This window comes from Protomyctophum bolini (genome assembly GCF_963924005.1).
Source record: "Protomyctophum bolini genome assembly, chromosome: 18".
Lineage (NCBI taxonomy): Eukaryota > Metazoa > Chordata > Actinopteri > Myctophiformes > Myctophidae > Protomyctophum > Protomyctophum bolini.
Genome location: NC_137879.1, coordinates 23846627 through 23957330, shown reverse-complemented (window position 1 = coordinate 23957330; position 110704 = coordinate 23846627). Strand labels below are relative to the sequence as shown.

Genomic DNA, 110704 nt, shown 5'->3' with positions numbered 1-110704 from the left:
TTGGTTAAAGATGGGGACTTTACACTGGACTACATACTCTTTCTTGTCACTACATGACAAGAAAGAGACACTGGTGTCTACATATTGACAAGAAAACACTGAACCTGGCTGTATCTGGTTATTATTATATTCAGTTGATTCATTTAAGAATGTCCAACTTTTGTTCCCCAGATTTACAAAGACATTTCACAATGTTCTACATTTTGAGCACACATTGTGAGCTTGTAAATGTTTTGTTAGTTTTGTATTCTCCAACTCTCTATAGTATCATCACTTATTAAAACAGTTTAAAGGCGCATACTGTCGGCAAATAGCAGTTTGCAACTTTGCATGGTAAAAATTTAATTATTTCTTGTACAGTGCAAACTGCCTCTTTTTTATTGATATACACACACACACACACACACACACACACACACACATATATATATATATATATATATATATATATATATATATATATATATATATATATATATATATATATATATATATCTCACACCTGTGTGAAGTGAGACCCAGCCAGCCAGCCAGGGACACAGCCAGGGACCCAGGGACACACATAGGTGTCTATAGGAGTGGTTGCACGGTTGCACCACTCGAAAAAAATATTCAATGGTGCCCACAGCCCACCTATCCAGTTACCGTTGATTCAGTCGGCATTAGTCGCTGTTCCATTTGAGATCAGTAGAGGGTAATGTAGGACAAAAATTTCCACCCCCAGCCCAGACAATAAAAACAAGGCAGAGCAGAGATTCAACACGACAGCATCTCAGCAGCATTCTGATGTCAGCGAGTAGGCATCCGAGAAATGTGTGAATAGTCAATAGCTATAAGCAAACCGGGGAGGAATATGAATAAGGATACATGGCCGCCAAACTGGGACTAGAGATGTAGTTGCAACAAGGATGCTACCCAACTACATCGCTCGTTTGCTCCTCTTAGTTTTCATCTCCACGGCTTGGGAGGCGCTCGGCCAGTCTCTCCAAGATCAAGGAGCATTTGGTAAGCTCGCCATATGGGGATGCAGTAGCACAATGACAAGATGGGAGTGGTTGGCCTTTTTAATGGCTTTTGTTGACTAGTCGTCGATTCTCGCGTGGATAATAACAAACGCATGTGGGCGCAACGAAAATATATATTTGAGGATGCTTTTCAACAAAAGAGCATTAATACTAAATACTAATCCACTGATAGTTTTGGTATATAAACCACTCCCTTAACCCATAGCCTATACATTGAATAATATTGACGATATGCACTAGTGTTCGAAATATTTGATTTGTAAAGTCCATAGGAATTTCAAACTAAATACGCTACTGTATTTTTGACATATCGCTTGAGAATCTTTATGCTTTATGTCGGCTTTATTGGATCTGCCTGTGTGTTATTCACAACCATCTTTCATAAGCAATAATAATGGCAGGCCCCACTGTACCGCCTAACGTGGGCCTTCGTGTAAAATTATGCTTTATGCATTAATGACAATAGCTGTGGGGTGAGTACCGTGAGTGTAGCCTATACTGTCAGTGGGGGAAAAAAACTAAACAAAACAACAGCATAAAATAACAGTAGTAGCCTACATAACGGTCCATGCTGGAGAAGGCAATGGCTTGATGAAAAATGCTGCACTTACTGCTTATCACAGTCCTGGCCTACAGTCTCCACTGTCAATGGATGCATATATTTTGAATTATTAAATGGTTTGAAACCATGATAATCTACCTCTGGTCCATATCCCTAATGCTTAATTCTGCAGAATTAAGCATTAGGGCTATGGATCAGAGCTAATACTGCAATTGTACACAGGAGCCTGAACAACAGGAAGACAAATCTGATTGTGTAAAATCAGTCTTGTGGAATTTGTAGGTCAGCATGGGGCACATGTGGTTCAGGAGGTGGGGATTTTAATAGACACAGTCAACCTACATTACCAATGATACTTCACGTTGCCTAAGAAAGCAGAGATCCCTAGATTGATAAGGGTATCTGTTCCTCAGAAACGATAGTCTGTATATTAAGTGATAGAGATTTATAATGCTAAAAGAAAATGTTTAGTGTCCCATGTGGGTGACGACCAGGGTTTGAATCTTGAATCTAATCTGTTTCCACTCACACTATTACATGCATTTGGGTGATAAACATACTGTAGATGCAGCCAAACAATTCAAGGCCATTAAGATTTGATATGATCATTTGTCAAGCTTTCTCCCTCCGCCTCTTCAAGCAACAATGTTTTGAGTGTGCAGTCCATATTGAGGAAATCCTCTCAAGGTTTTACACAAGGGAGCTTTCATCGCCCCAATTATTGTAATGGAAGGGAACACACACACACACACACACACACACACACACACACACACACACACACACACACACACACACACACACACACACACAACCTACGGTATACTAGTATCTGAATGCCTCTATTATCGAGGCGTCACTGAAACTTTCTGCATCAGCGAGTTTGAACTGGGGGAACGATGTCATATAGTGCTACAGGGTATGATGGTCCATTCTAGGAAGCACAACAAGCGACGTTAACCCATTAAGACCTAATGCCGATTTTACACAAGCCTTCTAAATCAGTAGTTCTCACACTTTCAAGATTTTTCAAAAATAGCAGATGCACAAGCTCGCAGCGCAGCACAAAGTGATGCACTGTGAACTTGTATATCTGCTATTTTTGAATAGCCAACGCAACAATCTAAAAACCGACACAGAAGCTTTCCCTGTTTTAACAGGTTAAAGCTTTTGCCAGGTCACTCGCTGTATGTATCCATGGAAACGTCCCCCACGACCCATATCTGTGTTGTCCAAGACAAGGGGGTAAAATAAAAAGGCTGAAAAGATGATGTGCAAGGGGCCATACAGTATGATGACAAGGTGTATTTATTTGATGGGTGTTCTGCAAAGTGCAGACATCGCTCTCGCCTGGAGCGAGTCTGGCAATGCCAGAGGTATATTATTTATTTACCCATCCCCTTGTAGATCATTTGGCTTAGTTTCAAAGGCTGCCATATACGACTCACAACTCACAAGTGACTTGGTAAATTAATTTGGGCCATACGCAAGTGTGATTATTACTGATCTAATTCTGTAGTCGGTAGTCACAGATTTATGTGAGCCTAGTAAACTGTAAATCCACAGATCTTTACCAATTATATGTCATAGAGGTCAAGAAATGTTTCTGAATGTGGTTAATACAGAACTTGATGTCTACTCTGTTTCTGCTCTGTACTACCAGTTAATGTATGCAAATCAACGAGCACAATGTGCTGACAAATTATTTTGTGTCTGGTTGGTTGGTCAACCTGTTCACATTCCTGGAAGCTGGAATGGGTCACATTTACAAGCAAAGTGTGTAGAGAGAGACCATGAGATAACAAACACGTGAAACTACATAGAGCGCTCTCTCCACAATCTTACAGACGTCCAAGTAAGAGTCCAGGTGTTTGACAACAGTGACCTTTCACCTTTGGCGGATGCTCTGGTGGAAATTCACGGGAACCAGACTGTCCTGGCGTCCACCACGGCAGACCGCAATGGCGTGTTGAGAGTCAACTTCCTGTACCGTCCAGGGACATGGGTCATCATCACAGCGTCCAAGCAGGACTACGTCACCAACTCAGTACCATGGCACTCCAGCCGCATCCCCTGTAAGTCACACGTGGTGGCCCTCCAAAGAGAGCAGATGATTTAGGACACGGTTCTCCCAAACCTTTGAGCCCGTGAACCAAAAGAGAAATTTCATGTCTCCCCGGGACCCAAACTAGTGAAAATAGCGATATACAGTACAAGCTCCTATAACGCATCGCAATGTGACGCGTTAGGAGCTTGTAGATCGGCTATTTTCACTACTTATTTGTTTTCTAATTTATGGACTTTCTTTTATTTTTTATTAACAATATATATATATATTTATGAAATTATTTTGGAAAATATTGAATTTGTTTCTAATTCAGGAAAATAATAATAATACAAATAAATTTAAAGAAAATGGGACATTTATTTACTCGTGAGTCGTGACCCATAAAAATGTGTCTGCGACCCACAAATGGGTCCGGACCAAGTGTTTGGGAAACAGTGATTTATGATGAACAGACCATGCCTAGGTGTTTGTGTATGCAGCACTCATCACCCATCAGCCCTTAAGTGTGTTAGGATGACTCTGGCATCTCTCTGCTTCCAGTGTATGCCTCTGTAAGCCTGTACCTCCTGGTCCAGAGGCCAGGCACGCTTATCCTGTACGATGATGTCGTACAACTGCTGTCCGGCTCTCCAGGTAAGAAACAAAACGAGTTTTGAGAACAGAATGCTGATGATTTTTCTCTTTAAGTTGGGTCATTAGGTCTGTGTGTTGTGGTTCAAACCCATTTCCATGTGCATTGCGTCATTTCATCTGTTAGGTCGGTCAGTGACTGGACATTGTAGCTGCAACAAAAGTGATATTTTTAGACATGCAGCTGCCAACAATGTTAATTAGGTATAATGCAGTATAGTTATTTCTCTACGGGCGCGGTCTTGCATGGGTTTCCCTGCTCTCCTGGACTGGAGATTTCACAGCTCAAAATTCAGGTGACCTTGTATTATTCACTGCCTCTGTCGCCATAGCAACAACTGCAGCACAGTTGTAATCTTCTACAAGTTTTATAATGCACCTCACCTGTATCCTTCATATACTGTACTCGTTGACAGATATCAACTAGTCCCTACCCGTTCAAAGATAGATCATAGCCTATTTTTGATACATGCATTTTGAGGCAGGTGGTCCGCGAGCAAGCAAAGCACTGTCTCTGCCTCTGTCTCTGTCAACATCAGATCGTTGAGAGAGAGAGAGAGAGAGAGAGAGAGAGAGAGGCAGAGGCTCCCCTCGTTCTGAAGAGATTGTGCATTAGTAAGCATAATGCGATTAGCATTAATAGCTGACATGTGTCCCATTGGCAAGTTTTTTTTCTCCTAGGATCTCTCTCAAAATGTCAGCATTCACAACATGGGAGTGTGGTTGTATCTCCACAGGTGCAAGGAACCAGCCATTGGTGCAACTCCAGCGGAAGTCTCTTCAGCTGCCAGCCAGCTCCAACTACACAGCCCTGACTGCGGTGTTGACCACAGCCAGGAGCCAGTATGAAATAGGAGGTTTCCCCTACCTGCTTGGTCTAGAGACCAAGAATTCAGGTGGGGCATCCGTTTGAGAAAGCAAGTGTGGATTTATGTGAGACTGACGTATGGTGAAAGATTGATTGTATTCTGAAGAGCTTTAAAGTCACAATGGGTCATTATGTGGTCCATGGTACATTATTATGTGTCCCCATGGCAATTTGGACACACACAGTGCAACCCTTGATCTACATAGCTAACATTAGAGACTTTCCTTGTCTCTGTAGCTGGAAATATTCAGTAGAACATGGTGATGTAACAGATAACAGTGACACACAATTTCAACTATTGGTTATATAACAGAAATGATATAAGGAACACAGGCGAAGAAGAAATGAAAGACTCTTTTATGTTTTATGTTCTGGGGCAGGAACTGGATGGACAGATCTGACAGCATTGGCAGTGGTCAGCATTCAGCTCTTTGACAAAGATGGCAATGCTATTGAGGTCTCAGATCCCATCAATGTCTCTGTGCCACTGCCCTCTGATACCCGCAACAGGGTTGCTACGAGTGTACCAGCTTGGGTGTACCAGCCTAAGACGGGTAAGTGAAAGAAATAAACATTTTTGTCCTACGTATATCCTTCACTGAATTAGCTAAATCTGGCACAGAGCAGCTAAGTTGGAGAAATGATACAGAGGTTTAAATTATTTCCATTGATCACTTAAACCCTATACTTAGTTAACCGAATCCCAAGGCGTCATTCACAGGACACGACACATTGTGAGAGCTTGTAGATCTTTTTGCATAATGTTCACCCCAGAATACCCCAGGTTGCTAGGGTTCAATGATTAAAAACGGTAAGTATTAACAACTAACTACGTGTTCTGTGCTTTTGGTTTAAATGTGTATGCTTTTCCTATATGATTTCCAGGGCTGTGGGTAAGGAATGGCACTGGGTACATCAAAAAGGAAGGCACACAATTCATCTGGAACGTTGTGGTTCCTCAGATGGGGTATTGGTTGGCTGCCTTTCCGACATCTTCAGGTACTGACTAACAGCTCAATCAGCTTCTTTAGTGCTATAGTATAGACTCTATACTATAGAGATCCCTTCATGTGTCATTGTTGAAAATGGAATTACTGTATAAAAAAAACCCTGAATATCCTCCTTAATAATGCATCTGCAATGCATGGTAGATTTTCATGTCATGGTAGATTTTCATGTCAGCTGTGATGCCACTGTCTTAGGCTCTCATTTTTCAGATTTTTCAATGGGCATAGTGATAAGATGTTCAAACATATCAACATTCATTATAATTGACCACTCATACTGCTGTGTATGGGGACATTCTCATCCAGGAAGATTCCGCTCTCATCAGCATCAGAATATTCCACAGTGAATATCATCCACCATACTCAAGTATCCTCTTCATTTTGACAATTAGCTCTGTATACATTATTTACACAAGCACTTTTACATGTAATGTAAACTCTGCTATGGTGCATTGTGATTCTGAATGAGGATGTTGTCATTTCATCAATTCAATCAATGGCATGTTTCACACTATGCCTTTGCAGAAGATTCCTTCCCCAACTGAGCTCTTTGGTTCACCCCCCTTCACAGATCTGACAGGACTAGATGCTGTTGATGATGGAAATTCACTCCCTAAATCTTTCACCCCATCTCTGGTCTGCTCAGCTCATACTGAACTGTGTGAACCAAAGCACTTGTGATGTGAAGTGAACTTTGAGAAATGGCAGTGTTCTGAGTGGGATGTGTCACGGTTTCTTCCAGGCATGGGTCTTGGTCACCCGGGCCTGAGGGACATCACTACCTACCACACCCTCTTCCTGCTCTCCATCCTGGGCTCGCTGGCCCTGCTGGTGCTCATTCTGCTTTGTGTGCTGCTCTACTACTGCAGGTGTGGAGAGCGTAGGCGCAGGTCTCACTTTAAGGCTTCTATCAAAGTGTTATTGAGATCACTAAAGCCCCCCTCCATTTCTTTTGCATTTGTCATGCTGTTGAAATGGCTTTTCGCTACCGTATCTAAATGTATTTAGTCCCCTCGAGCTATATGGGATTTATTTAAACTCTGCAACTTTCGTTGTGCACTGCAGCAAAGCAGTGCTGATAAAAGGTTATGTTACTGCAACTACAAGTTGGGTTGCAGTAACAAAGGTTTGTAAACAAAATGTTACCTGCGACCGCTCGTAAACATGCATCCGACATCTTTGATATCATTCAAAGGAGTAATACTTTCCTGTTGTGGTGCTTGTCATCATATTGGCCTGCACCTGCTGAAGTAATCACGCATTACATTTCTGTTTGGCCCGGAAGTAATGAGTAATGAGTAAATCTATTGCTATCTATGTCCCAATTATGACCACCGCTTTGAAAGTGTGGAAAAACATTTTTCATTTAATCTGCTCTTTTTTTTTTTTTCACTTAATTTTTATTGAAGGAAGAACAGACACAAACAAAAAAACAACTAACAAGACAATACGGGAAAGAAAAAGAAAAGAAAAAGGACAAAAAGTAAAAGAAGAAAGGCTGCATTTTTCATATTACAATAAACATTCAATGAAATTCTATTGCAATATCACTAGGCTGAGAGAAGAGATTCCACTTTTCCCATTTTTTATAGAATTTATCTCTTGTAGTCTCAGTATGAATGTTAGTTTTTCCATAGAATACAGTTCCTCAATAATGTCCATCCATTGATCTTTCGTTGGTGGGTCCTGTTGGTACCAGCGTCGTGTGATTGCTTTTTTACTTGATGCTAAGAGGATCTTGATTAAATATTTATCATGTGTTAGAAAATCTTCAGGGATATTTCCCAACAGTAGAAAAGAAACAGACAGAGGTATCTCAAAACACAGAATGGTCTCCAAAGTGGAGTGAATATCCTGCCAGTATTAATCTGCTCTTTAATGTCTTCAAATTACTGTAGTCCTATTATTCAGTATGTTGATTACAAATTCACCAAGGAGTTTATCTGGAAACGGCATAAAAGTGACTTACTGTACCATTATTCCTGGTTTGACCAGGCAAATCAAACCTGCTAGTCTGCCTGGTTGACACAGCAAGAGTTGTGATGTAGGATTTGAAACCACAACCATGTATGTGGTTTGGTGAGACAATACAATGAGCTAGAGGTGGGCTTTAATGGTATGATTTAGTGATGACCACAAAGTAAATATTCACAGTTGTTTCTTTTTATACTTTTAACTATTAATTAATACTATTTTGTATTAGTTTCTGACATTTGGTGTCTACTTTTCATTTTAGGCGCAAGTGTCTGAAACCACGGCGACAGCAAGGCAAACCCCTCTCTTCCAATCTCAATGGGGCTAAGAGAGATCAGGGCACTTCAACTTCACGGCTAAATCTCATCTGCGGAGGCCATGTTGAATCTGGCCCTTCCAATGATTCTGGAAAATCGGACTTGTCCCCATCGCGAGACTATCAAAGCTCGAGGGAAGACTTCACTAAGAACGTGCCTGCTCACAAGCTGCGGCACTCGAAGGGAAAGAACGCCCCTGGTCCCCAAAGGGGCGAAAGCTTCCCCATGAAAGTTACTCGGGCCACGGAAACCAACAACCTCGACAACCCTTTACTACACGAAGACTATGGCAGAAGCTACAGCCCAATGGAAGACAAGGAATCCGATTATCACAGACACCACAATGCCAATGACAATCGGGGCTACGCGTCTGATCCTCCGTCCCCGCCAAGGCTAACCTTCCAAGGCTACATGCCAAGCCAGTCTGACAAACCCCCAGAGTATTCAGCAGCGGCAGCAGACAATCTGACCAGACCCACCTCCCTCAACACCCAACCAGGACAGATCATCTTCTGCCACTCCCTGGAACAGATGAAGGAGAACATGTACCGTAGCATGGTCCCGACTCTGGTCATTCCTGCCCACTACATGCGCTTCTCCTCTGACTTGGACAAGGACCAGAAAGATCAAGACAAAGATGGTTCTCAAATGGGAGGTGGCCAGCAACATCACCACCACCACCCACAGAAGCAGGGGCAGCAGCACCCACAGCAGCAGGGTGGATCCCAAGGTGACGACTCTGAGGAACCAAGCTGGGCCTCTGAGTCCGGCGGTGCCATGACTTTCCCGGTGCTCTTTAACGATTCCACCATGGCTCAAATGAATGGAGAACTACAGGCTATGGCTGAGAAGAAGCTTATGGAGCTAGGTGTGAAGCAGCACCCGCGGGCGTGGTTTATCTCCCTGGATGGACGCAATAATGCTCACGTGCGCCACTCCTACATAGATGTCGGAAATGATCTCAGCGGGGGTGGTGGCGGCGGTGGTACACTCCGAGATATCAACCTTGAGCCGTCCATGGAGGCTCAGGAGCGCAAGGCAGCAGCCCACCGGAAGGGGAAAGATGAGCGCTGGGGCACAGGGGGGAGGAAAGGACACAGTGTAGCCAGCAGCGGTGGGAAGACCTATTCTAAGCTTGCCTACCCAGACCACAGCGAGCCCAGCAGCAGTGAAGGACGCCCAGTGTCCCCCGAAGAAAACTCCCTCACTCCGCTTCTCGATGAAGGTCCTTCTTCCCGAGGATCCACCATCCCCAGGAGGGGGCGGAGCCGTGTGAACAGCAGCCGCAGCAGCAATAGTGAGAACCGCCGTGACTCCATGACCAGTCCTGAAGACGACCTTGACGACAAAGACGAAAATAAGAAAAGTCCGTGGCAGAAGATCGAAGACAGGCCTCTCATGGTCTTCCACCCCAAGAAGTAAGCTTCTTTTTGGGTATAGAACAATGGAGCTCTTACCCCTGATTTATACTTCTACAAGCTCACAACATGTTGTGCTGTGATGTGAACTTGTAGATCCGATATTTTTGGTGTATTAATCTCGCTTTACAATCCTTTAAATAGGAAATCCTAATCTCATCAAAAATGGATGATGAGGAAGAAGAAGAACAAAAGAGATCACAATAAGCACAACCATGCTCCACTGGCCAATGGTCGGGTCTCTCTCATTCAATCCCATTGGTTTTCAGTTATAAAGACTGAAACTTATCCAGTTTATTGTTAATCTTATCATTTATATACCACTCAACCAATGTCTGAGCCATGGCATAAACTGACTTTGGAAATAGCCATTTTAAAGAGAAAAACATGAGTTAGGAGAATAAAGCACTTACGCACTGATCATGCGATGATTCATCCAGTATTTGGAATTGAATTAAGATTTTATATGAGAATAAATTGAAACGTAGAGAATTGAAGTAGATGTGCACATGTGGTTCAATGGCTACTCTGCTGCCATGTATTTGTAACTTCTCACAAGACATGCACAGAGGCTCCAAATATCTCAAGATATTGTGTCAGTAGATTACTTTTGCCTTTAATATTTTTATGTGTAACCCCTGCAAACACACACACCCCACCTTATATACACGCACGCACGCACGCACGCACACACACACACCACCGTCAACATTTCATGGAGACTTCAAAGTTCATTGTGCATTTTGCTCCTTCAGGGATGTAATTGGTTTCCTCTTTTCTTCTTTACTGTGTCTTTGTAGTGTAATTAATTATTCAGATAGTAATGATTTGAAATGTCGGTTTTCATGTTCAACTCTACCTGTCCTCCCGTGTAATTCATTGACTTAAGAGTACTGACCTACAGTTCTGCCAAATTACTGCATTTCTGCCTTTCTCCTGTTGTTGAGACTTTTTAGCTGACAGAGGATTCGTTGTGATTTCTGTGTGTGTAAATAGACTCTCTGGCATCTGAAAGGCTACTTGGTATAGGAAGCTTGCATGTATTTGAATGTACGAAATAAGCGGAAAGGCACCGAAAGCTCCCACTATTCTCTTGGGCCCCTGAACAGGTGACACCCTAATCCCCCAATAAGCGTGTAGGTCAGCTTGTAGGCACTTAGCCAAAATACCACCTTAATGTTACTCACAGTGCTGCCTATTATCCAACGATCTGCTAGGGATATTTATAGACAGCGCCTACTGTATAACACTTCTCTCCTGTAAGTGCCTTCTTTCACATAGGGTTCAGTGATAGGCATGCAGGTCCTTTTTTTTAAATGCAGTTAGTTAGTGATAATGTCAACAAAACTAACCTGTCAGATGGACACTATTAAGCACACTGCATTTCGGGAATAATACATGTCACTCTGGGGAGCATGCCTGCCAAAATTGTTGACAAATTAACTTGTTTTTGCACCTAATATGTCTTGGTATTCCTAATTTCTTGTATCTTTCCCCCACAAAACTTGTAAATGGTATGAATTTGAACTATATGAGATTTTATGTGTATATGCATGTAATATGTAGAATAGGGTGTTTTTAACTGAAACTTTTGAAACAATCCAGGACTTTTGGCACAGAATATGATGTATCAATTATGTTGCCAAATTAACTTGCTAAGTTTCCCTTGATTCACTCTTAACAAAATTCACTTCCGGTCGTGAATGTTTACAACAATAACATACTGACCAACATGCTCCCACTGTAGCTGTAGCTTCATCACTGCCTATGACGCATAAACAACTGTGAACTGTTCATGCATATGAATTGATTATTAATAGCTTTCCTATGCTAAAACTGAAGAGAACAACAGTTGTTTTTTCAATCATATAATATGAAATTGTTGGAAATGCTTAACCACTTTCAAGTTAACCTTGCATCCCTATTTATATAGGTGAAAAAAATCCAATCATAAAAAACAAAATAGGCAATCTACGAGTTCACAATGCGTCACCATACATTTTTGCTATATAGGGCTTAAGTGGTTAAAGGCTGTGTAGAAGTCATGTCCTTTTCACCATTTGCTTGCTGTTCATAAGCCTGTGTCAGTAGCCTCCGGTACAAAGCTGAAGGTGTGTTGTAGTTCCAAGTGTCAAGATCAACACAGTTATGAGTGAATTCCTACTGAGTCGTTCTGTCCTCTGCTGTAAATGTACCTTTTGGAACAGGTACGACGTTAGCTACTATAAGTTGTGCAATTGTGGCTTCCCCTGCTGGTTTTTGTTTTCGAGAAATGTTTTCTCAGATTACATTTTCTTGAATGATGTTTATGAACTTGTGATTGGACAGTTTTACAATGCAACAACTCAGCAACGGATTTACACTAAATGTTGAGTGCTGGGGATATGAAAGTCCTGATAGAACTCATGAAACATGATGATTTCTGCTTTGTTCCTGATGTATGGCCTATTTATACAACACCTACTTTATAGGCCTACATTGTGTGTAGAAAATAATTTGCTTCATAAATCCTGGTCAGTTCTTTGTAAACTGTAAATTTAATCTTTCTGTACTTGAAATAAGATAGAAATAAACTGTTTTCCACAGTCATTTCAGTACTTTTGACTTTATTTAATAAGCACTGTGTCAAACACCTTAACAAACAATTTTTAGACTGCAACTATGACCTTTCTTGAACGAACGTGACAGGCCCAGGGGCTCAAACATCAGGGGCAGGCCCTCTGAAGAATTAGGCCATGAGACCCACTGTTCCAGAGCCTAACCCTTGAATTTCAGAAGCTGAACTAAAAGTACCTGACATACAGAGGTATTTTAACATGAACAGGCAAAGTAGGTAAATCGTGGCCCAAACCAATAAGGGACCCCAAATGCTAATTCAAGATGGTCAGAAAGGGCCCCACGGCCCCCACCACATTATATGTTCAGAGTTTCAACAGTTTGAAGAATCACCACTGCTCATGAAAGCTTAAATATTTACTATTGCCCACAACCTTTCTAGAACAGTGTTGGGCAAAGGTTTTGGGCATATAATTTTTCAAGAAAGTTGGTGCATGGGTCTATTTGCCACATAGTGAAAATCACCACTGCTTTTAGCCTACTAATTCAAATAAAATAATGCAAATAGGCAGTTCATAATTTAATTTAAAAAAAGTAAATACGGTAGTTTAATATGGATAATAGAGGAAAGATAAATGGAAAAGTGTGTTATAATTGTATAAGGTGTATAATTATGTAATATCAGTATCACAGTACAGCCATTCTAGGGCTAACACTGTACATGTGCTCATTGTGCTGTTTAGATTTCAATTGTTTCTTTTTCTCATCTGAATGTGGTCTGTGTAGGTCTCCCTCTCTGTGATTGGCTAGGGGGTTGTCACGGGAACCACACTAGAGACCAGAGACCATAGAGACGACTTGTCCAACCAACTAGCCAATCACAGTGCTGGCGTCCTTCCAGGCTATGAGAACCATAGGCTAGAGCTAGCATCCCATCCACAGAGTCACATGACGATGAAGCATGTCATGTGATTACTCAATTGTGTTGTGTAAAGAAAACTGCCAGTCAGTGTGCTGATGTAGGTTAAGCATATTGCTTTTACTGCTGGATATATTCTATATGTTACATATTTAAAGCAAGGAAACAGTTGACACAACATATATGTGCTATTTCGAGCTGATGTACTGAACGAGGTAAGTAAGGGTGGTACATGGTCGTGTTTTTTTAGACCATGTTTTGACGCTATTTGTCACTTAAGCCCCCGGTTAGTTAGCATTATTATTAGCCGCCTAGCCTATGCATTTTGTTTGCCTTTACAGGGTATATGAATGAATGTCTAAAAGTATAGTATATAAAAATACCTCCAGTTAGAGTGTCTTGTGATCACTTCTAATTTGATTACAGTAGAGATACTGTACTGAAAGTTTATTGTAAGTTGTTTTCCTGTACCCTGTTCAGGCTTCACAGGGGGCATGCATTGCAGCTGTGTCTGTTGGTGAATAACAGTTGAATTCCATTTCCCCGTCTCCACCTGCACATCTCACAATGGTAAGAAAAACTGTTATGCTGTATGTGGGTCACAGCCTCACAGGTCCTATTCACCTCGCAGAATAGGAATTATGATGCCTCAATTTTGTGCAGAATAGATTTCCTTGCAGCATGTAATATGGGGAAAACTATAACTGCAATTGGTCAGAGGGCTCTGGGGTGTTTGTGTGTGTGTACAGATTGCCTTTTATTTTTATTAATTTTATTTAGTTTTTATTTTATTAGGATATTTTTTAACTGCTAGATACACTACATAGGAACTAAAGGCTTGATAGAACATAACAGCTGACTCATTTTGACACATAAATATCATGCATTGTTAGGAACAGTGTATTTGACACATTGATATAAAAATGTCCAAGGCTAGAGTGCTATGCATAGTTTAAAGGGGACATGAACCTCATAGTAAAAGCATGGATTTCTTTATTGTGGCTAACAGTGTGTCGGCTGCAATACTAGGGGACCTGCAGGTCAAATTCTCCAGCAACTTTTACACTCACAATCCAGTTAGATAAGATATGATTCATTTTATTTCCCCATACATCACATAGTCTCCTCTTACCACAAAACCACAGTTATGGCGGCTACTGGCTAATGTTTCTTGCCTCATCAGACCCTTCAGGTCGGGCAGCTCGGGCTCCTGTGTCTGGCTGTAGTAGGCCTGAGCACAGCTCTGCTCTGTCCTGATGGTGGCACGTGTGAGGACGGGAACACCTGCTGCAACTCCCCCGATGGAGGATATGGATGCTGTCCCCTACCAAATGTGAGTCTTTCTTTAGCAGAATATCCAATGATGCAAATCAAAGTACAGTATTCATTTCGCCTGGAATGTGCAACTCAGGATACAGTATAGAATTTGCATTGAAGTTGTTAATGTCCAAAATATTGTGCTGTAATAACCAAAATGTTTAATTGGTATTTGGCTCTAGAGATGCAATTGATACCTGTTGTTAAAGGGACACTTCATCCCTTTTGGCAACCAGATCTTATTTTAATGATGTGTGGGAGACGACAAACACTTTACTGGGTTATTTGTGTGGGTAATATGCGTTTTTAAATATTTTAGTATTTCAAAGTGTCCATGATGTCATGGTTTCCGCATATCATCAATAAAGGTCTATCGAAGAAAAGAGATAAACTGCAAAAGAAAGAAATAGAATAGATAATAATGAATCCCAACATACAAATTTCAGTTTCGACATTTAGCAGATGCTTTTATCCAGAGTGACTTGAACCTTAGGTGGTCTTTACATGAGAACGGTGTTCATAGAAAATGGAAAAGTGTTTAAGGGTCCCTTAAACACAACATGGTGAAAACACCTCCCAGAGTGGAACTCTTTGAGAACGTGGTTTCCTCCCTTCTCCATGTAAACGGGCAAAACGGTGAATCCTCAAAACTTATGACATCATGGCTCATTTTGGCTCACAACGCATATGTTTATTACATTGATGCAGAGCCATATATGATATAATGGAGTTCCTACAATGAACAAGCCTCCCTCCTCGCCTACAAAGCACCACTCATCAGCGATGGTGAATGTAAAACCATGATGTAAATAAAATGCCTTGTGATAGGCGGCAGCAGTGTTTATGTAGCTTAATGTATTATAAAATACTAGCCATTACCCGTTGTGAAATACTTGCCGCCTTGATGATGGTGATGATGATGATGTTATAACCATCCCGCGGCTCGCTCTGCCTGCATGCTCTGGGCTGCCTATCAGCCTGTGTGTCCCTCGGTGCGTTAGTAGAAAGCAGGCAGCGAGCGACGGCCACAACCCCGTTGTGGTCTGGAAGCGTTATTCAAAACCCCGATAGGGTTGCGTTGCGTGCAGGGGGAGCTACCTGGTTCTTCTTCTTGTATGTGGGTGACTGGTCTATTTGGCAGCCCGTTACCGCCACCTAGTAACATTATAGCATTTTCATAAAGTGTGCGTTCTCGTGTAAAGGGTCAATAAAAAATGAGAACGCAACGGGACTTTGCCGTTTTATCTGGAGACCGTCACCATCTAAAAGAGGCATTAATCAATAAAAGAAAAGAAAATACTTAGCTAAGCTAAACATACTGTAGTGTATGCTATCTAAATAACACACGTACACGCGCTGACTCACAGACAGACAGACAGTATCTGGATAACTGTGGTGAAACTCAGTAGGTTATCTCACTCAGTAGGTTATCTCACAAAACAGTCTGTTTGAAATACAAGCGAAGCCACTGAGTCAGCCGGGATGTTTCCTGTTTTGTAACATTCTCTTGCAATGTTGTCATGTTGTTCTTGTTGTAGTCTAATGGTTTATTCATTCTAGTGTTGGTATGCCATCTGTCATGTTGCAGCCAAATTGTGGACTGTAATATCAATATTACATGATATTTGAATATTTTAATATAATATGCAATGTTTTAATCCTGTCCAATGCCCTCCAATGCCCTATGTAGGCTGAGTGTTGCTCAGACCACCTCCACTGTTGCTATGAGGGGACGGAGTGTGATTTGGTCCACTCGAAGTGTGTCAACAAGACAGTCTCCCTGCCCTGGCTGAGGAGACTTCCTGCCCAGCAGGCCATACTACCACTGCAGGTACAGTAATTCCAGCTGCACTTTGTAGAGACCAGTTCACCTACAGAACTTGTTGTACTTCAGACAGATACATATTCCATTTTACTTCACTTTTGTCTAGGTATTTTTTTCGCACTCAGTTTGACCTATGCGCTGAAGTCAATTATAATTGAGGTTTTGGCAGCAATCTGCTGGTTCTCACATCAACCTTTACGTTAATAGCATTATGTAGAGTTAATACGCCTCAATGCTTTCATCACCTGCAGTGCCTGTAAAATCATCAAAGCATTTGTTACGTTTGGCTGGCATTACCTGCTTATGTGCCTTTTTCCTCGGAGCATGGCAATCTTTGGAAATTCGATCAGCCTTCAGGCCTTCCACTAATGCTGACTACTTTAACAAAAAAATCACAACGGACTTCCCATCTGAAACCAAGATCTAATTTTACAGGTGCACTCAGCTAGATGAAAAGATAAACCAAAATGCAATGAATATTGAATAAGCACATGCCTGACACAGTCTAAAGCCCAACACACACCGGGTGCGCAGCGACGCGGCACAGGCGTTGCCGCGTGGCAATGCCTGGAAAATAGAACAGTGGTGTATCGGAGCGTCAGGCGAGGCGTCAGCCGTCAGCGTGCGTCGGACGCTGCCGGTGTGGGATAGGTTCATTGAAAATAACGGAGGCGGCTGTTTTGACGCGCGGCGTTCGCAGACGGTGTGTGATGGGCTTTACAGGAAACGACAGCACAAGATTAGATTCGATGAGAATTAGAACCTGTTGCTGTTGTCGAGGGGCAAACAACGCACGCCTTCAGTATGTTATTCTTCCCACTTGAATTGAAAGTTTACATTAATCATTAATGCTTTTGGTCTGTTTGGACATTTCAGAAATTGAGTACAAGCTTGCAAATACTTGCATCATGAGCTATAGAAGAAAAAAACAACGGCATGGTATAATTGAGAGTTTATTCTCCCATTTACATCCTAATAGAAGAGGTTTTTCAGCACTAAATACTGCTGTCATTTTCTAATCTAACTGCTAGTCCATTGCACGTGTGTTCCTGTCATTGGTATGCATGGGTTATGGTGGCTTGTCCTCCAGGAGGGAGTGAAGGCAGTCATTTGTCCGGACCAATCGTCGGAATGTCCGGACGACACCACCTGCTGCCAGCTTCCTGATGGATCCTGGGGCTGCTGTCCGCTGGCCAAGGTTGTATCCATGATTGCAACTCTCTCACACACCTATCGTACAATACACTTTGCATTCAGATATGGTGTTTATCTTGGCAGGTACTAGTACATGTAAGTAGGGGTGCAACTGTGAATTGAACTAACTTAACTAATCGATTGAATCAGTTATGAATAAAAAATATATACTGTGTATATATAATAAGTAATTCATTTTCCAAAATAGTGAAAATAGCTCTACAACCTCACAATGTACCATGTTGTGAGCTTGTACTGAACTCAATTTTGATTCATTGATGTATGTAAAAGAAAAGACCCCCCCCCCCCCCCCTGCATCATGGTTATTCGATTAATCGATAACAGAATAACAACTGATTGTTGTACACATCTCCAAGTCTACCATTATCTGGTGTAAAAAGCAGCTACTATTTAAGGGAATCCTAAGTGACCAAGAACTGATCCTCCCCTCCATAGGCGGTGTGCTGTGAGGATAAGCAACACTGCTGCCCAGAGGGAACAAAGTGTGACCTGATCCACTCAAAGTGTGTGTCCACGCTGGAGTCCTTCCCCATGTTGGAGAAATTGCCTGCTAGAAAGCGGGAGAATAAGTCTCCAGGTGTGTGTGTGTGTGTGTGTGTGTGTGTGTGTGTGTGTGTGTGTGTGATTATTTAGCTTAAGTTAATATTGTTCTTACTAGAGAGTCAAACCATGATATTATGTCTCAAGCCATAGAACCTCTTGAAAAAGCAAAGTGAGAAAGACGAAAGGTGCCACTGAAGTCTGTTGTTCTATTTTGTGATATCACCTTAATAACTTTGTATTCTTTCTTATGGCAGCTGCGACTTGTCCTGGTGGTAAGAGCAGTTGTCCAGCTGGTACAACCTGCTGCCTACTGACCAGTGGTGACTATGGCTGCTGCCCCTATCAAGAGGTATGCATGGCTCCCTTCATTTCTGTAATATCCCACATACACATACAGTACCTGTCCTCAGTTCATCTAGAGCAGGGTTTTTTAACTGGTGAGCTGTGGAGCATTGGTGGTCCGTGAAGGTATTGCATGTGGTCCCTAACCATGCATTAATTTTCTTTCTTTTGGATACATTTTGTAACCTGTCATTTGTGCGATATTAAGATGGTTGGCATTTAGGACTCATGTATTATCATTACCAATGGTCATTGGAGGAGGCTTGTGTTTCAATTCTAAAAGTACTTCAAGCTTAATCTGATAAAACTTGAACATTGACACACTGGCCTAGTTTTGTCACACTTGTTAGAGAATTAATGCATTGCAAAACAAGGTGGGATTAGTTTCTGATAAACATTTTATAATTTATATTGCACATTGTAATTGTATTTAAGGGTGTTGTAATGAAAAGGTAACTGTCTTCACATTACACTAATAATTGGAAAGCATTGAAGTGGGATAAACTACGCTTTATAGTGCTATTGCTTACTTTGATGGTAAGCAATAGCACTATAAAGCGTAGTTTATCCCACTTCCATTGAGGGAATATCTCTTCACTAGCAAATTTCTAAACTTTTGCAACATTGATATTCACAATAATGTAATCCAGTAAATATACAAGTAAATGGTTATCAGGAACTAGATGCTAAGTTACACCCTATGACTGCTGTTCAGTCTTGTGATACACTCCTCTAGTACATAGGCACTAGTGCAGTACATGATTACCATGGAATATGCTTTGCTGTTCATGCTCCCCAGATGACCCCCCTCCTTATTTTGTTGACCCCCTGACCTTTCATCTTACATGACCATTGAATTTCCAATTGCACACAAGATGCAGTACAGTATATAACAATCTAATGGCTAGATTCATTGCCATGAAAGATACTGAGCACATTCAGGCTCTCATTTCAGTGACCCCACAGTCTTTCTTATAGCATCACTCTCAGCCCAAAATGTTAGCTTTGCACACAAGATATATCATAGTCTAATGATGTGTGTGTGTGTGTGTGTGTGTGTGTGTGTGTGTGTGTGTGTGTGTGTGTGTGTGTGTGTGTGTGTGTGCGTTCTCTCAAATCCAAACAGGCTGTGTGTTGTAACGACCATCTGCACTGTTGCCCTGGTAACACAACATGTGACCTGGAGCATGAGATGTGCAAATCTGGTGACACTCGGGTCCCTCTGACCAAGAAGTTCCCTGCTCTGCCAAATGACGGTGAGATCATTAGCGCTTTTAGCAGTAGACCTGGGTGCAATGTCATCATATTAAGACCAATGTCGATATTCTATGTCTCCATATTATCACATTTCCTCTCCTCAACTACTGTACAAGTTATTTTTGGAATTGGAATTTCAGTGTTTTATGGAGCTCAATACTGAATGTAGCCTTGTTCATTCGTTACGGCGCCCAGCCCTGTAGCAGCAAGTTAATTTATCATCTATTTATGAGATTGCGTGCCACTGTTCTCTCCTTGTCTAAAGTAATAACACTTGAACTCTTGCCCTGCTGGTTTCTCGTCACTGTCAGTGGTCTGTCCAGACAAGCTGTCGATGTGCCCCGATGAAACCACATGCTGTCTGACGGCCAAAGGCACCTACGGCTGCTGCCCCATGCCCAACGTGAGTACCTGTAGCTGAGTGGTCCCATGCTCAAGGACCACCAAATTATGTATCTGGCCACGGTCCCACTTTTTTTTTTTGTCAAATCAAGCTTTATTTATATTCGTTGTTTTTTGGTGTGTCAGCGACCCCCCCACACACACACCTAGCCTAGTCTGCATTTGAAAAATCACACCCGGCGGTTGGGTGGGACGGACAGACGGACAGTTATCAGAGCGGTGTGCACCACTCAGAAATGTTTCAAACACATTCCAAATTTGTTTAAAGAAAATAGCAGATCTACAAGCTGTAGATCTCGCAAGCAAAGGGCAGATCTACAAGGGTAGATTTAACAAGTACCGGTAAATGGCATCTGCAAGGTCTGGTTAAATAGCAGATCTACGAGGTGAGTTTGTAGATCGGCTCTTTTCAAATAAGGCTATTTGAAAAGAGTAAAGTGGTTCAAACGTGTATTGTATTGTATATTTTTCCCCAAAGATTTTTTTAAATTGCATTCTGAGCTTGTAGATCTGAAATTTAACAAAGATATATTATCGCAATACAACATCTTCGAAATATATCGATGCAGAGTTAATTTGGTCAAAAGTCCTTGAGCAAGACACTGAATCCTCGACTTACTGTCAGTCACTCTAGATGAGAATGTCAGCCCAGCGACTGAAGCATATGAGTCATTGTTCAGCCATAGTAGATGTCACATCAGTAAAATTGATTTTCCTTTCTCACTCAGACACACAAGCCATGTGCACCTGTCTTCAGATCCATCTATTCTTTCTTCATGTTGGGCTGTATGGATTGGAACAGTGCCATGGGGAAGCTATTCCAAAAACTCAACAATACCACTTCCGTTTTTAATCACTGCCTTCCATTGCACTATTTATTTTGTTCCAACTAGCTGGGATGATTTCAAGGTGGCATCGCAATATTTATGGACCACACGTCAATATTTCCATTGAATTATAACAATGGAAATCATGTTGACTCATTCACGGCCAGCCCTTCCCTGTCTCCCGGTCCCTGTTTCGTTATATCTTACCTTTTTAAGAAATGTTGCGTTTAGCTTCATGCAATATCTTTTGTCAAACAGTAGTAGCCCTACCTGAACAAACTGTTATATAATGTATCACATTGCAGAAGTGGTTATATTGGTTTTTCGTCCCATTTCATTTTGTACAGGCGGTGTGCTGTTCGGACCTCCTACACTGCTGTCCAGCTGACACCCAGTGTGACCTGGTCCACAGTACCTGTGTTTCGGTCCTGTTAAAGACCATCACAGCCACTAAGATCATCACCGGCCCGGTGACAGCACCCGCTGAGACGGCACTCGCTGAGACAGCACCCATTGATACGGCACCCACTGCTGTACAGAGCACAGGTAGTAATTATTACATAATAAGCGCCTGATTATTATTTGAGATAATCGCAATTCTTTTTTCGTAATTGTCAGAATCGTTTCCATTCATTTGCATGAATGTAAGAATTTTTGGAAAGATTTTTTTGCGGAAATAGCAGATCTATAAGATCACGACGCGCCACGGTCGAATGCTGTGTTCAATAATATTGATTTGGACTGTCCTACGCAGATTATACATTGTCAAATCGATCGGAATTCACCTTGAGCTCACGATTTACTGTTTTCATCTCTCAGTCCGTGAAGTGCCCTGTAATGCTTCAGTAGCCTGCGCTGACGAGAGTACATGCTGTAAAACAGCCCAGGGAACATGGGTGTGTTGTCCTCTGCCTGAGGTAGGTGTGTGCGCACGATCATAGAATCTAATGTTTAGCCTTTTCTGACTGCTTCCTAATTCAATCCACTTGGCCATAAATCAAATCCAAAGTCAGGTTTTGAAGAATAAATCATATAGCAAGTGAATTGTGTAGCATTTAGCTTTCTTTGCTTTGAAAGGTATATTGTCACATGGCATTAAAATGCATCCCTATGGCCTGGACCGCTGGCCTGGCAGTTCAGGTACCTAGCTAGGCTCAGTGTAGTTCCAGTCCCGATCCCAACAGCTCTCTCTCTCTCTCCCCATTTCTGTTCTATCAATAACATCTTTAAAAAATGCATCCCCATGTACACTTTGAAAACATATCATACTCCTACAACATGCAGATTGTTGCACCTATTCGTTTCTTGTAATATTTACACCTTTTAACATGAGGCAAGAATAAAAAAATACTCCTTGCTAGTTTAAGTTATGTTTGTATTATAAGTATTTATATAAGGCCACCTTTACACAGCAACACTTTTTATTCATCGCCAGACTGTTGCCTCTCGCAATTTTCAAATGCTTCCGTCATACAGTATGGAGCAATGGAAGCTCTATCATGAGTAAAATATTTAAAGTGGAAGTGGAGCCTCCTTCCCACTTCTGTTTCGTCTTTACAGACGCGCACATTTATCCTAATATAAATAAAAATGCTGCTTAGCAGAAATGGAAATAAAGATATTCTTTCTAAAGACATTGATATGTGAATGGAAATGACAAACAAATATTTGGAATATTTGGATTTCGAAAGGTGTAGTTCCAGACTATATAGCATTCAGAGATTGTGGAATAGTTGTCTGGCTACGCGAGACTACCGTCTAAACAGAAGGCACATCTGATATTTACAAGTTTGTTGTATATTATGGACCATTGGCTACATTTGTCTGGATGGTACACTATTATGAAAGGCCCCCTGAAATCTCCTTCCTATAGGCAGTGTGTTGTGAAGATCAACTACACTGCTGCCCCCATGGTACCGTCTGCAACCTGCCAGCCTCCACGTGTGACTCTGACAACAGTGTGGTGCCCTGGCACAGCAAGGTCCCCACCTTCCCCACAGCAACAGAACCAGGCAACAGTGTGGTGCCCTGGCACAGCAAGGTCCCCACCTTCCCCACAGCAACAGAACCAGAGAAAAACAAGTGTGACAACACCACCTACTGCCCGGGAAAATCCACCTGCTGCCAGACCCCCACTGGAGACTGGGCCTGTTGTCCTTTGCACCAGGTCAGTAGGACATCCAGTACTGCTTCAGACCACACGGGTAACTGCTTTGTGGTCTTTCAAAGGTAATAGGTAATAGACTTACAATATAACAAATATTAGAATGAAGATCCTGAAGATGAAATTCCGTTGCTGTTTGTGCTATTCTATATGTTTTTAAGAGAGCTCATGACTTCTGTGTGTCTACAAAATATAAATACATTTTGCTCATGCAAGTCAAACAAACTTGCAATTAGAGAGAAGGGTTATTAAGGTCTTAATAACCACTCGGACTGTGAGGAAAATAAGGCTGCTTTTTCAGATGTCATTTTTTCTCTTGGGTTGGCTTTGAGGACCTAGTTATGATTGGCTGCCCGAGTCGGAATCAGAATCAGAATCAAAACTCTGCAACGGCCTGTGGCAACGCCATAGTATAACTCTACAGCGGCTAATGCTGTGACGTCATGTGGGTCAACCAATAGGAAGACAGGGATGGGGGTTACACCGTTTTCATTGGCTGCTGTGCTGTGACGTCATGTGGGTAAATTGTCACTCTTTATTCACTTTTTAGCCCAGTTTTATAGTCCGCCCCTGTGACGTCATGCGAGTCAACCAATAGGTAGACAGAGGGAGGGGGGCTGTGACGCCATGAAGGTTAATACATCATCATCATCATCGAGAAGAGAGCTACTCGAGCCCACACTGTTTCTTCAGGAACAGTTCTTCTACTGGCTTCAGTCGACTCCCAATTATCGATGAATAACTGAAGAAAATAATCAATAGTTGCAGCCCACTGATCCAAGTCAAATTTCTTGCCACCCCACCACCAATAGGCCGTATGCTGCGATGATCACATCCACTGCTGCCCCCGCGACACTGTTTGTAACCTGGAAGCCTCGACCTGTGACGACCCCTTGGACCTGCCGTCCTCCCTGCCCTGGGTTGTGAAGGTGTCTGCCATGACCATACAGCGACACGCTGAGAAGTGTGACCAGCAGACCATGTGTCCGGGCGGTACCACCTGCTGCAAGCAGAACTCTGGCCAGTGGGCGTGCTGTCCCCTACCTCAAGTCAGTATCTCCCTGTGTGTGTGTGTGCGTGTGAGTGTGAGAGAGAGAGAGTGCACACATTTATTTGAATGGAAAAACTTTTTCGGAATTTGATTTAAGTGAATGAAATTTGATTGCACGTTGTGTCACGATAACAGAGGTATTGTCTTATCCATGTGACATACTGTAACATGGCAAGGTTTTTAGATCAGAGAAACTGAAGGAACTGTCTTGCACGTAACTGAACCACCCAGAAGTCACTGGCTACCACAATCTAGGCTCTGGACAGCTTCAGGCTGATCAGACTATAATCCCCTTCCCCCTCACAGGCTGTCTGCTGTAAAGACCACCAGCACTGCTGCCCCGAAGGCTACAAGTGCAACGTGGCCGAGGAGACTTGCGACAAGCCCAGTGGACTCAGCCTCCCCTGGTTCCAAAAGATGCCTGCCATGCAGAGGACGCCTGCCCAGTCCATCGGCAGGGCATCCCACTCCAACATGTGTGATCCCCACGTCAGCTGCCCCAGGGACACCACATGCTGCTTCATGCACAAAGCCTCCAAGTGGGGCTGTTGTCCTCTGAGGAAGGTGAGGGCACAGAGGTCTCATCTTGGTGTACACTGACAGCCTTGTGCACAAGATATCCCTACAAGACCTACACGATCTACAATGCTATTTAAAAAGAAAACATTTGCAACATTTAAACAACACAAATGTTGTATGGGGGTCTGCGGCCAAATACAATACAATTTGGGGGTCCTTGACATGAATAGGTTTGAGGACCGCTGCACTAAAACACTACTTTCCCCATGCTCCCACCCAGGCGGTCTGCTGTACTGATGGAGATCACTGCTGTCCCAGCGGTTATACCTGCAACACCAAACACTCTTCTTGCGCAAAGGGTCATCGTGTCATCCCCTGGTTTACCAAGCAGGCTGCCCTGACCATGCCCGCCAGTGCCACGCTAAGAGACATCAAATGTGACGACGAGACCAGCTGTGCCTCAGGGACAACCTGCTGTAAGCTGAACACAGGAGACTGGGGCTGTTGTCCTCTAGTCAAGGTGGGTGATTTGGTAGACTTAGGTCATGGGTTTACTGACGCTGTGCTATTGATTTTCTGCTGACCTCCCAATTTGCACACTTGCCATTTTTCTCTTCTCATGCACTGCGTATCTATCAGAAATACTAATTGAACAAATTGATATGTTCCCATGAGATGTTGCTAGAAATAAAAACGGCACCGGTGCTTTGGACAAATAAGATGATGAACAAAATTAGGTTCCTTAACACAAATATCCTCTCATCATAACAGACAGAAATTGCACATGGTCTTTGTTCATGCGCAAGTGCACATTTGCCAATTTTTGTGAATAAATACAGTAGCTCTTAACATTCTGTTAGTGTGCAAATGACATTCAGCAATCACATTTTCCTGATGCTTTTCTGCAGCAAGGGCTGACACAGACACACACGCACACACAGCCTGTTTTGCTGTTAAGTGATAGATCTCTACCATAAAACCGTTCTCCCTCATAATGTAGCTGTGGATGTGTTCTTTTCATAAGGCAACATCATTTGGAACTGCATTACAGACACAACATGCCCCTCAAAATCTCTAGATGCCTCTGAAATCAGAGCCAAGGAAATATATTCTCTAAATCAGTGGTCCTCAAAGTGGGGTCCCTGCTGTCCTTGAGCGGATTCGAGGGGGTCCCCAGCAAAATGTGTGAAACTAATTCAGTTTAACCACTTAAAGCCTATGTACATCGGCTATAACCACTCTACGGGCTCACACGAATCTCAGGTCAGAATGGGCTAAAATTCCATACTGAGCATACTGTAGTAACACTCTTTGGCTCTCTTCCCTGCCGCAGGCTGTGTGCTGTGCCGACCACGAACACTGCTGCCCTCAGAGCTACACGTGCAACATGGAGACGGGAACCTGTGAAAAGACGGCCGACGGCCTGGTCATCCACGCGGTCCCCCTGACCAGAGTGGACGATCCCGAACAGAGAGACACCGCTACAGACAAACAGGACGTACCATGTGATGACACGGGGAGCTTCCGCTGCTCTCTGCAAGAGACATGCTGCAGGACCTCAGCCGCACAGTGGGCATGCTGCCCCTCCCCCAAGGTATAGCTCGTGAATTTCTTTCCTATTGGGCAGAAACCTTGTATCTCCACATTTCAACTTTATACGTTTTTTCACGATCGCCTGAAATAATGTGCTTGTCTTCTTTGTGTGAAAAATAGATGCGATGATACTCAATGGCTTGTTTATTTAATCCTCGATAGTCTCTGTCCCTGTAAAAGGAATGCAGCTAATGTTCCTAATATAGAACATTGTGTGACATGCTTTGAGACAGCGCTCTATGCTGCTACAGCCAGTACTGTAGCCATCTCTGCATTTCTGCCAGTGCTAGTCAGTGCTTTATGTTGTGTTGCCTTTTGTCATTCATAACGTGTGGTGGGGGTGAGGTGTGTTTGAGCATGTGCATGATATTTGGCATGATATTTGCATGTATTTAATTTTTTTCAGTATGGATATTTGAACAGTGGCTTGAATGTTTGGATGTCCAAGGCACTCAAAAACACATTATTTGATTCAAATCTCTTTACTTACACACAGGACTATTCTAAAACATGTTCTGAACACAATTTAGTAAAAGTACAATTTCTATCCCTTTGCTTTGCATTTTTGAACAGGGACAAACGTTTCGGCTATCCAGCCTTCATCAGCCTTCGACACTGATGAAGGCTGGATAGCCGAAACGTTTGTCCCTGTTCAATAATTCAATAAATATTTTGAACCGTTATTTTGTGTACGTTTTGAACAGGTAGCGCACCTACAGTCAGAGCGTGGTGGTCACATGAAGAGTATCCCTTTGCTTTGACATATTATTTTAGTATCTGTATTTATAAGTGATGGTTCAGGCTGCTGTTGCATAAGTGTGGCTTTGCTACATTACCTGCCATAGCCTGCTACTTACAGGACGTTGACCTTTTTACTTTTAATTAGACAAAGATGACTCACCATAAAACCTAACCATGGTTAGAACAGGCTTATTAAGAGTAACACTGCGCTATCGCTATTGTGGTACATAACTGGAAGTTTCTCAAGCGGAACTAACTGCTAAATGGCCAGCGGCAGTCACTGTGAAACCCTACTGTTTGGGGAGGGTGTAGAGTAGACTGTAGACAATCACATCTCCCCTCTAATAAACACACTGAGTAAGTTAACATGCTATCTCTCCCAAATGTGTTCCCTGCTGAACAGGTGCCCCAACGTACTGTACGGTTTTGTTTAATTATCTTAGTTTCATAGACTTCATCTGACTTTATTGACAGTACAGTATATAGAGACAGAAAACATGGAGAGCAGCTAATGGTCTGGCCAGCCCGGGAATCGAACCGGGGACTCACTGACAGGCATGTGTTATGTGCCCTAACCACTGGCCTTTAATCATTTTTGAGTGGAGCAACCACTTCCTTGGGCATCCGTCACATGCCCAAGGAATCGTCAGTGATGTCACATCACTGCTGATTCCTTCGTAATGGCGTTCTGTTTCTGCTGCTGTGCTTCCCAATCCCTGTGCTACTTCCTTGTTGCATAGCAGTGACATCACGGCCAAATCCTTGCTTCCTTATCGTAGCATTTAGTTTATTTTTTTATCACCAGGCTGCAGCCTGTACTGTAGCCTATATTTTCGTTCACTCGCGCTGATGAAACACCAAGGGATTATAATGCCAACATTCAACACAAGATATAAAGCTAACCCAGGTAATGTTACCCTAATGTGTCACTCTGTCTAAGTGTAAATAAAGTTAAAAAGATTAGCCTGATGAGTGATGAAACAGCCTTGGATCAAGACGGTTGACTCATCAGGCTAATCTTTTTTTTATCATCCTCTCCTTGTTGATATATTATGCCATTTAGGTCGATGATATAACTTATATGTTGTGATAATAAGCAGCAGTAGCCTCAGTCAACATGTCTTCCGTTCCGTGTGCAACGCACTGCCGCCGCCCACCACCACCACACCACATGCAGTGTTGGATGAAATAAAGTCAATGATACTGTAGCTATCGGTGCCTGTGATACGAACGGGTAACACGGCTGGTAACTGGTCCAATTTTTGACGGGCGGGGCGGATCTGGTTTTGAGTTTTATATAATTCACAGGTAACAGGCGGGTTGCGGAACTGATGATTGACGGGCCGGGCGGGTGCGGGTTACGAAAATTGGTCCCGTGCAGGACTCTGGCCTAGCCTGGGTTCCAGCCTAATTCAGAATCACGGAACGCACTGGCTACTGTTAGCCAGCTCTATTCTTTTTTTTTTTTTTTTTTTTTATTCAGGCTCTGAAATTTCACAGCTGAACAATCGCCATTCAATGTATATAGAACCACACATTTTTCATTTTTAAACACAACATAGGAAAACAACCACAATACGGACATTACAATGCACAGACAAAAAAACGAAATACAAAAAAGCAAGACAAAACGAGTACACCACAGTCTTGACATGATCACGAGAGTCTTTGTTATTCACTAACGTTCAATAAGGTACATTGAAGCGCAGTCTAGAAGGGTCCACTGTATCTAAGACTGGTTCCCATATCTTCATGAACCCAGATCCTTCCATGTTATCACAGAGGAGAGTCATTACCTCCTTGTACCAATCAATCCAAAGCTTGAGTATAGTCTTTCTCGCTATGTATAAGAGTATTCCAACCAATTTGGCATTGTGTCTGGTCCTAGCCAGCTCTATTCTAACTGCTTTTCCTCCGACAGGCCACATGCTGTGCCGATCTAAAGCACTGCTGTCCCGCGGGATACTCCTGTAATCTGAAGACTGGAGGGTGCACCCAACGTTCCCCACTGGCCTGGGACATTTCCTTCTCAGACAGAGACAGAGACTTCGGGGGCTAATCATCATGAGATGCACTGATCTTTTCAACACCACACTTACCTGCAGCACATACAGTATCATCTACATTGGGTGAGATGTTCTTTCCCCCACCTTGCTTTTTCCCCCCCTTTTTTTTTGCCTGTTTATCGTTTATTTTCCAGGCCTCTATTTTTCTGCGGTTCTCTGGGAGAACCTTGGGCTTTAGGCTACATGTGAAAAAGACTGCTACACGTTGGTCCCCCCTCCCCCCCCAAATTCCAACATATTGACATTGAGTTCCAAAGAGTTCAGCCAAGTAAATCCTCGAGATTTTCAGTATATTGCGATTTACCTAATGAAGGATTTTCAACTGAAACTTCATTTTATTAATGTTTTAATTTATAGCAAAAGACAAGTGTGCACTTGTCTCTTTGTTTTCTGTAACAGGCTGATAATTGAACCATCCCCTCTTGAGATCTCTTTGCCTTCATAAAAGTCAGTTGTTGGTTTTTTGCCATTTGAGACTAATTACAAGTACATACTGATAGTAAGACATTTTGTGAATCTTTTTTGAACAGCAGTCAGGTTACAGCCCTATTATTTACCACAATCGTATGGTGGCCATTTTGCTCTTATATCATTCTATGTGGGGGTAGGCCAGTAGCATATATCTAAATGACGGAGCGGTTGCGCAAAGACCCGCCCGGCAGCACTGTTTAATACAATTTATATGTGCAAGTTATATAAAAGTCATTTTTGTTGAATTATTCTGTATATGTATATCCAGACCATAACATAAACAAGCAGCACGCTAGCAAACAATTCACTAGTTCCTTGTTTCAATCATTTAGTTACAATTATATTACCGGATCATCTTCTTCTTAAATACACTAGTTTGAAACTCTATACCGTCATATGCATACATCTGTCGCGCGAATTATCAAAACATTAGAAAGTCGGCTAGCCGGCGTATCAGATTGTGAAAATATAATAATAATAACATGATTGAAAGAAAGAACTAGTGTATTGTCTGCGTGTGCTGCTTGCTTATTTTATGGACATACATACTGTTGACTTTTACAACTTTGTCATGAGTAAAGAAAATACTTAACTCGCACAAATAAATTGCATTAAACAGTGCTGCCAGGCAGGTCTTTGTGCAACCGCTCCGTCATTTAGATATATGCAGGCCAGTATGATGATCAAGATAAATGGCCACTGTGTGGTATGTCCAATGCCGTTCCACTTCTTTATGCAAGTGAGAATCACTGAATGTATGCGTTCCCTTGTAACAGGTGAAATGTTATCAAATCACTAGAACAAGCACTAAACCTCATTTCAAATGGCATTTCAGTTTTTTCTTCCCCTTTTGATTCATGTGAGCAAATAGCTGACCGCCAGAGTACTGGTGTTGCTCAAAACATTATCAGGTCTGGGGGTTGGTTGTATTATTGAGCAGTATAACTGTGATTTTGATATACCGGTAGTATAGGTTGGGGTTAATTTAATTTTAACTTCTCAGTGTTGTTTGCGGTCATATAATGTAGAATGGAAGAGTGCATTGAGAAGCCTGGATATACAGTTATAGTTAAATGGAAAAAGGTGGGTCTCATACAATCTTATTACCTTTATAATACTTGTGACCAGCACACATTCAATATATTTGTTTCATATACTTTCAATGCAACAAATTAGTTATTTGTCTGTAATAATTTGAAACAAGTTGTAAAATGTAGGCGTTCAGTATAATGGATGAATGCAGCTTACTTTTGGTGTGGGGAAATCAATCAATGACCATTAACAACAACAAAAAGTTTGTGCCTTTACCCCATACGGTGTGTTGGTCAAAAACATTTCTTCTGTTTTGTAATGTCTCTAAACTATTCAAAATGCACTTCAATTTGGAAATCTACTTGTACCCACTCAAGCTCAAAATAACCAGTCTATAATGCCGGGGCTCCACTGAGTGCATCGTGTTGCGTTTGGATGGCAAAAATGAACCAGGGCGAATTGGTGACCCCGTCCAAACGCAACCGTCTGCAGTGGAGCACCCTTCATTGATTGAAAAGGTAACATTCCCTGCGTTGACGGTGGCACGAAGCTGACGGACGCCCGACGGCTGCAGTAGAGCCCCGGCGTAAGATAATTATGCGAAGTAATAGTGCAAAGGAGATGTTATAAATATAGACGGAGTTCAGTCCAGATTTGTGAATACAGAGAGTCATTAATACCAAATGGGAAATACAATGGTTTTAATGTGCTTTTTTGTTTTAGATTACAAGAATATCAAATCTATTATCTCCTTTTTGGGGATTTTGCACAGAAACACTTTTGAATCACTAATGGGCTGTAAAGAAACTGTTAGAAGTGTACCTTCCCCAACAGCCCAAGTTAACACTTTTTCCATTTTGATACATTCAGTTGTTAGACTTTTATCTCCATCTATGACAGATTTTATGTTGATGGTCGGCATTCATTCCAAACACTCTACAAATGTATACCTGTATGAACTTGATGGCTCGTCAACAAGTTACCCATATTTTTGGATTTGATGAATACAAATGAAGGACTTCTCTATTGATTTTGATTTTAGCTGCATTTCTAAAGAATTTCCAGCATTGAAAAAAGGAGAGGAGAATGGTGACAAAATGAGTGAAATAAAGTTGTACAAAACAGATTGGTTTGACATACTGTATGTGATAATTTCACTCTCTGATGTCATGCAGATGAGAACCTCCCAGCCTGCCAGAGCCAAACACCCCCTGACTTCCTTTAGCCTTTTCTGTCGACATCCCTTTAGCCACCCCTTAGCCCCCTTTTTGTGTCATCAAAAAAGTTGTTGTGACAACCCAAGTAAATACATGTTGATATGCAAGCAGAGAGCAGTAAAAGAGGGGCCCCTTAACCCCTCACAGCCACAGCTGCGGGGGACTTACTCAGTTTGCATTGCTGTCTGCTTGGCAGCCCAACAATTCCACTATATCCTCACAGTAGCATAGCTTTATCTCCTGGGCCCCCTGGTGGCCAAACATCAACACTGGCAGTTCTGCTTGACTGGAAGACAATAGGAGAACGATTAGGCCTTGACACTAAATGAGGCCAGCACAGTGTGTACATTATCCTCTCCTGTGTGGCTCCATTGTTAGGCTTGAAGTTGTTTTTGTCCACTTAGAGACACTACTGTCTCTTTGGCTGAGATGCACAGAACTCATGGTTGAGTGGGAGATGTCGCATCATTTTGTTCAATTCAATAATTGGGTTTTGTTTCATTAAATTCCATACACTGATAAACTTGGGAGACGAGTACGTTTTCACATCAATAAGAGTGATTTCTCAATGAATTAGCAATTATTTACATTCATCTTGCCCTGAGCAGGCTGTCTACCATGTTTGATTTAAAGCTTAGAAAGACCCTGTTCAGCAGAATTGTATTAATTTCATCAATGCCAGTGGCATGAATGGGTGTGGATGGATGTGACCTTAAGGAGTGCTAATGACACTGGCCATCCAAATCTATGTATAGACACTTAGACCTAACAACAGTACAGAAAACTGAACTGACAAAACCCATTGACGTGTTGGCACCCTCGTTCCACAGCCCCTCTATTGGCCGGCCACTGATCCATTCACATGTTGCCAGGGAAAGAGAACCCTGCACATACACAAACACGCACACCAACCTTACACACTCCCTCCTCTGGCATGTTGCTAATTCCCATGGCAATGTGCAGATTCCAGTCATCTGAATTTGGGACAACAAGTGTGTGTTGGTTGGGTAGGAACTAGGTAGTAGTAACATTGTTGACTTGCTGCCAGTGGCCACACATGCACAGCATGAATGAACAGACAAAAAAAATAAAACATCCATCTTCACTAACTCAGGAAAGTTGCACGTTTTTAATAGAGAGATCGATCATTTAGTACTAGAAATATACATGTTTTGAATTCAAGGCCAGAGGAAGGGGCCGCTATTTAAAATATTCAGCCTTTTGTCCTTGATTTAAATGTTTTAGCAGAGTTGGTTACAACTTAAACAGAAAATGAATCCAGTCTCCTGATGATGTATGTCTCAGTTGGGCCCTTGAACGTTGTGACCTAACATTCCTTTGCTTTGACACTATACTTTTACTTCTTTGTTTTTTACAAGGTTTTGGTAAATATTGTTTGGAAAGTTTGGAAAGTTGTTTGGAATCACTGAAACTGAAAATTACAGCTCTTCAATATTGGATCTTGGATCTGGACCCTGACTGTAATGTCAAGGTCCTTGAAATGTGCTTGAATTTAACACTTGAACCCTAAGCGTACTGTACAAACCCTGGGAAGAGCCACAGCATGAATTGTGTGTGGGACTTAAGAGGCTGTCTACCTTGTCTGTGGCCAAGTGTCACTTGGCGCATGTAGTGTACAGTCAGTAATCCCTGCTTTTGGATGTTGGACAGGGTAGTGGGTGGTGAATGTGCGTGGGTGGGCTCTGAAGGGAGGGGACGGGGTATCATAACTCACACACGCATTATAGTCCACCAATCAGAAGGGACTGGTGGGAAGAAAGCCGGTAGGTTAAACTTGGAGTACCAAAGTGCACGCATGCTAATACACAGGACGGACAAGAGGAACAGGCAGCAGCTCTCAACCTCTTTAACAGACCTGAGGTGATTTCAGCAGGACTCAGTAAAGGAGAAGCAGATTCTATTCTTAGGTACGTTTTTGGCTTTGTTACAATACTTCTAACCACACTACGACTCTCTCAATGGTGATGTTCTCGATTTCAACTCATACATACAGTATAAGGGGGATGTGGCTTGGGACGAGTCCCACAGCTGAGACGACAGGAAGTAAACGAAACTTGTGGCACACAAGATCAGTGCAGGTGCAGAGCAGCTGTAGCTCAGACTGCTCAGTTGTGGAGATATTGTAAAGGGCCACGGCTTAACAGTTAACTGTTATGTCATGGAATGGTTAAACTAGGGTCCTACTTAAAACTAGCCTGGTAGAACCACTGCCTCAATCTGGCGGAGTCAGGTTAACTTAAAACTTAAAAGGAGCAGGAATGTGTTTGTGTGGTTTTTTGTTCATTGGTTATTTTTATGTGTACACGTTGTTTTAGTTGTTTTAACCTTTTCTTGGCACTTGATTTCAACAATGTTTCTGTGACAGTCAATGAGAATGCAGCACAGACTAGTTACAGAATCATGATAAACCTACATAAGGTCAGTGTTTAAGCAACAATATACATTCTCAGTGCTGAGTTTAACACTGGAAGTGTTTATAGCATCAAACACTGACATACAGTAAGTGGCCCTCTATATAAACCTGTATCTGGGTATTCCATCTGTTCCTTTCTTATCAGAAGAACTTGTTTGGATTGCTCTTTGTGGTGTCCAGTGTGCTCCAATAGAATTGTTTTGATCTCCTCCCCTTCACTGTCAATATGGCGGGCGCTGAGCAAGAGAGACTTGGACAGCTGGCTGGCCCAGGGGGAAGGCATGTGGGCTAGTTCTGTGCTTGTCAAATCTTCCCATGCTATTTATACCCACCTTGCCAGGATCGCTAGTCGTGTCCGTTCATTCACACCCAACCCCGGCAAATGCCAACGCATTAGAATTCCTGCCAAATACATAACTATTTCTGCTGTTTGCCCAACAGTGAAAAATACACGCCAAGCTGTGTCTCCTTGTGGTAGGTAGGTCACTGAATCTTTAATGTGAACTGTGAAGTGACACCAAATGGAATTCTTTTGGGAGGTTGTCAGGTTACTGATGGGACAAATTAGTGTCCAGTGATGTCCTTTTGTTGACATAGCAACTGGTCACGCCCAGTTGTCATCGCTCAGACCAGACCAAAGAGAACCTCTCTGAGATTGAGTCAAGGATATGTGCCCACATATTATTGGCCTTCATAGGCCAAATAGCGAAAATAGATGATCTACAAGCTCACAAGTCGTCACAGGCTTGTCAAGTAATAGTTACAAATTGGGTAATAGGATCATATAACTGTCAGAAACTAAGCTTCTACCAAAATAAATTAAGTAATGTGAAAATGATATAACGCATTACTTGGCCCTGAAAGTAATGTTACTTATTTATTAAAATGTACTGTAATATGTCATATTTTGACAGTAACTTCTTCTAATGCATCACAAATTATTTTTCATTCTTCGTTGAGCGTTACAGTTTTATTGCCCTCATGTGCTCCTAGGTCCAACAGTATAAAGCAGAAGTAGCACACCTGTACATGAAAAGAAATGGCCATTCCCAGGATGTTCGACTCCAACACACCATTCGTTGTGGTAACGGGAGGTTTGGAGTTATCGTTTGTGGCCAAGGAGAAGGGCCAAGGCTGTGACGAAGAGAAAGATTCACTGGCTCAAGCCATTGCACCTCATCTGAGTTGGTTAATGGAGCATGGCACTGCCACGCAGCTCAGTGCAGAAGGGCAGAATGTGCCTGAAGAGAGCCCATACGTCTCCATTATTGCACAGGCTGAGGGTAAGACTGATGCAGACCTTAAATGTAATTGGTAAATTGTGCGTTCACTGTATATAGCGCCTTTATCCAAAGCACCTTACAATTGCATTACGTTCAATCATTCACACACCGATGGTGGAGGAATCCATGCAACACAAACCTGCTCATCGGGAGCAGTGAGGGGTTCACTGTCTCAAAGACACTTTGACAGTAACACAGTGGGAGTCCGGGATTGAACCTTCCTATTCCCAATCAGCCACTCTACCTCCTGAGCTGCTACCGCCCCTTGTGTCATGTGTCATGTATCAACTCAGGAGCAGTTTACAGTTATGAACTGAACCTTGAAGTAAGCTATATATGAGCGAGATTAACGGCGAGTACTGTTGTACTTTAGTGTTCTAAGTATGCATACAATACACATGCATTACAATTACCTTGTGTTTCAGTCTGGGAGGAATTTGTATATTAAAATGATTATATATGTGTTAAAATCCAAATTGAGAAAAGTATCATTGCTATGTAGGCTACTGAACATGCTAAGCAGTTAACTTAAATGTGGCGTAAGATAAATAATTCCCTTTTTACAGTGGTTCTCATCTCATTTCACATGATTTTCTTTTGCTCTGACCATGACATTAGGACCTGCTAGCAGCATAACATTAAAGTTGTTCTTTGAGAGATCATCTGTCTCATGTCATGTTGGATCCTACCCTCTAATTTAGAGTGTGACTCTGTGCTTCAGGAGAAGAAGACCAGGAGTTCAGCCCCACCAGGACACAATGCCAGTATTCAAGATCTCAACAAGTCCAAAAGCACAGGTACCTCTAAGTACACAACCCCATGCTTCACAGGTACCTCTAAGTACACAACCCCATGCTTCACAGGTACCTCTAAGTACACAACCCCATGCTTCACAGGTACCTCTAAGTACACAACCCCATGCTTCACAGGTACCTCTAAGTACACAACCCCATGCTTCACAGGTACCTCTAAGTACACAACCCCATGCTTCACAGGTACCTCCAAGTACACAACCCCATGCTTCACAGGTACCTCCAAGTACACAACCACATGCTTCACAGGTACCTCTAAGTACAGTTCAGAGCCGTTATAGCTACGTTTTAGCTACTAGCATGTGCTTTAATTCATTAAAGGGGACGGAGTAGTTTACCCAAAATATGAAATAAACTTCTCCCACTTCCACTGAGTGCTACACATCCAGGTAGATTACGTGTGATTTGGTGAATTGTGCCATAGAGATGCCGTCAGCGGTCAGCCAATACAATGGAGATCAATGGCTTTTGGTTTATCCTGCTCAGAGCATCAAACATTATAAACTCAAGCTGCAATGTATTTCTCTAGAAAGTATGAGATGGGGTTACTCACAGTAATCAGACCTTTGTGGTAAAAAGTTTTCACGGTATCTACATTTTCACGGGGGCTTGCATGCGTGCGTGCATTTGTGGGCAGGGCCCATTTAGTTTATTCACTTGTTTAGCCTGTATCCTCTCCTAATCGGATCAAATTGTTATCCCAACCAAGAACATTAATTGTATACAAACATTACAGACCCTTGTTACTGAGCAAACACTATATCAATGACACTAAAACAATATATCCTCCAATATGCAGGTTCCATGCCAAGAAAACGGCAGTTCTAATTAACACAGAAGACAAGGAGAGTGATGATGGTAACCCCACACTACCACACCACCGGCTTCGTAGGAAACATCGGAGGAAATCGCACACAATGAGACAGAAGCACCAACATGAAGGGGAGGAACGTCCGATCATCCAGGGCCTGTGGGTGCAGGAGATTGACTGGTTGAGCTCGGTGCAAGACGACACAACATCACCTGTTGACATCATACCTCCTCCTCCCCAGTTCACTGACTGGATCACGGACCACAGCAATCACCAGGACAATTCAGGGGTGGTTCAAACACACATACCTGATGAGGAGCTTGCATCCTGCTATAGCAGTGCAGATTTGTATGATGACAGACTAGAGGGCGTGCCTTTGTCTGATGACCTGTACTGTCCAAACAACGCGGCAGACTCTACTAGTGTTGACACTGGGAGAATGTCAGACTCTGCCTGCCAGCTGGGGAAAGAGGGAGGCTGGGAGTGTGTTTGCACTCAGGAGAGTGGATCGGAGTTATCTTCCCATGGGGGCAGCTCCGACTCTGTGTGCAGCTTGAGGGACGTGTCAGATTCCTTCTTGAGCATGTGCGTTTTGGACAGTTTCCAAGTCGGAAGGGGCACGTCTGACACGACCTTTGACCTGATGGGTGTGTCTGTCTTTACCTCTTCCAAGTGCTTGGCAGAGTGCGATTTTGAGACCTCCACCTTGGAGGGCATGTGTTCTGACTCGGTGCCCAGCCTACAGGGGATTTCTGACTCTACCTATAGCCCCAGTGTTGTGTCTATGTCTCTGTGTATGGAAAGTTTTGCCGAACTGCCTCATACTGACACAGTGCTAGGTGGACTAAGGGGACGGGTGACAGAAATGCCAAGGCAGTTTGTTTCACCTTTCTTCAAAGACTTGGTGAAGCACACCTCGACTCAAAGAAACATCAACGTACCTACCAATGAAGGCATTGTATTTCACAATGTAAGACATGGTTCTTTCAAGTTCACTGATTTCGATGTATGACAAAAATGTGACATATGATGATCCACCCAACCATCCATATATCCATATATGCTGGCTTAATGTTAATGCTTTTTTAGGCATACTGTCTGACATTCATTTTCTAATCTGCTTTAAATATACACAATTGTGACCATTCAGCAGCTCCAGCCGAACAAGCACAAGTACAGGGAAGGAGAAGAGTACTGTGTTCTGCACCACATCCAGAACGGCTCATACGGGGATGTCTACTGTGTACGAGACAACAGGACAGGATTCCTGTGTGCAGCCAAGAGGGTGAGACAAGACAAACGGTCACTAATTCACTCCTCCAACATTTGTATATTATTTTAGCGGCTAGAGGCCTATTGAAATGACACGTTTATCTATGTTGGAACTAAAAAGATCATTCAGCTCAGTTTCACGTATGTTTCTTGTCAGATCTCTTATTTGGACATTATTTTTTCTGTTACATCATACTATGTCCATGCCTAACAGAAACAAACTTTTCAGTATTACCCGTATTGCTTCTAACTAAGATCATCAGACTTCCTACACACACACTTTCTGAAATGAACAATAAGGCCATCACACGGATAGCACTTTCAATATCAAATGACACTGATCATCCCCTCATGTATCGCTGCTTTAACCTCATGCCATCTGGACAAAGATACAGAACCTTGCCATGGAAAAAGGTCTGTTTTAGTCTGAGTTTTGTTCTCTCAGCCTTCGCGGCATTAAACAAACTGCACCGCCGATATGATGGTTCTGTATACTGTGGGGACCTCATGTTTTAGTATTGTCTTGGTGTTATGTGCTCTGTGTTGTTTTTGATGTGGGTGTTTGAACAGACTGTGAAGACGAATACGGCACAATAAAGTATATTATTATTATCATTATGTCATGAACTCCAGATCCCTTTGAGTCACTTCAGCAGTGAGGAGGTGAGCACGTGGAGCGCTCTAAACTCTCCTCGCGTTGTGGAGCTTTTCGGAGCTGTGAGAGAGGACCTGAACATCATTCTGTTCATGGACTTGAAGCCAGGTAAATATTCTCCAGTCCAAAATATAAGCTTGAGTCTACTGTAGTCGGTGTGGCCTACATTGGAAATAAATGCTAAAATGTAAGGTGAGAAAAAACGGGGGGGAAGAAAACTAAATGTGAATGTCCTTAGGTTGCTTGGCCCAGCTAGTGAGAGACAGAAGCAGCCTTCCTGAGGACCTGGCCCTGCATTACCTCTGTCAGCTGCTAGGCGCACTGGAACACCTCCACCTCAGACATGTCCTCCACCTGGATATCAAAGGTATCTTAAAATATTTGCACAGGATTGATGTTTGCACAAATGTGTATGCAAACTGTACAGCATAGTGATTCAATACTGGTCTTGCACTGGAACCTCAAGTATATCATACTAATGGTGTTCCTCTTTTTGAGTTTCCCTTTGGCCATCTTCTCATAATATCTGCTGATCCACTTTTCGATCCTGACTGGTTGCCATAATGGGGACCTCATAGACTGGATGACCTTCATGAAACTCAAAACAAATATAAGATGTAGCCTAGCACGCCCTCTAGTGGAATGAACTGAGAACAATCATTTCAGTCTGACAAGTGTGGGCCTCCTTGTCATTGCTGATTAAAATCCTGCCTTCTGGGTTTTTTCTGAGGCTTGTGTATATTTCTCCATTCCAGTTGACAATGTGCTGCTGTCTGCCAACAGCAGGGACACGTTCCTCTGTGACTTTGGTCTCTCTGAGACGTTAGACCACGATGGACAGAGAACCAATGCATCCGGGGGTAAGTAGAGGAACACAGAATAGTTTTCTATGATTAGTGTAATTAAGACAGCAAAATGTGAAGGTTGGCTCTGTACTTCTGGACTTAAGGTTTACTGATTACGCTGTTATTTGGTTATACATTTTTTTAATTGAATGTATTACATGTGGAAAACTGTTAATCTTTTCCATATTAGTCATAGTTCTCATTACACACGTATAATGATAAGATCAATAAAATGTTATTTTCTCTCTCTCTCTCTCTCTCTCTCTCTCTCTCTCTCTCTCACACACACACACACACACACACACACACACACACACACACACACACACACACACACACACACCGCGTGCCCTCATGTCGTAAATTAGTTTTGATGGCCTGTGTGACCGAAATGTCAATTTTACTACAATCAACGCAAAGGTCATCCGTTGCGTGCAGCAGGAAGGAATTGTTTTTCTGTTTGGATGTACTTCTGGGTCCCTGGATTCCCTTAGTCATTTGGTGGGAGTCTTCTCAACTTATCCATTCATGTCTTATCCAGAGTGACTTACACTGAGAGCTAACTGTGCTTTAATATCTTCATTGACAACCTCTTTCACTGCACAGAACACATTATAGGCAGAGATACGAGAAAGGGGGTTAAAGTTTTAATCAAAGTTGGATATGGATACCGTGTAAGGCAGGGGTTCTAAGGTATACGGTATAGTGTCCCTATTGTGTTTTCCTGTTTGTTTATGGCGCAGGGTCTGGCTTCCCTGGCACAGAGACCCACATGGCCCCCGAGGTGGCGCGTGGAGACAAGCACTGTGGCAAGGCGGATGTATGGAGCAGCTGTTGCATGCTACTGCACATGCTTAATGGATGCCACCCCTGGATACGTTATTACGCACATCCGCTGTGTCTCACGGTCAGTTTACCTTTAACCACTTTAATCTACCATACATTATACATGACTGTGTTTTTAACTTAATGAGTTGTGTGACCCTCAGCCATGACTTAAGAAAGTAATACTGCATGTAGACAAACAGGTATTGTCTTGTCAACTGTAAAAAATGTGCAAATCAATTCTAGCAATATGTACTTCATTCAAAATAGCAGATTCTGACATTCAGCAATTTGTTGCCATTTGTTGGTCAGATTGCTAATGAGCCTCCACCTCTATGGGAAGTGCCGTCCAACTGTAACCACTTCACTGCGAAGGTCCTCAGAGCTGGTCTCAGGAAGGACCCAGAGAGACGAGCGCCCGCCAGGGAGCTTCAGAAGAAAACAACCAAGGCTCTCAGAGCAGGTCAGTCTCACTCTCAATGGATTTCTTATTTGTTATTTTTATTTATATGGTCGTGACCTCTATACACGGAGAGCAACCTGCCAAATAAACTGTCTTTGTATTCTAGTATAGAAAACGACAAGCGTTTCGACCTATGCGGTCTTCATCAGAGTCAACGTTTCGACATCAATGTTTCAACCTATGCGGTCTTCATCAGAGTCAATGTTTCGACCTATGCGGTCTTCATCAGAGTCAATGTTTCGACCTATGCGGTCTTCTTCAGAGTCAATGTTTCGACCTATGCGGTCTTCATCAGAGTCAATGTTTCGACCTATGCGGTCTTCATCAGAGTCAATGTTTCGACCTATGCAGTCTTCATCAGAGTCAATGTTTCGACCTATGCAGTCTTCATCAGAGTCAATGTTTCCACCTATGCGGTCTTCATCAGAGTCAATGTTTCGACCTATGCGGTCTTCATCAGAGTCAATGTTTCGACCTATGCGGTCTTCATCAGAGTCAATGTTTCGACCTATGCGGTCTTCATCAGAGTCAACGTTTCGAAACGTTAGTCGTTTTCTATACTAGCACCTAAAAACAAGGCTTAAAATGTCCGTGCTGCTCCAGTGTCCTCTCCGCCTTCTGAAACATGTGTCCTTGTTCCTGTGATGCACCAGACCAGCCGCTCCAGGCTTGAGGCGCGTTGGTAGACTCCCTTTGTTCTAAACTTTCTTTGTATGTGTGAAGATACAAATACAGATACAATCTGAACATGATAGAAGGTTTTTGCATCCCTATTATTCTGAACAAAGAGACTCCTGCCTGCTGACACTGCTGATTTTAAGTTTTTACAAGCACTGACAGTATTATTTCATCCCACAGTCGGCGGCCTCAGTCGCAGCTCTCTCAAATGGGCCTGTGAGAAACTGGATCACGGAAAGAGCCATCATGGCGACATACCCTGCACTCTGTCCGCCCATGGGATCCCAGCGATCTCTGTGAAATTGGGAGCTGGTAACTCGGTACCTGCAATGAACTGGGTGAGCCCCTGGAGAACAAGGGCGGCTGATGAAGACAGCTGTGATGGGGAGGAGAGAGTCTCCGAACTGGACCAAGATTCTGAAGCGGAGAGCGCTTCTTCGGCTAAGGAGTGGAATGCCGAACCACAATCATTACAGGATGATTACGTGGCAGAGGACAGAGACTGGGAAACGGGTTCGGATTCTGAAGTGGACATTTACATGGGAGAGGAGGAGTGCTCTCAGGAAAGGGGAGCATGTCCAAATAATGACTGGGATTATGAGGGAGACTGGGAGGAAGAGGAAGAAGAGGATTGCGACTCTTCCTCATCCACCGGGTATTTCCACACTCTCCAAGCCCACTTCCCTGTACTGCTTCAAGGCCTGCAGTCGGCAGCGCATTCATGGGGTTCGGAACCAGAGCTGGAATACCTTCGAGAAGGCAAGTCTGAAAAGTCACCAAAAGTAAAATTGTGGATACATATGTCATTTGTTTATGAGTGACAAATGCAGTTGTACAATCTGGGAGAACTTGACCATAATAGTTCAACCAAGAGTCTACATCTGAGAGAACCTTCCAATGTTTTCTCTCGCTGTAGGTGTAACTATAGGTACCACACTCCAGAGTCCCTCTCCGGAGCCCAGAGATCACCCTCCATCTTGTTTCAGCTGCTCAGACACATCCCAGATCGATGTTTCGGACAAGGTGTGTATGGATGTACAGACACATGTATGCACAGATGAACACAAAACAATGTTTTGTCAAAAGATAAATTGAGGGATGGAATACCCACACTCAAATCCTAGTCTAGATGCTAACTTTATAGTTTAACAGACTGATGTTTTATAAGCCTTTTATAAGAGCCATCTTAATCTTTTGGAGACCCAAATTAAGGCATTGCCCAAAATCTTGGTCTCTTAAGATGATTGATTGATTGTATGATTTCTATTTTGATTAATATTATTTATCCAGAATTCGGCATCTCATTTGACATGTATAGAGTGTGTTTACCCTCTGTTAAACAATGTTTTATCATAACTTTGGTATCAGAAGTCTCTCTCCTAAGATAAAGCCCAAAACATAATTGAAAATGTACTCGTAATAATAACGTGGCGAAAGGGCCTTTCTATGTGGAGTTTGCATGTTCTCCCCGTGTCCCCTAGGGTAGGTACCCTCACAAAAACATGCCGTAATCCTAGTCTCTAAACTACCTCCCCCTGGCTAGCCAGGGCGCCTGATGGAGGGGAAAGGAACTGGTCGGAATAACGTGTTCCTTCCACGTGCTACGTCCGGCCAGGGAAACTCTCCCCTGTCAGGTGAAAAGAAGCAGCTTGGCCTTCTCATGCATAGAAGGAGGCATGAGGTCAGTCCGCTGCCCCCCCAGGTTGGCAGAGGGAGTGTAGTGCCTAGGATTACATTAGATAATTGACACTGGGTGAAAAATGGGTTACAAAATAGTGGGATAAAACATTAAAAAAAAAAAATAATAATAATGTTTCGCTCCATTTCCAAGGACTCAGATGGAGGGTCTGATGACCTCAGCTCTGGAGTCTTCTCCTCCTACAACAGCCAGACGGAGGGCCATCTGGAATGGCTCGTCATCTCAGCAAATCAGCCATCTTTGAACTGTTTAGAAGGTAAAAACACAGACCTATAGTATATTCCTGTATGTTCACAACCACAAATTGGTTGGCTACTGGTTTACATCACTCTGTGGTACTCTGTTGCTCCAGGTGTGGACATCTGGATTGAGAACATCCATGGAGAGTGCCTGAGGATCCGTGAACGTCGACAAGTCAAAGTGGGCCATGTTGCCATTGGGATTAGTGATCAAGTAAGAAAAACTATTTACAGAAGTGCTAGTTTACGCCTTTCATATTTTACGCCTATTTATTTTTTCTTAGACAGGACATTGCGTACATGGACATTACATATGAATACAACGTAAATACACCGGATTTAGAAACCACTAGGAAACAAAGCATTAAAAACATACATACAAGAACAATGTGTATATGGTTTAGCAGCGTTTTTACAGGGCGCTACGCTCCCTCTTCCAACCTGGGGAGAGCCCCAAACTGAGCTCATGTTTCCATCAATGCATGAGTGAGCAGGCTGCTTCTTATCACCTGACAGGGGGGAGTGCTAGTTTACGTGCTTAAAAATGCTTATTCCACAACCACATACATGAGCCAGTTTTGCTTCTGACTAATAATACTCAAGTATTCAGGTAAGTTATTGTATAGTGTTTTAATAACTTAGGAGAAAACATAAATAAACACATCTAAAAATACTGCCATTCAAGAGAAAATATGTAGTTTATGTATAATAAATGGCCAAAGCTGTGCATAGACAATGACATGAACTGACAGGTTATGGTCCTTGACTTCTTTAAATATTGTATGTGGTCGTCTGGTCTGGTGTGCTGTAGGACAGTTGGGTCAACATTTGCGAGTTGTGACCTGGGATTTCCCAAGATGTCACATAAATGATCGATCTCATAAAGTTTTAATTGTTATACCCAAGAGTAAGAGATTTATTCTTAGTCATACAGTAGGAGTAGGTTCTTTAGTTTCCATCTTTTTGCTGTCACCTCTGTCACCCATTCATAGCAACAGTCATTGCAGGTAAAGTTTGGTGCCGTTCTCTTACTCAGCAATAAAGAAAGAACAGCTCCTAAAAACAACCAAAGGACCTTATGAGTGTTGTTCTAATCTAGATGACACTGTTCCCCTCCTGCCACAACTTACTTATGAGCTGCATTGTGGAACCACACAGTGCACAGGTATTGTACGATTTCAACTCAAAGACTGACAAATCACTATTGTCCCATGATAGATCTCTGCCAAGACCTTTAGTATGGAGACCCTGGACAGAAAGATGGTGTCTTTCGAGCAAGAGATCAAAGAATCAGGCCTTTGGCTTCGCTGTGTCCCTGCCCCCGATGGATGTCAGCGCTGGAGCTGGAGGATCAACGATGGCAGGCTTGAGCTTCGGGAATGATACAAAAAACATAGACGTTTTTGTTGTTTCTACTATGGCTTTGGGTTTGTCTCAGTTAATTGTCATCTCTGTCACCCAATCAGAGCCTGAACGGTCGTAGCAGTTAAACCACCTGCATGTGTCTATGTTCAGATGCTGTATCTTTTAAATTAATAAATGTCATGACTAAATGTGGAGTTAATAGTGATTGTATTTTCTATGCATGTTTGTCAGAAATATCAGTATTTTACGGTCAAATGGATTTTGAAGTTTGGTCTACGTCCGCTTTTTCAATTTGGACACCAAATTGAAAAAAAGTGCTCAATGGTAATCGCCAGCTGCACAGAGTTTCCTCGTCCTAAATGCACGGTCTGACCAGTAGGGTCGAGTGCTTCAACGTTGGCCAGCCCTGTGGGCTTGAGGTCTCCTGCATGAGGATACTGGTGGTGGTAATCAGTATTTGTGACATTTTATCCATCCCACCACTTGCAAGATAACAAGGGAAATGTTCGTTGGACACCTTGGTTGGTTTGCGTTTCAGATGCGTTGGCTGAAGCGCACGCCCATCCTGACAATAAGGCAACCAGGCCTGCCAGAGATCTGCGCATTTCAAGTTTCCATTTAGTGTTTGATTGATTGATTGAAATTTGTATTAACAGTTTGCAGAATTACAGTACATTTCAAGCACAACTCAATACAAAGACTGTTAACTGTGAGTGGACAACCCAATAAAGCATTACACTTGTTTACAAGAGGGTTCAATCAAAACATTTAGAGACGTACAAATAGACACTTCTATATAGCCAAAGAACTGAACAGGAATTCATTATAAAGGAGGTAAAAAGGGAAAGGAAACATACAGTGAGGGGGTAAAGGGGTGGCTGTTGGTAGGGCGTTCCCAAAAAAAAAGGGAAAGGAAACATACAGTGGGGGGGAAAAGGGGTGGCTGTTGGTAGGGCGTTCCACATTTTGGTGGCATAGGAGCGAAAATAATTTAGTCCCTTGTTTGTGCCGAATCTGGGTTGTACATGGTATGTTGCACTCCCTCTGGTGTTGTGGGTGTGGACTTCGTTAACATTAAGGAAGTATTTAGACAGGTACATGGGTTTCTTGATGGTGTATCGAATCTTGTGGACCAGACCCATTGCAAGATGCTGTACTCTGTCGTCGAGTCGACCCTAAGCCATTCCAGCCTGTCAAAGTGGAGCCTGACCAGTTTGTTTTGGGAGGTCTGTCATGTTGGAAACCCATCACAGACATGCTAAATAGGCCAACATCTCTAGCAATCCACATCTCCAGCAAAATATGGCTCCACTGAGATCCAACGGATATTTGCATCATGTATCATTCTTGAGTCTTGACACTATAATGATAATAGGCCACCCTATACCATCAATTAAAAGCTTCTTCCTGGCATGAAACTACTAAACTATCATTCTCAGTCACATCTGTCTTGTCCTCAGCTCACACTCTCAAACTGACTGTCTACACTCTGCAGCCTCCTTTACTCTCCCGAGCAACACAGTGTATCAGAAAAAGAGGCCAGGTAGTGCAGGTACTCTGCAATCCTTGCTATTCCCCAATGTAAACATTTTTGGTACAGTCCAGTCACGGCCATCTTGACAAGCAGTCGCAACAAAAAAATATATAAAAAATACAAATGAATAGATACTTCAACGCCAATACACGCCCAAAAGGCTTGCGTACGTTATACACGTAGTATAAACACATATATAATGCACATATGTCACTGTTGTGTTTTAGCCGTTATTTAATGGCTCTCCAGCAGCCCTGTGTGTGTGTGTGTGTGTGTGTGTGTGTGTGTGTGCGTGACTGTGTGTGGATTCTGCCTCTGGAGGTGGATGAAACTTGAATAAACTTGTGTGCGGTTCACTTCCTCGACATTGTCCTTAGTATTACACTGAACGCCCGATTGGGCAATAATACCAAAGGGGCGGGATCTCGGTGTACAACGCCGTGACGCGATTGGATTAGAGCTGATAATGGGCCGTGTCACTACGCCGGTGTATGCCCCGGTTGCGCAAAACGCCATTTTGGAGTGACGGTGGAAGAGAAGCGAAAGATCGAGAAGCTGTCTTTCTAAGGTACCAATCCGCATATTAATGCCACATTTTGTCGACCGAAAAAGCCCCACGTCTTCGGATTAGGATAACCAACGGATAACGCGTGTAAAGGTCTCGTTTCTGCCGTTATATATTATTGAAATGACGTCACCGTTTCCTCTTTACACTGACGCGGCATTTAGCTAACGTTACATTAGCACGTTAGCACGGCGGCTAACGCAGCAGTGGTCGACTAAAACGAGCATTCCCTGCCGCCTTTAACGCTGTGTTTAATAATATTATGTCACGTAATGTGTATCGTGTCACATTATGTACCGCGGTGGCTCAAAGCTGCCCTCCCACTCAGTAGTGGTCACGTCTGTTCGTAGCATTGCCATCGGCAAGGCTACAGTTACTGTAAGCTAACAGTGATGAGGTGGAGGCTGGCTACTAAGCATCCGCCCTAACCAACGCTAAGCTGATTTCAGTTGGAATGTAGCCAGTCTGATCAGCGTCAAATACACGGATGATTTCATATATAATATTTATTGTGTTTTGTTTGACGTGGCACTTGGGTGAATTGCTAGTCCGTCAACCGTTCATCAAGGACAGGCCGGGGTAGTGATGTGTGACAGGTCTCCCACACACACGGGCTACTAGAGACGTGCCATTCTTCCGTTGTTATGGTAGAGCCAATCAGCCAGAACAGGCCTTCCTTATCCGGGACATGACATTATTCATTTGTTAGTGTAGTCAGCTGGCCCACAATGCAGGTTACCGCAATGAGATCGCCACTAATAAAACGAAATGGCCGTGTTTGATTAATCTAGTTTTAACTACTAATTCACGAAATTGTTACCGCCATTACTCGGGTCGCAACTTGGAATGTGATGACGACTATTTGTTTAACGAGATGTTGCGTTGTACTCCAAAGGCTTTGGTCATTATGATAATATTGTCATGTCAATTATATATATATATATATATATTGTCTTAAAACATTTCTTCTCTCTTACATCTTTTAACAGAATCGTCACCATGGGGAATGTATTTGCAAACTTGTTCAAAGGCCTGTTTGGTAAGAAAGAGATGAGGATTCTCATGGTAGGGCTTGATGCTGCCGGCAAAACAACCATCCTGTACAAACTCAAACTAGGAGAGATAGTCACCACCATTCCCACCATTGGTAAGTTTAGATAATTTATTTGACCCTGCTCATTGACAAGTTGTAATTATTTGGTTCTTATAGTTATTAATCACTTAACTTTAGTATAGCATATTTGACACTCCACTAAAACTGAGCTTTAAATGTAGATTGAATGGGCCAGAGGTTTTGGCTCATCCTTGTTTTTAATATTAGCTATTTGATAATGGAATGTTCCTCATCTGGCTCTGCTAGTTCCTGCCAGTTGAGTTGCTGCCAAGATTGAGTCCCTAGAAATTTTAAATTCAGACTTGGGTGGGGGATTTTAGCAACTTGAATTTAACTCTCCAACTTGAATTGCTTTAAGTCAGTTGTCATTAATTATTCACGCATTCTTTCCATTTGCCCAGGTTTTAACGTTGAAACAGTAGAATACAAGAACATCAGTTTCACAGTGTGGGACGTGGGTGGTCAGGACAAAATCAGACCACTGTGGCGCCACTACTTCCAGAACACTCAAGGTGAGAGTGTACTTGTCATCTTTACTGATGGAGGTGTCGGCTGGTATCATTGCTCATAGGTCTAAGGTGCCCAGTGACTCATTTGCCATTGAATGCTATTTAGTTTTCTTGTATTAACAATTTAGCTGCTATTGTAATGATTTAACAATTACTGCATAGACAAATTGTTTTACATTTCAGCATCACCCTCTGAAACATACTAACTCTGCTTTATGTAATTTCAAAAGCTTAATTCCACTTGTTTAAAACACTTAACTGTCATCTGTGATTGCACAGACAATTCTAATTAAGCATCCCTGTCATGCAACACAACCTTGTAGCAGTCTAAGGTGTCGGCTGGTATCATTGGTCATAGGTCTAAGGTGCCCAGTGACTCATTTGCCATTGAATGCTATTTCGTTTTCTTGTATTAACAATTTAGCTGCTATTGTAATGATTTAACAATTACTGCATAGACAAATTGTTTTACATTTCAGCATCACCCTCTGAAACATACTAACTGCTTTATGTCTTTGCAAAAGCTTAATTCCACTTGTTTAAAACACTTAACTGTCATCTGTGATTGCACAGACAACTCTAATTAAGCATCCCTGTCATGCAACACAACCTTGTAGCAGTCTACACAGCAACACTGACCCCCTGTCTGACCACAGAGCACAATGAGCATGCATGCAAATGTGAAATTAAGTTTCATAGCCCTGGGGTGCCTCGTGGCTCAGCCAGTTAGTGCACAGACCATATGCTCCCTGTGAGCACAAGGACCCCAGTTTAAATAGGACTCCATCGATCTTGTTTTGCATGTATGCTGTCTGTACACATGTGAATTATTATTATTATTGAATAAAAATACCAAGACTAAATCTTGAAACCAAAATAATGTTTATAGCCCATTTGCTAGCAGAAGTTGGTTTTGCTTTGGTAAAAAAATAATATATATATACTTATATTAACGCATCTTGCTGCAAAATGCATTGCAATCTATTTTTCTTGGTGTGACCCTTTTATTTTATTTTTACAAATTCATATTTTGAACAATTTTTATAGTATCACTTGACTATTTTTAAGAAAATAAATTTGAAAGAACGGTTGATAAATGTTATGCTGGTGTACAAACTGTACCGCCCATCATCATATGCTCAGAAAATAGTTTATCTGAATTTTTCCTTGTCTTTGATTTAAACAGTTGGCACATGACCATAAAGGTCATCGACTTTGTACTGCAAGCTAAAACAGGGCTCTAGTAGTGCACTGTCCTTATACCAAAAAGGAGTACGTCTAACATGTAATTTCTAACTCCTTTCCCCAATTGGCCAAATTTGGCCCTACAAGTGAATGGGAAACCTGTGGAGAGGGTCTTGTCTTGTATACATCAACATGCCTTCATCTGGATAACCGTTCATCTCTGTGTGAACAGGGCTTATCTTTGTGGTGGACAGCAATGACAGGGAGAGGGTGAACGAGGCCAGGGAGGAGCTGTCAAGAATGCTCGCCGAGGATGAGCTCAGAGACGCTGTGTTGCTTGTGTTTGCAAACAAACAGGTGAGCTCACCTTTTCTGTGTTGGAGAACATGTGCTTATTGGTAATGTAGCATGTGGCCTATTTGAATTGGAAAATCTGTACTCATTTATATGGCATTCTAGAAAATGGGGGCTTATAAATAAAGCCAATGGTGTTTTACAACATTCCAATTGGTCCTGGCAGTTTAGTTTGACCTATAAAACGATCTCAGCAGAAAAGGTCAGACTGTTCTTCACACCTCCATTTTGATGTTCCATCAAAACATGTTTCATATGTGCCAAGTTTGAAGAAGGCTGTTTTTCCTGATGTAGAGAAATAAACCTGTTGAAATTGGATTCTTGGTGTGTGCGACCTCTACCTATTCTATGTGCCAAGTTTGTAAATTTGTATTTCTGTTACTGACTGTGCCACGTGACTATCTCCTCAGGACCTGCCCAATGCTATGAATGCCGCAGAGATCACAGACAAGCTTGGCCTGCACGCCCTCCGCCAGCGCAACTGGTATATCCAGGCCACCTGCGCAACCAGCGGTGATGGCTTGTACGAAGGGCTGGACTGGCTCTCCAACCAGCTCAAGAATCAGAAATGATCCATTCCAACAGTTTTTGATTTTTTTTGTTTGTTGTTTTCTCTCTCTCGTTTCAACACGATGGCAGCACTGGATCCAGGCCCTTCTGTTCCCATCAGACCTCATTTCCAACTCCTCCACCTAAGAAAATCCTCCATTCCCTGATCTTTTGGTTTCTTCCCTGTTCTTTTTACCTCATTCTTTTGTCCGTACTCATGGGGGCTCAAGCCTGTGCTGCTTGTGTGTGAGTGTGCGTGTGTGTGTGTGTACTGTGTGTGCGTGTTCCGGCGAGTGGGTGTGAAGGCGTCTCTGTGTCTGTTAGCTGGGATTGGGAGTAACCCTGGCGTGCCTTTTACACACCTCCTGTGGAAAACAGTGGTCTGGCTCTTGCAGCCCCATCCTCCATCCACCAAAACTCGGCTCCCGCCCCGTTCAGCCTCCCTATACCCCACTCTCAGTCTTGCACGGCTCCCTTCTCCCCCATCGCTACTCTTCTAACAGCAAGCATGATTTTCACAAGGCATAGAAAGAGCAAGGATGCAAGTTCTCCTTCCCCCCCCTCTCTGTAGTATATATCTATATATCTGTTCACCCAGCGTAGAAACTGAATGCTAGCTGTTCATTTTAACCTGTTAAACCTCGACCACATACAACCCCACTCCCAACCTGTTAAAGATTGAATAAGTTGCATCGTAACCTGTATCAGGTTGAAGCAAATCAAACAATAAACACCCATCATCCTTGATCGTTCTTGTGTCATTTGAAAATTATGCCGTTTCTTTTATTATATTACATATGACAGGTTCTTAGCAATGGCTCTCTTTAACGAACACTACCTTCCCCTCCCCATTTAAGAGAGACCATGAAGCACAAGGCAAGCAAACAATCCTGAGTCATAATTCTCCTTCCAATGTTATCGATAAATTCACTTTGAAATTAAATATAGAAAATTATGCAATATTTCTGCCATTTTCCAATTTGTAGTAGCTGATGTATTTAACTGGATGAAATTGGATTTTGTGTGGCCTTCAATTGAAATTAAAGGTTTGGCCGTTGACATTCTCTCCCGTACTTTTAAGATTTGGTCACCAATACACTGTTTGGCTTTTTTTTTTTTTTTTTTTTTTTTTTTTAATGTTTCACCTTGTGGACTGTAGTTCGGTGACCTGACTACATGCATTCTAAAAGCTTCAAGAGTTATTCCTTAATGTTTCATGTATTCTTTATCTTTAGTTTTAGCATTTCTATTTGTACTACGACTGCTGAACCAAATGCAACTGAGCAGTTTGACAAATCTTGTATATGAAAGTAGTACTACTACTGTACTATACATGTGAGGGTCTAATTTGAAAACAATTAAAGAGATTTCTTTTTATCACAAGGTTGGCGGTAGTACATTGGCAACATTAAAAGCTGTAAGCATCCTGCTTGCTGGTTGGGGCAAATTTATACTTGGTCGTACTGTACGGCTGTGTTGCAAGGCTTCTTTTCTTTCAGTGAAACGGTTACATGTAAGTTCGTCGTGCAATGAAGTATAAATTAGGCTTTAGTTGGGATGAAGGAAAAGGCATCACATATGAAGGCTCTTAACTGTAAACAGCCCAGGCATATGAAGGAAGGACGCCCAGCTCAAATGTCGGGATGCACACGGCTTGCTTTGACATTTTAGCACCGTTTGCTTCATGACTGAATGACTAAAGAACAACCAAACCGGTATTGGGTAGCAGCACCTCATTCTCGACTCAAAAGGAGTGGTGGTAGGTAGGCTGCGCAGGGGCATCAGGTGGGTGACAAACTGGTCATGACTGAGTTTCAGCAAATGCGCTCTTCAGAGTGGACAACGTAGAGGGCATGCTGGCACTTCTGTCAAGAATGATTGTAAATCTGTAAGTTTCCCCGCAATCCTGTTCCATGCGGGGGTCTCCTGAACATATGAATAAACATGATTCGATCCTAAAAGTTGGTGTGGAGAGTTAACTGACTTGGCAAATGTAAGAAGCGTTCAAAGGCAGGTATTTAAAATGTTAAATTATCAAACTAATGCCTGTCACAGGCAATCTACAGTTCCGCACCACACTGCAGTAATACTGGTGGTGACCAACCTAATAACACGTCTGTCATTTAATGTGTGCACTGTTTAGTCAGTATAACTTATGGTACTTGAGCAGCTAGAGGTCAGACAAGCTGGGTGGTACGTACTGCAAGTGTTCATTATTGTATCTAAAGACCATTTGATTTAGTATTATTTATAGGCTACACGTTTTTACCCCCAAATACGCTGGTGTATTCTCTTCAATCCGTACTTGTAAGAAACAAAATGTAAGAACATAAAAAAAAAGAATCTCCCCAATGGTATGTAATCATGTTTAAAAAAATCGAATCTAGGCTATGGGGGGGATAGAAATCCCTGCAGTGAGTTACCTAGAGTCCTAGACAGAGGTACGCAATGTCTGACACGCCTCTCTACCCACTAGCTGAGAGCAGTTTGTAAAAGACTCGGACAACTCAAACATGTCGTTATTAGCGTCTAGACATAAAGAAAATATATAAAGAAGATTCACAACTTGCTGGGATCAAATTCAAAACGATGACAAACGACGGATACTCAACCACAGACCACTTCTACCAGTAAGTTTATCAGAATATCTTTTATACGTTTTCGCGAGAAGATCGAAGATGCCAACTCAAATGCAAACTATAATAATTCAACAGGTGCTCTGTGCTCACGTTACACCGAAAATTGTGACATATCGAATTTGTTTACGCCAGGGGTCGCTGTGTAAGGTTTTGGTTTATATTGAGATACTGGTACCTGTCCTGTGAACTGATATGTTAACTTTTAAATCAGTTTTCTAAGGCTGAAAGGCTTAGTAAAAAAAAAGCCATTTGCCATGCCGTGGAAACGTTCTAAGAGTACGGTAGTCTAAAATCGTTATTTTTTATTCGAAAGCATTTAGCAAAATTAAACGAGCCACAGCGACCAATGCAGTCACAGAATTCGATTGGTAACGATTTTAATCTTAGCACCTGTCAATTTTGTGCACAGAATAAAATGTGATTCTAATCTGTTAAAAGTAGCCTAGGTATTGTGTGTAATGTGTATGCATAACGAAACAATTGCTAGTTGAGGCAAATATAAAACTTCTTACAAGTTACAAGTTACTACAAGTTAATTTACGTACGTAGATCTTGTTTTTAAATTGTCAACATGCACCCAGCAGGTGTAGCCTAGTGGTCACACCACACAGTACTCAGACAGTTACCAGTTTCAGCCTGAGGTCAGGTGTTCTTCTGGCATAATGTCAAGAACTGTCATTGAACCTGTCAAGAACTATTGTTGAACCGTGACTTAATTGTCTGCTGCTCAGACCTATTGTCTGTCTTCAGATGGGTATTTTATTTTTAAGGTGCATTGTTTGTGAACAGTCAGTGAAATAGACTTTGTTTCAAACCATTTAAAGTTTGGCCATAAGCAGACACCAAACTGCAATTCCTTTGCACTGGCTCTCCCAATTAATAACAAGAATTTACTAATGTTATTTTTATATTCATTCGACTTAATTACTAGCGCATAGCGTCATTATGTGTCTTCATTTTCTGTTAGGCAAAGTGATTGTACTCAAATTACATCCACCCAACAACTATAGTGTCACTGGCCAATACAGCACAGAAATGCTTTCAAAAGGCTTGGTGAATTCTGAATAAACTAGTATAGTGCATCTGGCACACGTGCATTACCTTTCATTGTTGTTGACTGTCTACTCGGGTAAACAGATATTTGATTGTCTATAAGCGTACAAGTAGGCCTATATGCTTCCACTGTTGCTATGATAACCCCACCAGAAGTCGAAAACATGCACGTGTCATGTACACACACACACACACGCACACACACACACACACACACACACACACACACCCACACACACACACACACACACACACACACACACACACACACACACACACACACACACACACACACACACACACACACCTCTAATGGCAGCCTCACCTGAATCTTGGGGGCACGTTTAAACCACTCTTTCTCAAAGAGTCTTTGTGTTCATTGTTCTGTTTGAACTGATATCCTGCACTGTTTGCCATGGAGGGGGGAGAAAGCAATTACTGAACCTCACCCTGCCGGCCAAGCAGTCCATTCTATTGAACCAATTTGTCCCTCTCCAAAACTACAGGCAGACACAATTCTCCAAACACAGGCCAAAAATAAAATACAGAGCAGAATTCTAGGACAATACATTGTACAGTTAACCTAGCTCTGGTCCAGAGCGTTAGCGAGTTCTCTACAGTTACCTAACCATAAACACATAAGACCACCATGCTTCTAACTCATATCTGTCCTGTTGTGTATGTTTATGGATTAGTTTCAGATTATTTAATTTAGGCAACATCCAGGGGAATTCTTGTTTACTGACAGTGACGAAGTCACCTACTGTATATGAAACCACTATAATCAACATCTCACACTCACACAGTTGATAGTATAGGAAGACAGAAAATCTGAATTGCTTGTCACATTGGATACAATAAACAATATTATACACATCAACATTGCAGAATATGCTGTGCACAATGGTATGTTTTGGTCTCGGAATTCCAGACAAATATGTTGTTACATGAACTGGGGGAAAATATGCTTCATTTCCAACCAACCTAACAGGTGTTGGGACACCACTATTGTATGTTGAGAAATTGTCATGATGATTTGGTGTGTGGAAAGTTGTATTTGGCACTGGTCCATATTATGCTATTTTCATACATACTGTTATACGTCACTAAATTGTGACCCAATCAGCTTATATGTGTGTGCGTGCATGTTATAACAGCATTTTAAACATGAATGTAACTGTTAAAGAAGGATGCTTATAATGTTGGGGTGACCTAATAGCTGAGTGGTAGGCTAGACAAGTGACTAGGGCATGTACCACATAGGCTTTAATGACTCACGGTGAGTCCCCAGTTTGATACTCGCCTGGCAGGGCCATTTTCTGCATGTCACTCCCCATGTGTGCGTTGCACACATACCCTGTCGCTCTCTTCACTCTAACTGTCTGAATAAAACATGAAAATGGCAAAACAAGAGCAGGGAAAAGGATCTGGCTTTCTTTGCTTTACATGTGGATACAGTGCTACTAATATGAGAGATACAAGGTATTTAATTTGTTTGTTTGTGTTCAAATCCGATGCCAACACCAACAGCTATGTTGTGTATGAGTTAAGGGCAAAGTGAACTGTTTTTGACCATCTAATGGTGCAATATCTGCATAGTGGAACAAGTAATTACAGTAGGCAGCGGCTTTATCGCAATCCATGATGACACATTTATGACTTGAATGTTCAGCAAGGAGGTTTAAACCTGCTATGGGACATAGCATGGGCGATATGTCGATAATTCTTTGGTGTCAATGTTGGCATCTATTATGTTTCTATTTTGTAATTTCGAAACATCCGTATTTGCACAATCCTACAACATACCTTTGTGATGTATATGCATTTGATTTACTGAAATCAGAGGCAACACAGTGTGGAAAGTTTTTTTTAAACTTTTTTGTCTCTCCAAAAAGCTCAAGCTCACAGCGTGGCACAAGCAGATATAGCAGAAAATAACTAAGTACATTTACTCAAGTACTGTACTTATTTAAGTACAATTTTGAGGTACTTTACTGGAATATTTCTTCCTTGGGAAATGGGACATTATGCGGAATGAGTACTTTTACTTAAGTAAAACAATGTGAGTACTTCCACCATTGTCCCCCCCCCTTCCTCAGGTGAGGTGATGGAGGTGCAGGGTTCTTGGATGGAGGTGTTTGAGGGCTCAGAGAGCCAAGAGGAGGAGGTTGGTGGAGAGGATGCACTACTGGGGAGCTCCACCCTCACCCTAACTCCTCTGGTACCCCACACTCCTTTACGGCGATCACAGCCCGTCTCCATCAACACAAACAGGTACCACACACACTCACGCGTGCACGCACACTCGCACACTCGCACACTCGCATGCACGCACGCACGCACGCACGCACGCACGCACGCACGCACGCACGCACACGCACACACACACACACACACACACACACACACACACACACACACACAGTCACACACACACTAAATGTGACTCAAGTAGGCGTTGGATATTGACTCACGCCATCGAGTGACTTTCAGGCCATGAGTGACTTTCAGGCCATGAGTCATAACATCTGGTATTTTAAACAAATTGCTAGTTTCCTAGAGACAAAGAGGTTCTTTCCGAAACGCAGACCAAGCCTTGAACACACAATGAAGCCAGTAGTAATAAATAAAGGCATTTGTATAGTGCTGAGTCACTTAGAATACCCAAAAAAACAGAAGTTGTTTTTCTTTCACTTCCTTGATTTATTGGCTCAGCCAATTTACTGTCCACAAGCCTGTTAAAAGATGTCACGTCTTTCAAGTTTAGTGTCATGCACATTTATTTGTGAAAAGATAAAGTTATAGCAAATTAGGCCTGGATGCACAGATTGTCCTGACTTTGTTGAAACGATTTGATCCATCTTATTAACCTTTCTAGGACAAGAGGAATGGAGTCTCTGTCTGCCTCTGTTCCCTCCATCCCCAACCCGTTTCCAGAGCTATGCAGTCCTCCTCAGTCACCAGTTGTCATTGGGTCATTCCCGCCTCCATCAAGTGACAAACATGTAAGTTCAAAGCTTACTCTAGCACCTAACTCCTATCCCCAATCCCCACCACATGTAGAAAGGAGTAAGATGGATAACAAGATTTTATCTGTGTTATCAGGTATATTGTATTTCTTACAGTTATCATGTAACTTCCTCTTCTGATTTTGTTCTTCCATTTGACACTGTCCCATTTCACCAGCCCAGTTTCCATAGTTCCTAAATCTAGGTCAGTATCTGGTATTCCTTTATTTATTTATTTTTGATAGGATGAAAGTAGACTGACAGAGGAAATGGGGAGAGCGATGGGGGGAAGACACACACTGTCGGGATCGGGAGTCGAACCCGTGGCACGCCGTTAGGCTGGCCCCAGCAGCCTAGGTGCCCAGACAGTTGAGCTAACCGACTGACTTAAAATGTAATATTTAGGAAATGTTGAATGAATGCTGATAAATATGTAATTGTTCTCCCTTATCCACAAACATGTACTGTGTCCAGTACATGTTTACTGAAAAATATCATTAAATGGTCAGAACTTGGGCTGCTGCTGCCAGCCTCCACACAGATTGATTGCTTGGTTCATTGGTTGATTGATTTATTGATGACATTTGTAGAATAGGTACAGTTCAAGAGTACAGGTCCGGATAGCTCAGTCGGTAGAGCACTTGCCTTTCGACTGCAAGGTCAAACCAGAAAAAACACTAAGACTTGTTTACATCAGGGTCCTCCATTTTCAATTCATCAGAACATTTAAAGACGTACAAATATACAAACTATGAAAAAGGAAATAATCATACAGTTAAAGAATGTAAAAAAAAAAAAGGGAAACGTGTACAGCGTTACAGTTGGTCACATAACATTTTTAAATGTGGCCATGAATAATCATTCAGAGAGATGTTTCCACATTCAAGATTTATTAATCTAGGATAAATCCCAGCATGCATATTGATTGATCATCTCAAGACAGTAGTTCATTAATGTTTGTCAAACCACTAAAGAACACAAGCAAATTGCCTGTGTTAAATCTGTCGAATCTGTTTGTTTACTGGGTGTTGTGTCTCTGAGAGAGTTAGGTTGTGGTTCGTCGTGTGACAGGCAGAGGCCCGGGAGGATATACTGTGTAGGTTAATGTTAATGTCAGTTGTGTCACCATGCCTGTTCTTGTTTATTTTGTTTGGCAGATGCTGTCAGGGCAAGGTTGTCTGTAATTAACGTTGAGCAACAGTCTTTCGCCGTGCCACGCTTGCCCTGCAGCATCTCAAAGTACTGAAGCTGAACTTGACACAGAATCACAAGTCTAACTCTAGAGCTAAACTACAGCATTGAAATAGTCCACCGAATGTCCCCACTTTCTATCCTTGAGTGAACTTTGTCCTTAAGAGCAAGGACACACATGCACGCACACGCACACACACTCGAGGGGGTTCATGCCATGCTCAAAGGCACATTCTATACTCAAGGGGTTAACATGCTGAATTTCTATGTGGGTGTGTGGCAGGTTAGTCCCACATGTCATTCACTGACATGGCAGTCAGCTGACCAATTGGGCGGGCTACTAAAAATAAAAAATAAAAGATCAATTAAAAGCAATGTTGTAGAAGTGGGTCTTGAGCTGAGCTTTAAAAATGTCTACAGAGGCTGCCTGACGAAGGTACAGTGGGAGCTTGTTCCATGCCGACGGCCCGTAGAAGCAAAAAGCTGCTTCCCCGAACTGTATTCTCATTCTATAATTAATATTGGTTAAATCTTTCCGTGAGTTGTCTGACTGAAATGAAGATTATTCTAGCCTTTATGATTAATAGTTTGACCACTTTTTCTGGGAACAGGAAATGGTGACATAGGAAATCCATTTTAAAGCCACCAAAAATGATATGTAAATATTGTCATAGGGTTAGGGTGATGGCCTGATGACCTCTCTTCCAAGCCAAGGCTTTATACATTAGAAGTGGATTATTATAGCATCTTTGATGTATTTACAAACATTTATATCCCATTATCTCTCCTGACAACACCCAATGCCATGTTTCCTCAATTGAAACTATAATTTCTGTATTACCTTTCTGATTTGTTCAGCTTGCTGTCCAATTCCAGCATTGCCAGCAGTTGATGTTTGATTTCTTGATACATTTGCATTGAAAAGCACCACAGACAGTTTTGAATTGCTGTGTGTTTTTCTGAAAGGTTTGCATTTCTAGGTTAAGCGTCGCCTTAAGCAACCTGAACCATGAAATCAGTTTGTGACGGTTGATCGGATTATGTCAACACCTTTGCATTTCTTGTAGGATAGCAGAGCTGAATGGGTTAAAAGACAGAATAATAAGCTACTTGATGCCATAAAGTTTTTAGAATGTTTCCCAGTTTTTATTCCCAGTCTTGTCACGCATCTTTTTGCTCATCCCGCCCGCCCCCTGTTTGATAAGAACCACAATGCAAATAAAAGTGCACTGAGCGGATATTGAGCTGAGTGGCTTCTCCCAAAAGAATGTTCCTGCGATGCAACCCCCCCCACGATGCGCTCTTGTCTGTACATAGCTATTATCTGTCCCAGATGCCGTCGGCTCTCACCCAACCAGTCTGGAACAGTTGACAGGCGGCTCCTGTTTTCAGGTAGGGCAGGTTCTTCCTCCAGCGGTTTGCTCACAGAAACCAGACGGTGCTGAATGCTCACTGACCGCTGGATAACCTCAACCTGTCTCACTTCACTGACCTTGGGAACCTGACTGTGCCACACCGCCTTGTCTGGCTGCCTTTCCCATCAGACCTGTTTCAGAACAGAAAGAGGATGTGAAAGCAGGAGACAATTGAGAAGAGAATTATAATGCTGTATATTGTTATGACTTCATGCTTAACTTCACAGCCCACAGGGAGGGCTGAGACAATATAGAGAGTGGCCATGTTCTCGTGTCTGGTCACTGTCTCCACAGCTGGTGTCAAATCCTATTCGATAAACTCTGATGTCCGTCAGTGTAGCTCTGATGAAAGATGCTTAGCTTCACATCTCATCATCCCATCTTGAGAGGAACTGTTTTGGCACAGAGCCAGCACAAGCTGTGAAATGTTCTCCTCTGCAGTCTATCATGCTACCACCAAAGTCCGCGGCTCATCATTTATTATTTTGGCATAATGTCTTAAAAGACATTTTGTCTTCATTAGATTGTATTTTAGAGAGATGGGAAAGATTGTGGGTAGGACGTTGACGGGGAGACACAGGACATATAGGCCAAGTTCATAATCCTGGGTATGACACCATTTGAGCCATTTTTTTGTATGCAACTGTTTACTGCCATTAGATGAATGATACCACGTTCATATTGGTACACTCACCTGTATTTGACATTTGGTGTTTAGCACCAGTGTACAGTACTTGACACATTCTCCCTTTAACCACACAATTATCAGTTAAGTGAAATAGAATTGGACTGACCACAAGACATGTTACAACAGTCCAATCCTGGATGCACAGTAGCGATTGCAGACCAGGCATGTAAAATCGGTGTTGGGATAGATTTGTGAGCATGACTCTTTGCACGCTTTGCATTTTTCTTTTTTTACAAGGTGTTGTTTTGTGCTGATTTTTCATGCTTCCCTCCCTGTGAGAAGTGAGATAACCAGATGGTGTGGCAGGCAACAAGATCCTCCAATAAATAGGTGACATCTCTTTGGTGTGATCTTCATTTGGCCTTTGAACCACTTCTTCTGCCCACCAGCAGTGCATTGGTCAAGGTGCTCTGCTGTAGAGGACTTTGCAAAATGTATTCAAAATACAGGCGAGCTACAGGAAGCTCGACTCCCTGAAAGAGACATGAGTTCCCCAGAAAGTCTAATTTAAGAAATGTAGGGGAGCTCTAAATATAATATTATTTGGTGCTACTGTGTTGTTTCTGGCTGCAGAAATATATATTTTTCTATAATGTATATTCAGGTTCCTGACATAAAGTATTGACTAATAATAAAGCACTTGTCAATAAGCGTGTTTATTTGCACACAGCAATTTTCGATAGTTTGTGTCTACTAACACAATGTTGTCTACTGTTGTTGTGGCCATCCATGCATATTGCATATTATCTTCCGAGTAAATACCCGCAGCACATCCCATGCAAGTTTATTATTTGGCTTTGACTTGTCTACTGCTGCAGAAACACTTATAGCTAATGATAAATACTGGTAAATATGGAAATATCTGTCTCTGTCTATGGCGTATCTTGAAAAGGCATTCTCTCTCTCTCTCTCTCTCTCTCTCTCTCTCTCTCTCTCTCTCTCTGTCTCTCTCTCTAGCTAATAAAGGTGTATGGAGAGGACAATCATAGCAGGTCGGTGTGGGTGTCTCCTGGAACCACTGCCAGGGAGGTTTGCCACCTGTTGGTACAGACGGCGCACTGTAGTGACCAGGAAAACTGGGCGCTCATTGAACTCCACCCTACTCTGGGTCTGGGTAGGATTCTGTATTCAGGGGGGGGCGTCCCAGTGGCGTAGTGAAGGGCCAGTGCAAAAATAGCCAATGCAAAAATCTAAAATGACACAGACACTTTCCCAGTAATTTCCACAGTAATGGTTAAAAGGGACACATCATTTTATATTCTTCCTCCATAAATAGTTCAGCGATTCTCAGCCATGTCGATACTCTGCCATTGGAGCCATCAATTCTTTATATTGTGTAGTATAGGCCAGGGTATAGGCAGGTTAAAATAAAAGCATTGGCAAACCTGACAGCTATCAGATATAAGGTAGGAGTAAATATACTGTATCTGTATGGCTGCAGCCAGACATGAGCCTAAAGAAATCGTAGGCGCAGACGTCTCGGCGGTTTTTAGACAGCTGGTGGATGGAGAAAAAGCTCCACGTCCGCCGACGACTTGCGCGCAACGGCCAGCCGACAGCTGACGCTCTCCTCTGCGGCAGAGACAGCTGCCGACAAGCGCGTGTCACCCGGCAGTGAGATAGGCACTAGCCAATGGAACAGATGCAGCCGCAGCCCATCCACTGGGCGGGTATTCACTTGTAGTTTTCTTCTTTCACGGAGTCAAACGCCCCCTGGGCAGTGGGCACCTCGAAGTAACATTCTGTCCACTCCAAATTGTTAACAAAACATTGAAAAATCGTCTGAAGAAATGTAAAGCAGTGGTTCTCATGTTTGCTTCAGATCACCCCTGTAATCTTTTCATCCATGGCACCCCTGGCTGAATTACATTGTCATTTACTGTAACCCTGATCCATGATGACATTGAAAATAACTTTATATTTATAAAATAGCGCGTTCACTTCACCCTCCACAGCCCTTCTCATCATCAATAACCTCATTCTCCGTGGTGTAGTGGTTAGGATTCTGCGCTCTCACCGCGGCGGCCTGGGTTCGATCCCCGGTCAGGGAACACTGTTTTATGATGAATTCCTGTTCTGTTCTTTAACTTATATAGAAGTGTCTATTTATACGTCTCTAAATGTTTTGATGAATTGAACCATGTGGACCCTGTTGTAAACAAGTGTAATGCTTAATTGGGTCGTTCACTCACAGTTAACAGTATTTGTATTGAGTTTGTGCTTGAAATGTATTGTAATTCTGCAAACTGTTAATACATATTTAAATCAATAAATCCAAAATATCCTTCTCCTTCTCACCGCCGGGTGACACACTTCATTTTTATGCTTGTCCGCAGCTTACATCTGACGCGGAGGAGAGCATCAGATGTAAACTGGCCGTCGCGCAAGTCGTCGGAAAACAAAACTATTGTAGCCTCGGCAGGGAGGCGAACCCGGGTTGCCAATTCCAAAGGCACATACACTAACCACTCGACTAGAGAGTCCTAACTTGACAGCCATGTTGCAACGCAGCAGCATATAGCCTACACTAGAATGCGCCTTTGTGTCAACATCTTGTCACTCACTCACTTGTCACTCTCACGCCCACTTCGCCAACCAAGAAATAGAAGACTACATGCCATTGAATAGGCTTCCGGGTGCGTCCCCTCTCGGGACCGCCCACTTTCCGCAGAGTAGAGCGGAGACGTCTGCTACCTACGATTTCTTTAGGCTATGGTGTGACTGCAGTGTATCTGTATCTGGCTAACTTTTCTCTCCACACACACACACACACGCACATGCACACGCACATGCACATGCACATGCACATGCACATGCACATGCACATGCACATGCACATGCACATGCACATGCACACGCACACGCACACGCACACACACACACACACACACACACACACACACACACACACACACACACACACACACACAATGTTCTGTTTCCTCAGAGAGGTGTCTTGAGGACCACGAGGTTGTGCTGGAGATTCGGGCCACCTGGCCTCTCAAAGGAGACACAAAGCTACTATTCCGCAAGAATTATGCAAAATATGAGTTCTTTAGAAAACCCATGGTACGCGGAACCACTCACACACACGCACACACACACACACACACACACACACACACACACACACACACACACACACACAGACACACACACACACACACACACACACACACACACACACACACACACACACACACACACACACACACACACACACACACACACACACACACACACACACACACATTTTATTTAAAAACACATCGTCATGGGGTCCACTGGCCCAAAATATTTTTGGATTAGGGTCCTTAGTTGGGCAAACGCATTCATCTGGGGGTCCTTGACATGGCAATGTCACTGTCTGAGTATCACTGGTTTAAACATTAGGAGAAAAGCCCAAATAAGCACTTTAAAGAAACAAGAAAAGCAACCACAACTACCAATATTTACAAGCAACTTTCAGAAAAAGAGCCCCAAAGTCGCTTATAATAAACAGACATGGCAACACTGCTGAGCAGCGCACAGATCGCTCTTGTGTAAAATGAAACATTGCTTTCTGCAAGAGGTGGTCAGACCCAGGTGTAATCGGTATTCACAGAGTGTTTTTAGGTCAAAGGGCTTAATAGCAGATAGTGCAAGGCGAATATAATTAACATATGGACACTCCCCCAATGCTAAAATATGCAGGGAAGTGGTGTGCCATATGTGTGTGCGTTCAGCACGGCTTGCATAATATGAAAGGGCGCAGAGCGAGGCCACGGTTTGAGCTAATTCTGTAATACCACATGGTTTTAAGAGGTTCTAAATCCCTCAAGTACTTTCTCAAGTACACTCCCAACACTAACCCAGGTGGAGCCGGGGATCGAACTGGCATACGTTTCGCTTCCCAAGCGGCCAATCTACCTCCTGAGCCAGTGCCATTAACAGCAGATGTAGTTACATTCCTTTCAAATCTTGTACTTCATATAAATCCACATAACATGTTCTTTGGTGTGTGTGTGTGTGTGTGTGTGTGTGTGTGTGTGTGTGTGTGTGTGTGTGTGTGTGTGTGTGTGTGTGTGTGTGTGTGTGTGTGTGTGTGTGTGTGTGTGTGTGTGTGTGTGTGTGTGTGTTGTTGTTGTTATGAGGGGTAAGATTTTGTGTCTTGTGCACTGTAGATGGATGAGAATTCTAAATGTGGTATTTTATTTATTAAGAGTGTGTTTTTCTATACTGTACTGATGCATCATTTTTGTGCTTCCATATAAACAGTCAAACCTTAGGAACACATGGCAGCCTTGGCTTTAAATTATTCTTTATTTAAATGTGTCTGCTACTATAGACTGTAGCAATTATGATGCAATATATGAAAATGTTCACGTTCCTAAGCAGAATCCCAGATTGCGTGTATAGGTTGAGCAGATACAGCCAGACGGCAGTCCTTTGTGTTGTAAATGAGCCTTTGTTCCCCTCGAGGCATCAGTTGACAGCCGTGTCCTCTCCTCCTCTCAGCTCTTCTTCCCAGAGAACATGATCTCCGACAGTGCTGACGTCACCAAGGGCATGACGCCATCGGAGCTCATTCAGGTGAGCAAACAGAAACTAGACTACAACAACTTAGAAAAGACATAATGGACGTCACCGGTAGATTAAACTCTCAATAGTTGCCATACTGTGCATACTAGTAGTATGCACGCATGCACGCATGCATGCACGCGCACGCACACACACACACACACACACACACACACACACACACACACACACACACACACACACACACACACACACACACACACACACACATACACACACACACACACACACACACACACACACACACACACACACACACACACACACACACACACACACACACACACACACACACACACAGTATAATATCATATTAATACAATTATTCATTTTGCTTGTCTTAAAGTAATACAGGTCAGAGTCAACGGTTTATAAGTGTCACATTCCCATTGCAAGAGCATCAATTAACAATTTACAACTCAGGCATTTGGCAGACGCTCCTATCCAGACCGGCTAAACCCGGTAATCAGATGCATAGAATGCAAAGATACAGTGTAGTCTGTAGTGCGTCAGGTAACTGTCTAGGATCTCACGTACACCTTGTAGGCCAACATACGGAGAATGTGCCCTTGCAATGGAGAACGTGGCCTTTAAACGTATCAATTACCTTACAGGTGTCGGCAAAGGCAAGAGTGGAGGGGTGGTGGTACAATGTTGAACTATTCTTTAACCATTATGCCCAAGCGAAGAAATTGGGAATATGTCAATCAAAGGACATGTCTCAATCAAAAAAAGGTTATTTATTTACACTTTTGATCCCGTTGACAGGTATACTATCGCTATAACATTGCCTTGCTATTTTCCTTTTTTTTAACTGCTCCAGTTGTGTGCACGGTTGCTAGGGCCCCGCCCGCACTGTGTCTCATTCTCCATAGCCATTAGCTTCTGTTTTAGTCGTGGCCTTTGCACGCTTTTTTCTCAGAAACGAATGCGCTGTCCGTGGTTTTGAACGAATCGGTGATCTTTTCTGATTATCCGGTGAGTGCTATCCGCGATGGGAACATTGGCGTTTTCTAGAGCAAGGATGGACCTCATTTTAGCTCGCTAGCATTGATGCTATGCTTTAGCATCCAAGATGGAAGCCAAAAGCGGAAACGCGTTATAGTGGAATAGCCTGAAATCACCGGCACCGAAGCGCCATACCACTTTTGTCCAGCAGACAGCACTCAACGTGTTAAATATAGTGTATAATTATTTAAATATTCAAATATCTATCTTTTGACACAAAATCTAATGTTTTATGGTCATGATTCATCCGGAGCCTGGATGGCTTGGTTACAGGCTTAAAATAATAATTTATATAAATAGTTTTGGTAATCAAAGATTAATGGGTCTACTCTACTATCTGTGGCACCACAACATGGCCGCCACTGCTATGCCCTATTGGGACAGATTAGTAAGCGGGGAGGGAAACACAAGAGAGAAGACTCTGGTAGTGACTGATAATCACAACCACAGCATGGTCTCTTCTTGGCATGTCGACCAGGTTGTTTCAGCTGACATCAGTGCCATGTAACCGATCTGTCTCGGCCTCTTCCAGAACCTGCTGCGGTCGGGGAACTGTCCAGAGATCCAGGGCTTCCTGCACGTGAGGGAGCCCAGCCGCAAGGCCTGGAAGCGGGTTTACTTCTTCCTCAGGCGATCGGGACTCTACTCCTCCACCAAGGGTTCCTCCAAGGTCAGCAAGAAATAAAACACTACTGTTACCACTGTTTCCCACAGTGGGCTGGGGCCCAATTGTATGGGTTGTGAGTAGAAACAATTTGTTTATTTGCAAAAAATATTATAAATAAATAAGAAAAAAGAAAGAAAAAAGTTAAAATAGCAGTTATATAAGCTCACAACACCTAAACTTACAAAAAAATATTTTTGTAAGTTTAGGTCCGGAGGAGACACCAAATTTCTCTTTTGCGCTGAAAAGGTTCAGGAACCACTGGTGCAGATCACTGACCTTATGAATGAGCATACAGTATGTCATTTAACTTATTTATGACCATATATAATTGTGAGAGACACATGATGATGGCACACACACACACACACACACACACACACACACACACACACACACACACACACACACACACACACACACACACACACACACACACACACACGCACACACACACACACACACACACAGAGTAGTATATGTTATGCACAGCACAGTAATGTATCTCTTTAATGGTGCTCATAGCTGAAGTTCAGGAGCAGGTACCGCCACATCCTATCAAGCCACCTCCAATCGGGTCACCTGCACCCGTGCATATAAAGCCCATCCAACCCCCGGTTCTCCCCCCGTTCTCGCTTTCGTCGTCCCACCCCCCCACCCTAATTCTCATAACATCTCCTAACAGATCCCTAAGGGGGGTCTGACGTGCCTCGGGAGCATGCCGGATCCCCGAAGCTTCTCCACCTCGGCTCAAATCCCAGACGCCGCCGATGGCCCGTCGTGGGCCATCACCCCGCTGTTGTATTCATAACCAACCATGCCCTTCCTTCCTGTTTTCAATAAATTGTTTAATGTTTCCATTGGTGGTGTGGTCCTTGATAGTGAACACGCAGTTGTGTGTCTGTGTGTTAGCATGCACATATTCAGACAGATTGTGTGTGTGTGTGTGTGTGTGTGTGTGTGTGTGTGTGTGTGTGTGTGTGTGTGCGCCTGTGTGTGCGTGTGCATCAGGAACCTCGCCACCTGCAATACGTGGCTGACTTGGAAGACCTGAATGTGTACACGGCGAACAGCCCAAAGCTCCAGGGCGCTCCCACTGAGTTCACCTTCTGTGTCAAGGTAACCGATTCCCCTCGGGTGTCAGCTCCACGCGGACAGTGATACGCGCAAAATAATTCCTCCTACCTGAATGGAACAACGTGGCAGGAACGTGTTTGCCCTGGGGATGTGATAATCGTGTTTTGTTCTCGAGTGATTGTTGTGCACGTCGTGTGCGTCTGTGTGATTGAGTGAAAAATAAATGCTTGTAGATAGATATTCCTATGATGCTGGTTACTGTTTATTATGATGCTGGATCAATGTGTGTGTGTGTGTGTGTGTGTGTGTGTGTGTGTGTGTGTGGTGTGTGGTGTGTGGTGTGTGGTGTGTGGTGTGTGTGTGTGTGTGTGTGTGTGTGTGTGTGTGTGTGTGTGTGTGTATGTGCGCGTACGCAGCCTTCCAGAGACCCTGCCCGTGCTCAGGGCCTAAAGCTCCTGTGTGCTGAGAGTGAACAGACACGCACCTGCTGGACATCAGCATTCAGACTCTTCAAGGTGAGAAGAACCATAAACCGCTCACCCAATCAATGGCAAACAATTCGAAGGCTGTTACTCCAATTTTAATTCAAGGGAGGAATTGGATGAGTCAATCCCTCTGTGAGGTGCAGAATTGTTCTATACGCCATTATTGTTTTGGACTGAATGGTATTCAATCCTCCAGCAAAGTATTGTCTGATTTATACTGAAATGTATAGCAACTGGCCAAGTGAAGGCGAAATCAAATTAATCACACCATGTCCTACTTTGCGTGTGTGTGTATGCGGTCAGTATGGGAAGCAGCTCCACTGTAACTACCAGCTTTCCAAGTCGGCCCCCCAGCGCCTGGAGGGAACCCAGCACTCTGCTGCAAAAGTGAGCTCACTAAACACAGCGTGACGAGGGAAGAATCTGAGTAATAATTATAATTAATTAGTTATGCACTCTAATTTTATGTGTGTGTGTGTGTGTGTGTGTGTGTGTGTGTGTGTGTGTGTGTGTGTGTGTGTGTGTGTGTGTGTGTGTGTGTGTGTGTGCGCGTGTGTACGCATGCGTGTGTGTTCTAGTCACGGTCGACAGCCAATCTGGTGGCTATGGATTTCTCAGGGAAGGCTGGAGGTCGGGTCATCCTGAATGCCAGTGAGGCTCAGAACGCTGAGCGAGAGGAGGGACAAGCCTGGAGGGTACGGAGGGGACGAAGGAAAGGAGGAGGGACAGAGTGGTCAGAATTAGCCATAAGGGAGGAGAGTAGGTCGAGGTGGGGAAGGACAGAGAGGAGGACAGAAAGGGTTTGACTGATGAGAAGGAGAAGTGAGCAGGATGAAAAGAGGAATATTCAGTAGATATGTAACTTGCTTTAATGAGTAAATTGTGTCAACCTTTGCTCTCACAGAGGAGAGAGGCGTTGAGATGCAGTTTGCCCAACCTGAACCCAGCAGCAAGGCCTAGCTGTAAGTCCACTCTACAGACACATACTGGTACTTCAGTAGAAATAGACAATGTACAAATAGACATTTTACATGATGAGATGCAACAATAGGGTGAGCGTGTGTGTGTGTGTGAGTGACTACATAGCATTAGTAAAACCAACACGTATTTCCAAGGATGTAGCAGCGTTGGCATAATCCATATAAGTCATTTTTATAATTCATGCTAATCAGCATTTAGTGGCCGACTGGCATTCGTATGCTTCTTAACTCTGCATGCTCGCTCCCTATATAAAATGGCTAATCATTGTCAAAACATAATTGCCCGATGTAGATTTGAGTGCCTAAACAATTTTGTTGTTGTTTTCGGATGTTAGTTGTTGCAATTGCAAAGGCAGTATGCTATGCGAAAGTCTCTGTTTATTTTCAGCATAATTGTACGCTATAGCGTTTCCTGAAGAGTGTGTGTGTGTGTGTGTGTGTGTGTGTGTGTGTGTGTGTGTGTGTGTGTGTGTGTGTGTGCGTGTGCTTGTGCAGCCATCCACAGAAGCCAGCCATGGTTTCACGGCGGTGTGTCCAGGAAGGAGGCCCAGAAGCTGATAGTGGAACAGGGTCTGGTGGACGGGTGAGTGGAGAAACAATAATGAATGAATGACCAGTCAGAACCCTTAACCCACTTGGACCTGAGTCTGATTGGCCGATCCTAAAAACACCTTCTAAATACTAACCTACTGTAAGTTTTCTGAAAACTTTTGTTGATTGAAATATATATATCTTTTTTAATCATGTTGCAATGTATCGCTGTTGCCGGGTCGAAATGTACGTCCAAAACCAATCCTTTTTTATTATTATTTTAAAAACGATTTAAAATAGTGAAAATAGACACTATTTCTTCTACTTTTGTGCGACACTCTTGTATGATGATGTAGGGCTTTCATTTACAATTTTTTAAAAAACATACACATTTTAAACGTACATGGTTTCTGCCCGACAGTGACAATATAAAGTATCAACTAAAATGACACGGATGCTTTCCCGGATTGAAAGGTATAACAGAGTATTAGGCTTCCCAGGTCTAAATAGGCTTAAAGGACCACTTCACCCATTTTCATCATATAATTGATTTATAATTATTGGTACTATTATAATTGGTACTTGCTGATGCACATTATAAGCCAGCATTAAAGGGACACTTCACTCTTTTTGAAAAAATATATGTTAATGTCGTTTAGAAGCTTTAGAACACTTTCCTGGGGGTCTTTATGAGTGTAATATGTGATTTTGGTATTTTAGATTGTAGCAGTGAGCACACAGTGTCTCTGATGTCTTGGACACTGGTCTCACTACCTTCCTGGACTACAATGCTCCTCATTGTGGATAGGGGGAGAGCTGTCTTACTGAGAAGGAAGTGAGCCCAGTGTCCATGACATCAGAGACACCGTGCTCACTGCTACAATCTAAAATATCTAAAACCACATATATTACATACATAAAGACCCCCATGAAAGTGTTCTAAAGCTTCTAAACGTCATTAACATATATTTTTTTTGCAAAAAGTGTCCCTTTAAGGGCCTTTCAAACGTGAAGCGATATAACACGCCTATAGTTCATTTTCAATGAGACCTGCGTTTTTGTGCGGCGCACTGAGGAGCGCGGTCCCGTGAATTTGTTGTGCGCGTGCTCGTTTCGTGCACACACCCGCGAGTGCCACGACTCACCAAACCTGGATACGGTTTAGCTTTTTTTTTACGCTTGCGTTGTTGCGCCCCTCTTGAGCAGACCTGTCGTTGATCCAGGCAAACGCTTCCTGTTGGAAAGGCCCTTTATTCATAGGTTGATGACATGTAGTCTCTCTCTCTATACATCTCTCTGCATTTAGGATGTTCCTCATCCGTGAGAGCCAGCAGCATTCCCAGTGCTTTGTACTCTCATTGTGCTACAAGCTGAAGACCAAACACTACCTGGTGATCCCCGTGAGTTCCCACTGTCCTATATCACATATCGGTAGTTACAATATGTGTGAAAAGTAGAGATATATTTTTTCTTTTTTTATTATTCTCTGGTATCGGTATTCGGTATCGGTATCGGCTAATACAGAAATTGTGGTGTCGGGATCGGATCGGAAACGAAAGAAATCGGGACATCCCTAGTAAAAAGTTATTTAATTTAATGTGATCTAGTTAAGTCTACTCTCTGAATGTGAGAGCAACTCTCCCTCTCTTGAACCCTAGTGTCCCTATTTCTGGGCATGCCAAAGGGTAGAGTTTAGGTGGTTAATGACGTTTGAAAGTGAGAGAGAGCGTCTTCTCTCCCTCTCTCTTAAAGCTTTGGGGGAGAATAGCCCCCACATGTTGACTGAACCAGCAGAGATGGACCTTGCATACTTTGTAGTGCTGCATGACGCATGACCAGTCTTTAGATGGCATTTTGATGGCGTTAACCTTGCCTGCAAATTGCTTATACTGTAGGCTGTACATAAACATGAGAGTAAAGAGACGCTTTGTATGACACGCACGCAATGATCAGGTCCAACTCCAGCTGTAAGGTTGACCATTTATTACATCACCAAACTCATTAGAATGCAAACACATTACGGCTCCTACAATATGTTTTCTAGTCCTACATACTACAGTGGTGTAATATAACACATTTTTTAATACAGATAATTGTATCTTCTCTCACCATTAATATCACTAGTGAATCAGACGCTCTTCATTGCAGTGTTTCAGATCAAAGCGTTCTAGCCATCTGGGAACTCATCTGCATTTTTTCTTTTTAAATGCCGTTTGTTTTCCTTAGAATTTGCCTCTTTTTGCTTTTGAAATACTGTAAAAGAAATTCTGGACTCGGTCTTAACTCAGTCTCTCCCCGCACTCTGTTTTGTGTTCTCTGCTCCAGGGTTGAGATCCACTAATTTAGTACATCTGACAATAATAATAAAAATCACACCCAGTGTAAGTGGTGCCTATTCCGTTTGATGAGTGTGTGCTGGTTTTCAGGAAGCACAGCTCTATTTCATGTTTGGATGCTGGTATTCAGACGGTACTACTCATTTGTTTAATGTAAAACGGCTGGCACCTCTAAAAATGTCAGATCCCAGGTTGGTTTTGACCCCGTCTTCCCTCCACTGCAGAGAAACACTGCCATTTGCTAATATCGTAATATAGTAAAGCATCTTGTCTGTCCTTGTCAGTGTGAAGAGGGCGGTAGAAAGTACTACACCATGGATGACGGTTTGACTCTTTTCATCGATCTGCTGCAGCTGGTGGAGTTCCACCAGATCAACAAGGGCATCCTACCCGTCTGCCTCAAACACCCCTGTGTCTGTGTAGCACTCTGACCATCATCCTGTGTAGGCCCAGGGTCACTCCATTTTACCCTTTGATTTGAACCCTGCTGTTGCTCCACATGATTTCAGCCCAGGGCAGTTTGCCAGGAACTTGTTCTCTTGCTGAGGGTAACACCTCTGACTCTGCTTTGTTGTTCACATCATGGGCATACTGGTGCCACACTCCAGGCCTAATCAGTTTGCATGACGCTGTCTTAGTGGCTTCAATCAAAGGTAACCCATATGAACGCCACTGTTGAGACGTAGCTTGCGGAGTTAGTTCAGTCAGATATACTCTAGGACTTATTCAGTGTTATGCAAGACCCATATGTCATACGCTGACGTGGCAATCAGCTGACCAATTGGGCGGGGACGTTTTAAGCTCACCTACGACTGCATTCTTCCTGCATTCCTTCTGTTATGCGTACCTGGTTGTTGCTTTTCACTGTTTGCTCCCACCGCCACCCCAGCACCATCGGTGGGCTTGTTATTGTATATCTACCTCCCCGTTCTTAATGGTTAATGATGGTTGTATAATTGTGCCGAGCAGGGGGGAAAAATTAGCAGAGCCGTACACGATTATATGCAAACCTATACCATCATTCTATAATAAATATTGTTCAATCTATTCGTGAGTTATCTGACTGAACTTAAGGGGAACTAAACCCTAGGTACATTTTTGTCTGCTGCCGTCGGTACACTGGTGTTAGGAACAATGCTGTATTTAATACAAATAATAATCAGTGTGTTAGAATTAGGTGTGGAAAAAGTAGCCCTGAGATGGACTCGGCCTGGAAAGAGGAAACAAGAGAGGCCAAAAACGACTTGGTGGAAGCAGATCAGATAGTCACTGACTTATGTTTCACCTGGAACAAAGAGTATTGCACATTGGCACACATAAAACTAACACACCAGTTGTTCATTGTATTACTGACAACAGTGTCAACACTTTAGATTGCAGCAAAAACAAAAAGAGGCCTAGGGTTTAGTTCCCCTTTCAAGGTCTTTTAAGGTCTGATGGGTGAGGTCAGATAGGCGGGCTTAAGCCTAGTCATAAAGGTAGATGTCTTCACTGGACGAAAGGTTTATATACTGGATACTTATATTCTGTGGCTAGTCTTAAAACATGTTTTGCCCATATCCACTATGTCTTCCCTGATCTAATTCCACATGAATCACAAGAGAGTGTCACATCAAATCACGCGACTGGATTCTTCCATCCACCACCTAAATGCAAACTCGGTTCAAAGTCGTGTGATGACTGTGGATTGAAAACTTCCAAACTAACATGTGGTTCTGTCATATTGCCAAGCCCTGCGTTCTAGTTTCAGGAACCCCCTACATGGTTGACAGACCAGACATAATGAAATGGACACGTTGTCTGAATCCTGAAGTCCCTCCTGGCAGTAGCATGCTTTTAATTAGATTGAACTTGAATGTTCAATTTTAGACACGGTCTCGTTTTCTTTGTTTTAATTAACTAGTCCCATTCCCCACAGGGCCAAATTAATTGGCCATTTTGGTCTTTTAGCCGCTATGCTGGGGGAGAGTTACACCGTTAACGTGGCAAGTTGATTCTGTGCCATGGATCCATGAGAGCTTCAGGATTTGCCAACACACTGTGCCAAGTTTTGAACACATAATGGCATCCCTGTTATTTCAATGAGAACCAGCAGAGGGCGCTCTTTACTCAGCCAACTAACTCTGGGAGGACGTCTTCAAGAGTTGGCTTTTTCAGCAGTCAAATGACAGAAAGGAATATGTGTGTTTAATGGTGGTGGTGTGTTTAAGTACTGAACCGTAGGTCGTACAATAAATATATTTTATTCCACTGGATTCGTTAGATCATAACAACTCAGAGTCCTTAGGCCCTGGCCTTAAGTCAACTATATGCTCCCTGACCCTAACTCAACTCCCGGTCAAATAAAGAAAGTTGCTCTGTCAAATTTTTACTTGAGTCAAAGTGCTGAAGTACTTGCTTTTACAATATATTATATATTTTCCAGAACTGTTCAATATATCAATAGTGAATGGCCAGTTTACGTTTTTCGTTTTCTTTTTTTTGTAGATTTATTTTATGAAATAAAGTGAAAACGTATGTTTTATTGAATTTATGACCTCTTCTGATCAATGTACTGTATGATGAGCAAGTGTAACAGATTGTCCAGAATCACAGTTTATAGTAATACCAGTAAAATAAAAGTAGGAGTAAATGTCAGCATGATGCTGACATTTTCGAAAACACAACTGGACACAACAGTGTGTACATAACACTACACAGAGTCTAGCCCAGAAAGGTACTGCAGAGAGCCGGCCAAAATGATAACGGAGCCCCCGTTAGTCCAGAATTAGAATAATGTGGGTCAGAAAATAACCCTCTAACTGAGCCCTACTGAATAAACGAACGGAGAGGCTGCCTCAAGGTGATTGTGGGTTTCAGTGCAGCCCTCTGATGCAGCACATCATTCTGGATGGCTCCAAGCATTGATCTGAGCTCTGAGAAGCTAAAGAGATGATTTCTCTTGTGGCCTACTATGTGCTTGTCTGTGAGTGTGTGTGTTGTGTGTGTGCATGGTTAAATACCAGTGTGCTCTGCTAACCCATTGCTTCCACTCCAGCCCTTCACTGAAGGGTTGCCATAGCAACCCCCCCACCCCCCCCCCTCTCCCGGTCTGCTAAGATGGGTATTGGGCAGGCATATGAAGGAATAAGAAAAGGAGAGGAAAAATTTAAGGATGAGTCATACGGATATCAAAGAGCAGGATTTAGAAATGTGCTGTCCAATTAGAAGTTATATGCCCTGATTTAATTTCTCAGGGTACTGGTGCGTGAAGTGTGAGCCGTTTGAATTTGACCTTCTCCTGCTCAAATTGATGTGAATTCAGTGTGGCAGTTATTTAAAGTTACAGATATTCCATAGGAGAAATAATTCATACAGACCTGTTTCATGAATGAACGCTTTCTTTTAACTTACTGCGAAAAGCACAGTTTCCACTCGATATGAATACATGTGAAAACCCCACCGTATCCCCCCACACTGCTAGGACTCCTTCCAACTTTGAGTGCAATTTATCTATTGATCTTCTATATTGTATGTAGCCAGCAATGTTGTTTTATTTCTGAAAAGCAGAAGTCGTCAGACAATTTGTTATGTATGCATAATGGTAATGATTTTTGCTGTCCACCGTCAAACACAACCTCCCACTTTCTCCCCCTCCCTCTTCTCTCTCCACTCTTGAATCAACTCATGGTCCTATCCTGTCTTTGGGATATGATTATTATGATGACACCTGTAAGTCCACCAGCTACATTTTACCTTTTCTGACCTTCTACTCTTATTAACTGAAAAGAGACGGAAAATTGTGGACATGAGTGGCTTTCCAATCCCCATTTTTTCATTTTATGTGCAAAGGTATTACTGGAAGTGGAAAATTGGCACTAGGCCAATTTTCCACTTTCAAATTGGTACACACCATGCACATGCAACATTTCTGATGCAGTTTTACTATCAAACTTCTAATGTGTGTTCATATTGTGTTGGCACCTAGCCGAGGAAGACCATACTCAACTTTGTCATTGTGTAGAACTGTACTTGTGTTAGCACTGGTCAGTTTACAGTAATGGTCTCATGATGTAAGGTAGGCACAGTTTTGGCAGTTCTGTCATTTATGTGTGTACATATGCCAAAATTGAACTCCTTTTACTACACTGATGCACAGAATTTCTGCACAGACAATTATAGCTGTCTGGTTATGGGCAGGAATCCAAGAGCACTACTATCTGGGATCTATGGCCCAAGAGTATATGCGATATACTATATATCGCAGCCAGTGATGAAACACAAATGAGACCCATACTGTCAAGTTGTGTGAATACTTACAGCAGATTCGGTTGAATGCAAGCAAACCTGCTGTGAGAAGAGAAGTATGTTCACCTGCAGGAAAGCAAGAGGGACACTAACTCCACAGGGTTGCTGTAATTTATAGTAGCAAAGTCAGGTTGTTAACAAGAGCGCTTCCCCCTAAAAATGCTATGCTGTATACTTAAACTATCATGCATTACAGGAAACAACTTAATTCAAAACTATATGAGCAAGAGAAATCAATCAAATGAGTTAGACCGATGGCGATATGGCTCATCTGTAGTGGTACCAAGTTACTAATTACCAGTTAGAATGGAAGCTTCCTAAAATAAGCAATATAGGAAAACTGAAATGAGACAGAGACCTGGACAATCACTCATATGTAGGACTAACTCTGGTCCATAGCCCTAATGCCCTTTGCTGAAGCTATGGACCAGAGCTAACTTTTGTACATGAGGAGAAGTGAATATTTAAATGGAGTCTGTCAGAACAGTCTTCCTGACAGCTAGTGTACTGTAGATTACTGTTTGGAGGCATTATAAATCAATAATAATTGTGTTTTCTTCTCATGGAGATCGAGGGAAGGAGTAGAGTTTCTGAAGGTGACTGTGTATTGGATAAAAAAACAACAAACATATATGACGATATGTTATTTTTGATGAAACTCCCGTCTTCCCAGTTCCAAAGAACCAGCAGCAGCAAGAGAGTACTGTGATGTGACTGTACAGCCCTCGTATTTATTTTTAAATCCTTTTATAGCTACAGCTACAGGGTGGCCTAACAGCAAAACAACAACAAAAATAAACCAAAGATGAGCAAGCTAAACATGCAGAGAAGAGAAACAAAAATCACTAACCTAACTCACTCAGGAGAAAAACAGCTTAAACACCCACCTCTACCGAACCGTGGCTGTTGCATCAGTTATATCACATCTATGACAGTTGAGTTCATACAGAAATGTTTGGCTGGAAGTGCAAAGTTGGAGGTCTGCAGGAGCAGGAGATAGCAGTCTTTCAAACCACCTGTGAACAACACACAATCAATCGTCATCAGATAGACGGCCCTTCACACACAGGCAGGCACTACAGTAGTGTAGAATAGATAAAGTTTAAAGCAGATAGAGAACGTGTTTATCACACACACACACACACACACACACACACACACACACACACACACACACACACACACACACACACACACACACACACACACACACACACAGTCTCTCTTTATTTGAGTCCACATTTATAAAAATGGGCCCAGGTATTTTTCAGTTGCTGCTGATGCCATGCGTAGGCTGCTCATGTGTGTCAGTACTCTCCAAACAAGTGATGTGAACAACACACATGAACACATTCACGGTCAACATAGGTCATACTATACTTCCATATGACATATTACCAACACTGGGAATGTTATATGGATACAGGGAGCACAGTCTCCTGCCTATAATGCAGGAGATTGAGCAGTATTTTGCAAGCTGTTTGCCACAGCCCCCCCATAATCCTCAAGCACACCATCACGCACGCAAGCAGTCAAGCACACTGGTGTGTGTGTGTGTGTGTGTGTGTGTGTGTGTGTGTGCCCAGATCAACACAGGTCCATCCAGTGGCACAGACAGAAGGAACTGGGTGATACAAGAAGACATCTACTGGACAGGTAGGGAAGTGCAGGAGGAGACAACGCAGACATCAGCACTGGCAGCTGGGAGCTCTGAATGCAACTATTTAGTACTTCGTTGTACAAGAGTGTTGTATAAATGTAGCGAAAATAGGAAATCTGCTCAGTGGTGAGTTTGTAGATTTCCTATATGTGAACATGGTTAAGTCTGTCTGTAGGTGCTAAGTGGTTCACTTCCCTTTAAACGGTTCTCAAAGTGTGGCCCTGGGACCCCTAAGGGTCACAAATATTTTCAAATGGGGCCCAGGGTCAAATACAATCTGCTATTTTAGAAAAATCGAAGAACGACTGACATAGAAACATAGGTTTTTAAGAAAACTGTCAGGATGTAGAAGACATTTTTTGAATCTGATCTCAGGTCAAAATGGGTGTGCATTGCCTTTATGAGGCATTTACAAGGGGTTCTGTAGGACGACCTTGGCTGTATGCCGACGGATAACGGCATTGATATTGGATGTGGATTGTTCTATCAGTGTCTGTGACATGTTTATGTGCATGTCATCTGACACTGCATGTGTCCTCAACTCAACCTGTCCACATAGTGATCTCAGCAGATGATCACGGCTGAAAACGTAAGTAATGAAAAAGTTGGCAGACCACCCTGCCTCGCATTCTTTTCCACTTTCTTAGGATAGTCACGTTCAAATCTTGTAACTGGATTGAAGGTCAGCTTGAGCTATTATGTCCAGGGGGTGAGTGTCTTAACCAATAAACCATCAATGAGCAGACTGCTGCTAACTTTGATGCAATTTCGCTCACCTGGAATTAGATTGATTGATTGTTGAAGCCATAAAGAGAATTAATTATACATTCATGACATTCCCCTCACTCTTGCTTGCATTAGCAAGCAAAAGAGTCTCTCTCTCTCTCTCTCTCTCTCTCTCTCTCTCCCTCTCTCTCTTCTCTCTCTCTGGTAATTGCCGCTGAGCTGTCTCTAGTGTGTGATGTATTCAGTGTTACTGTATCTCTCTGTAATATCCAGAGTCATTATTCAGCTCCCCCGGCCAGAGTCACCGCCCAGAGGAGCCAATCAAAACTATCATCACCCCCCCCCCCACACACACACACACACACACACACACACACACACACACACACACACACACACACACACACACACACACACACACACACACACACACACACACACACACACACACACACACACACACACACACACACACACACACACACACACACACACACATACCCCTAATACCTCCTCCCATCGGTTGGCCTGCTGTCCATGTTTATTTTCTCTCTCTCCATCTTTTAGTCTGTTTCATGTCAATCACCTTCAGTAACCTCTGCCTCTCCCTTTCTATAAATGTAGTTTACAGTTTACTCCCATATCCATGATCCACGTCTGCTCCGAAAGATGGTGTAATTGCCGATAATGCCCCAACACCGCAGGGTCCATTCACACCCTCTCAGATATTTGATAACATGCAATTCTTAGATGTAAATAAATAGATGTTAGATGATTCTGGACATGTCCTTCTGTTCTGCAAATAGTACATTTCCTAAGATGACGAGTCCTTTGATGTGTGGATCTACTATCTGCTGTTATCACAGAACTTCAAATATGTCCCCTCAAAAAAGTGCAGGTTTTTCAGCGATCGGGTGGCGCAGTGGTGAAGTGCCTGCCTTCAGTGCCCTCCACTGCGGAGGTTGTGGATTCGAGTCCACCATGGTGCATCTGGCTTTGTCGAGCGTCTATACAACTAGTGTATACTGTATTTTACTAGTGTATAGTAGGAGTAGGAAGAAGGCTATACAAAGTCTACGTCCTCCCGTTGGAGGCCCCCGGGTCCTCACTAGCAGGTGAAGTAAGTATCCAACATCTGCACAGGGCACAACGCACAAATGCGTGTGGGGAGGAATCAATTGGTATGCCCCAAAAAAATCCAATATGAATTTCTGAAATGTAGATTGACCTGAAAGGTTTAATCCAAGCCTGTTTCCCCTTGAGCAAGACAGGCTGCTAGGATTAAGTTATATGGGATTAATATCACACACAATTTGTGTAGCTCTATACCTATACTCTGGATATGATGGTTGGATAAGTGCCTGAAATGCAGCTGTACTAATAGTTACTAAGCCCTATATACCCCTATCTTCCCACCCACTTTGTCTCCATCACATTACCTTAACCTCTCTTCAACCCACTGCAACCAATTTCCTCCCCCCATTTCCTGACTGGTGCCATTTCTCCCTCGCAGGGCTGTGTTAATTACTCTACCTCCTACGGGCAATGTGCATGTGCAGGACATGCACACAAACTTATCATGTTAATAACATTTTCTTAAATTATCAGATCTGTAGTATAGCCTACAAGCAGAGCATCAGTACATGCAGCAGGAAAGTGAATTACAGAGAAGAAGCTAAGGGGCTATTGGTCCACAGAAGGATATAAAGACATAAAACACACACAAGCACGCACGCACGCACACACACACACACACACACACACACACACACACACACACACACACACACACACACACACACACACACACACACACACACACACACACACACATACAAACACAAGTGTGCGCGCAGGGCATATTATGAGTAGCTTGGGAGCATCCATGCCTGCACTGAAGGCCAAGCAAGCCCATGTTTAATTTACCACCATGTTTTATTTAAAATGACCAGCCAGTCATCTACGCATGTCTGCCAGACAACAAGATGTGTTCTGCATAGTCAGTAGTAGTCACCCAAGTTACACATGCATAAGGCGCACACACGCAACGTGCACGCACACACGCGCACACACACACACACACACACACACACACACACACACACACACACACACACACACACACACACACACACACACACACACACACACACGCACACACACACACACACACACACACACACACACACACACACACACACACACACACACACACACACTGTCTGTCTGTCTGTCTGTCTGTCTGTCTGTCTGTCTGTCTGTCTGTCTGTCTGTCTGTCTGTCTGTCTGTCTGTCTGTCGCCTTACAGATAAGTGACTCAAGTTTCACAATGTCCACATGCACACAACCTTAACCTACAACCATAACCTGTGTTGTCTGGTGGGAAGAACCCCCACCTCCAATGTGCTTATTATCTGCTGTCATAGGAAGGATGATGTACTCGTCCACTGACCCTGAACACACACACACACACACACACACACACACACACACACACACACACACACACACACACACACACACACACACACACACACACACAGCCCAACAACCACTTATTAATTCATGGCCTTCAAGCCTAGCTTGAATTACAGCCAAGCATTACACTAGATTTTCTTTGACTGTGTCTGTGTTGTGACGCACACGTGCACACACATGCACACACACAGCAGCTGGCAGGCTGTTTGCTTTCCATATCTGGTGTCAACAACATACAGTAATTAATTTTATCCATGCTCCATATTTCAAATGATGAAATGTTATGTAGCCTATTGACAAATGTATGCAGATTTTTTTTTTAATCTTTGTTTAAAATAAAATAAAACAACAACACATAAAGAACACTGGCCTTGGAACGCCTCAGGACACCCCAGGAGGAAGTCACTAATGTTGCTTTGAAGGCGGTGGCTCAAGGGTAGAGTGGCTGGATGGTAACCGTTAAGGTTGCCAGTTCCCAGAGTTACTGTCGAAGTGTCTTTCTCGCCCGCCTAGTGGCGAAAAATATAACTTCTGGGAACTCAGATTACTGTCGAAGTGACCTTGAGCAAGACACTGAACCACTAATTGCTCCGGTTGGTGCCTTGCATGGTTTCCGCTGCCATCTAGTGTATTAATGTGTGTGTGTGAATGGGTGAATGTAATGCACAATCTCTGTAAAGCGCCTTGGATAAAGGCGCTATATAAATGCACCATTTACCATTTACAGATAAGCGGTTGAAGATGGATGGATGGATGAATGCAGAATGTTTTAAGTCTAATGAACAGGAGTCCAGTGGTGGGCTTCAATTATGTTTCCCTGTGCATGTTTGCATTGCAACCAGCTGATTTAACTAATTACACCCTCCCCCCATTTAAATGTGCATCAATTAGTGGAATCAGCAGGTGGGATGTTTGGTTTAGCATCAAAAGTCAGACCTCCCTGCTGTCACTTGACCTGTGTGATTATTTGCCTTTTGCATTTATGCATTTGTGCTATTTTCCTGCTGCCAGACCTTCTGGGAATTCACTTTTCTTATCTCAAACGAAAATGACCCAGCTGTTCTGTGATTGGAGAACAGTGCGACCACTTGTCCAGACGGCACAGCACAGCTTCTCAGAAGGCAAAAGATCAGAGAGATAACAGCACGTCTGGTACAGGCGGCAGGCCCTTTAAAAAGGGGGTGGGACGGAGTGGGAGGTTCCCTGCATCTATAAAACATGAATTTATCCAGTGGCCATGCGAAGATAATGGCTGTACAGCAGCAGTCAGTGAGCTATGCCCCCTCCAACCCACCGCACATACGAGCATCCGTCCCAGCAGCATCCCCGGGCTCTCCGCTTGACGCGCACTGTCAGGCTGACACAGCTCTTTCTCAGAAACCTTGACTGAAAGTAGGCTAAAAAAAGGGGGACGCGGACAGACGAAAACACTGCAAAGAAGAGAGCAAGAAAGAATCAAGTCGAGCTGGGACAACAAGAGCATGAACGGAGAAGAAAGCGGTGGATAAAGCTGTAAAGAGAGAAATAACAACTGCTGAGGACAGTAAACAAGTGGACCGACGCGGAGGAATGGGCAACTCTTCTTTCCCAGGCATGTCCCCCCCTCTATCTCCGTCCATTCTGTAGTTTTCAGGTATTTCTAACTGTCGTTGCAGCCGTTTTATCTCCGTTTGATTCTCTCGCATCCTCTGCCATTGATTGATTGATGATTGATGTAAAAGTCATATTTCTTAGGGCACGCTAAGATGATTTGAAAAGCGCGGGACCTGTGTTTGGTAGCTAGTAATCTTTAATCTAGAGATATAAAAAGTAAATATAATCACCCTAATCAACATATTGTTTATAGGATATTTTATCAACATAGCCTCCTGCCCTATTTATCATCCTTTTCTAAATACATAATTGAATGCATTGCAATTATTATAAGATATTTGAAAACCTAATCCTTATAAAAGCTTAAATAATATTATAAAATGTAGCCTACTATTATTAAATTAATATAATCATAAATAATTTGTAATTCAACTAACATGTGTTTAGGCTACTGAAGAGTGCCCCAGGAAAAGGTTGCTGTTGGCAGTGGTTGAGCTGAGGTGGTGTGCACTGTGCATTGTGTGTGTGTGTGTGTGTGTGTGAGAGAGAGAGAGAGAGAGAGAGAGAGAGAGAGAGAGAGAGAGAGAGAGAGAGAGAGAGAGAGAGGAGGAGGAGAGAGATGGTGGATAGTCGGGACAGTAGGCCTACTTGTGCTACTGCTAGCAGCCTGAAAAAAATGTAAATTTAGTTTTGTTTGTTTTGTGCAGCACATTCTAAGAATTTGAGGCAGGGAAGGCTATATATTTGTTTAGTTTTTTGCATACAGCCTACACAGAAGTATCCCACACACACACACACACACACACACACACACACACACACACACTATATATAAATGACTGCATACTGTAACTTAGAGGGAGATGCTGACTTCGCCATCACTGTTTCCGTAACCGCACAGCCAGGAAGACTAAAGTGATGACTGGATGTCATCACTTTAGTCTCACTCAGTATTGATTTGTGTGATTTACGGAAACCATTCACCCATGTTGTTTGCTGACTACTGTGACTAACGTTCATGCCATTTACTCTGATCTTGCACTTGTAAGTTGCTCTGGATAAGAGACTGCTAAATGCCTAAATTGTAAATTGATGCTGGTATGCACTGTGCACAAATGCACGGAGACATGCACACTTGACTACTGTATCTGTGCAGATTTACTGCAAGAGGCTAAACGATTTGAGCTCAGGTGTGTTTTGACCGAATGAAACGCTACCTCATGCTGCCCGTGTCGCACCCCACACAGCACATGCCGGCATCACGTACAGCAACTTCTGTAAGGATTCAATCTTTTGAAATCACATCCGTGAAGTATCTCCAGTCCAAACTCGCCAACATCTCCTGTTGCCGGATGCCTCTTGTGATTGAAGTCACCTGTGTGTGTGTGTGTGTGTGTGTGTGTGTGTGTGTGTGTGTGTGTGTGTGTGTGTGTGTGTGTGTGTGTGTTTGATGGAGATCAAGCATTTGGAAATCACAAGGCGTCTGTAGGGTGGAAGAGGGAATAAAAGAAGGATGGTGATCTGTCACACATGCCGCCTCCGCAGGGAGCCAGGAAACAGAAGCCAAGTGGTAGTTCTCCTACGTGGTTGAGATCAAACTTGTTGACAGATGGAAGGCTAGGAAACAGACTGGCAAGGGAGAGAGAGAGATGTTGAGGGGGTGTAAGCTGCAGGAAAGCGGTAGGGTGCTGCTGTATAAGAGCGGGTTGACTGATGACATTGCAGCAAAGACATTACTGTACTGTAGGTGAGTGTTTAGATGAACGTTCACATCGCTGTCAGTCACCTCGGTGAAGTGAAGTGAGCTTTCCAAGGAGCTGCTGGGTTTATTGTCTACTCTGTGTGTTTGAGGGGAACAAGCACTTGAGATTTGCCGGCCTCTATATGGGAAAGTTGTTGCAGGAATTCTGATTTGTGTGAGCATTCCGACTCCATGTCAATGGAAAGACCTCGATCCTTAAATATTTGGCAGATAGCTGAATGCAGCTTAACATTGTCAGGCATACTGTTTTGTAAGGAGCCGTTTTGATGGCATGCCTCAGAAATTAGCCAGAAAATTTGCATTTCTGCAAGGACCTGGTCTCTTATGTCATTAGAAGACTCATCACATATGATACACACTCAACTATTCAGTGTTCCTTTACATTAACACTGATGGTCTTATAGTGCCTGTGGTATAATCTCACTCCCTGGTTGAAATACCTCAACTAAACCTGCAGGGGTTTTGCTTTAATAACGGCTATGATGCGATGCAAGAGTGCAGACTCCTAACAGCATCATTAATTTAGTATTCACTATTGTTTAGACTAACTATTGTTGTGTAATAGTAATGGTAGATGCTATACCAAATATGTGAAAGTGCTACTAATATGAAAGAGTGATACTTGTCTGAGAACACAGAGTTATGTGTTCTTTTATCCATACTTTAATAACGCATATTTTAATAATGTTGGTGGAACATTTTTTTTTAGCAAAAGGCCGATGCACACCTCAGAAGGCTAGTGACAGGTGCGTAGGGCAATAAAGCATACTTAAAGAGGTTATCTTTGAAAAACAAAGAAGGGTCCCGCACACTGTCAGTAACTTGCCAAAAATGTTGAAAGGTGCATATTCATCTCTTGTGTTCCCTTGGAGTTTGGTGACCCGAGGGTTCATGGTTTGAACCATAACGGCAGCAAATGCCAAATCAGATGCGGGCAGTAAGTGGTGCCTGTTGACCCAAATAATGAGTTGAGCTGAGCACTCCAGGGTTCTCTGTAGAGTGAGTAGAGAGGGACGGGCATTGCATGGTAAGCCCTGTGGTGTAGGCTAAATACTCGTCACAGTATTGGATCAGTTGCTCTCTATAAATATAAACAGTATTAGGGCCTGACTGAATTCAGTGGCGATACATGTGTGAAATGACTAGGCCTAGAAGAATGTGTTTGGGCCTGGGTTTTTCACGCTTGCATATTACTAGTCCACCCCCCATCCATCTGTGCTATGGGACTGCGACCACGGCTACAGATTTCATAGTCCGCGAAGAATGAATGCTAAGAAACAGCTTAAGGCTCCCCCAAAGTTGCCTTCGAAGTGTCAGCAAGACACTGAACCCCAATTGCTCCCGATGAGCAGGTTCGTGCCTTACATGGTTTCCTCCGCCATCTGTGTGTGTGTGTGTGTGTGTGTGTGTGTGTGTGTGTGTGTGTGTGTGTGTGTGTGTGTGTGTGTGTGTGTGTGTGTGTGTGTGTGATGCACAACTCTCAATCATTGTAAAGTGCCTTGGATAAAGGTATACAATTGCTATATAAATGCATCATTTACCAGTGGTCAATGCCTACCGTGTGTGCAAGTTCAGATCAATTGGTCATCCCACTGAGGAGAGAAATGGATGCAGGAAGAAGGACAGATGAGGTGTCATTTTATAGCAGGATAGTAGGATACTACTATGATAGGATCATTTCCAGCCAATAGATGAGGTCAATATGGCTTTTTATTCTACTGGCTATTTGGCGTGTCACGGCGAACAAATAGACTTATAGACTAGACAGGTGCGTATGCATTGTGGAGCAAGCACAAGGTTTTTTCTTCCCAGGGGGCCATACTGACTTCAATGAATTGAGTGAAGGGCCACACATTGGAGTCTGAACTATTGAATTTAAACTTGAAAGACATGTTAAAACGACATGAGTTTGATAGACGCAGACTATTTTACAATAGGGTCAACTATTTTATTTCCATTTATTTATACAGCTGTACTGTATCACTCACATTATCAAACATATTCCCTTATACGGCGATTAATCTTATATGGCTTTTTATTTTGAAAAACATTTTACAAGCTCACAACGCGTCACTGTAGATCGGTTATTTTCACTAATTTTAAATGTTTTTCATTCATTGCATTATGTTATAAATATAGATCCATGGCACAATTACATTATAAACATTTAACATTTGAGTACATACGTATGGAATGCATGTATACTATGTACTCAAATGGTACATATGTATGAATTACTAATAATTAATTTGAGTCACATTAAATTAATTACCCTAAAAAGCATCAACATAATGCTTCCTTTTTCGATGATCTCATATGGTGCCAGATATTTGGGTCCGATCTTGGAGAGTCCTAGCCCACGGATTTCTGATGTTTTGACCAGTATACCGGTACACATAATCATGATCATCATATTCAGTAACACTGACAAGAGGGGCATGACACAGAGTCGACAATAGTAGACTTATTGGACTTGACTGCCTGGAAATTAAATTATTCTCATTTGAGATCATGTGAGATACTCATCTCAGTGATCTCACATCTAATTTTCCAGTTAGTTTGTTTTTTCTGATTGTTTGATATTGTTTGTCCAACTTGTAGACACTTTCATGAGATAGGAAATTCAAGACACTAAATATGACGTTTTTTTGTTTTGTTTTTATCAAAGTTATTGTTGGTACATTCCCATATATGATTATGATGCCCATATAAGGGCATATTGGTTCGGTTGGATCAGTACTGGACAATTGGATATCCCAACTACTCCACGGTGGGGAGCACCGCACTGCCTCGAGTCCTTGCTGCTGCGCACGCCTAGTTGGAAGATGGTCTGTCCCATATTATTATATATGCACATAATATGTGCATATACTGTATATGGGACAGACCATCGTCGTGCATATATATGGGACAGACCATCGTCGTGCATATATATTATATATGCACATAATATGTGCATATATATGGGACAGACCATCGTCGTGCATATATATTATATATGCACATGACCATCACCATATGTGGACCTAGTGGTCTGTGGCTCTGGACTGCCAGTTTTATGAAGATGAATTAAGGTGATTAAGGATTGGGATTCTCGTCTATTTTGTTGTCTTGTTGTAACCCATTTTTCACCCCTGTGTCAATTATCTAATGTGATCGTGGGCTCTACACAACCTCCGCCAACCTGGGGAGGGCAACAGACTTTAACTCATGCTTCCTTCATGCATAAATGTCCAATTTGCTCCCCTGACAGGGGGGAGTTTCCCTGGTTAGACTGAATGATTGATTGATTAATCAACACACCCAAATTAAATCATATTTGTATGATTTCATTTGGGTGTGTTCTAAATTAAAGTGTTAGTGTTGATTATCGTGTATTAATCTAATCATTGTAATCTAATACTATAAGATCAAGATCAAGGGAAAAGAGACCTTTTTACATTACAATAATGTTTCAAGTTTACACTGTACACATGTAAAATAAACGGCATAAACATTAAACAATATATTAGTTTGCCTTCTACAAAACATAAAAGTTACTGTCGTGCGTGCCAAGCTGTCATTCTCTTGTATTATATCGTACTTGTATTATTTATTTATTTCCCACCACGGAGTAACCTCTTGGCAGACTATCCTCAGGGGCAGAGGCCGGCAGTGTCTGTAGGCAGGGCGTTACCATGTCTATGCTCGGACGTAGAATAGATATACGCAGTTTAGAGACCAGGATTACTGCATGTTTTTTGTGAGGGTACCTATACCCTATAGGGGACACGGGGAGAACATGCAAACTCCACACAGAAGGGCCCTTTCACCAACCCCACCTCGGGTATGGGCACTGACTCAAAGGAGAGAGCACCCACAGCGTCCCCAGCGGGAATCTTGCCTTCTTGCAAATGACTACCTGCACATTTTCCATTCCATTTCCAGAGTTTAGTGACTTGGAGCTGGTTGTGCCCCCGGGCACATCTCTTTATGTAGTATGAGATATGCATACAGGCAGCACAGCGTGCCGTGCACAGCGTACAAATACTTGGTTTGTGACAGGCCTGATGCTATTTGGCTGTTCCAGTGCCACAGACCTTCATATTGAATTCCTCTGTAGACGTCATTCTTGCCCACATCCGTAAAAGACAAACATCATCATGGTAAAGAGATAGGGCAATGGAATGGTATAGGTAGGGCAATGGAAGAGAGGACAGTCTGGAATGATTCTCAAAGGAGAACACTTATAATATCTACTATATTGTGGCTCACAGGCCATGCAGAACAACCCAGAATAGGGGTACAACAGTTTAACATGTTAAAACAAAATCACACCCGTGTGAAGTGAGGGTGTGATATCATCATACATCATTTCATGAACAACTGAATTTATGTGATTGGTTCGCCGATTTGCTTGTCTAAATATGACGTAATTTTCCCTTCATTGTCAATGGCATTTAATGTTTGTGTTGCCACAAATTACGTCATATTTGGCAGACATATGACCTACTTTCTCCTTTCATTGTCAATGGCAAATATGAGATGTGTGTGGGCAGAATTTACGTGATATTGGAGGCACATGTGACCTAATTTCTCCTTTCATTGAACTGAATGTATGTGATTGGTTAGCCGATTTGATCGTCTACATTTTCCCTTCATTGTCAATGGCATTTAATGTTTGTGTTGCCACAAATTTATGTCATATTTGGCGGACATTTTACCTAATTTCTTCTTTCATTGTCAATGCCAAATATTGAGATGTGTGGGACTGTATATAGCGCCCCTCAAAAATCACACTTGTGTGAAGTGAGGGGCGCTCTTATAATCATACATCACATTCCGTGCTCAGCCAATCAAATCATCACATTCCGTGCTACAAACACACCTACACTCAAAGCTGTGCACAGGAGAGGCACTAGGTGCTTGTAGCATGCACGGAATGTTTGTAGCACAGAATGTGATGATTTGATTGGCTAATGTATACATGACGTCATAATATCATCATCATGATAAAAGGCACAGCTCCTAGATTTTCGTCTTATACAAACATTAAATTCCCATTGACAATTAATGGAGAATTTACGTCATATGTAGATGAGTAAATCTGTATTTTTTCCTAAAGACAGGTTTATTGTATGTCTTTAGTTCAATGTTTGTTTTGTAAACGCATTGACAATGAAGGGAAAATCATAATAATAGTCATAATGTGTTTTCTTTTCACACACCAAACGCTTCGCGCCATTTTGGGAAGTAGCTGAAGTAGCAACATGTAGCCAAAACATTCACGTAAATTGCACGCTCCGTTCATGATTTGAGGCTTTTTGTTCAAAACGGTCCAATCCTGCAAACTTTGAAAGCCAATGTTAGCCAATTAGGATGGAATCTGAAATATCGGACAGATCTGTCTTGAACACATGACTATAGAGAGGGTGTGTAACGATTAGCGGGATTTTTGGACAGAATCTGGAGGAGTAATATAAAAAAATAGTTTTTCAAAAGTCGGCCTCCAGGCCGTTCTGTAAAATTTGGGGCAGAGGTTCATTGTTGGTATCCAGAGAGTGTGTGTGCAAAATGTGGCATTGACCGGGTTAACGGTGCCGGAGATTAGCTGTACACAGACGGACGGACAGACGGACAGACGGAGTGCAAAACATACTCTCTCCCCATGCCTTCGGCCTGGTGGAAACAATATGTTAGTCGATAGAAAAATAGATATTTGCAGCCCTACATTAGATCGACGCTTCTGATTTAGAAAGCAGATGAGAGAGTTGTAGATATGATTGTTTAAAAATCCTCCACAGTGAGGGAAAGGACTTTAAACTAGTAGCCAAATATCAATCCTAAACAGAACCCACTGCATGTGGACAAATTGAAGAGATAAACGGCCGATAAAGTTGAAGGGAAATTTCCATTAAAACGAATGGAGATTACAGAAGCACACGGAAGCACGGCCATGCAGTGGAAACTAGCGGCATCTATCCAAGGATCCCAGATATGATGCATACAAAATTAGATTTTCAAAAAAGGAAACGGAAGGAAACTAGAAAAGTGCGCTACTCTGAGCGCAGTTCTCCACCAGGCCTGCTCGCCTATACTTAAGGGCTTTGTCAGTAGTTTGTCAGGGTTGTACAACAGACAACTGTTCATGTTTGTCATGTGGGCATAGGCAAAAGCGGTTTTGGGGGTGCATCCGTATTCCGTCGTGTTTTAGAGTAGACTGTAGAGGCCCCTCAACATGCAATTTGTGTATGATTTAATGTTGCGTTCACATGACGTTTTTGGTAGGCTGCTGTGCCCATACCGTTTTGAAGGCTGACCTTCTGCAAACGTGATGCATGGCCAGACACCAACTTCTGGCAGTGTTCCTGGGGAGCCTTAGCACATTCCTTATTTCCTTGTGCGTAATACTCCAGTACACTAATATTCTTGGATTTGCATTTGCCACTGCCTTCAGCTTCATATCCACCAGATGACATTTTCTATGTGGTTCAAGTCAGGAGGCAGGAGCCCCTCTAGAATCTTCCAGGACTTCCTCTGGACTGCTTTATTACAGTATAGGGTAGCCTGTTTTTGGTTTAGACTTGTCATTGGTTAGACCAGTCATTAGTCCTACAACTACCCTAAACTACCTAAACTACCCTAAACCTAACCTCCCACGGGGCAGCACACCTAAACCTAACCTTAACCCATGTCTAACCATTGACTAGTCTAAACTAAGTATGCACCCCCAAGGGCAATTTACTATTCTCTGCTATTTTTGCTGAATGTTCAACCCAGAATAGGAACGTTAGGGTTCATGTGGTTAATGTCCTGTAGGTAAAGAGATCATTTTCATTCCCCCGAAAAAGGAAATGACAATGACAAAGCCTTTTGTCCGTTTGTTGTGGGTCCAAGAGGACTATGGCGTTTCACACCCCATGGGCAATGGCATTTACAGTAGCAGTGTTTAGCAATTCAGCAGTTGTAAAAGTTGCAAGGTGATTTGGGGAGAGGTATGGCTTTATATATACCGTTATCGCCTGTTCTCTTTGTGGCACAGCATGAAGTCAATCCACCGTCAATATTCCACAGCCTGTCTAAAAAGATAGTATCACAGATTTTTGTTCTTCCTAACCGGTTGTATGGTTTGCTGCATGAAAAAAGGCGACTGCGTTTTTCCATTCACATCCCAACTATCGAGCAGTCAGATAGTATTGCTCTCCCTGTCACACACCAAAGCACAAACATCATAGAGGAATCTTAAGTCTGCGGTGTGAACAATGACATGGGTGGGACATGGTCTCGATAGTCTGTTCAGCTGAGTGAAGATGAAAGGGAGCGCGTGTGTGTGTGTGTGTGTGTGTGTGTGTGTGTGTGTGTGTGTGTGTGTGTGTGTGTGTGTGTGTGTGTGTGTGTGTGTGTGTGTGTGTGTGTGTGTGTGTGTGTGTGTGTGTGTGTGTCCTTGTCAAGTGAAAACCCATAAGTGCTTTTGATGAAGGATGACACCGTGCTTTATGAGTTTAGCAAAGTTGGACTTGTGGGCTTTATTGAAGCACGCTCGCAGCTCCACCAGTAAGCGCCACATAAAAGTAATGTCCTGGAATAGAATTCCATTTGGGACTTGTTTTTCGCAAGTCATCCATCCGTCACTATTCTATCTGTACTGTCAAATAAAACAGAAATGCCTTAAAATATGGGATGGGTAGGGGGGGGGGGTGATGGCCCCCGATAAGTTAAGAGAGTGGGAGTTGTTCTCCTGGCAAACCATGCAATGTTTAACAAGCTGCTCATCTGTCGGTTGTATACCACACCGTTTCTGCTGAAATCCACAGACGGACAGAATACATGGACAGATGGACAGAATGGAAAAACAAAATAAGACATGTAGAAACTGAGTGTGAACGAGAGACAGATGCCGTATCTTGCAGTCCATGGTGAAAAGAGGAGACTAGCAGGTGTGTGGCTCAGAGATAGAGGGGGAGAGGGAGAGACTTTCTTCCTCATAATTCTCTTTCTCTCATCTTGCACAGAACCAGAACTAGAGACACACCACACCATGCAGGCATAAATATAGACACACATACTGCCGTAGAGACACACACACTAGGGGTGTGCCAATATATACATAATTCCAGATTCTTGACTAGTATGGTTCAGTCAGACAACTCAAGGAGGATGTAATATATATTTATTGAATATAGGATAATCAATGCAATATATTTATTATGGTTTGGCGATGTATTGGATCTGCTTTTTAGGTACTCAGGTCAAGCGCATCAGTCCCGACCATAGGGACTCTGAATCCCCCGTACCTAAACAGTAGATCCAAAAAGACAGGTGGTAGCTGGGGTGGAGGTGGGTCAGCAGCAGAATTGAGCGCAGGTTGTATGACAGCGGCACGCTGATACAGCAGCAGTGGGCAAGCAAGAAGGCCGAGGAATGCAAGAAGGCAGAGGAATGCAAACCTCTGGTTCAAGTAGCCGGTATGAGATGGGGTGAGAGTGTGATTGGCTGAGTGAATCATGTGGATGAGAGCCTGATGCTGCGGTGGCCCATTTAACGGCCGGCGCGCTGACTGAGGTTCCCTGACTGAACTTGCTCTGCGCATGTCTACGACAGGCGCAAATGCTCATTTATTTATTTCATTTTCAGTTGCAGATATCGTGATATACCTGTATCGTTGAGGAAATCTCTTGCAATATATTGAATATTGCAATGTAGCAATATATCGTGATATTATCATTATCGAGGGCCTAATATCGCCACAGATGTTGTATAGTGAGCTACCCATATCGACACACACACACACACACACACACTGCAGAGTCTCAGCTCTCCTGGTTGCCCTCTCCCGCCTCGCCGGCCAGAGGATGATTTCATTTCTGGATGACAAGTTTGCTTCTCCTTCCATATTTCTGCCACCAGGCTCCCTAGCCTGGCACTCTGCGCCCATAAAGTCCCCTTTGTCTCTCCCTCAATTTATTTTTAAACCAATTTTTAGCTGTGCTGAAAGTAGCATTTTCTCCAACGAAACACCATTATGCGTATACTTTCTTTCCCCTCTTTATCTCTCAACCATTTTCTCTTCACACTCCCCCCCCCCCCCCCCCTCCCCGTTTACTGAGCAGAAAATGGGGCCAGAGTGCTGTGAAGACTGTTATCTATTTGAGCTATCTATCTTTATAATTGACTCACGTGTTGGTGATTGATGTGATGCTAATACATTCTGCCAATTTGCAGTGCTCACTCACAACTCACTGGGCTTTTGAAAAACCCCGTCGCCCAACGCAACGAAGCACGATATTCGGACATGGATTGCTCATGTGTGGGTGGGGGAGAAACACTTAGGACTAAATAAGGAAGCGGCTCATTTGAGTGGGCACAGGGAAAGAGGAAATTGTTGTCAACAGGCAAAGATAATGCATGCACATTGACAGACATACCAAGTGCATTGATGCAATTGGATGTTGCTGGGACAATCTTGGTACATAAATTGACTTTGCTGCAAAATGACAGGCTAACCGCATCCATCTGAAAGCTCCTCTCAGCATAGCATCGCTGTCAGGCGGAGACCAAACCATAGGTTTTCAGGAAATGTATTGCATAATAATACATTATACACTTAAATAACTACAATGTATTTTGTGAGGCCATGGTAAACACAATGGTACAAATGGACAAAAAGTCACACATTAAAAACTTTGAACACTGATGTAGCAATAATGTAAACAACCCAGACGCAGCTACATAGTGTACATAGGATATGCTAATGACACAGAGCCGCTAACTGCCTCCCCAATACGCACAGACAGTTTTTAAATTAAACACACAAAAGCTGGGCCAGGAGAGTCACTGCGCCACACGCCAGCACGGGCACTATGACGTTGGAAACCCCTCGCCTCCACTCCAGCCGACCCTACCAAATCGACAAATGGAACCAAAATGAAAAGAGGGGAAACATGATGGAGGTTGGTTGAGGTTCCCCTCAGGGCTCATGTCTAAAACAGAGATGCAGAACAAGACGGAAATATATAGAGAGAGAGTTGGTTAATTTGCAGCATGTCTCTGTAGACTGGAAAGGATTATTGTGTGGTGTGTGTGTGACAGACAGACAGACAATCACATCTTAGCACACTCTGTGGGTACCCTGCCTCCAATCTCCAGCACTGCACAGTGCACTGTTCTTGTCCCTGGAATAGCGCTCAAATACACATGCTCTCTCTCTCTCTCTCCCTCAGAGATGCACACATAGGCACAGAAGCTGACACACACACACCCGTCACCCGTCCAACACACACACACACACACACACACACACACACACACACACACACACACACACACACTTGCGCACATAGTGCCATGTGCATACACTCAGCAAAAGGGGATGGAACCAGTGCAGGACCATAGCCAGGTACGCGCTTGTTCCTTTTCTGCTCAACTAAAACTGCGATGAACGAGTGGGGGTGTGTGTGTGTGTGTGGGGTTGCAGGATTTTGTCGCCGTTGTCATCTGGGAACCGAATGTCATTCTCCACAAAACGCTTCCCTCTTTGCAAGCTGCATGCACCAAGATTATCCAGCTTTCTTTCTTTTTCGCGTAGCTCCATCATGAGAGGCAATAATAACAAAGAGTGCAGGGGAAATGAAAACGAGAGTAGAAGGCATGGAGAAAGAGCAGAAGAACGGTATAAAACAGGAGTAGAGGAGAGAAGTCTCTTTAATAGGGAAAGACAGGTATGCGGCAGGCTGCCAGCTAACCTGGATTGACCTTCATGTGGAGCTTTCAGATGAGCTACAGTGTGTGGGACACTGGCTGCTAACACTTGCATTCTCACCCAACACCTTTCCTTAACAGGCACTTTAACCTTTGCCTCTCTCTCTCTCTCTCTCTCTCTCTCTCTCTCTCTCTCTCTCTCTCTCTCTCTCTCTCTATCCAGCTCTAAGCTTTCGGAATAGGACAGGTGTTGGGACAGGGACACATTAATATTCTTAACGTGACAGACATACTGAAATGACATGAGGCGCTGAGATCGTTTGAGATGCAAATTAGAGGAAGGACACACACTGTACTGTATTATGTCACTGTGATGTGCTTTGTTCTGATGCAGTTTTATTGGTGTTTGTTGTCACACAGAGCCGAGGGTGCATGGGTTTTGTTGAGTGCGGTGAAAAGCACTACAAGTTTGTGGTCATAATTGTGCACAGGGCCACTGTCTCACTGATCTTTATTTTAGCGCTTATTTGTTGAGTGCATAGTTCTGTGCCGCTATTTCCGGTGCACAACACCATCGTACGACGGAGCTTAATTAATTTGGCATGAGAGAGAGTAGTTGTCGTGTGTGTGCGTGTGCGTGTGCGTGTGTGTGCGTGTGCGTGTGCGTGTGCGTGTGCGTGTGTGTGCGTGCGTGCGCGCAGGGGCAACGGGTATGGGTTGTAAAGTTTATGTATTAATCCCATATGGGAATACCCCCTGCCCCTGCTACAGATCAATACCAGCCTCTTGAAGATGCTTGAAGACCCCCCCCCCCCCCCCCCCCCCCCAAAACAGACTCGAATTCACTTTGATGTGAGTTTGTAAATCCCTGGACAGGGCGGACTTTTATTCTTCCTTGGGAAATGATTGAAATCAAAGTTGTGCTCAGTGTTGCCATAGTTTGCAAGAGAAATAAGCAACCAGGTCTATAAAAACAAGCCCAAAAGAAGTGACTAGGCAACAGCTATTTGAAAATAGCCGATCTATAAGCTCACAATGTGTCGCATCGCTAAAAGAAAGAAAATACAATATTGAAAAAAAAGAAAATGTTTAAACAACAGTAGGAAACAAGCCTACTTATTTGAACTCGCTCTCCTGACAAATTGCATTTTGTGTTGGGTACTCACAGTATTTAAAAAAGGCAAATAATATATAATCTCTACGCATGTATAGTATAATATCAGAGGTAGTGATGAGATAGAGGGCTATCGTGAGTCTGTGATTTTAGCTTAATGGGATTTCATATAATAATATTTCATGGTAACTCATCTGTGGAGGGTATTTCTGTAGTGTTCAGTTTGCCACAAACGCTTGCACACTAACCTGTAATGCTATATTTATTGTGATATTTTCGTGACAGACTTTCATCTTGCATCAGGCAAGAGTTTTTGTTTGACTTTTGATCCATTTGCCCTATGCACCTGTCTGATGAAATGGATGTGCAAAGTGTTCTTCTGCTAAGTAATGTTTTGAAATTGAGAATCTCTTTGTCTGGGTGCTGTTGGTGCCTGGTGAATTACATTCAATATCACACTTCAAAGAGAAATGTAGAACAGTATATGAGGTAATACCATATATACTGTACCTAAGGAGGATGTTTTAAGTCATACACGTCTAGTTATTCAACTTCACAGTGTTATAGCTATGCAACTAACGTGTTCATCCAAAGCGCTTTACAAGCAATACATCTATCCATTCACACACCGACGTTGGAGGCAACCAAGCAAGGTACCAGCCTCATCAGGAGCAGTTATGGGTTGAGTGTCTTGCTCAGGGACACTTTTGACACAAATCCAGGAAGAGCCAGCGATTGAACCCATAAGAGTTCTCAAAGGCTACTCTTCCTCCTGAGCCACGGATACCCCTATTAAACAGGAAAGGGTTGTGAATGTGTATTTGACCCCCGATGGCGGGAACGACCTACAGCAGACGGTAGTATCAGTTCTGGCTCCTGGCCCACAGAGCTGTCTGCCCCACGAGCCAAGCTCTAAGGGTCCCTGGGGGATGTATCAGGGATACTCCAAACACAGCTAGACTGGGGACAGTATGTCTACAAATAGCATTGGGTTGGACCAAGAATAGAAGTGATAGAAGTAGTGAAGGGATAGAGGATTAACCATTCACACTTTTATATTTGATGTATTCCACATCCTAAGCAGTGCCTTGTGCCTCCGGTTCAGACGAGAGGCTATGGCACAAGTGGATTCAAGGAAATAGTGCGGTGTCATGTCCTCTAGAGGTCCTTTACAATTTGGGTTGTGTGTGTGTCTGCACTTATCTCACTCTTTCCGTGATTAGAAAGTTTAGAAATACTTAAAAACCAAATCCCCCATGTAACCGTAAATCTCTAAATGAGTTTTTGGACGTGAGCTAGCTCACAGGTGCGGTTTATATATATTTTATGTGTGTGTTGAAGGCACTTGGCGCATGGTGGAGCGATTTCTTTATCAGCAAGCTGAGCTGAGTTTACTGGGGATTTTTCAACATGCATACACGGACACAGAAATCAGACACATTTACACATTTAGACACACACACACACACACACACACACACACACACACACACACACATTCATTTTTCCACCATTAACTGCCTTCTCAGCTGAGAGGATTTCCCACTCGCTTTCCTCAGAGCACTCATTCCTTATTAATTGCCTTGCGCACTGCATTTGTCCCCGTAACCAGTTGACTTATGACTACAGTACTGCTGAATATTTATGTAACATGATGCCAGTCATGAATAGGCTGGTGTGCCTAAATCCTGCCCCGGACATCATTTGCAGGCAATGCACTTTTGAAATTATCCATGAAAAAAATTAACCAATTTCAGTAAATTAATATTTACACCCATTGAGCACCCGTTATTTAGGATTATATATACCCCAGATGTCTGCTAATTGCTACAGTTTCTGCCATGGTCCATCTTGTGTACAGTTTTGCTTTGAGTTGAAATTCAAAGGAGCATGCACCCTAGCAACCTTTGCACTCAAAAGATACATTTTTGAATATATTAAGTGGTTCTCACTTCTCAACAGTTTCTCAACCACATGCATTTTTGTAGCATGTTTTATTAATGATCATTCAATCGACGGTGTTCCACCTTGCATAAATGGAACTAACGTAGTGTAATTTAAGTTCTTATTTATTAGCATCACTTTTTGAGGGGCGCTACCACCTCCTATGCCCTGCAGCTTTGTGTGTCTGTATGTACCCCATAGCGATGATTTGATTGGCCGAGGGCTTAAAAAGTGAGGACAGAAAAGTGAGGATGCCAATAGTGCACCTCACTTCACACAAGTGTGATTTTTTTTATATATATATAAAAAAAGAAGTTATGTGGCTAATACTGTACAATAGCAACAAGAACCCCAAAAGTCTCATTATGTCCTGAAGGGTAAAGACACCAAAAGGGGTTCCCGTCCTAAATGACCTCATGCTGTCTTCCTTACAGATCCGATCACAGCAACACGTCAACGTAAATCTGACCCTGACGTTGTCAGCACACAATCAAGGATTTCTCAAGGACACTGCCCCCCCCCTTACTTTGATGCTCTTTTTATGTTTTATAAAAAAGGAGGGGGGACCGTGAATAGACCCCTGGGGGACATCAGTTAACGAAGTACAGTACTGTAGGACAGGTTTTAAGTGGTTAAAGCAAAAGCAATTTCCTTGTATTTCCTTTAATTATATTGTATTGTTTGTAACCTCATGGAGTGGTTGTGGGCATGAAATTAGATGTCATAGACGTACTGTACAATAAGTAATTGGCTATTTCAAACCAATCGCTTGCAAAGAAGTAGAAATTCTCAATATAGCATAATCATATACATTATTTTTTAGTTGATGTAACACTTAGATAATATTCTTTCAGTGGATACAATGGACAACATTAGACTGAAGTCAGATGCATATCGGAAAGCATTTTCTGTTTTCTTATTTATGATAGAATCAGCATGGCTGCCCAATGCCCATAGGGATGATGCAGCAGAAAGCAGGGCTAGCTGTGGTCCAGTGAACTGGCTAGCTCCCATGTCCCAGTCTGTGACACTGATTAGTGGCCCCTAATAGATCTTGTTCCCGAGTCATCCGGTCTCACTGTTCAATCAGTCACACCAATTACTCACCATCAAGACTTGGTGGAGGCTAAGGTGAGCCCAAAATATCACCTGTTTCAGTCAAGACACTCATCAAGAATGAAAACCATTTACAGTCGTTCAATGATATTGCACTGTATTTGGTGGAGTATAGTTCTGCTCCCACGATGCTCAAGAACAATGACACTGAGCTCACAAACCCCCCCGAAACAGAGCCTAAAGATGAGTGCATTCAGTTCCAGTCAGACTAATGTTTTGCCATAAAAAAATAACAGTAACAACAAACCATTAATTCCCGTCGCCAGGCTGAAGGTCGGGGCCGGTGATATGTCTGTTACTCCGGACCTCATGTCCCAAACCACTGGACCGATCAGTGACTATAGGACGTCTGATGGTCCGCTGACCTCTGGGCCAGCACCCTACACCTCTGGGTATGGCTGGCACTGAGCTCAGTCCTGGTGATGTCTAGTCTATACAGTAGAGCCTTGTGTTCATGTTTTGAGCAACCAGGCACTGGCAGGTAGTGATGCAGCCAGTCAGAGTACTGAATGAATAGTTTATTTTGATCTTTACAAATTACATTACAAATTAAACGGTTCTTTTTAAGGTGATCTAAAAGGACAAAACGATAACAAAAAAACCCAGAACAAAACAATAAAAACAGAAAACAACAGACAACGAGAAACGAGGAGTAAAAAAAAGACAAAAAGCTAAAATGTACTACTTCAATCCAACATTACATAGCATAACAGATAACTCAACCCCCCACTTATTCCAGGTTATATTTGAGCCTCTTTTTAAATTGCTTTAGGTTAATGCTTTGCTTTATAGGCTCGGGCAAGCTGTTCCACAGCTTAACTCCATGAACAGAAGTACACATGCTCTTCAAGGTAGTTCCAACAATCTATTTGTTTAACCCATTTAGACGTCGAAATTAAAAAAAATCTTCTAAATTATGACAGTTTGCTGACATGTTTCTGTATTAGTGCCAGTGGTGCTCAATTTTTCAAAAATAGCAGACCTACAAGCTCGTAGCACGCCACTTATAGCACGCTATAAATTATAACATAATGTTTAAAACACAAAAAGGGGTTCCCGCCCAAAATGGGTTAAAGTTTAATTCCCCTCTCAACTCATACCTACCATCCCTATGCCTAAACCTTTTGTGAATATTGCCAGGAAGCAGTTTATGTCTTGCTTTATATAATATTTGTGATGTTTTAAAATCAACTAAATCAAAGAAAAATAATCTTTGCGAATTCAGAAACATATTGACTATTCTTATTGCTTTTTTCTGCAGTAAGTTTATTGGCTGAAGGTTGCTTTTGTAGGTGTTACCCCACACTTCCACACAGTGAGATTATGGTGTTATAAGGGTGCAATGCAGAGTGTACAGTGAGTTGGAGTCTAGGACTGTAGGACATGTCATGTGTCCGTGACCCAAACATGGGTCCGGCCCTGGGAAACAAGTGCTCTAGTTGAGTCTAGTGTGTCAGCCAGTGAGGAGGTGATATGGGTGATGTGCTTGCAAGAGGGTGGTAGTCATCCAGGCAGATATTTTTTGTTGTTAGTGTAATGCGCTGTATAAGTGTAGTATAGGGGAAATTACAGCACTGCTAGTCAATGCTTGGATTGGAATTCTGTAATGCCTGCATTTCGTATTGAGGTAACATGGATCTAATTCAATGTGGCACTCAGACTGCGATGTGAGGAGCCCACTGGATAAACCAAATGACAAACCCACTTCCACCAGCCATTTCTTTCTCTACAAGTACATCAATACATAGTTATCCTGCAAAATTGATTCTCTATCTATGTCATCCAATTGTGACAGTTTGAGCAATTATACATTATTATTTTGGACTGCAAAACCGTACGTACCTGCCATCACTACATGCACCCAAGGCATTGATTGCTTTTGGTCCCATTCTGATTTAAATTGAAAGACTCAAGATATCTTGGTGTGTGAATGCTCAGACTCATGAAAAAAACCCACATACAAGAGAAACACAATACATCACAGCACATCCAGTATGTAACAAGATTCATTCCACCTTGGTGACACTTATTCCAAGAGATCCGAGTTCAGAGTGGATGTTAACCCTATATACTTACAGTAGTCCCCTCCTTTTTTCTCTCCACACTAAATATATTCGACAAAAATAACCAAACTACAAGCTACAAGCAAAATGCGTTGCAGAAGCTCAAAACGTGAGCAATGCACTTTGAGCTTGTAGATCTGCTATTTTCGCCGAATGTTCGCGCCCCATAATAATGACACCGGGCTTCATGCGGTTAAACAAAGAATGAACAAGATGTACCAGGCCTCCTATCTTTGTGAGCATATAATCCTGTTTTATTAAATTGTTTTGGTTCACCATCCTAAAGTCGTTGTAATCTCTTTGAAGCCATATCTTCAAAGTCAAGATATTTGCCGAGTGCTTTTTGTCATGATTTTGTCTCTGGAGTCTAACAAGGTGACACGCCCCCTTAAAGATTACACCCGCAAGGAAGCGCCAGCTGACAGACTGCGCCAACGTTGCTATAGCGATAAATATCAGCGTTTAGTGGCCGTGTAAGAGCACCGCCGCTGGATAAATGTCACATTGGCTGACTCACGTGCGTCGGTGCTATGAAGGCATCCAGTTTTATGAAACGGTCTCTTGCTGAACTGCAGGACTTATACGGTCAAAACCCAAGCATCTATATGTTTATTTTTAACAATATATTTATTGCATTTTTCTTTTTTTGACAAACAGACAATAGAACAAAACAATACACAATACATCAGATAATACAATACAATTACTTAAAATGTAAAACAAACAAAAAACAATAACATACAGTACATGCATACATATATAAGTACAGTATAATAAAATAAGGGCACTTAGAATGGTAACAACAACAGTCCTTATGTTGTCCTTATGGCCACAAGACCAAACAGCTGCAGAGAATACAATTAGACATTTTCAGTTTCCACCATTAAATAAGATAAATCATTAACCGTAATATATTGGATAAACCGTCCCCATATCTTATCAAATATGTTTGCATATTAACATTTGTCCGCTTTAGCTCCAATGACACACCAGCCTGACTATTGATTACTTTTTCGATTAATTGAATAATGGAGAAGCACTGCTTATTAGAGTAACTCGTTGTATCCGGGGTGCAACAGTTAAAATAACCACCAAAGAGGACATGCTACGTATTAGGGGTGACTCCTAATTTCAATGTCCTCTCTGGTTGTTTCATTCCGTTTTCTTGTTATTCCCAAATGGGTGCTGTACATTCTGTATCTTGTGGAGCAGAGAAAAAGCCCTTTCAGCAGATGAACCATGTCCCTGATTGTAATTATGTGGTGTCTAGTGCTCTGTGCAGCCTTGTGAACCATTTTATGAGGTATAGTGGATGTGCACAGAAAGGAGATGCAGGTTATTTATACAGCAGTGTTATGCTCCTTTTGAAGCCATGCTGTGTCGCCAAAGATAAGTAGCGGAGGCTGGATTTAAGGTACAAATATCTGGCGAATAAAAAACTAAATAAAACGTCCAAACATCACGTAAATCGATACACATTATCTTCTCTATCGTCAAGTGATCAAGACGGATCTGTCCAATTTTTCATATTTCATCCTGATTGGCGAATTCCGAACATTGCTGGCCCATAATAACCTACCTGACCTGGCGGAGTGCTCCAAGGGGCACTTTTTCCAACTTATTTTCGGTTTTTATTGGTTTGTTGTCATTAAAGCTGCGATCCGTAAGATTTATGTTCGACCTTTGGTTTTCACCCACTGCTGTGTACCGGAACCTGAACTAAGCAACTCTTCGCTTCAGGTTGTCGGTGCAATTCAACACCATGCAAGCTGATAATTGCCTCAATTAAAGCAGCAGTTGGGAGGTTCAAGTCAACATTGGCTGCCTGTTAGAAGTTGGGAGCTGTGTGGTGTCTTGACCTTTTGACAGTTTCTGACACCTGTAAGATTCATCTTAATTGGACAGACACTCATTCATCTAAGACCAAATGTGTTATATTTCCTTTTAGAGCAACATCGACAAAATGTTTTAAAAAACATTTTGGTGACCTATTTCAACAGCTTAATTAAAAAATATCCAGCAAGTTTGGTGATGTTTGGAGAGACTGACATTGATTTGAAGCCAAAATTGTGCCACGCAGGTGAATAAGTGAATGTGTCAGTACTTATGTACTGTAGACATATTCTGCACATTTTGTGATGGGAGTGGCTTCTGTCTTATATTCAGTTGGACAAATATAAATCCAGGAAAAAAATAATTATATTGCCTAACAGTTATAATAGGGTTCCAGTCCTAAAAATGTGACTTGTTCAAAGTGCCAAACGACAAGATCATCAAGAACATTATCTCCAAGCACACCATTATGCTGGTCATTTCCCTCATTTCTCATTAGTATGAAAGATAAAAAACAAACGACCAAAAAAAAAACAACAACAATGTGCTCATGCTTCCACACCATTTGTGGTAATCTTTTTATATCCCTTGTGATGGAAGGCAGCTGTCACTGACTATGCCTGTTGACTTCGGATTATGACCGCGGATAATTAGAATATTCATACAATAATGTGGGCTCAATTGAAATTCATATGGTAGGCTGGAGTCAAGATGCTGGGTTGTCATGTCACGGTATAGCAGGGGATGGTAGATGGCAAAACAACTAAGAGAGGAGTATCATTCTCCAGCTGAAGACAAAGTCTGATGTTTATCCCGAGGGCAGCCAAATTATATGCCTGCAACTGCACGCACGCACGTACTAGGGCTGCAACTAACGATTATTTTCACCAGTAAGACGCGCAAACGCGGGAAGCGAACGCAGCTGAGACCCTGCAGATCATGTCTGTCTGTCTGTCTGTCTGTCTGTCTGTCTGTCTGTCTGTCTGTCTGTCTGTGTGTCTGTCCCGCTGTTACTGTATATGTGGACCTGGCCCCTTTTGTGCCCATATATGGAGCTGAGTGATTGCTGATGCAACACACTCCATATTTGGATAGCGGGACAGACACACAGACAGACACACACACACACACACACACACAGACAGACATGATCTGCTAGGTCTCATAGTAAGTGACAAACTAAACTAAAATGTATTAAAGCAACTCATGGGGCTGTATTTTGCGTGTCTTAAGTACCAGGTCTTATTCCCTAACTTGAGTAAACTAAAGACCTGGAGGCGTGATCAATGCCATTTGGCTATTCTGAGTGGCCAAAGAGCATTGACCACACCTCCAGGTCTTTAGTTTACTCAAGTTAGGGAATAAGACCTGGTACTTAAGACACGCAAAATACAGCCCATGGTGTCTTTAGGCTTATTCTGACTGCATACATTTGATTAAAGAATAGCTACACATGTGTCAGTCTAGAAGGAACAGTACTCTTCTGAACTCAAATATATAGGTCATTTAAAAATAAATATTGTTCTTGATATTATAATCGTTATAATCGTTTGCTTTGCAGTCGCTACTGTGCAACTATCATCAGATTGTAAGGGAAGAGAGATGGCTCACTTCTCTTTTACTTTACTTACAGTTAACACTGGAAAACTATGGTTAAGTGCATGGAAATCACCTATGATAAATTGCAAAAAAAATTGTGATTAGTTGCCGAGTTGATTCGATTAATCGATTACTTAATTAGTTGACAATAATTGAATAATCGATTCGATTACGATGAATCGTTGCAGCCCTAGCACGCACACACGTACGCACGCACGCACGCACGCACGCACGCACGCACGCACGCACGCACGCACAATCAGTTTTTCCATCCAACTGTGATAATTTTTGGCACCCAGGAGCATTTGGACTCAGTCCAAATGCTATACACATGCACACAAGTTTTCTGTCCGCCTGTCTCTCCCTCCCTCTGTGCTTATCACACCGACTTTCAAAAGACAAGATATGGAAGGTTACCCTTACCCATCCTTCGGTTTTGTTAATAGAAAACATAACATCTTAGTAAAACGGAGCAAAGCCATGTAGTGCTGGTTCCTTGCTGGTGGTGTTAGTGAAGGTTGCTTCACGTTGTCTCGCCCCAGAGGAGACACTCACTTTGATGCAAAGTGTCACTCTGGTCTTTCCAGACATACTGTAATGTTTTTATGGTGTAGCTCTGTAGGTCTGATTTTTTTTTTGTCTGTGTGTCCGGAGCAAAAATTGCAAATAAGCACCAAATGTCAGCATGAAGCAATTAATAGAAGATTACTACCACTATTATGAGTTAGTTGTTAATTAGTGTGAACAGTTATACTTCAGCAGAGGCATTTGAATGTGACCTCAAGGCTGTGCAGCCTCCTCTGTACTGAATATGCATGAGGACAGTGTCTAATAGGTGTGGTATGAAATCATTCCATAATGGGTGTAATAACGGTGGGTTGGATCCCTGCCTATGATACACCATCCAGCACCTCACTCTCCAAAAAGACGATTTTTGCATTTGGAAGAGGCAGACTCTGAGAGAGTGTCTGTGTATATACGCTCTGATGTTTTGGGTTACTCTTTTTAAATTTGGAATTTAGAAATTCTCAAGCGCCCCCACCTCCCCAATGTGGAAGATATTATACCCGGTGGATGGTGCAGCGCTTATTCTTCCTCTTTCATTGAACTCTTCCTACAGTAGGCTACTCTTTATCAATTGCCTCCAAAGAATAGAAACATACTGTATAGAACTTGGGAAAGAGGGAAAAGAGAGAGGTATAGCGGAGAAGAGACTGATCCTGTCGGGGGCCAGTGGCACTGTGCCACCAGCTAGAATATGATTGAGACTATGGAGAGAGGAATATATGAATACATGAATGAATCAACAGAAACGGAACATAGGAAGACGTGAGACGATAAAGATAGGCACGGACATGAAAGAGAGAGAGAGGGAATGAAGCGAATCACAAATACAGGTTATCAAAAAGTCGGAAATATATACATTTAATAATTCCAGTCACAGCACTGAGCGGGTTTCAATTATAATTTAACTGAGCATTTTTGGTGCAGTTATACATTCAGTCTTAATTCTATGCACCTGTCACACTGCTCCCTGGATGAGGCAATATGTGTTTTACTTTTGCATGTAGTCATGACGTGCTGGAGCCTGGAGAGTGAAGGGTTCACTCGGAATACTCTTTTCTTTTTTCTGTTTTTGCGGCTTTTTATGCCTTTATTGATAGGGAACAGTAAACGGACAGGAAAGGGGGAGAGAGAGATGGGGAGTGACACGTGGCAAAGGCTGTCAGGCTCGGGAGTCTAACCTGCAACACGCCGTCTGGCTGGTTTGGCAGCCTAGGTGCCTCAACCGTCCGGGGCACTCAGTAGTATACTCTTAACCAAGGCAGGTGCACAGCCAGTGGTTAATTGCCCATAAGTTAGTTACACTGAGTTATTGATGTACAGAGAAAAAGCATTGTACAAGGAAACAGGACAGTGAACAATAGACATACTGTCCATATGGACATTGGACAGATCTACTGTCCCCATGGCAGTCAGGACTGCAGACTCACTCCCCTTCTGCCACAGTCTGAAAACTCACCTCTGCAGACTTCACCTCATCAACTTATTTCGTCTGTTGACTATAAGTGTAAATAAACGCTAGCTATGGATGCTAATTTCGATGTCTGCCTGCTTTCCTACAGTAGTTACTTTGTTTTCTTAGTACTGCATTTCCTCAACCACTTCACCTGTTGACTAACGTTCATAGAACTTGCACCATGTAAGTCGCTCTGGATAATAGTATCAGCTAAATCTATAAATTGTACAATCCATACTGAATCTCTCTTTACACATTCAGTATTCAGTACATTCAGTATTCAACATGTTTTAGGTCAGCCACACTCCCACCCTGTCTATAAAAAGTGGGCTGTTTACTGTGCTACAGCACTACCTGCCAATACTGAGTCAAATACACAAGGAAGGGAATGATCTGAAGTAAATTTGGGCAAGGTGCAGCCTCCCACCTAGTACAAATGATTAGACCACAGTGCGATGAAATCGTAAAGCTAACAAATGGCCTCTGTCAATGCCAGGCCACCGGTGACCAAGGTTGTGGTGGACCAGTGTAATGAGAAATGTTTGGATGTGGCCTTGAGCACATTGGTTTGGAAGGGGTCCAGCGTGGCTGAAATATGACACCGGTGGTACTGTGACGACCAGTCACTTTTTTTCTTTTTTGCTTGCCTTCAACTATAATGAACACATGGTGATGAATCTTCTGTATGCTGGGGCTGTAATGAGAACATTTTTCCTGATGTACTGTGCGAGTGAGATTCAGTTTGAGTTTTTGCCAAAAAACGCAGGACAGGTATTTGTAGGTGTTAAAGTGATGTTAAACCCTTCAAAGTGCTTTGCCGTGTATTTCACATTCATCGATTTACACACACATTCACATAAACCACGCAAGGCATCACCTGCTCATAAGGAGCAGTTATGGGTTCACGGTCCTGGTCAAGAACACTTCAACAACACGCAGCCAAGAGGAGCCTGCAGGGATCTAACCAATATGGGGGGATTAAACACTTCTATGGCTCAAAATCCCACTTTTAGCACACCCTTATGATTGAAAATATTTTGACTTGCAGTAATTGCCCAGGTAGCTATTACAACCCAACAATCTATACCAAATGTCAACATCATTAGCATTCGATTTGGTTTAAGCTGAGGGTAAGGGCTAAGGTAGCATGTTCTTGTGACATTTAGTATAGTCGGGTGTAGTAATTAGTAGGAATGAATGCATGTTACCATTGGAAATAATACAACTATGTGTGTAGTGTGTACATGCACTGTACAATTACATTAGAGGACCACAGTGTAATTTAGAGGACCACATCAGAAAGAAGAATAGAAGTTGTATTGCTCGTCAATGTTTCGATCTTCATCAGGAGGAAGATCGAATAAAATCGATACATGTATACGAATTCATTCATCCATTAATTAGTTAATTAATTTATCAATCAATTCATCCATTCATTAATTCGTACACCTACATGTTTGTGTCAGCGTACGGCAGCTTTCTCCCACGGTGCCACTAATGGTATAACAGACTCAACGGCAGAGAAAATACAGTGTGGAAATGAACACGGATCAGCAGTGTTTGCAGCAGAGCAATTAACATTAGCGTTGCCTTAATAACAGAGGTGTTACCAAAAGAAGCACAGTGAGCTTGTAGGCAGCAAGCTAGAAGGCTTCACATGGATGAGCAAATTGAACATAGATCCTCAGAGATTGGTGTGGTTCTTATCTGGTTGACTTGAGTACACTAGAATTCAACCTTAGGCACCTCACAGATGCCAACATTGGCACAGGGGAGGGGATCATTGCCACACTGTCACACACACACACACACACACACACACACACACACACACACACACACACACACACACACACACACACAATGGAGGACCAATTACTGTACAATATCTTTTTGCATGTGGACCAGGTAATGATGATTATGCTCAAGATCAAGTTTCAGAAAACTAGAGACTCAGTCATTGTTTAACCAACATTAACCTCCAGCAGTTGTCCAGATAACAACTCACCATTCAAACCCAAATAATACATTTAATTATGTTCTTTGACATCATAATTAAACTTTTCAACCATTCAGCTCTCCACACTGTAGTGTAGGCCCAGCCCAGTGTAGACATTCATTCTATTTGAGTGGCTTGGCCTTCCTTCCCCTTTAACCCATTCTGACCGGGCACCCATTTTGGTGTTAGCATCATGTTATGCTTTAGCTATTGAAAAATAGCAGATCTACAAGCTCATAGCGCGCCACCGAGTGGCGCGCTACGAGCTTGTAGGTCTGCTATTTTAGAAAAATCGAAGAGCGACTGTCATTTTTAGAATCTGATCTCAGGTCAGAATGGGTTAATCAGACCAGTGTGTGTCCAGTGGAAACCTCGTATGAATCTGATCTCAGGTCAGAATGGGTTAACCGTGACATGAACCCTATCATCCCTATTCTGGGCATGTCCTGTCATAGGCCAAACATTTTAACACATGAAGGAGACTGTGCGTCTTTGTATGGATTTACGCTATGAGCAAGCATAGTAAAGTATTATAAATAACTTAACTAGAACTGTACGTTCTATTCACTGGGGAGAGACTGACTGTGAATATGAAACATCATAATACTGTAGTAGTTACCGTCGGGCTGAAACCATCTCCATATTTTGTCTTTTTCATGTTTTTCTTTCTTCATAAATCAATGCCCTATTTTATACCATGTGGCAGTAACGTGCAAAAACATCAGATGCATCTACAAGCTCAGAACGCATCGCAATGTGCTTCATTGATATATGCCAAGAGAAAATGCTTAGCAATCCAGCACCTTGCATTAATAGATTAAAGGACAATTGATGGCATACTCTGCAGCAGCCAGCAGCAGTTGTTACTGCATTGCATAGTACTGTACACTACATGACCATAAAGCTCAGTTTCAGTTCCATGGCAAAGTCTACAGTAGTGTTATTGTCCTACATACATCTTCCACACAATGTAGGGGTTTGCTCAAGGCTTCACATAAATTACAATGACAGAGCCACATTGTGGTGCTCCCGGTTTCTCTCTGTCTTTTCATTGCTACCA

At 42.6% G+C, this 110704-nt stretch overlaps 5 protein-coding genes across 9 annotated transcripts; all 5 read left to right on the top strand.

Moving 5' to 3' along the window:
- The first annotated feature begins 747 nt into the window (after window positions 1–747).
- fam171a2b (family with sequence similarity 171 member A2b) lies at window positions 748–12391 on the top strand. 2 transcript variants are annotated; one of them, XM_080789039.1, is made up of 8 exons: window positions 748–1005; window positions 3435–3662; window positions 4196–4288; window positions 5023–5181; window positions 5534–5707; window positions 6039–6152; window positions 6903–7029; window positions 8397–12391. In XM_080789039.1, the coding sequence occupies exons 1-8, from the start codon at window positions 909–911 to the stop codon at window positions 9871–9873; spliced, it is 2469 nt and encodes an 822-aa protein (XP_080645165.1). In that variant the 5' UTR covers window positions 748–908; the 3' UTR covers window positions 9874–12391. The 2 variants fall into 2 exon arrangements, with proteins under 2 accessions (XP_080645165.1, XP_080645164.1); XM_080789038.1 differs by having other exon boundaries at window positions 6903–7050.
- A 1028-nt stretch (window positions 12392–13419) lies between these two features.
- On the top strand, window positions 13420–31835 carry grnb (granulin b). 3 transcript variants are annotated; one of them, XM_080788640.1, is made up of 17 exons: window positions 13420–13559; window positions 13825–13914; window positions 14528–14677; window positions 16352–16492; window positions 17577–17684; window positions 18137–18278; window positions 18499–18593; window positions 19713–19842; window positions 20155–20246; window positions 21420–21618; window positions 21892–21989; window positions 22946–23239; window positions 24049–24285; window positions 24594–24851; window positions 25087–25326; window positions 26140–26400; window positions 29062–31835. In XM_080788640.1, exons 2-17 carry the CDS (start codon window positions 13912–13914, stop codon window positions 29197–29199), a joined length of 2586 nt encoding a protein of 861 aa, XP_080644766.1. In that variant the 5' UTR covers window positions 13420–13559; window positions 13825–13911; the 3' UTR covers window positions 29200–31835. The 3 variants fall into 3 exon arrangements, with proteins under 3 accessions (XP_080644766.1, XP_080644767.1, XP_080644768.1); XM_080788641.1 differs by lacking the exon at window positions 17577–17684; XM_080788642.1 differs by lacking the exons at window positions 13420–13559; window positions 13825–13914; window positions 14528–14677 and adding an exon at window positions 17363–17425 and having other exon boundaries at window positions 16442–16492.
- A 1912-nt stretch (window positions 31836–33747) lies between these two features.
- Window positions 33748–45495, top strand: map3k14b (mitogen-activated protein kinase kinase kinase 14b). The gene is made up of 15 exons (XM_080789454.1): window positions 33748–33854; window positions 35354–35643; window positions 36365–36440; window positions 37255–38236; window positions 38417–38551; window positions 39172–39301; window positions 39432–39560; window positions 39949–40053; window positions 40782–40945; window positions 41176–41326; window positions 42185–42763; window positions 42921–43027; window positions 43836–43959; window positions 44056–44156; window positions 45161–45495. Exons 2-15 carry the CDS (start codon window positions 35400–35402, stop codon window positions 45323–45325), a joined length of 3192 nt encoding a protein of 1063 aa, XP_080645580.1. The 5' UTR covers window positions 33748–33854; window positions 35354–35399; the 3' UTR covers window positions 45326–45495.
- A 1845-nt stretch (window positions 45496–47340) lies between these two features.
- On the top strand, window positions 47341–52500 carry arf2b (ARF GTPase 2b). The gene is made up of 5 exons (XM_080789017.1): window positions 47341–47409; window positions 48396–48553; window positions 48922–49032; window positions 50447–50571; window positions 50979–52500. The coding sequence occupies exons 2-5, from the start codon at window positions 48406–48408 to the stop codon at window positions 51138–51140; spliced, it is 546 nt and encodes a 181-aa protein (XP_080645143.1). The 5' UTR covers window positions 47341–47409; window positions 48396–48405; the 3' UTR covers window positions 51141–52500.
- A 1108-nt stretch (window positions 52501–53608) lies between these two features.
- Window positions 53609–75302, top strand: grb7 (growth factor receptor bound protein 7). Of its 2 annotated transcripts, none has more exons than XM_080789183.1 (15): window positions 53609–53747; window positions 56909–57083; window positions 57688–57814; window positions 62069–62225; window positions 64059–64180; window positions 65609–65683; window positions 67233–67370; window positions 68376–68483; window positions 68858–68956; window positions 69230–69313; window positions 69505–69621; window positions 69831–69888; window positions 70402–70489; window positions 71744–71837; window positions 73058–75302. In XM_080789183.1, the coding sequence occupies exons 2-15, from the start codon at window positions 56917–56919 to the stop codon at window positions 73202–73204; spliced, it is 1581 nt and encodes a 526-aa protein (XP_080645309.1). In that variant the 5' UTR covers window positions 53609–53747; window positions 56909–56916; the 3' UTR covers window positions 73205–75302. The 2 variants fall into 2 exon arrangements, with proteins under 2 accessions (XP_080645309.1, XP_080645310.1); XM_080789184.1 differs by lacking the exon at window positions 53609–53747 and adding an exon at window positions 56157–56291.
- Window positions 75303–110704: the final 35402 nt, after the last annotated feature.

Coding starts and splice junctions, on each gene's coding strand:
- grnb (XM_080788640.1), top strand. Junction 18,279..18,498: donor GCGGGAGAATAAGTCTCCAG/GTGTGTGTGTGT, acceptor TTCTTATGGCAG/CTGCGACTTGTCCTGGTGGT. Junction 24,852..25,086: donor GCTGTTGTCCTCTGAGGAAG/GTGAGGGCACAG, acceptor GCTCCCACCCAG/GCGGTCTGCTGTACTGATGG.
- fam171a2b (XM_080789038.1), top strand. CDS start 909: ATGCTACCCAACTACATCGCTCGTTTGCTCCTCTTAGTTTTCATCTCC. Junction 4,289..5,022: donor ACTGCTGTCCGGCTCTCCAG/GTAAGAAACAAA, acceptor GTATCTCCACAG/GTGCAAGGAACCAGCCATTG. Junction 5,182..5,533: donor TCTAGAGACCAAGAATTCAG/GTGGGGCATCCG, acceptor GTTCTGGGGCAG/GAACTGGATGGACAGATCTG.
- grb7 (XM_080789183.1), top strand. CDS start 56,917: ATGGAGGTGCAGGGTTCTTGGATGGAGGTGTTTGAGGGCTCAGAGAGC. Junction 65,684..67,232: donor CGCCATCGGAGCTCATTCAG/GTGAGCAAACAG, acceptor GGCCTCTTCCAG/AACCTGCTGCGGTCGGGGAA. Junction 68,957..69,229: donor CAGCATTCAGACTCTTCAAG/GTGAGAAGAACC, acceptor GTATGCGGTCAG/TATGGGAAGCAGCTCCACTG.
- map3k14b (XM_080789454.1), top strand. CDS start 35,400: ATGGCCATTCCCAGGATGTTCGACTCCAACACACCATTCGTTGTGGTA. Junction 36,441..37,254: donor CAACAAGTCCAAAAGCACAG/GTACCTCTAAGT, acceptor TCCAATATGCAG/GTTCCATGCCAAGAAAACGG. Junction 44,157..45,160: donor CCATTGGGATTAGTGATCAA/GTAAGAAAAACT, acceptor GTCCCATGATAG/ATCTCTGCCAAGACCTTTAG.
- arf2b (XM_080789017.1), top strand. CDS start 48,406: ATGGGGAATGTATTTGCAAACTTGTTCAAAGGCCTGTTTGGTAAGAAA. Junction 48,554..48,921: donor CACCACCATTCCCACCATTG/GTAAGTTTAGAT, acceptor CCATTTGCCCAG/GTTTTAACGTTGAAACAGTA. Junction 50,572..50,978: donor TTGTGTTTGCAAACAAACAG/GTGAGCTCACCT, acceptor CTATCTCCTCAG/GACCTGCCCAATGCTATGAA.